General features: G+C 41.7%; 1 protein-coding gene and 1 non-coding gene across 2 annotated transcripts; both read right to left on the reverse strand.

Moving 5' to 3' along the window:
- Positions 1-3492: 3492 nt before the first annotated feature.
- Positions 3493-77749, reverse strand: LOC126272795 (RNA 3'-terminal phosphate cyclase-like). The gene is made up of 10 exons (XM_049975946.1): positions 77524-77749; positions 77320-77437; positions 54511-54640; positions 41800-41923; positions 31255-31313; positions 27059-27200; positions 19912-20036; positions 19630-19783; positions 13824-13928; positions 3493-3818 (listed from the first exon to the last, which is right to left on the reverse strand). The coding sequence occupies exons 1-10, from the start codon at positions 77716-77718 to the stop codon at positions 3738-3740; spliced, it is 1233 nt and encodes a 410-aa protein (XP_049831903.1). The 5' UTR covers positions 77719-77749; the 3' UTR covers positions 3493-3737.
- On the reverse strand, positions 31090-31216 carry LOC126274953 (small nucleolar RNA SNORA79). The gene has a single exon (XR_007550493.1). It is a non-coding gene; the product is annotated as a small nucleolar RNA SNORA79 (small nucleolar RNA).
- Positions 77750-104770: the final 27021 nt, after the last annotated feature.

The following is a 104770-nucleotide window of genomic DNA, read 5'->3' on the forward strand; positions in this document are numbered from 1 at the left end:
GGGGGAGGGGGGGGGGGGTATAACGTGCAATGTAGGAAATATAAAGATCTAAAATATTTGCAGAAAAGTGGGTGAACGAAAAATGGGCACGACACATAAACACATGCGGTAGGAAAATGCTAAAATAATAATAATAATAATAATAATAATAAATCAGCAAAATCCATTTCAGAGTACTTAAATAAAACCTTAATTTGTCAAAATATGATGGAAACCGAAAATCGATGTTTTCCGACCTGAACCATGGTGTGGTCCCCTTAACTGGGCGCACCCTGCTGCTGCCTAGTGGGAACAATGTAAAACTAGAGAGTTTGCCCTTTCCAACAGTATGTCGTTCACACACATATTTCAAATAATATAATAGTTATGTTTTTCTTTCTTTTTTTTATCTGATGATTCTTTGTGATACACCCTGTATACCGAGGCACATTCAGGTAGAAGAGCAGGGTTCCCAGAAGTGAAAGCAACAGGTATCTTCAGGCAGATTGGTGTTTTGTGGCCCAGGCCAGCAGCTTTCGACAGGTTGTTGAACAACTGAGTGGAGAAAGGAGGAGAAACTCGCTAAGCAGAGCTATACGAATGGGCTAAACTGTGATTTTGCGACATCAATTACTTCTGTGAATGTTACTTTTCAGTAACTGAGTCCTAACAAGTTCGTCACACTTAAGAATCACAGTTACCGAATTCACAACTCTTATCCCTCTGCACTTCACTAATGCTATTTCTGTGATTTTTGCTAATTATACTTTTTATGTCATTTCTGAGGCTCCAGAGCTTCACGCAATTTATCACCGTAATGTTATGTTGTCAAGCACGAAGTGAACTGTGTCAACACAATTAAGAAATATGTTCTCCCCTGTACAGGCAACAACGTGTCAGGACTTATGTTTCAGTATGCCAACTGACAAAAAGTTATGTGAAATGGTATTAATAACAATTCCAATGATTCTTCCTCTGCTGTTACAGGATAAACAGAAGACACAGTTGCCCATAGACAAAATTTCATCTCAACAAAACAATCATTAGTACATATGTTTTACTTTATATGTTCTTCCTTAGTCTTATATTAATGGACCAAGTGTGAAAATATTGATAATGTGATTCTGAGAATCAGAACACAAATTACCATACTGTACCATAAGAGTTAGTGGTTAAATTACGTATTCTAATCATGTTGTTACGTTCACATGTATGTGAATCCTATTTTCAGCCACTCAATACAGCGATAATTCAAAATATGATTTACAGCACAACTGGAGAAGTTGCCGCAGCATCTTTACGCCATCTTCGTCAGGAGTGAGGTCGGTTTCTAACTTTGCAAATGAATGCTGGGACGTCGATTATACAAAATGTGATACCTCCTCCCAGTCATCTAATGTCACAACCATTGCACAGTATGAATTATATTACTACTAATTAGCAGCAGTATAAAAGTTTAATAATCCTCATGGTTTTCAGGCGGAGCTCCCATCCTCATGTAGAAGAGATAATCTTGAAGATTAAAGACAGCTCTTTAAGAACACGCAGCGTAAAACAGCCGTATTTGATAACATATGTGTGCAACATGAGTATTGGTACAGTGTATCATTGAAGTCATTATGTTATATGAAAGGGGTGATCAATGTGAACTACACTGTGAGTGAGTAATGAAAATTCCATTCTCACCTTGTTTAAGCCATCTCATACCCCAAATTTTTCTGCCCTGTATTTAATGACGACGACTTGCTCGAGTGTGATATTGATATGTCCATCCCCCCCGCCTTGAATGATGGTTGTGACAATAGACTGACCTATAGTGTAGCACAAGGCTAGGGTAGGTTGGAGGGTTTCGTGCTCTTAGATTGATAAAACAGCCAAAAATAATAATCTTACAGTTAAAAGTGGATGTTGGGAATGGTATTAATGCAATATTTGAAAATATAGACAAAAGTTTAACTGCTCTTTTTAGTTTCTGTTTGCAACTTGTCGCTGAAAGTTTGACTCGACAGTGTGTCACAAAAAACAGCATTGTACTCATGGGGAAAAAATATGTTTTGTGAGTACAGTTGTTGAACATTATATAAAGTTACACAGTAGACACCAGATTGCATTTATGGTAATTTTTTTCATTATATGCGTGTGTGTAATAACAAAACACTCATCGGAGTCTTATCCATTACCTGTTTTCTGAATTAACCTTGCTGGTTTAGCTTTTACAATGTGTTGTGTACATAGTTCTGCGTAGTCAGTGCGTACACAACTTTCCCACTAGAGCACGCCCCGCTAAGCACAACAGCGCAGGTACAGCGCTCATCCGTCTCTGCACTACGAGATGGCACTGTCTTAGAGACGGACCAAATTCTGCTTCTGCCGATCCGCGTATTAATATGTAACGCAGACAATGAGATTGCTGCTAACGTAGAACCTTTTCTCCTCGCGTATCACACTCGCGCAGTGATACATGAACGCACGAGGTCTTATAATGAGTGTACAGGCCTCCGACTAGTCAGTCTGCATTTGTCTGTACCAGTCTATAGTCAAGTTTCAGTCTGCGCGTAATAAGATTACCATATTCCTGTACATAGCCATGAAGATAAATGAATAGACTGTATTACGAACTTAAGCCATCAGATGGCACACGGCATTGATGTAAAATGCTTCTTGTTACTCCTAGCTGTAACTGAAATCGCACCCAGACTCTGTAAAGTAGTTATTATGATATCTGTGACTTCTCAGTCACTGAGATTTGTCAAGAATTCCATATGGCCTTAAATCTACTAATTGATTACTGATGTCTGACTTGTGCACATTCCTTGATTTTCTAATAATTTTTCTTAGGAACTTTGCGGAGTTTCTGTAGTGTGCTACAACTGTGTAATCTCTATTGTTCTTGCAAACAGATAGTTTACTTTAATTCCTTTAGCGACCCATGATTTTTTACATGGTTGTTTAATGTCCTTTCTGATTGGGTTTTATGCAAAGCTATTTTCAAATAATGATACGAATTTATTATGGAATAGATTAAATTTATGTTAGTATTTGTCTCATTATAAATTTGATTCCAGATCATCTCTGGTAACTTCTCTTAGAAACATTTGTCATGGTGTCATTACTTTTTCCGATTTCCCCTGAAGAGTATCTGTACTTTATACAATCATTTATCAAGATCAGAAAGAGCACTTGTTACCAATTTTACCTACTTATATTTACTTGTTTTTATCCACCACCATGATCCTTTCTGTTTCCATCTGCATCAATACACAAAGTTTCCTTATCCATAGCCCCAAGTACTGTTCCTGCGTTGTTGCTTGGCTCATGGAATGCCCTCCAATGGCCTTACCATCAAATTATCTGTCTCCGGCTGTGACCCTTCCTTCCACAATTCTTTTTTAAATATATGTACTAAATATTATTCTACACTAACAGTTACATTATGTCATTTACTCAATATATAGCTATTTGTACTGGGCTACAAAACTAGCACAAGGAAGTGAAGGAATAAAGGCAACATAATTTTGGTACTTGAAGAGAGTATATTTCACACAGCTTTGCTTATCACAATCAGCAAACAAGAATAAGGTTTCTTTTAATGATATCACTAGTAGTAAGATATCAGTTTTTTGGGCACACAAGTCATATGTTCATCATATGTTATTACAGGAATAAATATGAGATATTAAAAAAGGGAACTTCATCTGTTTCCAAAATAATTAGGATAATGCCACACATTATTTCAATATTATGATTACAGCTGGCTATTAAACAGGATTAAGCAGGCCTATTCCAGTGCACTCTATGATGTTCGAATTTGGTCCTTGCTTAATGATGTTGAATTTTGCCTGCAAACAAAAATAGCATCAGATGACATACAAAATTACATTATAGTATTGAAGATTATACTATTTCTTTAAATGTCTATAGCACAATATACGGCACAGATTGTGAATAATAAAAATAATAAAGTTTCAAAATGATGCCAGATGAGGCACATATATGTCTGAAGTAAATAAAGGTGCCTCAAAAAGGTTTCTCAGCAGTGAAGATTAAAGCTGGAGGAAAAGTGAAACAAACTAGCAAAATTATTTGCAGAGTATCATAGTAGTACAATTCCTGAAAAACTGGAACACTGCCATAACAACACTTAATTCACAGAAATGGAAACCAGAGGCAAGTATAGTTCTACAATAAATATTAAGAAAGTCACAACTGTTTTTAATTATGAATATTATGCTGGAAAATTAAACCGTTGGAGCATCACATATTATAAGGCATCAAACGAAAGCTGATTACATCAGCAAACATCACAACAAGCTACATTCCAAATCCTGTATGTATATTAAAAGTTACAGTTGGTTTCCTAAAATATAGATATTCAAATGTGCCACAGTCAAATCCTCCACAAGCTACATGTAGTGTGAGGGCAGAATGAGTTACCTAGTTCCTCACTGTGCCTTGCCAGATAATATCTACAGCCAACTATTAAATATGCTTTAAATGATTGTATAACTAGTCATAAAAAGAAGTTATAAGTTATATTGAACAGCTATGGAAGTGTGTATAAGAAAAAGTTTAACATTTGCATGAAAGTGAATATATCTAGAGGTCAGAACAACAGTTTGCTAAAGCTGGCCATACGTATAACTGTAACTAACTAGTTCATATTTTAAAAACAGATGCAAGCACGTTTAGGGATTTTACTAAAAACTATATATATATATATATATATATATATATATATATATATATATATATATACCTGTCCTATGCACCCTCCCACCACCACCTACTCCAGTCCTGTAACCCGGAAGGTGTACACAATCAAAGGGAGAGCCACATGTGAAAGCACCCACGTGATTTACCAACTGACCTGCCTGCACTGTGATGCTTTCTATGTGGGAATGACCAGCAACAAACTGTCCATTCGCATGAATGGACACAGGCAGACAGTGTTTGTTGGTAATGAGGATCACCCTGTGGCTAAACATGCCTTGATGCACGGCCAGCACATCTTGGCACAGTGTTACACCGTCCGAGTTATCTGGATACTTCCCACCAACACCAACCTATCCGAACTCCGGAGATGGGAACTCGCCCTTCAGTATATCCTCTCTTCTCGATATCCGCCAGGCCTCAACCTCCGCTAATTTCAAGTTGCCGCCGCTCATACCTCACCTGTCTTTCAACAACTTCTTTGCCTCTGTACTTCCGCCTCGACTGACATCTCTGCCCTTAACTCTTTGCCTTTAAATATGTCTGCTTGTGTCTGTGTATGTGCGGATGGATATGTGTGTGTGTGTGTGCGCGAGTGTATACCTGTCCTTTTTTTCCCCTAAGGGAAGTCTTTCCGCTCCCGGGATTGGAATGACTCCTTACCCTCTCCCTTAAAACCCACACCCTTTCATTTTTCCCTCTCCTTCCTTCCTTCCTGACGAAGCAACTGCCAGTTGCGAAAGCTTGTAATTCTGTGTGTGTGTTTGTGTGTTTTGTTCATGTGCCTGTCTGCCGGCGCTTTCCCGCTTGGTAAGTCTTGGAATCTTTATTTTTAATATATTTTTCCCATGTGGAAGTTTCTTTCTGTTTTATATATATATATATAGTGAGAGGTCGCAAAATGACCTTAATAGTTGTGGGATTATTCCAATAATAAGTAAATACATGCAAATAGCCTTAATTTTTAATGATGGTCATTGTTTCAATATTTAACATGGATTCAGTAGAGAGAGAGAGAGAGAGAGAGAGAGAGAGAGAGAGAGAGAGTGCGCGCACTCTAAGGGAGAGCAGCAGTGCATATGTGGACACTGGTCTTCTGGTTTCATTCTTTTGAAAAGGAAGGTTTTGTCTTTTGCAAATAGTACTGTGTCAGTGGATGTGCTTGACGGTAGTCGAGATTGTCTAGGCAGTGAAGCAGCTTTGTTTGGGTACAAATCATTTGACTTAAAAATATTTGACATTGGCTTTTGGTGATTGAGTTCGAGGAGCAACAATAAGGACATTATATGCGAGACTTGAGACAGCTGATACCTTTAATTATTTAGTAGCTGTTTGTATTGAGACTTGCATCATATGATGAACTTTTTTTTATACATTTTTGAAGTAATTGTTTACGATATTGAGCATCATTTTAATCTTGCAAGAAACACTGAGAAATTGTGCTGTCAGACTATGAGTGCTTGCTTTGGAATTTCTCGATTCATGGGTTTTTAAAGGATCTTTCCAATATTCTATTTACAGTGCTCTGTCATCTACATTAATTATATATCTTTGTTTTCATTTGAATCTATGACTACATAGAGCCATGAATCACAACCGTGTGAACTTCTTGCAATAAATATTTAATGGGTTTAAAGAACAATTCTCCTGTTTCAACAACATTATTAAATCCACAGGATTTATTTATCCAGTTTATAAATTATTTCACTAAACATTTTAGTAAATTATACTCGTCTAAGGGACTATTGATCAGTAAATGCATGTACCTCAGAGCGCTGATGTACGATTGACCCCTACGACTCTGCAGTAAGCTCTGGCTGCAGCAACATCACCAACCACGAGAAAGAACATTGGGTTTCAATCTGACAAACATATTAACAAGCTGGATTTTCATACAGACATGACAATGGTCCATTTGAAAGTCACAAAGGAAATTACCGGCTCGATCAATGGGTATGACTTACTGCTCTGTCAATGATCCATGTATTATGAGAAAGCTTTTGACTCCAGTTTCAAGAAAATCTGTACAAAATGGCCTTGAGAAACTATGAATTGACTGAACATAGGACTGTCTCCCTATAGCTTACTTCCTTTATTTCTCAGAATTTCAAACCTCTTTCACCATTCTAGATTTTACTAGGTCAACAAATCCTATAAGCATACCTTTATTTCACTCCATCCTTGCTTCCATTATCATTGTCTCTGTTGTGCCTTTACCTTTCTTAAACTGATTGTCATCTAATTGTTCCTCAATTTTCTTTTCCATTCTTCTGTATATTATTCATGTCGGGAGCTTGGATGCATAAACTTTAACAGCTGATTGTGTGGTACTTTTTGCTCTTGTGTGTCCTTACTATATTTCAAATTGTTTGGATGGGATTTTTCTGGAAGTCTGAAGGTACGTCACCAGTCTTGGATTCTACACACCAACATTGGTTGCCACTTGCCCCAATTAGTTTAGAAATTCCAGTGGAATGTTATCTATCCTTTCTGCCTTATTTGGTCTCGAGTCTTTCAGAGCTCTTTTAAATTCTGACCATCTCTTCCATGTTGACTCCAATTTCTTCTCCTATCATCCCACCCCATCAGCAAGTACCCTCCCCCCTCACCGACACCTTCAATGTATCCCCCCCCCCCCCCCAAAAAAAATCTGTTCTCTCTCTCTCTCTCTCTCTCTCTCTCTCTCTCTCTCTCTCTCTCTCTCTCTCTCTCTCTCCCCCCCCCCCCCTCCCTCTCCTGTGAGTAACACTGGAATTCCCACTGCACTCTTAATGTTGCCAACCTTGCTTTTAATTTCACCGGAGGTCGTTTTGACTTTTTTTATGTGCAGAGTCAGCCTTCCAGTGATTATTTATTTTTCAATTTCTTCACATCTTTCCTGTAGCCCTTTTGCCTTAGCTGCCTTGCGCTTGCTATATTTAATTCTTAAATGATTTACATACCGTACGGTTACATTAATGTGACCACCAGTCAACAGCCCGAATAACCACCTTTTGCCATGCAGATTGCTGCAAGACGTGCAGGAAGAGAGACAGGAACCAACAAGAAGGTGGATCCTGGTGAGCTCCAGTGTCAGGACTCACTGCACTAGATTTCTAGGCTGAGGATCGACGGCACGAACAGCCCAGTCGAAATGGTCCCACAGATTCTTCACTGGGCTTAAATCCATGAGTATGGTAGCCATGGGAGAATGGTAAACTCATCCTGGTGCTTTTCAAACCATGCACATATATGCAGTTTGCAGTATACAGACTGCATTGTCCTGCTGGTATATGCCATCATGCCGAGAAAACACACACTGCATGTAGGGCTGAACGTGGTCTCCAAGGACAGATGCATGCTTTTGTTGATCCACTGTGGCTTCCAGAATGACGAGTTCACCCAGGGAATGCCACAAAAACATTCTCCAGACCTTAATGCATCTGCCTGTGGCCTGGACCCTTCTGACAATTGTTGCATCGTGTTTGCCATCTGTCCAATGGGGCACAAAATGAGATTTATCTGAAATAGCCACCTGTTGCCAGTCAGCTGACATCCAGTTGTGGAATTGGAATCCCAATTCTAGCCTTTGTCACTGCTGAACAGCAGTCAGCACGGGTGCATGAACCAGGTGCCTGATGTGGAGGCCTGCACCGAACAGCTGTTCAGGTTGCCCCTTGCTTCATCTGGGCCGTCAGTTGCTGAACAGTTGGGCATCTATTTGCCTGTACACCTCTCCACAGCTGTTGTTCACCTGTCATTTATGGCCCTTAGAACACCACGGTTGCCTTGGCACCAGTTTTGGATGGTGACATTTTGATTTTTTTTTAACCATTTGCTTTAACCACAGCAGAACATAAACAGTTCATAAATTTAGTACTTTTGGAAATGCTTCCATCCTCGGCCCTGAAGCCAATGATCATGCCCTTTTGGATATCAGATAAATTGCTCCATTTCAACAGAACGATAATGACTGCACTGTTTTCAGCACCTTGAAACGCTTTATATACCCTCCACTGCTGAAGCTGCCACTGGCCATCTGGGAGAGGTTACTGCAGGTTAACAAATATAGGCAGTGGTCATAATGTGACTGGACCACGTATTGCTCTATTCCTCTCATTTCCCTGAATATTTATATACCTTTTTCGTTGATCAATTTAACCATTTTATCTGTTACCCAAAGTTTATTTGCAGTGTACCTAAGTTTGCCTGTCTAACATCTGTGAATGCTCTTTTCAGAGATGTACATTTCTCTTCAGCTGAACTGCCTACTCTGGTTTTCCTTATTGCAGTATCCACATCTTTAGTGAACTTCAAATGTGCCTCATCATCCCTCAGTATTACAGTATCAAACTTCCTTCCACATTGACTCTTTCGGACTATTCACGAACTTCAATTTACTCTTAGTCATTACTAAAGTATTATCTGAGTCTATATCCGCACCTGGGTACACGTAACAATCCAGTACCTGATTTCAGAATCTCTGACTGACCATGACATAATCCAGCTGGAACTGTCCCTTGCCTCTGGATCTTTTCAAAGTATATCACCTATTATGATTTTTGAACAGGGTCTTCACTATTAAGATCTGAAATTTATTACAGGACTCAATTAGTCTTTCTACTTTCTCATTCCTGCTGCCAAGCCCATATTCTCCCGTAGCCCTTTCTTCTATTTTTTTACCTGCAATCACATTCCGATACCCCGTAACTATTAGATTTCATCCCCCTTTACATATTGAATTAACCATTCAATAGCCTCATAAACTTTATCTTCATCTGCTACTTGCAATGTTGGTATGTGTACCTGAACTATTGTCATCAGTCTGCATCAGTTCTAATGAGAACAACCCTATCACTGAACTGTTCACAGTAACTTACTCTCTGCCCAATCTTTCTATCAATAACGAATCCCAATCCTCCTATTCCATTTTCTGTTGCTGTTACCCTATACACGTCTGACCAGAAATCCTTATCTCCTTTTCATTACCCTTCACTGGCCCCCACTACACCTACGCTGAGCCTTTGATTTTTTCCCTTTTCATCAGATTTTCTACCTTTCCTACTACATTCAAATTTCTTACTTTCTATGCTCAGACTCTTAGAAAGTTACCCTGTCATTTATTATTCCATGTTTTCCTCATGGTCACCTCCCGCTTGGCAGTCCCCTCCTGGAGATCTGAATGGGGGACTAATATGGCATATTTTGCCATTGGGAGAGAGCATTACAACACTTTTTCAATTATAGGTCTTTAATGCATTAGTTTCCACTGCCTTCTACATCCTCATTCCACTGAACATTTCTGAGTCTTACATGTTTTAAAGAGTTGTTTCTCACCCTATAAGCAAGAGAGTGCCATGAAACAGCCTGCTCCTCCAACCTCTCTGAGAAGGTCATTGACAGAATGATGTTTTTTTTTATGATGGAACTCTTCGGCTGCCACCACTGCTGTTGTTCATTTAAAATTTAAGCTATGACTGGGTTCTAACTTGGGACCCAGGACATTTTAATTAGTAATCAAAGACACTACCCATAGACCATCTACATCTACATGCAGATGTTCACCATGGGTGAACTTAACATAAGAAACTGAAATAGCTTAGCCACCTGGGCAATAGGGTAAGTTATAAAGGCGAGTTAAGAATGTTTAGAATGTCATCAAGGACTGAGTATTCTAAAATTTTATGAGAGTTGCTCAGTAATTAATGTCCTGCAATTTCTTTTTTAGAACACATTTATTATTAAGAGAGAGGATTTTTGACTGTATCAATCAACATTTCTTTTACGTGTACTATTTTCTACAATCTCCATCACATTCTATGAGCTTGTGTCAACAAAGTTTAAGACCATATATTGCGCATTGGTAAAAGCTCTTGTCCTGTGCTTGAGGCCATGTTTTCTCTACATGAATTACACTCTCGTCTTCGAAGTATTCTTCGTAGAGAATCCATATGTGTCCAAATAAATGGAAATCAGAGTGATTCAAACGTCAACAGCAGTGGCTGTGACAGGGTCTCCTAAACACAGCTGGTCACTGAGCTCTGTTCCTGCACTTCCTGGTACTAACTCTCTTAATCCATCACTTGAAATCACTCCTAGCAAACTGCCATACTCTGCACATGAACGTTTATGAATGATGACTCCTGTTTCCTTTTACACAACTGAGAATTCAATTAAACTATGTTACTTGTAATGAGGGTCTTGTGTGTATGCCATTTTCATGATTCATTATGGCTCTGCTACCTGTCAGAATTGTTTGAAACTTGACACATGCAGAAGATAAAATGATTTTAAAAGGGAACTGTCACAACACACTATGTGCAACCGTAAGGTGCTCAGTTTCTATTTTACAGACATGGGTGTCCACAGAAACACATCGGAAGGGGTAGGGGAGACACCTAGACTCTAAAAGTGTCATTTTGTATAAAAGAAATTTTCTACTCCTCCAGGTGCAAAGAAAGGACTGTGCACCAAGGGAATAAGCTGAACCACCTTCGTTTTCCCCGATTGCATTGCACTGTTTGCAAGAAATAATACAGGAACTAGACAGATCAAATTTCAAAGTCAGTCTCAGACTCAATGGTAAAACAGAAATACTGGTTGATCAACATACCACAAGGAAGTATTAAAACTCAGTATTATTTAACTAAGTCATGAATTATATACTTTTGGCAGCTGGGGATGAAGACTGTATGGACAGCAAAAGAAAAACACCAAATTACAAATTGCCTGGCACTCTTCTGGTTAGCTAAATACACTCCTGGAAATTGAAATAAGAACACTGTGAATTCATTGTCCCAGGAAGGGGAAACTTTATTGACACATTCCTGGGGTCAGATACATCACATGATCACACTGACAGAACCACAGGCACATAGACACAGGCAACATAGCATGCACAATGTCGGCACTAGTACAGTGTATATCCACCTTTCGCAGCAATGCAGGCTGCTATTCTCCCATGGAGACGATCGTAGAGATGCTGGATGTAGTCCTGTGGAACGGCTTGCCATGCCATTTCCACCTAGCGCCCCAGTTGGACCAGCGTTCGTGCTGGACGTGCAGACCGCGTGAGATGACGCTTCATCCAGTCCCAAACATGCTCAATAGGGGACAGATCCGGAGATCTTGCTGGCCAGGGTAGTTGACTTACACCTTCTAGAGCACGTTGGGTGGCACGGGATACATGCGGACGTGCAGTGTCCTGTTGGAACAGCAAGTTCCCTTGCCGGTCTAGGAATGGTAGAACGATGGTTTCGATGACGGTTTGGATGTAGCGTGCACTATTCAGTGTCCCCTCGACGATCACCAGAGGTGTACGGCCAGTGTAGGAGATCGCTCCCCACACCATGATGCCGGGTGTTGGCCCTGTGTGCCTCGGTCGTATGCAGTCCTGATTGTGGCGCTCACCTGCACGGCGCCAAACACGCATACGACCATCATTGGCACCTAGGCAGAAGCGACTCTCATCGCTGAAGACGACACGTCTCCATTCGTCCCTCCATTCACGCCTGTCACGACACCACTGGAGGCGGGCTGCACGATGTTGGGGCTTGAGCGGAAGACAGCCTAACGGTGTGCGGGACCGTAGCCCAGCTTCATGGAGACGGTTGCGAATGGTCCTCGCCGAACCCCAGGAGCAACAGTGTCCCTAATTTGCTGGGAAGTGGCGGTGCGGTCCCCTACGGCACTGCGTAGGATCCTACGGTCTTGGCGTGCATCCGTGCGTCGCTGCGGTCCGGTCCCAGGTCGACAGGCACGTGCACCTTCTGCCGACCACTGGCGACAACATCGATGTACTGTGGAGACCTCACGCCCCACGTGTTGAGCAATTCGGCGGTACGTCCACCCGGCCTCCCGCATGCCCACTATACGCCCTCTCTCAAAGTCCGTCAACTGCACATACGGTTCACGTCCACGCTGTCGCGGCATGCTACAAGTGTTAAATACTGCAATGGAGCTCCGTATGCCATGGCAAACTGGCTGACACTGACGGTGGCGGTGCACAAATGCTGTGCAGCTAGCGCCATTCGACGGCCAACACCGCGGTTCCTGGTGTGTCCGCTGTGCCGTGCGTGTGATCATTGCTTGTACAGCCCTCTCGCAGTGTCCGGAGCAAATATGGTGGGTCTGACACACCGGTGTCAATGTGTTCTTTTTTCCATTTCCAGGAGTGTAGTTTTGTAAACAATATTCCCTTTTTAACCTCTCCCACCTAGGGTCCAAGTGACTTGTTTGCCCCAACCTATCCCTTTTCCATCCAAGGAACGAACTCAGATTTTGTTGCATACTTAATACAGCCCACTACTTTAGTCTGACAATACATTTTTATTAAAATGTACACTAACACATTACACTGTGCTGTCTGCAATCTGCACGACATTTGCAATGTGTTGCTCGATATAAATGTGTTGTTATCTGTATTACTGCTACACTTCAGGGGTCTGGTGTGCTACATACACACAACCTCCGTGATGTCATTTGCAGTTGAAGTTAACTGATGAAAGATGGGAAAAAAGATCATCTAATTCTCTAAAGAGGATAGCAGTATTTCTGAGACAGACAAGTTTATGAACTATGCACACGCCTTTGTGGTAAACTAATGGCACAATTGTTAATAAGTTTTATGGAAACTGAGGTGCCATGCATCACATGTTTGAGGTGAAAATGTATGGTGACCTTACAAACAACTTTGACACAGTTGTAGAACACTGTATTGTTCAAATAAACCATATTTGTCTACCACTACACGGTGAACTTTGACATGGATAGCAGCTGCTACGCACACGTTTTCTGGACTAGCCTTTTTTATGGTGCACCTCATTGTAAGTAGTTTGAGCCGATGTGAGGCTGAGAGGAACTACTTTTCCTCTCCATCACAAGTACAAATATAATCTTTCTTTTCCTTTTTCTTGTTTTTCTCTTGCTCCTGACAGTAAAATGACTGACTACCTTAACTGTAAGAAGATTTTCTGTTGTATAAGTCCACTTATTGCAACAATTTAGTTTTACAACATAACATGAAAACAAGCAACACTGCAGTTAAAGAAGGAAAATCTGGGATGGATTTGTCATATTATTGTAATCACGTTTCCAAATGTAACATTTCTATAAGTGTTATTACAAGGATATTTATAGAAAACATGATTACTCACCTCACTTAGAGATTTTGCAATGTAAATAGCTGTCTCGGTATGCTGTGTCACTGGGCCCACCTTCACCTGTGAAATGCCATCTGCTAGGGCCATGAGGACTACCATCTGTAAAGCAAAAGAAATGAGGAAGAAAAATCAAACAATGTACACAACATACATTTCCATACATAACTTTAACGATGGAGAAAAAAAGAAAAAAAATTGCGTACATCCATGCCTGCACAATATGTTTTGGGTCCACTGACAAATTAATATGGTCAAATTTATAGCTTATGTATATTACATCAAGACTTTTGTTGAGAGAAAGGAGAAGTGTAAATACGGAAAAGGACAACTTCCACACATTGATCCACTTCAAACTCACTGAGGGTTTGTTCTCGTGTACTATCTCTCAATAAGAAACATCTCATCCACAGCTGTCCCACCCCTCGTCCATTACAGTCAAGGGCACCCACTATTAAAGTGTAACGCAAAGAATAGAAATTAGATGCAGCAGAAATGAGGCAAACCACATTTAAAAGTAATTATAACAGAATAAAACAGGGATGAAAGATTAGCCTATTCCAGGAGGTAGGATCGGGGATTCCCCAGACCTCGAATGCAGCGGGACAAACACCCTCCCCAACTGCCCTGCCCTTCCTCCTGAGGTAGTTGTAACTCAGAATGAAAACCACCAAGAACCAATTCCACCATCCAAGAGTCATCTGCCAGTATTAGGGCAATGGGCCGTAAGTCCATACTTAGCACAGACAGCCAAAGGAGGGGGCATTCCACTGAAATATAAGCTACTGTCTGTAAGACTCCAACATCACAATGTGGGGGATGTCTGTTACACAGAAGAAAAACGGAGGTTAATCTGGTATGACTGATGTGGATACAGCATAGGACTATGGATTCCTTCCAGAAGAAATGGAAAGATGAGTCCCATGCTGCAGCAGTCTCCTTGATTATGTAAAGTTTATTGGATGGGGCAGAGGCCACCAGATGCCGCTCTGAACAAGCAGAGATCTTATCTGCAAGTGTAAATCAGAAACCAGAATCAGCAAAGTGAACACAGAATGAGTAAGTTCTCCTGTAGCTAAACTGTCAGCCATTTCATTCCCCAGGATACCCACATGACTTGGGATCCAGAGAAAGATGGCTGAGCAGGCAACACAATGAAGGTCAGTGGGAAGCTTATGAACAGCAGATACCAAAGAGTGACAAGAATAGCATTGGTCAATAGCCTGGAGACTACTCATTGAATCAGTAACTATTTAAACAGTAAAGGGAGGCCCATTTAATAAAGTGGGTGGCTCTAGTAACAGGTGTCAGCTCTGCCATGAATACATCACATGGTCCCAGCAGCAAATGGTATTATATAATGTTAGGGGATGTAAAAACATATCTATATGCATGCTAGGTGTAAAAGTTTTAAGGTTGAAGGAGCTGTCAAGCTATAAATCTGGCAATCATAGTCCAGACAGGATGAAACCTGGGTCCAGTAAATCACAAAAACTGTCAATACACAATGCAGTGGCGATCAGTGGCCCAACACAGGTCACTAGACCATTAGTAGCGATGAGAAAGCGAGTGACACAACACAGAGCCCTGCAGGACACCATTCTCTTGGACTGATGGGGAACTGGGTGAAGAGCTGACTCTAAACCGGAACTACCAGTGTGATAAAAACTGATAAAGATCAGTAGGGGACCTCAAAATCCCCAGTCATATAGGCTGAGTAGAATATGAGCACATTAAGCAGTATCATTTGCCTCATGCAGGTCAAAGTGGCAAAGTGCTGGCATTTAGAATAAGACTGTCGGATTGCTGCTTCCAACCTAAGCAGGTGGTCAGTTGCGGATCATCCCTCCTGAAAACCATAGTTGAGGCCCCAAGATTCAAGAACTCAGTATAATCTGCAGGCAACCATCTTTTCAAAAAGCTTAGAGTACGTTGATCAGACTAATCGCCTGTTAACTACCTACATGTGTTGGGTTCTTGTCTGCCATAAGTATTGGGGGCAAATATGCTGTCTCACCACTGCAAGGGAAAGGCACCTTAGAGCCAAAGACAGTAGAAGAGCCTGATGTCTTTGGGGAACATTCAGGTGTTGGCTAATTTGACTGAGCTGAATCCACGCCTGGGGCCGTGTTATTTGGTGAGGCAAGAGTCTCAAACGCTTCCAGTCAGTGAAGGGTTCATTATAGGATTCAGTTTTGTGGAGAAAGAAAGGTAAGGGGATGTCCTCAACTTGTCACTTCTGCAGTAGAAAGGGAGCCCAGTAGGAAGAGAGTGCTGCTGCTGTCACAAGGTGGGTCACAAGGGGTTCTGCAAGAACCACTAAATTGTTAGATTAGGGGAAAGAGATCATTTGATTGATAGCTGAAAAGGCACCATGCACAGCACTGAAGTAGGTACGTCATTTATCACTTAAACGAGGCACATGTCATGGTCTGTGAGAACCTTGTCAGTTAGAAAGACGCAACTTCAGCACATGGGGTGGTGTGCATTGAAGTCCCCAAGCAGCAGAAAGGGCGGGGCGAGAGGATGGATTAATGTGGTCAAATTGACATAGCTCGATGAAGGTACGAAGGGGAATCCATTTTGCCAACATTATCTGTATCAGCCAAAGTACAGAACCCTCCAGACGCCCTTTCAGGATCAGCACTGTTCCGAAAGAATGCATGATAACCGCAGAGTATTGGAGAATGGTCATGTGTGAAGTGTGTTGCTTGGAGGGAAATGCAAATTGCAGAAGAATCGCCCTAGTATTACCCACTCCAAATGTGGACTCTCCCCCCAAGTGCCACCTAACCACAGCAGCCTGACCAGTACAACAATGAAACATTGCCAGCATTCCCCATACCTCAGTCACGATGGGCACATAATCCTTGACTTATAGAGTGTGTGTGTGTGTGTGTGTGTGTGTGGGGGGGGGGGGGGTTGAGGTTTTCGGGCGCTAAACAGCATGCTCATCAGTGCCCAAACGCACAGAAACAGAACACATGCGGTGAAGGAACGAAGATAGACAGCGAACAACGAGAACGGCTAAAAGACACAGACCTGACGCAGATCCAAATCCTCACATACAGAGGCAAAACAAGAGGAGAAGAAACACACTAAAAAAGGAAAGGAAACACAAGGAAAAGTCAACAGAAATCGAAGTGAAACAAGTAGGTAATCGTGACTGGCTGACCTCTTACCTAAAACCTGGGTGAGCCAGTCACTCAGCAGCACATTAAAATCCTCTCCCTAAAATCCGAGGCAACAAATTGGACAGGACACAAAACTGTAAGACCTCAACCACAGTCGTTGCATCGTCTTGCTAAATAAAGGGCAAATCCGGTGGCAAGGAAGCCACCGCCCTCTGGTCAGAGAATAAAGGGCAGTCAAGTAAAATGTGGCGGACAGTAATCTGGATGCCACAAGCACTGCAGATTGGGGGAGTCCTCCCGCCGGAGTAAAAAACAGTGCGTTAAGGAACTGTGCCCGATGCGGAGGCGAGTGAGGAGAACCTCATCCCGCCTGCATGACTGGTAGGACGTACGCCATGGCAGCGTGGTGGCCTTGACCAAACGCAGCTTATTTTCACCAACTGCCAGCCACTCCTCTTCCCATTGACGCATAACACGAAAACGCAAAAGGGAGGTAACAGCATGGAGGGGGACGGCGCATTCAACAACTTGAGGGAGGGAACATGCATCTTTGGCAGCCACATCCGCCAGTTCATTTCCCCTAATACCCACGTGCCCCGGCACCCAGCAGAAGGAAACCTCCTTCCCCTGTTGTTGCAGGTGGAGTAGGGCATCATGGATGTTCTGGACGACCATATCCGCTGGGTACAGGTGTTGCATAGTCTGAAGGGCACTAAGGGAGTCAGAACAGATGAGAAACTTAAGACTGGGAACATATCTCATCTGCTCCAATGCCCGCAAGATCGCAAACAATTCGGCATCAAAGATGGTAAACGCTGCAGGAAGCCGTAACTTGACAACTCGATCAGGGAAAACAACAGCACAACCAACAGAGTCCCTCTGTTTAGAGCCATCCGTAAATACTGGTACATGGTCGGGATGCTGGTTTAAAATATCGTAAAATAAGGAGGTAAAAACAAATGCAGGAGCGAGCTCTCCAGTACTCTGACAAGTCTAAAATGACACTAGACCTCTGGAGCAACCAGGGAGGCAGGCGGGTAAAACCCATGGGTTCAAGCGCCAACAGTGCAATCCCAGTGTGGTCAAGGAGCTATCCCCATGCAGATACTTGACCCCCCTCCCCACGCCCAACAGAATGGTACCAAGCTGGGATTTGGGCATAGCACCTTTAAATGAAAAGAAGGGTACTAAGAAAGAAAGGCACAAAAAGGTGGAATATATGATGAAATGGGTGACCTTCCCTGTACAATCTGCGCTTCTGGAAAATTATTTTGAAAACGAATGGCAAGTCAGTCCCAACGAGGTGGCCATGTAATTAATTAAAAGTTGTAGAACATCGGAAGGAAACAAAACTAGTGTTGAAAGTCACAATTCAGATCCAGCATGAAAACCATCCAATGGAAAGGTTGAGAGGAAAAAGAATAGTAGGATATACTTGCAGCTCAGCTCAGAAAGGGAAGGGAATTAGTGCTGCTGCAAGGGCTGGTACTCACAAAAGATGTGGGGCACCAGGGATGGGGAGGACAACTTCTGCACAGCACTTTATGCGAGAATGACAACCAACAAGTTGTTCACCCAAATGAGTGGCCATCACCTACCTATGCCAAAGAACATAGTTGACCACCAAGTGGCAGAACATGATGCTGGGCACAATTTGCTCAATTTCAATAGCTGCTTCACACAACCTGTGCCATCTGACTTCTTTGCCGAAGACCAACTTCTCTGAATTACATAGTGACAAATTATCCCTGCAACAAATCCTTTTCATCTCAATCATTTTGGCAGTCTCCACTAGACTTTATCCCAAATCCACTTACAGCCTTACCCAAAACCCTAACTTCACTAATGCATTGTCAACCCCTCTGCAGTTTCTGTTCCATGTTCCACTGCCCCCCAACCCCCTTCCCAAATCCACATTGCTGTGCATTGCACCCAACTGCTACAGTGCCACAAGAACAAGCTTACTGGCCCCACATTCCTGTCCCATGCACCTGCCATCTGTTCTATCCTATTACCATTCTCCCTCAACCCTCCTCACCTTTTCCCCCCTTTGCCTGCTTAACCCTACTCCACCCCTCACCACAGTCAAAACCCAGTCACGCTGCAGTACTGGCAGTTAGATCAGGAGAGAGATTCACCTGAAAGCTTAGCAAAATTCTCAGTCTTGTTAATGTGCCTATTGAAAACAATCCCTCAACTATATGGTGAATCATTACTTTTACTCCTTTCATTATTTTTCATCGACACATACACACACACACACACACACACAAAATCAACTACCTTATGTCTTGTCTTGAAATGAAACTGACTACACAAATATGCTCAATATTCCAAAATAAAATCCCACCAGTCTCTATGATGTTACCTGTTATACCTACAATACTCCTAGTCACCTGTCATATCATTTAACACATTTACACTCTTATTCCTACATCCTGCAGACATTGGAGTGATTTTACACTGCCTTAAATGTGAATTAAAAATTATGAACAGAGCAAATGACACTAAAATATAAGTCAAGAGACACACACTAAGTGCAGAAACAGTTGAAACTGACACTGCTTCAAACTATTTCCCCAGATTTTTTATGTACAATGCATGGCCCAGATACATTACAGTGTCAATTTTTCATTCAAAATATGGAGTTAAATTTACTTTCAATTTACCTGATCTTGTGCATGGGGATCAACACAGGCACCAGTTTCAACAGTGCTTATGAGGTCATCTGCTGCTTGTTTCCCTACTTGTTCTGGCCGCACATCTCTCTTTCCCAAGCCTGATGCTCCCAAAATGCAACCTGTAGTCGTTTCTGCAACTATGCTGTACAGAGAGGGATAAGACTGAGCATAGATGAAGCCACAGTAGTATATAAATATAAGTCATTTGCTAGCTTAGTAATTAATATATTTACATAACATTATGAAAATGTAACAATACCAGATACATACTTGATCCCTGAACCATTTCCAACTGCATCTTCTTCCCTCTCTTTGTAAGCCTCAATGTTTATTTCCACTCCTTTGAATGCACGCTGCAAGGCAACTGTTGCACTGTCTGCCATCACACTGGCTAACTGCAAGGAAATAAAAGGACATTATTTAAATACATTTCAAAACTGTCCCAAAAATGTCCAAAAAGAATATAAAAACCCATACCCAAACTCACTTGTTCACATCATTTCAATAAAAATTGCACAAAGGAGCTATCAACATGTTAAATACCTAAGGTCTCTGTAATACAGGAAACATTCAGTAAGCATGATGAGTGATCCAATGTATTCATGGGAAAATTTTCTACAACATTCTCACAGAAAAGAAATCTTTTGTCCACGTTAGGAGAAAGTATAGTTATCAGTAGGGCCTGGATTTGCGTATTAACATATTCTGTTCCTTCAGACCTAGTTATAAGAAAAAAGAGAATGTCAACCTGTTACACTGAAAGGGCCTTATTTCAAGAGTTAATTATATATTATGTGGTATTCATAATATGTATTTCACACTATACTATATAATTTACATATTTTAATATTATTGCATAATAATTATACATTATTGTAAGTCCCATACTTTTTCCTTAAATATCAAGAAAGGGAAAAAAAAGATGAAGTTTTGTTACTGCGTTTCTCATACTGTTATCAGACCCATTACAATCAAAGCTAAATTGCACAAGTTTGATACCGACAATGATGACTCATTTTAAATGCTGCCCTTTCTTGTTCTGAAATACATCAAAATGATTAGTAGTCAGTCACATTTAAGTGAATCGTGTCCACGTATGCCTCTTCATTCCCACGAAAGCTGCAAACATGGATTTCTATTGACGGTAAAATAGTTCTCTGCCAAATTTGTGATAAACATACAGGGTGTATGATGATTTCTTAAAGGGAAAAACATTTATGAAGCAATTTACCGTATTTACTCTAATCTAAGCCGCACTTTTTATCCGGTTTTTGTAATCCAAAAAACCGCCTGTGGCTTAGAATCGAGTACAAAGTAAGTGGAAGTTTTGAAAAATGTTGGCAGGTGCCGCCACAACTAACTTCTACCGTCGAATATATGTAGCGCTACACAGGCATGCTTTGCAGGCACAAAGATAAATACTGGCGCAAAAACCTTTGCGTCAGTAAATAATTAAAATAAATAAAAAAAATCCACCACTGCATTTTCATACATTATCCAACAAAGTAAATAAAAATTCCGAATTGTTCATCTTCCAATGTAGCAGAATTTCAATTTACTACAACAATCCGACTGGCAAGACTGTTTGGGATGTTTGCAATACAGCCTACGCTACGTTCTGAATTTTTTCCTACCTATGACAAAAGATGGTTGCTAGTAGGAACTTTTATGAATTGTGAATCACATGCAGTATTCTCTTCGCCATAAGAATAATACGAATATAAACATTTTGTCATGTATTCTTTCGTGTTTGCTGCTATCTCATTTAAATCCTGTCTGCATGATAAACTACGAAACTAGAGTGAGTCAACAGCAAATGCAGAAGAATACACATATTGTGTCACGTTTATATTCGTATTATTCTTATGCCTAATAGTGATGCAGTCAGAAATCAAGCACGGCAATTGACTAGATTTTTAAATCTAAGATGATTCAAATTTCTGTGTAGAGTGTAATGTACTAAAGAGACGTCTGCAAAGATTTTCAAATGGAGAAAAATTTTCGCTAAACTCTCGTTGAGAACATCATCTCATACACAGTCTATTATTTGGTTTTTGTTGATCATTATCAAAGAAAGCAGCAGTGTAAGTAACAACAAATAGCAGCCTCTTGCCATTGTTTCGCTAATGAGACTACTACTCTCTTTTTTTTAAAAAAAAAAGTTGTAAGTGGCGGAAGCGCGCACAAAAGCAAGCCATGCCGCAAGCGGCGACAGGCCGTAAACACACACTATCAGAATGTGACAAACAATGCACGACACAGTACACTAACGCATTTTCAGCTTAGAGTGACGTAAACACCTATAACAAAGAGAACGGCACTTACCAGATCAAAGCAAAATAAGCCATCAATTCAAACCAGACAAAGCACGTGAAAAAGGAAGGGTACCCATATAAATATGGACGGAGCACCTGATGTGTAGCAATGGCTACCTGGAAAAGCTTAACTGCTAAGCTTACGACTCCAGCCAAACTACTGTAGCTGTATCGTCATTCACTCGACCTAAATTGTGTGTCATATCAAAAATGACCAACTTTGTTTCGATTTGGAGGTGTGGCCTAAAACTTTTCTCTCCCTTGAATTTCAAGTCTCAAATTTCAGGTGCGGCTCAGATTCGGGAAATTTTTTTTTCCTTGACTTCGAGTCACATTTTTCAGGTGCGGCTTGGATTCAAGTGCGGCTTAGATTCGAGTAAATACGGTACATATTATGAATAAACAAACGATTGCTTCAAAGAAATAGGTTCTATTTACACAGCTGCAGGAACAGCCTACATAATCTAACAATGAATGTTGCAAAGAAATGTGTTTTGCAATGGTTCCAGGGAACATACCTTGGAACAAACTACGGGTACTGGAATTTAAACATTTCTTATAGAAATACTGCAACAGTAACATCCCAAATGGGCAGAATATCAGAAAGAATTACCTGCATTCTTGCTATGTTGACATATTAGAAAAAAATCAGGGCTGACACTGGCAAATCAGCTCTCAGGATTTCTGTTGGTGGGATGACAGATACAGTAGGCTGTTTCACTGCTAATCTATTTGTGATCGATTTAGGCTCTTTATGAGGCTGCACCTAAACCCAATTTAATTTATTGTACAGCTTTGGAGGCAACATACAGATCAACAGTTGTTAGGTTCATTAATGATGAACTGAAGGTACTATGGCCAGATGGTGTAAAAAAGAAGACCATCCTACTGATGTACACAGATGAAGCTCCATACATGTTGCAAGCAGGGAAATCACTTAGTGTATTTTATCAAACCTTAGTGCATGTTACATGTATAGCTCACACATTGTAACAAGTGGCAGAGACAGTTCGGCATCAATTCTCACACGCTGATATAAGCAAGAAAGGTGGTTTCCTTTAAATGTCCTTGCACCACAAACAATGGCTAAATGATGAACTTCTGCTTCTAGAGCCAGTGACAACAAGGTGGTCAACATGGATACAAGCTGTGATTTTTTACAGTAAGCACTTTGAAGCTTTGAAGTCAGTGTGGGAAAACTTTTCTGCTGATCCTGCAGTCTCTCTGAGTAAATCCTTGTCAGTATTCAACAGTTCTAAAGTGCTCAGTTCAGTTTCATACATTCCAAGTCACTTCAGCTGGCTTCCCAACAGTATAAAAAAACTGGAGACTTCAAGTATGCCTCTCCAAGAGGCTGTGGGAATGGTGGAAGATGCAGTTCAGAAAGGCAGTGTTGTACCAGGTGAAGTAGGTGGTGTAGTTTCCAGTAAACCGCAGTCTGTGTTCAAAAAGAACCGTGGATTCTCAAAATTTCGTTACTTTATCTAGCTTATTTAATGGTGTTATTTTAGAACACCCTGAGAACATTGTTTGTAGCACAGTCCCTATGTATAAATACGCACCACTGAATTATCAATTTGAGTGTTCTTTCTCTATTTATGAAAACATACTGTCAGACAGAAGACTGTGCATGGCTACAAAATATGTGGAAAATTATATTATAATTAACTGAGCATCCTGTTCATTTGTGACTTAAAAATCTTGAATAGGAACACTTTTACATAAATACTCTGTAGCAGAAGTGAATTTTTTAGGAACTAACTACCTGTTAACTTATATTTTCTAACAAAAAAATTAAATTTTGCAGTTTGCATATAATTGCTTCATTATATATTTATGGACATACAGTATTTCACAAATTTTGTTTATATGTTGTGTACACATTTCTTACTTTGATATTACATAAAATCTGGGCTCTAGTTATCAGCAATGTCATTACAAAATTGTGGCTGACTGCTTTCAAATTCCAACGCATTCCATCCCATCAGCCTGTGCCTCACAATGAGAATTTGGTGCATTACAAATGCTGTGATCTTTCTCAATTTAAAATAAATAAAGGTCAAGTTTACCCACCAGTTCAGAATATCAAGACTTACTGATACAGTTACACCTATGGTTGTATACACAGATGAAACTGAAGCACAAATAACTTTTTTTCCAAGAAAAGACTTCTCCAAAATGTTAATTTTGGCCAATTTTCACTACTTAGCTACTTCAGTGTTTCTACAATCACTTCTGAAACACCTGAAGGATGCATCTTTACACATACAAAGTTTTTTTAAGATTTCAGTTGATTTCATGAAGTGATGTGTTCATGGTCTCTGAGACAGTTCCATGTTTTAAAAATTTGATAATTAGTGAAATGACCAAAGAAGCCTCAAATGATATAAACTGATTAATGATGATTCAATTTATCGACAAACAGTTTTAATTATAGCTGGTCTTGGTTTTTTTGCGCATATACAAGAAAGATGACTGCCTTGCCAGAAGGGAGCACAATGGAAGCTTAACTCTGTTGCCCTCAGGCTGTTCAATAAAACTATGCTTCAACATCTTGAGTGACAGCTTCTGAATGAAGCAAAACAAGAAAGTAAAAAAGAGGTATTGGTTATTCTTTCTTGACAGTAGTGTTGGGAATATTGTGTGTCATGGTGCACCAAGTAATTAGGCATGTGACAATATCTGCACCACCCAATTTTGGTGAGATCTAGGAACAACTAAAATGTGTTAAAAGCTTCTTTGTTCAGTTAAAAAAAGGTTAACTAATTCAGTCTCCCAGCCACTCCAAACAGCATCAGGTATTCATGAGAAACAGGCAATATTCTGTTTATTCATAATTCACCTCATTAATTTAGAGCAGGTCACAAAAAATAATTCACAAAATGTTCTCTCAAAATTACGGTATCAATACAAACAACACTCATTCTTTCCTTAAACTATTCATTCACGCCCACCCACCTCTCTCTTTTCCGTGACAAAATAACCAATACATATCACTTCTGAGTGACTTACTATTCCTCCAAGGTACACGATAAGTGCTCTCTTCCCTCTGATCTATAAGCAGTAATGAAGTTGACAAGAAATATCTCAGGTTTAAGAACAGACTGCCTTTCTGTTGCAGGAAAAGCAAAATCCAATGACAATGGAGAACAGCTGGTGAATGCAGACAACTCTCTCTCTCTCTCTCTCTCTCTCTCTCTCTCTCTCTCTCTCTCTCTCTCTCTCTCTGTGTGTGTGTGTGTGTGTGTGTGTGTGTGTGTGTGTGTGTGTGTGTGTGTGTGTGTGTGCGCGCGTGTGTGTGTGCGTGCGCGCGCGCCTTGTTACGAGAAAAGACTTACATGGTGATGTACTTATTCTATTGCCCTCCAAACAGCATCAGCCAAATAAGGAGCATTAATGCCTTAGAGCACACAGCCAGAAATACAGGACGAAAATCCATTCTATTTCTTAAATGAAATTTCTGATTATTGGAATGTAAACCCGAAAGTACACTCAACACGAAAGCAAGAAAATAGAAGTAACCATAATTCAATTTTGATTAATGCTGTACATGCAGGCATATTGAACACAGTGATAACACCAAAGGTCACTGCCATTCAGGCACTTCCCACACCAGGCATCCCTCAGTTTTGATCTGTCACCACCTAGATGAGACTCATAATCTGGAACCAATTCATGCTTCTTTCCTGGAACCTCCAAATAGTGCTCTCCATATGTTTATAGTTATGTCAGCCACCACACAGGGCACTGATACATAGAATGTACTACTAGAGCACAAATGGACATCAATACATCAGTTGCAGATGAATGGAAATGCACCTCAAACACACTGCCAGCTGCAGTTGCTGACAGTTTATGTTCCAGTTCAATAGAAACTGTTGCCTACAGTTCCAGCTGACACGTATCAGCAGCCACCATCATCACAGATCACTGCTATTAATGACTGATCATCAAAAATTAAATGCCAAGTGTTTATGTGATGTTCAATTCATAGACAGAAGCCAAATGTTAAATACAGCAGTCCTAATTGAACTACTTTAGACTAGATAGTTCTCTTTCAATCTGTTAGATCAGACTAGCATTTAGGGCTTTAACCACAGAGCCACACACCATAAGTCACGGAAAGCTGAGTACTCTGAATAAATTCTATTATTAAATGTTTCCTTTTGTGTTGCTTGTATTACTTGTTTTAGATATAATGCCCTGTGATGACATCTGTTGCCAGTGCCTTGTACATCAACAAATTGACTGTGGTACAGGTTGATAACTTGAATGTTGCAGCTTGGATCCGTTTTGGTGAATACAACAATGAGGTGGTGGTGGTTGGTTTGTGGGGCATTCAACTGAGCGGTAATCAGTACAATCCAATCTTTTACACAGTCCAAGTGAGCCATTATCATGAATGATAATGAAATGAGTATACAACAATAAAAACATATGTTTCCAGAAAGAGATTTTCACTCTGCAGCGGAGTGTGCGCTGATATGAAACTTCCTGGCAGATTAAAACCGTGTGCCCGACCGAGACTCGAACTCGGGACTTTTGCCTTTCGCAGGCAAGTGCTCTACCAACTGAGCTACCGGCAGCTTAGTTGGTAGAGCACTTGCCCGCGAAAGGCAAAAGTCCCGAGTTCGAGTCTCGGTCGGGCACACGGTTTTAATCTGCCAGGAAGTTTCAAAAACATATGTGCATGTAAAAGTAGGAATGATCCATTAACTGTAAATAAAAACCGTATACACTGTAAAATATCACCTGTTTATTATGCTGTAATCCGTTCTACATATTCATCAAACTTTACAGTACACTACGTTAATGCCAGTGTAAAATCAAAACATTGAAGGCTCATATCTAATTATACACTACGTATCCATCAGTATGTCAAATTATTGAATGAGTGAATAAATGATTCATTCAACCATGCAAGTAATTTATTACATCAGAGTAAACATACATATTCACCATATGAACTTATCTAAAAAAACATAATACTATGTTTTTAACGGCGCAGTTTTCCTGTCATTCCAATTCATAGATACACTAGGGAGTTTGGAGCTAATTAAAGATCATGCGCTCATCAACACAGTGACACTGGAGAAATTTACCTTGATTGGCAATGTCCCTGCTACAAACGCCCATCCCCAAATTCTTAGGATCTTTCCACCATCTATCATTTTGATTGGTTTTAGTTGTCTTACAGGATTCACCCTGATATGCACTTCGCCACCACCACGTGGGAAGTATCCCCTGTAATGAAAGCAAAGACATGTGAAAAATAGCTTGATATAAGTAACTTAGAAAGTGCTGTTGGGGAGGGGGGAACATTAAGTCCGTGTGTGCGTGCCTGCATGCATACAATATTCAGTTTAATGTAGTACTAACAGGGGCAACAAAATGTTAAGAATAAGAAATACTCCAAGAGTGACCGAGCAGTGTCACTGTATAGTAATCTAATGCAGACAGTGAGGCTCCAGTGCACAAGATACTTGGCACAATGTGAATGGAAGTACCATACGACACTAAAGCAGGCCGGCTTTTAATCCCAAAGCATAGCAGAATGCAGCAAATAATATTGTGTAAGAGACTGTTCCGTTTAAGTATCTTTCATGTTGCTCCCACTGCACTGTCAAATCAAATGAAGTGTCATACAGTTTCGCAAACTCCCACCTGAACTTTGATGTTTCAACCCAACCTAGACCTCTAGCATCACAAGAGGTCAGTCTGTCACTACAACTCGCATTTCAGAAACTAATACAGCCGCAAAGAAAGTACTGTCAATGATCTGTGTGTGCACCTACGATGTCATATGCCAAATCACGTTACGGGGTGAAGTCGACATCCAGGTTTGTTAGGTTCAGTTGAGAAGTGTTGTCTGTCTGCTCTTTAAGAAATGACTATGTTTCGTCCTTTGCTTTTAAGGGCTTGCAAGTTGCCAAGCTTATACAAAATTGACAAGAATAAATAACAGTTAACAACAAGCACTGAAGGACACACACGAGCTGGTTTGCATGATGTTTATTCCAAAAGACTACCACAATAAAATATAATAAACTCGCATTTTGGAGTTAAGAGGGGACCTCGCTCATGGCTGAGTCTTCTATAGAGCAAAGCAGTTCACAGGTTGCAGTATTTGGTGCAGCAACACCTGGTGACTCAAGCAGCAAATAGGCGAAGTCACTACAAGGAATCGTTGGAACAATCTCCTTTTGAGTGAAATATGTACACAAAAAAAGGGGGAGAATCAGGATAAAGATAGACTTGGCTGTCAGACAAAAGAAACTCCTTTCTGGGCACGCTTGGAGGTACAGGGATACTATAGCTACCAGGAATAAAGTGATAATATAAGTCACTTGGCACTCACTAAACCTCACTGGAATGAAACACACTTTATTGCACTTATTAATCCATGTGCCAATACCAGAGGGACAAACTGGGTGTCTGGCATCTCACTTCGCAGAACTGCAACAAAAATCCCTCTAGAGCACACAGCTTGAGGTCAGGATGTGGAAGACAAGTAGAACTTCTCATGTTGTTTGAACTGTGAGGAAATGCAAAAATTGAATACAAGTGTGTAACCTGCTCCTAACACCAACTCCAGTGAGGCATGGCAATTAGTGAAACGAACCACATGGTGTTGTGCAATGCAGGCTGGTGAGGGTGTGGCCAGAGATGTTACCTCGTCAGAATGACAGATTGAGGTAGGGGTGTGGGTTGCGACGTGGCTCTTGGAAAGCATGGCGGTCCAATATCTACATATAATGGAAGTGACCAGCATGGGTGTTGGAGAAACACGGTGACACACTGGGCGGTAGGAGCCCCTCTGATCATTGTTTTTTTGTAGGCATGGAACATCATCTGCTGCCTGTAATAGGACCCACTCCTCTAACATTACCTTTTTTTATAGGAATAACCAATACCATGTGTACTATCGATTCTTGAGTAGGTGAACTGAATGAACTTCATATGATTTTATATACGATGTACTATATTTCAGGCTAAAATTTATAAAAAGATATTAATTTGTTACAACTGATATGTACTAATGATTAAAATTGCTCTTCTTTTAGAAATATCTGGAATTAAGAAATATCTGACATACTTAAAATTCATATTATTCATTGCACAATCGAATGCTAATTATTAAATTTATTTCTGATTCATTTCTAAAATAGTGTTATATCTTGGTGATTATTCTTTTTTTGTCAAGAAAGTTTGTAAACTCATCTGCTTTGTAAACTCTTTGGAATATTGTGAGTATTGCAGAATTTAAGTAGCAGTGGGCAATGTCTCTGATGGAATCAGACGTATTTGTATGATTGACACTAATAATGTAATTTGTGGTGTTATAGAAGTGGAAATTGTAAAGACGTATTGAAAAATGTGACAAAAAATCAAATTCAAGAACAAAACAGGCAAATCTTGAAACATAATTCAGATTAACAGGAACCTACAAAATCAAAATTTCAGCCTCAAGAATGTACCCCTAGGTGTGAGAACTGCAACCAATAGCAAGAGAAAATCAAGTAAAAAGTTTTTCCTTTTGTATATCTTATGCCTCTCAAAGCTTTCAAAACTTTTAGAGACAGAAATTCAAAGGTGATCTGTGGGAGGGTAACATTACATACTGTTAGTGGAGGAAACTGGAAGGAGTTACCACACTCTTGCTATTACCAAACACTACTCAGTCATTGCTGGAACACTGGTTCCTCTTCGTGTTTTGTTTTTTGTATTAATACTTACTGTGAAAACAAGTATCACACTACACCAATCTGGGTTTGTTTTATTGAATAGGCACATACAAGTGCACTTCCAGAAACATTTTGTTTACAATGAGAACTGACATTCTTTGACGATAGTCACATGAAACCCATGATGAGCAGAACTTGTTTGGGCTGACTCCAAAAATGAAATTGGTAATAACTGGTAAAATGCCACAGAAAATGCACCTGATAACATGCAAAAGAGATAGCTGGAATATATTTCAGCATCTGTTTTGAATGCGAGTTCCACCTTTTATGATGATCTTTGCTTAATTTTCAAGATCTGTGCTGCATACATAACAGGAATACTAACATTTTCCTGCAACCATCAGAAGAAACAATTAAGGTTTAAGAGTTATTGACAATTGATGGAGGACTATAGAGCTAGGAGTAAATTATTTTCCGCTGCCTTTCTCTTCAGCAGGTCACATAAAGAAGTAAATTTACTGGTATTCTACCTACCCTACCCCTCCTCTTGTTATTATCAAATATGGCATCCAAGATGATGATTTTGCTAAAATATTCCCACCAAAGTTTACACAAATAGATTCACATTTAGCTCACTGGCCCTGTTTTATTGTATTCCTCCGACCTGAGAACTATTTTCCTCAACCGTCTCAATTTTCTTCATTGTTTCATATGAACTTTTGACAAAATTAAACATACAGACAATAACAGGGACTTCCCTTTAAATACATGCTGCCATTTCAGACCTAAATATCTCCGCCCTACAGCCTGGGTACCCATGGATGCTACAAATACAACATCAAGCATTTTATATCCCATTATGCTTATGTTTGCATGCAGCAGCACACATCTGTATGTGCAAACTCCCTCTGATTGGAAGTTTAACAAAAATTACTAGTTTTTGTGTGTCTTTTAGTCACTAATCATTTTGTCTTTGAAGAACAGTGTTCTGTCACCTCAAGATATTTCTCATCTGATAGTTCATAATCATTTCATGTACAATTCTATCAGTTAACTTAATATTACTGTAAAATTCAGAGCGTAAAAATTAAAATACAAAATCAAACACTATGCCACTTTGAAACTGGGCAGAACAACAAGCTTCACACTTTGCCCCGATTATTTATAAATCTAGTACTGTTTTATCCAATTCATTCACAGAAGTATTTTAAAATTATGTCTACTGAACTAACACAGTACTGAGCACCGAAACTTGCTTCTAAGAAACTTATTACTGACTATGTTACACATAAATCAAATAAATGAAAGTGCAAAACAGAAAGCAGACAGCCTTTACAGAGAATTATAAATCTTCCACTTTTCTCGGGCAGATATGTTTGGTATCACTGGATAAAAATTTTATTTCTTAAACGGAAGTCATAAATTTATTAATCTCTAAAGAACATGACAAATGTATGGATCCGCAAAGCCAAACAGTGTTACACAAAACAATTCTGGGTGAAGCAATCCATATTTGCTCTATGGCAATTTGAAATCTTGCAGTTACTGAAAGCACTGCATGAGGAACAATTGCCAAATAGTTTTAACCACTCTTACAGATCAGTAAGTATTACCTTCTTAAAAGTTTGTAATCGAATGTTGCCCCAAACCTCTCTAACAGTGGTCTGAAAACCTGAAAAAATAAAAAAATTCTTAACTCCTATTTAATAACAACCGATATTGAGAAAAAGTTTTCCACATTAGTATATCTGTTACTAAATATTAGGGTGGTCCTTATCTGATGGTTACAAAAAATGGCAAATGATCTGAGTGTACGACCCCTCCCCCTTTTTTGTCATGTTTTGAAAATGTGCGAAGTTTCATTACAATTTTCTGGTATTAACCCATGCTGCATTGGACTTCAATATCTAGATAAGATTTAAATACTGGAAGAAAGTGTTTTTTTTTCTGTTGCTATAAACAAATGAAATCAACCTATGTATGTTTTGCATATATGCTTAAATATATTTAAATGGGAGAAATTTAAGTACTACTATATAACAGACCAAAACAAATGTGTGAATACAGCATAAATCAATACTAGTTTTATCACAACTTTCTTTTCAGTGTCTTTTTACAATCAGGTCACGGGATCCAGTGATCTTGCCGACATCACAAAATGAATTCTTTTTGTTCTTCATCATCTGCCAATAGCCCACTGGAATCTTGCATTAACATCACTCCTCTTTAGCACTAAAGTATCAAGGGTCTGAATCCCAATAAATACAAACTTTATTTAAGAAATCTGAATCAATGCTTAATTTTCATTGTGTCCACATTCTTGACTGAAATAAACTCATCAATTTTCTTGTCTGAAATAATAGAGAGATTCTAAGCACAATCTGCCAGTAAACATGTTGTTACATTCCAAAAATCCTAAGCCAAAGTACCAACTTACATTTATAAAATTACATTAAGCCAAAAATTAGACTCACCAAACGTTTTGTAACTGCAACAGGTGGAACAGTACCTCCTTTCAGTCCACAAAGCTTCCCGTTGCAGATTTCTAACCATATGCGTTTTTGCAACATTATCAGACAGAGATAACACTCAAATCTCTTCATTTAAATACCACATGTGCTGACAAAACTTCTTTCGAGTACTCTAAAAGAAACCTTGCATTTACTTTTTCGTACAGTTTTATTTTTTTTAAGTCATTCATAGGTGCACTGACTGCTGATGAACTCTGAAACCACTATTTTTCATACAATTTTACAACAAACAGTGTTTTTCAGGCAATCCAATTCATTAACACTGATGGATAGATGAGGATGAAAGAGGAATGTCTTCAATAAATAAATTTCTTTGGTCATCCACCTTGCATGATGCAAACCTGCTGGTGATCTTACTTGTACCCGGTGGTTATAATTAAAGTGCAGTGGAATGTAATTATTGTATATTGGTATATATTCTAAAGTGTTAATGCTGAACTAATGTATGCCGGAAAAAAATTAGTTCCAATTTTGGCCTCCAGGTGCAAATATGGCGCTATGAATGCGAGAAAGATGTATATAAATGTTTCACAAAAACACAACTTGCACACACATCAGCAGTCTCAGAGAGCTGAGACCACAGCTCTGAGACAGCTGATGTTTGTGCAAGTTGTGTTTATGTGAGAGTGTGTGTGCGCGAGTGCGTGTGTCTACTGCTGACAAAGACCTTAATGGCCAAAAGCTTTAATTGTGTGAATCTTTTTATTGTGCCTATCGCGACTCAGCATCTCCGCTATATGGTGAGTAGCAACTTCCTTCTCTGGTATTATTACATTCCATCCTGGATTTTCCATTGTTTGATATATAAATATTTCTGTATTTAACAGATTAGGAATGGGACATGTGCAGAAAAGGTCAAACAAGTGAGAAAGGCACAACATCGATTGTATTATTAACTACTGCTTACACAATTTGTTCAATATGAGCACCAGGGATGTTGGCAAGATGATGTACAGTACCAGATTAGTACCTTATGGCCACAATAGCAACAAATGTGTTTTTAGCATTTTTTAAAGCATAAATCAGTTCTGCATAACTCCACTATCGCATCTACCAAGTTTTGCTGCCATACAATAATTACAGCCCGCATTGGACCTCTGTGAGTAGCTGCTCTTTAATCATAACTGGCCAGTAGTTTCACATTCACCACTGTCCCCTTAAACATGATGCAAATTTCAATGAGTTCAAGGTAATCATTTTTCAGGTATTGTTCTTTTAGCGGTTTTAGAAGAAGTTAAATGCTTTGTCGTTTTCAAAATCACTGAAACCATCATGTAAATGTCATCTTCATAATTTGCTTTTACTTTGTATTCCACTTTTCTCCAAGTTTCTTGGAAAATATTCCACTGGAATTAACGGCCATTTTTTAACACACTCCGTAACACTAGTTCATATCTGTGATAAGTGAAAAACAACAGCTTTCTTCCTGCTAACTGTTCCAGCAAAGTAATAACCCTTCTGGAATGACCTGAGTAGGATGCAATTGCGTTGCAACAAAGAATTTGAACTTTTTGATACAGTCCTCAAGTTCATGACATTCCAAACTTCCCCACTAGAATTCGGTAATGCAGGCACATGATTTCCATAATCATCTGCAAAACAGATGACCTAAGGTGTTGGAGATGCAATAGAGTCCACAATGACATCATCTGCTAAGGTTAGGCTGTAAATTGGGGAATGGACATTGGTCCCAGAAATCTGTCAGAGGCAGCCTCACACAACAGAAGAGGGAGTGAAACTTAATTACTAGTAAATGAAATCCAGATAGCTTTTTTGTTCTCCCAAAGAAAGCAATTACACTGTGCACACAACTGTTTTTAACATATATAGTTTGCCATATTAGGATCCTGTGGCACAAACACCTGTAAGGCATTCCTGGTCATCATAATGGGGGAATGTGGTGCGACGAAGGTTGCCAGGGAACAGTAAAGCCTCCGGTCTGCCTTTAGCCACAGAGAGAGAGAGAGAGAGAGAGAGAGAGAGAGAGAGAGAGAGAGAGAGAGAGAGAGAGTGGACTGCTCAAGGCAAAAGGCAGAAGAGGGAGGGTGGGTGTTTGGGGCTTTGCAAGGGCAGGGGAGGGAGGGAGGGAGGGTGGGTAGGTAGATGGGTGGGGCCTTGCGAGGGCAGGAGAGGGTGGGTGGGGCCTTGCGAGGGCAGGGGAGGGTGGATGGGGTGTTGTGTGAGCAGGGGAGTGGAAGTGGAACATGGGGATGGGAGGGGGGGGGGGGGGGATCATAGGAAAAGACAGTACATGATATGGGTGGCGAAGGAGTAGTATGGACAGAAGAAAGAAGGTATGACGAGACAATGGGAAACATGTTAGGAAGCTTTAAGCTACAGAATTGTGAAAGTGCAGGATATGCTGAAGAGACAATTTAGACCTGCATAGCTCAGGGGATCTTGCACTGGAAGGGAGTATCCAACTGACCCGTGTAGCAAGGCAGCTGTTGGAAGTCATTTGCGTTGTGGTGTGCAGCATGTTCGGCAACTGGATTGTCATTTTGTGGGTTGTTGCACTTTGGCGTTCAAGCAAGTGGATACTTGTCATACCCACATAGAAAGCTGCACAGTAACTGCAGCATAACATGGATGCTTTACATGGGACCTTGTGTTTTATTGGGTACGAGATAACGGTGGCTAGTTAAACAGGGTTACTGATGTCAGAGGAAAAGATGACATGCAAGTTCTCTATAATGATATGAATAGAATATTGTCTGTCAATGATGGCTCTGTTGAGATTATCGGTTCATTTCGACAACTGCATCTAGATCTACATCACACTCCACAAGCCACCTAAAGGTGTGTGGTGGGGTATACTTTTTGTACAACTAACTGAGCCCTCCAACTCTGTTCCACTTACAAATAGCGCGCGTGAAGAATGACTGACTGTACACATCTGTATTGGCTCTAATTCCTTGATTTTCTCCTCATGGTCATTATGCAAGATCTATGTGGGGGGAAGTAATATGTTCTCCATCTCTTCCCGAAAAGTGCCCTCTAAAAATTTCAGTAATAAATTTCTCCATGATGCACGAAACCTCTCTTATAATGTCTGCCAATGGAGTTTGCTGAGCATCTCTGTAATGCTCTCACAGTAGCTAAACAATCCCATGACAAAAATGTCTAACTCTTTGTTGGATCTTCTCTCTCTCTTCTGTCAGTTCTACCAGGGTATCCTAGAGAGAAGAACAATACTCAAGAATCGGTAAAACAAATGCTGTATAATCTACTTCCTTGGTGGACAAGTTAAATTTATGAAGATTTTCCCACAATTGGTCTTATGTGATCATTCCACTGAAGGTTGTTCTGGAGAGTTACTCGCAGAAATTTTGTGGTAGATACTGTTTCCAGCAATTTGCATTCAATAGTGTAGTTGGACAGTAGAGAATATCCTGTTGTCCCCTGCATGTGTAGCATTCACAGGTAGCAAGGGTTTATGGAAGAGGCTGACAGCTGTCGAAGTGAAGGTACTGTTGGTGGTGGTGCACTTTATATGAATGGACATATTTACGGAACCATCTGAGAGGTGGAGCAGGCGAAGCAGATCTGGGAGTAAGTGTTAAGGATTGGAGAAAGGAGCAAATGTTGGCCCTGCCATGAAATCAGATTATGAAAATGTCATTAATGAATCTGAACCAGACAAGGGTCTTAGGCTACAACAATATAGCGACAAAGCCTCCGGATGGCACAAAAGATGGTGCCATGCGACTACCAATGACAGAGTACCACATATTTATTTATATTGTGTTTGTGCATAAGCTCATAGCATTTTTGTTTTGAATGTTTATATTCTGGTTGCTATACATTTATTTATGTCTTTCTTTTGTAGCTCACTGTTGCTATTTGACTTTATACATTGACATTTTGTTATTTGTCATTACTGAGTGGAGCTGTTCACAAGAAAATGGAGTGTGAAGTGGAGCTATTTGAACATTTCCAACAAATTCTTCTGTTTGAGTTCAATAGAGGGATGACAGCAGCAGAGACAGGCAGAAACATTTGTGCAGTGTATGGGGATAATTCAACTGCATAGAGCACAGCAGGAAAAGGGTTCTTTCATTTTATGGAGGATTATTTTAACATTAGTGACTTTCCACATTTGGGAAGACCTTCAGGATGTGAATATCATTTAAACACATTACTCCACAATGAGCCATGTCAGTGTACTCAAAAACTGGAAAATGTGATGAACTGTAATCATTCCACCACTGTGCAACACCTGCTTGCAATGTATGGGTGTATGGATATCAGCATGCTCTAAGCCAAAATCATAAAAATTAATGGGTGGCAGTATGTGCAGCTCTACTTGCTTGTCATCAATTGGCTTGTGTATCATTACTGGTGACAAGAAATAGTTTGTTTATGTTTATATAAGGGGAAGAAAGGAATATCTGAGCCCAAACAAAGCAGCAACTCCCCACAAAAACAGCTGTGCACACCAACAATAGATAACATTGTGCATCTGGTGGAACAGTGACAGTGTGGTATACTACAAATTGCTTGCCGCGTGTTGTTATCATCACTGCTGACATTTATTGTAAACAATTGAGGCGTCTTGCAGATGCAATCCACGAACAACAACTAGGACGACTGTGTGAAATGATGCTACCCCACGATAAAGCCTGACCACATTCTGCTAGACAGGGAAAAAAAAAACACGCCAAACAGGAATTGTGTTGGGAAGTTATTCTGCACCCACCTTATTCACCTGACCTCGCACCCTCAGATTTTCATCTTTTCCGCTCCCTATTGAACAACCTTCAAGAAACTTCCTTTGAATGTGAAAATGCACTCTGAACATGGCTCGACGGGTTCTTTGCCTGAAAACCACATGATTTCCACAGTCATGGAATTGAAAGTTTACAACAGTGTTGACAGACTGTTGTAAATAGTGGCGGGGAATGTATTATTGATGATTAAATTCTCTGTTATGAGTATCTATTGTGTTTATTAAAATTATAGAAAAACACTTCAAAATCATTCACCAACCTAATAAACTTGGCCTTCAAAAGTGAAATAATTGTGGGTCGGGAAGTTGTTGGTTACGAGGATAAGGGAAGAGATTGTAGGTTCAATATCAGGACAATGGTGCAAGAAGTAGCATGGGGTATGGTGTTTAGGATGTCCCATCCACTATGAGCAGCAAAAGAAACTAGTGGTAATGAGACAGGAACTATTGAAAATTGCCAAATTGTGGAAGAACACAAACTTGACATCCAGTTGCTGAACATGCTGCACACAACAACAATTAGGACTTAAACAGCTGCTTCACTACACCCTTTGGATACTCCGTTTCAACTTAAGTTTCTCTAAACTACGCAGGTAGGAAATTTTACCCCAGCATAACCTGTCCTCTTGGAATACCCCTGGCCTAAACCTCCGCTAACTTCTTTCTCACTGCCTCACCTTTTCCCTTCTCTCTTCTGTCCACACCCCTCTTCCCATTCAAACCATGTACTGGTTTCTCCATGACTTTTGTCCCCCTCCCCTTATTCTCTCTCTCTCTCTCTCTCTCTCTCTCTCTCTCTCTCTCTCTCTCTCTCTCCCCCAATTCCCTCCCCCTTTTTTTCTACCACCACCAACCCCTTTTTCTCCTCCCTGCTCCCTTTTCATCACCACCCTCCTCCCCATCCTCTGTCTCTCTCTACCCCTTACATGCCCTATTCTCTGAACTCCTTTCATCTTATTGTGCAGCTGCTGTGTCTTCTGGTGAAACATGTGCCTCACAGTACAATGCTACTCCCTCCCCACCTCCATCTACTGCCAACTGCTTTTAATAATTGATATTCGGTAATCAGCCTCGCTGCTAGCACAGGTATCTACATTTGGATGTCTGTGTGGTTGTGTATGTGAATGCGTAATCTTACTACATAAAAGAGTAAGGACTCAAAACCTGTTTTCTATTACAGGGTGTATACACAAAGAAAAAAAAATTCCTGAATTTCCAGGGGAAAACACTTTTTCCTGGCTGAAAATACATTATATTATCTGTGGAAGTACAACCTTTCTATTTTAAGTGACGACATACTTTCCCTCAGAGTTGTAAAATGTAACAATTCTTTGATTGGTAAAGGTTCTATACTCTGGCATCCAACTTCCCGGTGCTAAGAAATGACCACCTCCCACAGCAAAAAGAAAAACCCACATTTTGTAAAAATCTTTGATGCATGTTAACATGTACACTGCATATTTCCTGTGTTATGAAAATATAAATATAAATTCCGCCAAATACAGCATGGCAGCTTCTGAAGCACTGGAATCAAGATTGTGATGCGCTTTTCCTGGCCAATCATTGCTGATGTCACACAATCTCGCCAACCAATAATGACAGATATTCAGAGCATAGGAAATGTGAAAATCACTGCAACAGCTAAATATTTCTAACAAGCACGATTACAAATTTCACTGCTGTGCATCAAACATTTTGTGGGTTATGTGACTGAATGAATGTTCCAAGCAATGGAAACTCAAAGTATGAATATTAAAAATGTAAGATAAGGTAGAACTCTACTTATTGTAAAGAGGACATGTTAAGTTGCAGACAGGCACAATTAAAAGACACTTACACTTCGGCCACAGCCTTCATCAACAAAAGATAAACACACCATTCATACACAGAAGCAGGCACCCCTCACACACCCATGACCATCACCTCCAGCAGCTCTGGCCCATGCTGCTGGAGTTGGTGGTCATGTGTGTGTGTGTGTGTGTGTGTGTGTGTGTGTGTGTGTGTGTGTGTTGCTGATGAATGCTATGGCTGAAAGCTTTGTGTAAGTGTGTTAATTATGCCTGTCTGGAACTTAACATGTCTTCTTTACAGTAAGTAGGTATATATCTTTCCCTAAATTGTTGAATAAATGTTCCGTTGAGCACTTTGATATTTCCACAGAATAGCCAATTATGTGTGAAGAACTCAGCTCACAGTTTTTGTTTAAGGATAATTATACTTTCTGCTATCATTATTGTGTAATTTGTGCAAAAACTTAAATCAATGTGAAAAACTAACATTGAAGCTTGGCCTTCTTTAGTGTGTGTTACCCTTTAAGACACGTCAAACACTAATGTGCCCTAAGAATTTTAAATAATGGCATAAATGGCTGGTCTTCAGGGCCCAAAATTTTTCTAAGTTACTGGTCCTCAAAGTATTAAGTTTTGAATGAGAGTCAAGTGCTCTGTGATTTAAGAAATTCATTGAATGTTCTCACACATAACATAATTCATCTTTCATAAGAGTAAATTTACTTTGAAAATACCGCTTCTCAAACCAGCCCCCCCCCCCCCCCCCCCACATATTTTTCAGTGAGCCATTAGAAATGTAAACAGTTGTGATGTCACACTCATCAAAAGCCATTTGTTGTTAAGAGGTATTGCATAGTCTTCGTCCTATAGCCTTTTACAAATTTTGCTGTCGGCAGATGCTTGTGTGTGCATTGTGTTTTTTTGTTGTAAATGGCCCATTTTCTTTGCAACTAAAGTTTTATTTTTGTGTTATTCACTCATTTATGTCTAATTCCCACAGTATTATTCTGAGTAGTAAGCTAGAGTAAAATTCTTTGTTAGGACATCAGTTCTTACCAGTCAAAACTACAAAAAAATAGCTGAAAACAATGGAAAATTCCTGGAATTCTAAAAAATTCCCAGGTTTTTCCTGGATGAAAAAATTTCTCTCTTTTTCCTGGCTTTCCCTGAGCATATATACCCTGTTGTTTCTGTGTGCCACACACTATTCCCTTATGGAGAAGTGGTTGCCTTTTGTTTATTTTATGCATATTATCTACCAATTTTGATCTATGGATCAAAATGTTGGACCTAGAAACCGAAATATCTTAGTGGAATACAAGCAACAGAGATGCACTTTCTAAATGGAATCCCTGGGTAAGACAAGAAGGGACAAGATACAAAATTAAACAATACTAAACATGCTTCAGATCAATCCCCTAAAAGAAAACTATGGATGGAAATTGGCTGAACTGATTTAGCCACATTAAAAGAATTGTAAAGGGAAGATTATCAAGATGAAGTGGACAGAATCTGGAAGAAGACAGACTGGAAGATCATGAACAGATGGAGAGACCTGGTGAAAGATGATCGAAACTGGAGAGGACTACAATGGAAGAAAATGCTGAATGACAATTTTAACAGGCCAGCCTCACACGAGGATGACCTATTAAAATTTTGGAATCTCTAAATACATACTCCTTAAATTTCACATGGTTGTATCCAACTCCCATGCCACTTTCCTTAATTTTGACCCCATACTCACCGAGGCTCAGCTACACAATTTTGTTCACATTAAACCTGCTATGAAACAACAGTATTCACATTTTGATAGCTGCCATCTTTTCCATATCAAACATTCCCTCACATACAGCCAGGAAAACATATTTGCTCTGATGCAGACTCTTTGCACCAATACACTGCCATTCTCACCTCAGCCTTCACAGGGTATAATCACCCCACCAGCCTATATCAATAGCAGATTTCCCAGTCCACCATATCCAACCTGGATATTAATGATCCCTCCAAAAAAACAACTTACGTGTACACCACTAGTCTCTCAGTATTATCCTGGTCTGGAATGTATTAATCAGCTACTACAATAAGGCTATGACTTCTTAAGATCATGTCCTGAAACAAGGTCCATTCTGTCAAACATTTTGGTCACCACACATCTGCCATATCCTGGTCAGACCCTATGCTCCTCCTCCACTCATTTCCCTGTTGTTCCTACCCCTCTGACAATCCCCCCGTAAGACTTGCCCTATGCACCATTCTACCACCACCTATACTAGAATTGTAACTGGCAAAACATTATCAAACAGAGAGCCACATGTGGAATGACACAATCCATGTACCACCTGTTATGTAAGTATGTGTCAACCTTCTACATCAGTATTACTACCACCAAGTTATCAGATAGGATGAATGGCCGTAGAAGGTTTATACTGGCAACGCACAATATCCTATTGCAGTGCATGCTCTACAACATGATAGTCACGATACTGCTCCTTGTTTCATCCCATGTGCCATCTGGATTCTTCTGACACCAGTTTCTCAGCACTAAACAGGTGGGAACTGGTGTTACAAAATGTCCTTTGATCTCGTCACCCACCTGACCTAACATTCTCAGTATTTATTTTCAGTAGTCTTCTTTACTGACCTGTCAATCCCCACCTCCCATCCCACCTGTCTACTATGTATAATGCACTCTGCTTTCTACTCTTATTAACAATTGCACAACACTTTGTCAGTAACCTTCTTCTACCTCATTACCCTGCCTTCCATCTTTAAGCTCTCAGGCTTTCAAATCTCATCTAGTACAGTCCCAATTATCAGTTTTTACTTCTCATCCCATCTGGTTCTGGGTGACTTTTCTGCAACTTTTCTTATTTACTTGACTGCATCAGACCCATTATTTCATCACTCTCCCTTCCCCTTCAACCTTTCTGTCAGAAGAAGGAGCCACTGACTCTGGAAGCTTGCACACTTCTGTAGCTTCGGTGAGTATTTTCTCCTGCTGCTGCTGCTTGGTGAGTAGATTTTTCTACTGATTCATTTTGTATCAAAAGTGGAAAATGTATTCAGTTTAAATTCTCCAGAATGAATTCTGTGGTAATGTCAACTTACCTCAGTGGTATAGTCAAACTGAGGCGCCATCTCAGCGTTGGTCCCTCCTCTCAACTGAAGAATGGTAGTAGTTGATGAGAACAGAGCACACGGCAATGCCACCTGAATCAGCAGACCAACACTCCTGCAATGGCATTCATCTGTACCAGTGTCCTTTAGCTCTGACTATGAAATGCAATACACTTAAATGAAATTTGATAATTCAGCTTCCACACCTAGAAATAAATTTAAAAACACTCCAAGACGCATTTCACACTTGTCCGCAGCCCTCTACACAGTACCGTGCACACTGCCATGGTGTGGAGAGCCCTACACAGCCTTTCATATCTACATGGCATGAGCTGTTGCCATCCAAGCAGCAAACAGCACTAGTGGAACTGCCGAGCACTTCCACTGCAATGAAAACCTGCCATTTCACTAGCATTGTGACCTGTGGGGTAGTTGCTTAGGGAACATTGATACATCCACATCTTTCTGCCACAGCATGGAGGACTGAGGCCACAACAAGGTGCAGATCAGTTAATCTGTTCTATGGTTATTTGGCGTTCTTTTTGTTTTCATAGCTTCTCGTAGGCCTACATACAGCTTCAAAAATGGACGTCAAGCAATTAATTTCTGTAATAGAAAAATGGCCAGTTTTATAGGACAAAAGCCTAGAAAATTATAAGGATAGGTTTCATAAGAAATTGCGTGGATCAGTGTACTCAAGGCATTAAGTGGATCATTTCATAACACGAATACAGTAATGCGAGTACAATAAGTTGTCCAATCACTTGACGAAGTTTTATTGTACCATTTTCAAAAACATATTTACACTGAATGGAACAATAACAATCTTTCCAAAAACTATACTTTAGAAAACTGCCAGTTTACAGAACCAACTGAAGTTGAAAAGTAATCCATTATGTTCCTCTCGTTATTTGCTAAAATTTCACCATGTACCTGTCTCATTGCCTGTGCCTGAAGCCCAATTGCTGATAATATATCTTTGGTTTCAAAGCCACCTCTGCCATGCCCAGTGTTACGCAAAATGAAACAGGCTTTTATATCTACAGAAAAATCAGGGCCCATGTTCAAAGATATTCGAGAAATTCTTCATTTGTTGCTCAGTATTAAATGTAAAGAAAATCAACTGCTTTTGAAACTTCTGAATATTTTTTTTTTTTTTATGCCTCTGTTCCTGCAGTAGCTTGTTACCCAATTAATTATGATGTGCTGAGTACAAATTATTAAGACCTTTCCATATACTGAAATAGTATTTTTATTTTATTTTATTTATGTGATGGTAACAGTCAACATTTGTATGGGTGGAATATATTTCTTTAAGAACACATTCATGCACTGTAACGAATCCTTCTGTCTCACATGTAGTTCAATGAATGTTGATATACTCAATCATAATGGCAGAACTACTCAGGATCACTGTAGAGCTCTTGAAATTGAGTATGAAATGCCAGCATTCATTTTTAAATTAATTCAATGAATGAACTGTATTCTGTTTCCCCTTTTTAAGCAAAGATAAACTAAAACCCATGATAAAATCTGTTTATTTTTCATTTCATTGGGATTGTGTCAAGACTCTGGGAAAGAAGAAGAAGGAAGTTGATGGGTCATGCCACGTACAACAGCATCTGGATAAATGTGAACCACCATGGCAGCATGCTATGTACACAGTGGAATAGAGAGTGTTTCCAACAAAGTGTGAAATGGGCATATCACAGCTAAATTAATTTCAATACAACTATTGTGCAGATAGTTCAACAACAAAGACTGTACAGAAATTTATTTTATTGTTTGTACAACAAACAGCAACAACACATGTTCACACATTGGACAGAATCATAAACCACCACCAATCTTCGATTATATACCTAGTGTATAACAGTAATGAAAATTCCTGTGTGGACCAAAATGTAAAATAAAATAAAATAAAGGAAAGGAAAGGAAACCACTCATCTGACAGACTGGTGTTTGGAGGTGCGCAGTGTAGACACATGTAACAGTGTTCACAGCATGCGTGCTTGCGCACTCCATACATCCATCCACTATAGGCAAGTGGTTGCCTTTGTCTACGTGTACTAATATTAAACTTGAGAATACATTTCATGCAACAACTAGATGTATTTCCTACTTTCTTTGTATGTAAAAAACTGAAAGAAAATTTAATTCAGGAATAAAAAGGAAAGTTTGCCAGTACCCCCGTCTCAAATGATATTGAAGCATTAAGCAAGCTTTTCCATTCATTTTGGCTTGCACTTATGAATGATTATGAAATCTTTGATACTTTGTGTGTAATTTATTACACTAAAGCAATGTATACTTGACCAACAGAAAATTAGGAAACACTGTTATACACACTACCATCTTTTCTCAGTATGTCAGTACCCTTTGTTTTCATAAATTTCATCAAGTCTTTAACTCCACTGCAATTCTCCTAATTTTTCTCTGTCTGCTACATATTTCTCTCCCAGTGGTTTACAGGACTGGAGGGAGCAAATCTCTATCTCACCTAGTGCAGTAGGGGAAGCAACGCAACAGAGGTGAATACCACTTTTCTCATCAAATGCGCATTTCATGCTTTGCGGTGCATAGCAACTTAAGTTAACCTTTACATGCTGGTCCAAATGGATGATTACAAGTCTCATAGAACCAAATACAGAAACAGAAGACATGCATAACAAATATTCTCTCAAGTCTTACAAAAGTACAGGATTAAAAATAGTACAAATTATACCAAAAAAGGATCAAAATCAGAAATATAATAGCTAACAGTGTTTGTACCATCCTGGAATATAAGATTGCAATATTACACAAATCTGTATGTGTCAGCCATGAGAACTATACGTTATGAGACCGCACTTGTGATGACACAATCTGAGTTACACCACAACAATACTTTTTACTACAATTTCATAGCAATTGCATCTGAATCATTTATATTGACATGTGGTTTGTCAACAACAGTGTTGTCAACAATTGCAACTTTAACGATACAGAAAAACATTGGTAGCTTTCTCCATAATGTACCAGAGCATCTCTCGTGTCCAAATATGAAGAATACACTATGTTTGTTATCTAGAACAATATCATATTTGCATAGTTATTAAGCTGAAAATGATGAGGGAGATACATACGATTTTCTGCTGGTGATGTTTAGTATCAATGCTTACATGTGAAATTAATATGGCTGCATTTCATTTCAGGCCTAGTACGATAGTATGTAAAATAGATTAAAATTAACATGCACTGAACAGAGTCAAGGTCTACATACAAACTCTGCAAATCACTGAAGTGCGCGGCAGAGGGTATTTCCCACTGCATCACCTACTATATCTTCTTCTCAGTGGAGTGTAGAAAAAACAACCACTTACATGCTTTGTGTGGGGTGGGGGGGAGGCGGCGCATGCAGTGAGGGGGGGGGGGGGGGGGCAGAATGGGGTTTGCACACTGCAATTAGTGTAATTTTGTCTTTCTTGCTCCTACGAGAGTCCTAGATGGCTGTAGTACATTTGTACATTTCTCATTTAATACTGGTGCTTAAAATTTTAAAGTAGGTTTTCACACCAGCATTCAAAAATCATATCACACATTTGTTCAGATTTAACTTTTCAAATGGATAAAACTGGACTCAAAAAATAAAAAAACTGAATTTTAGATTATGCAGCAGCAGCAACAACAACTTGTGTATTAAAACTTTGCGACTTCCAGGTAATAAATTAAGAGGTACCGTCATACCAAACTCATGAAAACTGTATGAACTTTCTTCTACATCTACATGGATACTCTGCAAAATACTGTACAGTGCATGGCGGTTGGTACCCCATACCACCACTAGTCATTTACCTTCCTGTTCCATTCGCAAATAGGGCGAGGGAAAAAACGACTGTCTATATGCCTCCATATGCGCCCTTATTTCTTGTACCCTATCTTCATGGCCCTTAAATGCAATGTACGTTGGTGGCAGTAGAATCATTTGGCATCAGCTTCAAATGCCGGTTTTCTCAAAAACAACATCAGCTTTGCTCCAGGAATTCCCATTTGGGTGCCTGAAGCATCTTTGTAACACTTACGTGTTGTTCAAACCAACTAGTAACAAATGTAACAGCCCGCCTCCGAATTGCTTTGATGTCTTCCTCCAGTCCGACCCAGTATGGATCCCAAACACTCTAGCAGTACTCAGGAATAGGTCACACCAGTGTCATGTGAGTTTTTTGATGTGTTATTTTGCTTTAGGGCGCAAAAAAACAACTGGGGTCATACACACTCAACTCAAAACAACAGAACACAAACACAGAGAGGAGTTAGACGACTATACATCAGTTCCAATTGAGAGAATAGTAGACGGCTAAAAACAAGCACATGGAAAAAGGGCTGAAAACACCATTCAGAAATGGAGGTCCAAAACTAAAAATTAAATGGCCTTTGCCACATTGCTTTGGGGGATAAAAAGTTAAACGCAGCCGACAGCCCGCGTGTCATTCGCTATAATGGCTGATAAATAAGATGGCAAACCCTAGCTGCAGCGTAAACGGTTAAAACAGGGGCATTCCAGCAGGAAGTGGCACACAGTTAAAATTTGGGCGCAATGTGTACAAAGTGGTGTGCATTGGCAATGCCCACCTCCTGACAGATGGCAACGCAGAGATCACTGGAGGGAATATAGGTACTCCCAGGCTGAGGTGTGAGGTCTGCAATCTTGGCAGTAGTGTCAGCAGCCTCGTTTCCTGGCAGACCGACATGAGAAGGAACCCACATAAACATCACAGTGACTCCACCAAGAGTGAGCAAGTGACAGTTTTCCTGGACCTGCTGCACTGAGGGATGAGCAGTGTACAGCACAGAGACTTAGGAGGACACTAAGTGAGTCTGAGCAAAGGACACAATTGGAATACCTGCGTCATCGGATGTACTCCGGGGCCTGATACAAGGCAAAGAGCTCAGCTGTAAATACTGAGAAGCATACAGGAAGCCGATATCAAAAGACATGGGTGCCAATGACGATAGCACACCCAACCCCACGGTCAGTCCAAAAGCCATCAGTGTATACAAAGGTACTATCACCAAGTTCCATGCGAAGATCTTCAAATTGAAGGCGACAGATCGAGGCTGGAGGAGTGTCCCTAGGAAGCGAATGAAGGCCAAGGTTAACATGGGCCACATCACGAAGCCAAGGTGGTGAAAGGTTCACAACCACTGGCAAAGCTGCAGATAGTGTGTAAGTAGCCGCCGTAGCAAGTGGTGAAGGGAGACTGCAGGAGGTAACAGAAGAAGAACGAGCCCCATACTGACGATCAAAGGAATCATCAGAAAAGGAGGCATGGCAGGTGTGGCGACGCACGGCAGACGAACGGCATGCTTACCTGATGAGGAGAAAGGCATCGTGGTAGGACAGTGGTAGTTCAGCATACACTCTCAACCTGGCTGGTGTAAAAGGCACCCATGGCCAAACAGATGCCATGATGGTGCTGAGACAGCATATGAGGGACAAGTGTGCAGATGCATAAACAAAGCATCTACAGTAGAGTTTTGAATGGATGAAGGACCAGTACAAACGGAGGAGGATGGTTTGATCAGCACCATGGGAAGTACCATTGAGGACATGTTGGAGATTGAGGGACTGCGTACAGCAGGCTGCCAGGGGAGACACATGGGAGGACCAGGAGAGTTTGCTATCGAACATGAGCCCCAGAAATTTTGTAGTTTCAATGAACGGAAGGGTAACAGGCCCAAGATGCAGAGATGTTAGGAGAAACCATTTGCGCCGCCAGAAATTCATACAGACATTTTTGTCAGGAGAAAAGCAAAAGCCATTGGTGATGCTCCAGGAGTGAAGACGATCAAGGCAGCGCTGAAGACGTTGCTCAGTGAGACAGGTCCGTGGAGAACTGCAATAGAGGACAAAATCATCAACAAAAAGAGCCCGAAATGCCCGGTGGGAGGCAGGCCATTATAGGGTTACTGCCAATAGTAAAGAGGACGGTGCTTAGGACAGAATCCTAAGGCACACCGTTTTCCTGGATAAAGGTGTCCAACAAGGTGGAACCCACACACACCTTAAAAACTCTGCCTTGTAGAAATGACTGAAGAAAACAGGTGTCATAGGCCTTCTCCAAATTGAAAAACACATCCATGGTTGGGGATTTCCACAAAACCCCATTCATGGCATAGGTGGACAAAGTAACGAGATGGTCAACAACAGAACTCTGTGCTCGAAATCCACACTGTGCATTCATTAGTAAATGGCAAGACTCAAGCCACCATACCGGCCGGGCACAAATCATACGGGTGCAAACGCATCAGGTAAGAGAGGCGGGGCAGTAGCTAGAAGGAAGGTTTTTTATTCCAGCTAGATCTTATGCTATCCTGAAAAACGCAACGACACTTTGCATGCATTGTTTGTAACGAATGCAATTTGCCAGTGCAGGGTGGCAGTTAAAAATGTGGAGAGCACATCTACGTGCGCAAATTGTGTCTCGGCATGCTCAGTCCACCAAGGGACTGGGACACGAGATAGAGAGGAAGTGTGGGGGGGATGGAACATTCTGCAGCAGTAAGGATAATGTTTGCGAGATATTTGACCTGGCCATCACAACTGGAGAAATCTTGTTCTTCGAAGTTCGCCAGGGAGGAGTAGAGCTGCCAGTCAGCCTTGGGAAGCTACCATTTAGGCATGCACGTGGATGGGTAGAAGTCAGCAAACGGACAGCACACGGGAAATGGTTACTAGAGTAGGTGTCTGAAAGGACAGACCACTCAAGACGATGGGCAAGCTGGGCAGTGCAGAAGGATAGGTCCAAATGGGAATAGATGTGCAATGAGTCAGAAAGGAAAGTGGATACTTCAGTGTTAAGGCAGAAAAGGTTAAATTGTTTAAGAACGTCAGCCAAGAGGGCACCTATCTGACAGGTCCTGGGAGAATTCCAAAGGGGAGATGTACATTAAAGTCACCGAGTAGCAAAAAATGGGGGAGGTAGCTCCCAATAAGTTGAAGGAAGTCTGCCCTGGTGATAGCGAATGAGGGAGGGACATATATATGTAGTACGGAGGGGAAATGTTGGGTGGGGAAGAAAAAAGCAAACAGACAGCTTGAAGGTTGGTGGTCAGGGAGATGGGTTGACTATGAATATCATCCCATATGAATAGCACAACGCCTCCATGAAAGGGAATGCTGACCTCAGGGGGAAGGTCAAAATGAATTGGTACGAAATGTGAAAGCTCAAAGCAGCCGTTAGAGCGCAATTTCATTTCCTGAAGGCAGAGTACAAGGGGATGCTGTGACAGTAAAAGCAGCCGTAAATCCTCATCGTGGGACTGAAGGCGATGAACGTTCCATTGGAGGAGAGTCATGATGAGAGACAGCTGGGGAAGAGGTGCTACTACAGGGCACAGAAGCAGGAGCTGTGTAGCTGGTGGTTTCACCCCTTGAGGCAAGACTGACAGCTTGTTACACAGCTGGATGAGGGGATGGCAATGTTACCTAGACACTGGGCGATTTCACAACCTCAGAGCTGAATTGGAGGTCACATGTCTGCATGGCCATGTCGTTCATGGAGCAAGAGGTAACAAGAACAGAACGATAGGTACCAGACGGGAGAACGCAGGGTTTACGACTAGCCACTAACTTGCAAGAAACTGGATAAGGCACCTTTTCCTTTACTCCGATCTCTTGAACAGCCCACACAGCAAGATACAATGGACACTCCCGAGAGGAGGCGGCATTGCCGCTGTCCTGTATGTGACCTCCTCACGCTTTTTCCTAAAATTCTCCCAATAAACTGAAGTCAAACATTCGCCTCCCCTACCACTGTTCTCACACGCTCGTTCCGTCATTTTGCAGTGTTACACCCATATATTTAAATGACCTGACTGTGTCAAACAGGACACTAGTAATACTTTATCTGAACATCACAGATTTGATCTCATCCACATTAACTTACATTTTTCCGCATTTAGGCACACCAACTGGAAATTATGTCTAAGTCATCTTGTATCTTCCTACAGTCACTCAACTTTGACACCTTATTGTACACCAAGGCAACATCAGCAAAGAACCACATATTGCTGTCCACCCTATCAACCAAATCATTTATGTATATACAGGTAACAACAGTGGTCCTATCACATTTCCCTGGGGCACCCCTGATGATACCTTCCTCTCTGATGAACACTTGATGACAACATACTGGGTTCTATTATTTAAGAAGTTTTTGAGCCACTCACATATCTGAACTTATTCCATATGTTCATACCTTTGTTAACAGCCTGCAATGGGGCACAGTGTCAAATGCTTTCTGGAAATCTAGAAATAAGGAATCTGCCTGTTGCCTTTCATCCACAGTTCACAGTATATCATGTGAGTGAAGACCAAGCTTAACTTCGCATGAGCAATGCTTTCTAAAATCATACTGATTCATAGACATAAGTTTCCAGGTCTAAAAAATTTATTATATTTGAACTGAGATTATGTTCAAGAACTCTACAGCAAACATAAGTTACGGGTATTGGTCTGTAATTTTGCAGGTATGTTCCTTTACCCTTCTTGTTTACTGGAGTCATCTCTGCCTTACACTGAAAGAGAACCAGTCACAGCATTAACATAATATTGCTGATTCACAGACACACATGTGTATTTGTGTCTGTTCAATTGCTCTTGGTCTAACACTATTACTTTATAATGAGAACGTAAATGTTTATGTGCCTGCAACCAGTGATTTATTTTTTCTGAGCCTTCAATATTATGTCTGCCAGAAAGTACTACAAACAGTTATAGTATCATAGTCTCAGGTCAACTTAACACAAGAAGAGAAATGAATTTACATTTCTGAACCTCATGTTTGGACTTCAATAAACCGAAGTGCATATTTTTTCTACATTGATTTGCAGTACTCACGCATGATATGTCACAGCTGTTTGTAAGAAGGTCATTGACAGCACAATTGTCCTGCAGATAGTATTCGTCATTATGGAATTTTGCTTAAAAAAGATGGACTGTATTGCAGATCCCCCTCTCTGCATGAACACAATATTTAGCACATTCTAGGAGGTGCTGGTAAGTCCTTTGGTTTCTCTAGTTAAAACAAATGTAGACTAGTTCTGAATTTTTGCTATTAATGCTTCTTTACATTATATGTGACAGTACCTGTATAGAAGTAACACTGGTTTTTACTTTTTTGTGGAGATATGAAGTGAATATAGTGCAAGAAGGTAGATAATTCACAAAGTCATGCTGTGATTAAGTATCTTTCTTCAAAGGGAACATTGGCAAACAAACTTATGATAATTTTATTTGATTATGGTTTAAGGGGCCAAAACTGCTATAGTCATAAGCGCACATTCTGTGGCATGAAGAAGGGTAAAAAACCAAAATTTAAATCAGCAGCAATGGGAGCAAAAATCAAGGAGGAGGAGGGAAACTGAAAACAGAAGAAAATCTTAGAAAAGTTCTTTTGAAGGGGGTTTGTTTTACCCGAAAAGAGCCTCAAATCACCAATGTCCTCCCACTAATACTTACAGACTCAAGGACATGATCGGCTGAACATGTCATCGGCTAAAAGGGAAGATGTATCAAGTGACAGCTGTAAACGGGCATGTAGTGGATTAAAATAGGGAGACTGAAGTAAAAGGTGTCTCACCATCCTCGATTAAGAGCAGTGGGAAGAAAGCAGGGAAGATCGCCAATTAAAAGAAGTTGACAAAAAGGACAGTGCCTAATCTGGAGTCAAGTTAAAATTACCTCCCCTCGATGATGAAACCAGGAGGAAAAGATCCAAGCAAGGGGAAGAGGTTATATGTCCCGCAATTTATTATCCTGAAGTGCAGACCAAGTTGTGTGCCACAAAAGAGCAACACAACGACATAAAACGCTCCGTAGATTGGCAAACGGAACCATGCAAACAGCAAGCTGAGGATGAGAGACAGCAGCGTTTACCACTATATCGGCTGCCTCGCTTCCGCAGATATTAACATGCCTAGTATTCAGAGGAATGTCACAGAGATGGCCCCCCTCAAGTGGAGCATGTGAAAGCAGTCCTGAATCAGATGGACCAGGGCGTGGACGGGATAAAGAGCTTGGAGACTGGGAAGAGATCTGAACGAATCCAAGAATATAATATAATATATAAACATGAGGGAAGGATTGTGTTCACAAAGTTCCTTCCTTCATATTTCTCCAAACTGAGGATTGCAGATGATTACCCACTACATCACAACAAGCAGCAACAGGGTGCCTCACAAAGTTACACCAACCCTCCAGATCCTGCACTATGAATCACTGGTGACACAATTATACCTGAGGACAGTTATGTTCCACAAAATGTGTTAACACTACAGGGAATGCAGACGTGAGTTACTAATAACACTAACACAAAAACACACATGGACAGAATCAACATAAATTTCTGCACACTGTCCTACACTGCCAGAGGACAAATTTATTCTCGGTTATCCTTTAAGATAACTGTAGGGTTCTTCCAGAAAGGCTACTTTCCCCACTTTGAGTGCAGCTCAGTTTTCAGCTTACAGACAGACTATACATCCCCAACATTTTCTGTCCAGTTATCTTATGTGATTAGACAAAATTACTTCATTGAGCTCGTAGTCATGTAGAGTTATTTTCAGTTGATTAAAACACATATTTGCATTTGATTAGAGAGCTATTATGTAAACAATACCAGACAGACACAGCTGTCAACTGTACCACACTGAAGTGCCTGTCCCAATTGGAGCACACTATCAATACGTATTCGACAATGGTGATTTAATTGTCTCCACTATCACTGGATGGAATACTTTTGACAGCATTATGGGTGCCAAATGCATAACCCCAGTGTCAGCTCACGCAGCAACTGAAGATGCCCAGGTGCTTAAATTGTCTTACTCTCCAACAAGTCACCTATGTGTTACAGAACTTCAGGTATTTCAGCCTAAGTTGAGCAATGGTTTACAGCAGATTACTCTTCTTGACTAACATGATCAGTCCCATTCCAGAAGGCACATTCACACCCATGCTTGAAGATGTACTATGGATGTCAGATAAGTGGCACCACTCAGTGCAGACATCTCTGCAAGTGATAGCAATTCTTGAATAGAGAAGATTTACACAGCCTACCATTAACAACTAATCGTGGAAGAAGTGCAGTAACTTTCTGGTCTTTCATTAAATGACCACCATATGAATAAAAGACAATTGCACGAGTTTCCAATACACTGTCAATGATAAGCAGCAGTAAGGTGTCACATTCACCAATCCAATCCTTTTTTCCACAAACATTATGTAGGTCATCTGACAACATAACATTTATAATTTAAACACTTCTCAGCCACTGTTTACAGGAATGTATTTTACACAGAAGGTTGCTCAACACCTGATGAAAAGTAATCTAAACACGAGCTCAGTGACATTATCTTGTGTACCCATATAAAAGAACTGGACAGGAAATGTTAGGGTGGTTTAGTCTGTCAACTGAAAATAGAGCAGCATTCATAGTGGGGGAAGCTGACTCTCCTAGAAGAACACTACAGATCCACACAGGCTGACTAAGAATCTGTTTTTCCTCTGGCACTGTACAACAGAGTGCAGAGATTTATACAGGTGCTGTCCATCGGTTTTAGTATTATCAGTAAATAACTGCACTCTTTGCAGTTTTAATGCATTTTGTAGGACATATACACCCCGCCATGTCTGTGCACTGCATCGTCAGTGCTTAAGGAGCAGTGTGGAGGTTTGGTATGACTTTGTGAAACACATTGTAGTAGCTTTTTGTGACACAGTGAGCTAGACAGAGTGGGGCATTACCTGCTCAACCTTTGGTTTGCAGACATATGAAGGGGGCGAAATGCATTAGCACAATCTGGAGATCTACCTTCTCTCGTGCTTCTACTCCACTTATCACCCCTTCCCCCCCCCCCCCCCCCCCCAACACAAATTATCCCTTAATACATCTCTACTGCACTTAGATGTGTTACACACATTTAACATTTGGTTTTAACCCGCTTCATTTGAAGATGAACATTAGTTTTACAAGGTTACAACAATATTTTTAATCATCTTCATTTTTTTCACATCCCCTGCAACAAGAAAAAGCACCACACAAAAGTGACCTTCAAACACCCCCACATCCCAAGCTCACACCCTACCGCTCAGGAATTTTAGTGCACTATTCTCAACACTCCCTCCTAGCACCATGCAAAAATTTGCAACTACACGATTTTTTCCCCATAATTTTCCTTTGTTAACTAAACTATAGGATGCACTCTGTATTGCTGCAGATGTCCATATCACTATGACAGTAGTCTCAGAAGTAGTCATGCAAGTATTATGATCACATATCTTATCCGATTCCTCTTTTTAAACTTAATAATCTTCATCTGCCACATCTCCTTTCTCCTTTTTATGAAACTGAAGCCAGTAATAAGGACTGTATGTTGGGATATTTATTTCACCTTCATTACTTAATAAACACCAAAACTGTCATTTCATTCACTAATTGTTAACAGATTTATTATTTGTTACACTTTAAGAGGGCAGATATGTAGAGGGTATCAAATTAAAGGTTACCTGAAAGAACCACCCAGGGGGAAGAAGGAACGTTTTGGCAACAAACTGGAAGAGTCTGAATGCACATATGAAGTCACAACAAACAGTAACATCTACTGGTTGATAGAAGAAGAAGAAGAAAAGGCACTTATTTTAACAGCAATAATTTTTCATACCCAGCTGTTTGGGTGTCAGCACTAAATTCTCCTCCTCCTCGTCTGTCTCCTGGAAAAAATGTGACTTCTGTAGAACCCATTTCAGCTCCCACAAGCTGACCTCCACTCAATTTCTGCACCAATTCAAGACCTGTAGAAAAAAAAAGAAGATTAGTAAATTGAATAAATATTTGGTCTGTACAGTGACAACACCTGCCAAGTAAAAGTCTGCAATTGTGCATACGTCTAATGTTGTGAAACTATATGTGGAGGTAGTATCTGTTCCTGTAAAAACAGATACCATTAATGACTGTGCAGCTTCTCTAGAATGAAATGATGATTAATTTGACACCTTAGATGCAAACAGGCGTTAATTTATATCATTGGGGACTTGTTGAAAATGTATGCCCCAGCCACCGAACTTCACACTATGCCCCAACTTGTACGGGACATGGTAGATTAACCTGCCATGTGTAAAGAGTGTGATGGGCAAACATCTATTAGGCCCACTACGAATGTAGTGGTGTGGACATGTTGGGAATGTGGATCTCATGGGGAGCATGCAAGGTATAAGTCCCTGCAGGCGCACTATCCTCTGTACCCTCAGTGGCTCAGATAGACCGTCTGCCATGTACGCAGGTGATCCTGGGTTCGAGTCCCGTTCAGGGCACACATTTTCAACATGTTCCCAATTATGTATATCAATGCCTGTTTCCAGCTGGGATGTCGATTTAAGTGTCATTTCAATGTTGTGAAAGTTAATCACATAAATATTTTTCCTTGGATGACCTTTTACATGCAACCACCACAAGACAGTATCTGGTAGAGTGGCAGTACCTGATGCTAAAAATCACTGAGGTTTCCAGATGTTGGAAGTTAGCCTGTAAAACAAGTAAAGCTTATCCAGACACTTTAAATCCTCTCATTTCAGGGTTGAAACTTAAATACCTAAATGTTCAAGACCAAAACATGCCAGATCACTGAATTAACCTAACACATGACCCAGGCACAGCCGTATATTGAGTGAAGTTTATTGATAAAGTTAATGGAGCTGTGAAGAAGAATAGTAAGCTAGTTTCTTACACTCCTGTGACTAAGGCAATAGCTTTGACCAATTTTGAACTACCTGGTGGTTATAATGAAACTTTCGCTACTTGATAGGGCCCCATGAAAAAAGAGTGATAGGAGGACAATTAAACTTTGTGGAAACATTTGAATGGGCACGCGGAAGAGAAATGACGAATAAACCATTCAAAGAAACATTTTAATTTCCACATGAGAGGATAACAGCTCTATACCATATTTAAATTCCACATTACAAGCACTGCTCAATGTGACAACCAACAGCATCAACAACAGCCTGGAACAGCACTAACACCATTTCACAATTGTTTGCAGCACTTTTCTAACAGTGAACCATGGATTGTTCCAGCTGTTGTGACACAGCCCATGCACTACTCTAAGATCATACTTGTGACCAGTATTCTCAGCCATGGCAACAGTAACTTCAACAATTTTTGGTGCAATTGGCCGTTAGCCGCTCTCTCCCAGGAGCAATTGCTAAATCTCCACTTAATTCTTAGTTCCGAATTGTGCTCCTCAACCAGTGTGTGGAAAGAGCACCTCTCCATATTCCTTTAATCAACAGCTACATCTGTACTGTGTAAAACCACCATGAAGTGCATGGCAGAGCATAATTCCCATTTACCAGTTACTAGGGTTGCTTGCCCTTCCATTCACATACAGAAAACGGGAAGAATGATAGTTTGAAGGCCTTTGCACATGCTGTAATTAGTCTAATTTTATTCTCACAATTCATATGTGAGCAATACATAGGGGGTTGTTGTATATTCCTAGGTTCACAATTTAAAGCTGATTCTTGAAACTGTGTTAATAGTCTTTCTCTGGATAGGTTACGTCTGTCCTCGAGTCTACCAGTTCAGCTGCTTCAGTATCTCTGTGACACTCTCCCATGGGTCAAACAAACCAGTGACCAATTGTGCTGCCCTTCTCTGTATATATTCAATGTTTCCTGTTAGTCCTATTTGGCATGGGTCCTACAACTTGAGCAATATACTAGAACTACTCGCATGAGCAATTTGTAAGCAACCTCCTTTGCAGACTGATTGCACTTCCCAGTATTCTACCAATACACTGAAGTCTACCTCTTGCTCCTTCCATTTCATATCCCTAAAAAGTGTTACACCCAGATATTTGCACGAGTTGGCTGATTCCAACAGTGACTCAGTGACATTATAGTCAAAGGATACTCCTATTATTCATTTTATGAAGTGCACAATTTTATGTTTCTGAATATTTAATGCAAGTTGCCAATCTTTGAACCACTTTGAAATCTTATCAAGATCTGACTGAATATTTATGCAGCTTCTTTCAGACAGTGCTTCATTATAGATAGCTGCATCATCTGCAATGTCTGAGGTTACTATCAATATTGTTGGCAAGGCCGTTAATATACAACATGAACAGCAAGCTTTAAAAGCTGTCTTTGTAGGTCTATACATAATGTCATTCATTATAGGATGAATTCATTATTAATAATAATATGTTATTTTTTGGAACATGACTTTACAAAAGATCATTAAATTAAGGGGTTAGTAACACAATCATTCACACCAAAATCCCTTTTATTCCTGCTGAGGTCATAATATTCCAATATTTAAAATACATGTGATGTTATACCTGACATCACAGTCACAATACTGGCTGCCAAAATCAATGGTCAAAGTTTATAGGCTGTATCATATTCTTCAATACTTCCAAAACACTAGCTGAGAAAATTTACACATGGAAGCTGTTGCCTGATATGCTTAATGTTACTGCATGAAATAAGGGTCCCCAAACCATGAAACATAGACCTACTCCTGACAGTATAGCTTGTGAGCCTAAGATACTGATAGCTGTATCGTATGAGGAAACATCATACAGATATCAAAAGAACACAGGCTAACATATGGACCCTGAACAGATGCAGCAGGCTTTTCAGTGCCGTGAATGACATGGCCTCTGGTGTACAGCATAACAATTTTTTTTATTAGTTGTGGTTTTAGGGCACAAAACAGCTATGGCCATAAGTGCCCATTCTGTGGCTTAGTGAAGCGTAAAAACAGGAATATGAGTCAGCAACAATGGAAGCAAAACTAAAAACGGAAGAGAACTACAAACGGCAGGAAATCTTAGAAATGTGTCATTGAAAGGAAGTTGTTTTCCCTGAAAAGGGCTCCAAATGACTGATGTCATCTCACTGACACTGATAAATCCAAGGACGCAATCAACTGAGCACATGTCATCTGCTAAAAGGGAAGCCATATCAGGCGACAGCTGTAACTGGGCATGTAGCGAATCAAAATAGGGGCACTGAAGTGAAAGGTGTCTTACTGTCCACGGCTGAGAGCAGGGGAGGCTCACCACTTAAAGATGTCGATGGCTAAAAAGATAGTGCCCTATCCAGAGTCTAGTTAAAATTACCTCCTCCCAATGACAAGGCTGGGAGGAAGAAGTCCAAGCACAGGGAAAGGGTTTCACGTCCTGTAATTTATTATCAGGAAGTGTGGACCAATATGCGTGCCATAAAAGAGCAACACGACAACATAAAACGCTCTCTAGATCGGCTAAGGGAAACATGCCAACAGCGGGCCAAGGTAGAGAGATTGCAGCCTTTGCCGCTATATCACCTGCCTCGTTTCCGTGGATACCAATGTGCCCAGGGATCCAGAGGAATGCTACAGAGATGCCCCCCAAGTGGAGCAAGTGGAGGCACTCCTGAATCTGGTGGACCAGAGGGTGGACAGGATAAAGAGCTTGGAGGCTGAGGTGAGATCTGAGTGAATCCAAACATATAATATACTATAGCTACTTATGGTGACAGATGTATTGGACAGCCTGGGGAACAGCGTAAAGCTCCACAGTAAAAACAGAACACTGGATGGGAAGCCAAAATCCACTAGGGGTATCTCCAACAATATAGGCACTCCCAACACCAAATGATGTTTTTTGATCCGTCAGTGTAAATGAATGTGGCATACTCTATTTGTGAGCATAGAGCAGCAAATGCCCGACGATAAACTAGAGTTAGGAGAGGGGGTTGGGGGGTGGGATGGGTACTGTCCTTGGGAAGCTGACAAAGGTCACGGAGAAGGCAAAGGCAGGTCCGCAGGCAAAGTCAACATGCCCATTTACAGATGTCGCCTGATATGGCTTCCGTTTTAGCAGATGACATGCGCTCAGCCGATTGCGTCCTCGCGTTTATCAGTGTCAGTGAGATGACATCGGTCATTTGGAGCCCTTTTCAGAGAAAACAACTTCCAGTTGTCAAGAAAGTTTTAGAGAAGTGGAAGGAAAGAGAATGTAGCAGTTGACGGAAGTGGACTCCTGGTGGTAGTAGAGAGGAAGGGCAATCTGCATACCCTAAATACAAGGAGGCATAAAAAAATAAATAAAAAAATAAAAAAAGGGGCATAGGCCAGATGAGCAGGCATGGAAGACAGATGACTAGCGTAAAGACTCTGAAGGACTGCTCGCCGACTGGACAGCAGAGGTTCAGCAGTCTCAACATAAAGGCTCTCCATGAGACTGGTGTAAAAAGCTCCAGACGCTAAACGCAATCCATAGTGGTGAACAGAGTCGAGACTCCAAAGAATAGATGGCCGTGCAGAGGAGTAAACTATGATTACATAGTCCGATTTCAAGCACACTAAGGCGCGATATAGGAGGAGGAGGAGGAGGACCACTCTGTCCACTGCTCAGGAGGTACCACTCAGAATATGGAGGGTGTTGAGGGATCGCAGACAGTGAGATATGAAGTGTGCGAAGACCAGCACAGTTTTCTGTCAAACATAAGGCCCAAGAATTTAGCGATGTCTGCAAACAGATGGTTGACCGGGCAACGATGTAGGGAAGGCGGAGGAAACTCCGTATGACGCCAAAAACTTACACAGATGGTCTTACTGGGAGAAAAGCGGAAGCAAGTTTCGAAGCTCCATGAGTGGAGACAATCGAGACATCCTTGAAGCCATTGTTGAAGAAGCCTGGTCCGTTGAGAGCTGTAGAAGATCACAAAATCATTGACAAAGAGGGGGCCTGAGACTTCAGGAAGGAGACAATCCATAATTGGATTTATGGTAACGGCAAACGATACAACAGTTAGCACGGAGCCCTGGGGCATTGCGTTTTCTTGAGAGAAAGAACGGGAGAGAGTAGTGTTCACCTGCACCTTAAATGTGTGTTGTGTTATAAATTCACGAATAAAAAGGGGTAGCTGACCTAGAAAGCCCCAAGAAAACAGTCTGCCGAGGATGACTGTCCTCCAACAAGTATAGTATGCTCTCTCCAATTCAGAAAATATAGCTACTGCCTTTTTCCTGAGAAAATTGTTCACAATATAAGTGGAAAGAGTAACAAGAAGGTCAACTGCAGAAATATGCTTTCGGAAAACGCAATGGGCAGGTGTTAAAAGGTTTTAGGTCTCCAGCCACCAGGCTAAAAGGCAATTAACAATACGCTCCAAAACCTTACAAACACTACTCGAGAGAGATATGGGGCGATAGCTACAGGGGAGATGTTTGTCCTTTTCAGGTTTAGGAACAGGAATGACGATAGCTGCCCACCATCTGTGAAAGTGACTGCCAATCCACATTCAATTATAAAGGTGAAAGCAGACTACAGTATGATAAATGCAGCAACATTTTGACGTGGATTCAATCCGGTCCTGGGGCAGAAATGCAAGAGGAAGAGAGAGTGTATTGGAGTTCCCACACAGAGAAAACAGTATTATAACTTCCGCTATTTTGAGATGAAGCACTTCCGCTACTTATTTCTTCAGGAGAGTGGGTGGCGGGTAATCTGAAGAGCTTGAAATCTCAGCAAAGTGTTGACCCAATAAGTTAGAAATTGCGACTGGGTCCACTAAGGTATCATGCATGACAGTGAGCCCAGAGATCGGGGAGAAACTAGACATGCCAGATAACTGTCGAATCCTACTCCAAACTACCATGGGAGAGTGAAGGTGTTAAACGAGCTGGTAAAGAAGTCCCGGCTTGCCTTCTTGCTATCGCAGATGATGCAATGGTATCACATACGCAACTGCCAACACAGGATGGTGGCGTAAACCTGAAGAGCACGCCTCCACTCGCGTATTGCGTCACGGCACACCTCGTTCCCCCAAGGAGGGGAGGGGGAGGCGGTGTGCCGGGGCAGTACGAGGTACTGAATATTCTGGGGCTGTAAGAATAACTTCCGTAACACGAGTGAGCTGATTGTCAATGGTGGGAAAGTGACAGTCATCCAATGTCGCTGGAGAGGCGAAAAGTGTCCAATCGGCTTGGGAAAACTCCCAGCATCTTGGGTGCATAGATAACAGTTGCGGCTATAATCAAAGGACACATGGAAAATGTGTCACTCAAGTGTGTATCAGCAAGAGTGAACCATTCAAAGCGCTGAACTAGCTGAACAGTACCAACCAAAAGGTCCAAATGAGAGAAATTCTAGATGGAGGCAAAAATGTAGATTCCCCAGAGTTGAGGAAAACAAGATCCACTTCGTGGAAGAGATCGATCAATAGAGAGCCTTGCCGACAAGGATGCAGAGATCCCCAAAGCGGGCAGAGGGCACTGAAGTCCCAACCAGCAAATAGTGGTGTGGAAGGTGACCAAGGAGATCAGCTCTTACCATCGGTGTGGGCAATGAAATGTATACAGTACAAAGCGATAAGGTGTATCCAGAAAGGGAAAGATGGACAGTGACAGCTTGGAAGGGACTGTAAGGGATTGGGTGATAATGGACAGTATTATGGAGAAGAATCATAAGTCCCACGTGTCCCGGAGTGCCATCAACAGGGGCGACATCAAACCGGGCTGATTGGAAATGGGGGAAACCAAAGCGATCGTGGGGACGTAGCTTTGTTTCCTGAAGACATAAGACGACCGGAGAGTAGGATCGTACGAGGATCGACAATTCATCCCGAATGGCTCGAATTCCGCGGATATTCCAATGGAGAAGTGACATAGGGTGGACAGAAAAGGGAAGAATCTCACCATGATTGCTGTCAACTCTACAACCTCTAGTGGCCAGCAGCTTGGAATGGCATTCAGCCAAAGGCAGAAAATCCTGATCCATAAGTTGTTCAGGGGTAGCTCCTGCCGCTGGCCATCAGCTGGTTGATTGGCCATCAGCGGTATGTCTCGGTGACACGGAAGACAGCCGAGGCACCGTAGATGAGACACACCATGGCAGAGAAGGAGAGGAACTGTTTCTTATGAGCCTTCTTATGGAAGATTCGATGGTTGTGAAATTGAGGTACGTAAAAAATCTTCACAAGTAGGCTCTTTTTTGGAAATCTGGGCGTCTGATTTCGGGGCCCGTGATTCTGCAGGAGCCGGTAAAGGGTGAGCCTTAGAGTGAGCAGGTGATAGTCGGGAGGTTGAAAGCGGCTTGTTTGGGCTGGTCAATCTGGAGACTGTGGCACTAAAGGTGGCTACCTCCATAGAAGACTGAGGAGGTGCAAGGACAGTGCTATATTTACCCGCTGGGGGCACAGTGGGCTTTTGACTGGCAAATAACTTACGAGCAGAAAAGGTAGACACCTTTTCCTGCACTTGGACTTCCTGAATAATCCGTTTGTCTTTGAAAATAGGGCAATCTCTAGAGGAAGAGGCGTGGTCGCCCATACAGTTGATGCAACGAGGGGATGGGGGTGGACAATCACCCACATGGGCATCCATGCCACATGTAACTCATTTGGCCGGATTGGAACACGACTGGCTGGTACATTTAAACTGCTAACATTGATTGCAATGAGTATGGTTTGGGATGTAAGGGCACACTGAAATGATCTCATATCCCACTTTAACGTTCTATGGAAACTGAACTCTGTCAAACGTCAAGAAGAAAGTACAGTCAGTACCAAGTCCTTGTCAATCCTTTTCTCGACTATGTACAGCCGTTACACCCTCGTCAGGTCGGCAGTTTTGAATGTCTACATCTACATGACTACTCTGCAATTCACATTTAAGTGCTTGGCAGAGGGTTCATCGAACAACAATCGTACTATCTCTCTACTATTCAACTCCCGAACAGCGAGCGGGAAAAACGAACACCTAAACCTTTCTGTTCGAGCTCTGATTTCTCTTATTTTATTTTGATGATCATTCCTACCTATGTAGGTTGGGCTCAACAAAATATTTTCGCATTCGGAAGAGAAAGTTGGTGACTGAAATTTCGTAAAAAGGTCTCGCCGCAACGAAAAACGTCTATGCTGTAATGACTTCCATCCCAACTCGTGTATCATATCTGCCACACTCTCTCCCCTATAATGCGATAATACAAAACGAGTTGCCCTTTTTTGCACCCTTTCGAAGTCCTCCGTCAATCCCAACCTGGTAAGGATCCCACACCGCGCAGCAATATTCTAACAGAGGACGAACGAGTGTAGTGTAAGCTGTCTCTTTAGTGGACTTGGTGCATCTTCTAAGTGTCCTGCCAATGAAACGCAACCTTAGGCTCGCCTTCCCGACAATATTATCTATGTGGTCCTTCCAACTGAAGTTGTTCGTAATTTTAACACCCAGGTACTTAGTTGAATTGACAGCCTTGAGAATTGTACTATTTATCGAGTAATCGAATTCCAACGGATTTCTTTTGGAACTCATGTGGATCATCTCACACTTTTCGTTATTTAGCGTCAACTGCCACCTGACACACCATACAGCAATCTTTTCTAAATCGCTTTGCAGCTGATACTGGTCTTCGGATGACCTTACTAGACGGTAAATTACAGCATCATCTGCGAACAACCTAAGAGAACTGCTCAGATTGTCACCCAGGTCATTTATATAGATCAGGAACAGTAGAGGTCCCAGGACGCTTCCCTGGGGAACACCTGATATCACTTCAGTTTTACTCGATGATTTGCCGTCTATTACTACGAACTGCGACCTTCCCGACAGGAAATCACGAATCCAGTCGCACAACTGAGACGATACCCCATAGCTCCGCAGCTTGATTAGAAGTCGCTTGTGAGGAACGGTGTCAAAAGCTTTCCGGAAATCTAGAAATACGGAATCAACTTGAGATCCCCTGTCGATAGCGGCCATTACTTCGTGCGAATAAAGAGCTAGCTGCGTTGCACAAGAGCGATGTTTTCTGAAGCCATGCTGATTATGTGTCAATAGATCGTTCCCTTCGAGGTGATTCATAATGTTTGAATACAGTATATGCTTCAAAACCCTACTGCAAACCGACGTCAATGATATAGGTCTGTAGTTAAATGGATTACTCCTACTACCCTTCTTGAACACTGGTGCGACCTGCGCGATTTTCCAATCTGTAGGTACAGATCTATCGGTGAGCGAGCGGTTGTATACGAGTGCTAAGTACGGAGCTATAGTATCAGCGTAATCTGAAAGGAACCTAATCGGTATACAATCTGGACCTGAAGACCTGCCCGTATCAAGCGATTTGAGTTGCTTCGCAACCCCTAAGGTATCTACTTCTAAGAAACTCATGCTAGCAGATGTTCGTGTTTCAAATTCTGGAATATTCCATTCGTCTTCTCTGGTGAAGGAATTTCAGAAAACTGCGTTCAATAACTCCGCTTTAGTGGCACAGTCGTCGATAACAGTACCATCGGCACTGCGCAGCGAAGGTATTGACTGCGTCTTGCCGCTTGTGTACTTTACATACGACCAGAATTTCTTCAGATTTTCTACCAAATTTCGAGACAATGTTTCGTTGTGGAACCTATTAAAGGCATCTCGCATCGAAGTACGTGCCAAATTTCGCGCGTCTGTAAATTTTAGCCCATCTTCGGGATTTCGCGTTCTTCTGAACTTCGCATGCTTTTTCCGTTGCCTCTGCAACAGCGTTCGGACCTTTTTTGTGTACCATGGGGGATCCGTTCCATCTGTTACCAATTTATGAGGTATGAATATCTCAATTGCTGTTGCTACTATATCTTTGAATTTGAGCCACATCTCGTCTACATTCGCAAAGTCAGTTCGGAAGGAATGGAAATTGTCTTTTAGGAAGGCTTCTAGTGGCACTTTATCCGCTTTTTTAAATAAAATTATTTTGTGATCACTAATCCCTGTATCTGTCATGATGCTCTCTATCAGCTCTGGATTGTTTGTGGCCAAGAGGTCAAGTGTGTTTTCGCAACCATTTACAATTCGCGTGGGTTCGTGGAATAACTGCTCGAAATAATTTTCGGAGAATGCATTTAGGACAATCTCTGAAGACGTTTTCTGCCTACCACCGGTTTTGAACAAGTATTTTTGCCAACATACCGAGGGTAGGTTGAAGTCCCCACCAACTATAACCGTATGAGTGGGGTATTTATTTGTTACGAGACTCAAACTTTCTCTGAACTGTTCCGCAACTGTACCATCGGAGTCTGGGGGTCGGTAGAAGGAGCCAATTATTAACTTAATTCGGCTGTTAAGTATAACCTCCACCCACACCAATTCGCACGGAGTATCTACTTCGACTTCACTACAAGATAAACCACTACTGACAGACACAATCACTCCACCACCAATTCTGCCTAATCTATCTTTCCTGAACACCGTCTGAGACTTCGTAAAAATTTCTGCAGAACTTATTTCAGGCTTTAGCCAGCTTTCTGTACCTATAACGATATCAGCTTCTGTGCTTTCTATTAGCGCTTGAAGCTCAGGGACTTTTCCAGCGCAACTACAACAATTTACAACTATAATTCCGACTGTTCCTTGATCCAAGCACGTCCTGTAATTGCCAAGCACCCTTTGACATTGTAGCCCATCCCGCACTTTCCCAAGGCCTTCTAACCTAAAAAACCGCCCAGTCCACGCCACACAGCCTCCGCTACCCGTGTAGCCGCCAGCTGAGTGTAGTGAACTCCTGACCTATTCAGCGGAACCCGAAACCCCACCACCCTATGGCGCAAGTCAAGGAATCTGCAGCCAATACGGTCGCAAAACCGTCTGAGCCTCTGATTCAGACCCTCCACCCGGCTCTGCACCAAAGGTCCGCAGTCGGTTCTGTCAACGATGCTGCAGATGGTGAGCTCTGCCTTCATCTCGTAAGCAAGACCGGCAGCCTTCACCAAATCAGATAGCCGCTGGAATCCAGAGAGAATTTCCTCAGATCCAAAGCGACACACGTCATTAGTGCCGACATGTGCCACCACCTGCAGCTGGCTGCACCCTGTGCTCTTCATGGCATCCGGAAGCACCCTTTCCACATCAGGAATGACTCCTCCCGGAATGTACACGGAGTGCACACTGGATTTCTTCCCCTCCTTAGCCGCCGTATCCCTAAGGGGCCCCGTTACGCACCTAACATTGGAGCTCCCAACTACCAGTAAGCCCACCCTCTGCGATTGCCCGGACCTTGAAGGCTGAGAATGATCCTCTGAAACAGGGCAGGCAGCTGTATCTGGCTCAGCCAGAGACAGTGCATGAAACCGGTTTGTCAGACGCACCGGGGAGGCTTTCTGATCAGCCTCCGGGGACGCCTTTCGCTGCCTGCCACGCCTTGGAACGACCTCCCAATCAACCACAGGCGAGGGCTCAGCCCCACTGCGGGCAGCAACCGGGGCAACCACAGCGGCAGACCGATCTGGGGACAGACGGGACGAGGTTGACATCCTCGTGATACCCGAGTCTGGCTCCCCACAGTGGTGCCCATTGGCAACAGCCTCAAGCTGCGCGACCGAAGTCAGTGCCGATTGCAGCTGTGAGCGAAGGGATGCCAAGTCAGCCCTCATCCGAACACAGCAATCGCAGTCCCTGTCCATTCTAATCGATGTTTAACAACAGTTACCGAAACACGAGTCCGTGCCTAGATAACGCAAGCGGAACATGCAAAGAATGTATCAACTAACCTGTACAAATGCCTAACGACTGCGCTACAATCAGCTGAATTTACGATTACAGTAACTAAAACTCGAAATTGCACCTCCTACACGAAACTCACACGCAATTTAAATAAGAATCTACGAAGTAAACACTAAAGCGCAATGCTACAACTGTCAAATACTATAATACGCCCGAAATATATGAATTAAACAATGCAAGTACCCAAAAACACGCAAAGAAATTAATTAAACTATCTAACAAATAAGTAAGCTAGGGTTATACGACTTGCTGCTACAGCTGCTTATCCAACGGCGGCAGGGAGCACAATGACTGTGACCAACCGACACTGGCTGTTCAAAACAAAAACAGAAGACTACGCGAATTTGCACTATTCAGGTACTAAGGCGCGATGCTACAACCCTCAAATACTATAATACGCCCGAAATATATGAATTAAACAATGCAAGTACCCAAAAACACGCAAAGAAATCAATTAAACTATCTAACAAATAAGTAAGCTAGGGTTATACGACTTGCTGCTGCAGCTGCTTATCCAACGGCGGCAGGATAATCCGTTGAGTGAGCGTGTATAAACCACCCCGCGTGATGTGCTTCCACCTGGACAGGGAAGGTGTGTAGCAGTGTAGTTGGCAGCAATTTTTGTGCCTGGAGGGTACTGACTGTTTCTAACAACAAGGTGACATTTCATAATCAGGAACAAGACTTTACAGGACCTGCAATAGCATCAACACCTTTCTGAATAATGAAAGGGTTGACTGTGGAGAAGTCTTGACCTTCGTCAGACAAAGAAACAACTACTAACTTTGGCACAGATGGAAGAATTGTCCGTGGCTGAGACTCATCTATCTTTCACTTTTGAGCAAAAGTTGTAGACGTAGGAAACCATGGCGTAAGTATCCCCCACGATTACCAGCATCTCCGATGGTGCGCTCCTTCCTCGTGGGGACCCTCTCTGAGGGCACTCCTGCCTTAAGGGATTGTCCACACCTCAGATCACACCTCCCAAAAAACGGATGGAGTGACCAATCGGCCCGTTTGGATGGTACCAGCTCGGATAATCATCCCTCTCTGGGCCTGGCCTTTAGCAGGATGTACATACGTGTCCTACCTGTCTACCCGGGGCATGGATTTGGTTGGTTGAGTGGAGAAGAGACCAAACTACGCAGTCATCAGTCCCTCCAACCTTGGATTAACTAAAACTGATAAAATCCTACATTAGAAGAGGGAACTACAATGGCCATAAAATGATAAACTATTGACAGGGAAGGAAGCAAAAGGGCGGAAGAAAAGTTGAGGGAAAGAAAGTGACTAATGACGGGCATGAAGGAAGAAGCACAAATGACAAGAGAGACCGCTCAAGACATAACAGACCCCATAAGGAAAGGAGTGGGAAGGCAGAGGGCCGAGATGAACCACCAAACCCAGTTGGAACCAATCCAGTCAGGGCGAAGGGTGCAGCAAGAGAGCCCACCAGCCCCTCCACTCACCGATAAGGTGGAAGGTCCCTCCCTTAAATGAAGCGATAAAAACCCCCCCTCACAAATAGAACATAAAATGAGATCCACCGCTGAGGCACTGTCAGTCAACACCAGGGGTAGCGAATCTGAAAGTCCATCGCAGGGTGGCTAAATTGGGGCAGTCCAATAAGATGTCAGCCACAGTCAACATTGATCCACAATGACAGAAAAGGGGGATCCTCACGACAGATGAGATAACCATGAGTCACCCAAGTCTGGCTAATGCGGAGCTGGCATAGGACAACAGAGGCCTTACAGGAGGCCCCAAAGGACGACCACCACGGAGTTTTAGAATCCTTAATCGCCCTGAGCTTGTTTGGCGAAGAAACAGTGTGCCATTCTGCATCCCAAAGGCCCAAATCCTGATGATGTAATGCCGAGCACTATGAGTCACTACAAATAGCGAAGGATAGTCCTGAGCAGGAGTGGATATGGTCCAGTGTGCTCAAGATGGCTAACTATTCTGCAATAAAGACACTACAGCCATCTGGCAAGGAACGAATTTCCATGCGTCGTGTATAGGAGTAAGCAAAACCAGTGCGACCAGCAACCATGGAGCTATCACTATAGATCACTTCTGAAACCTGAAAAGAACTGAGAAGACAATAGAACTGGTGGTGAAGAGTCATTGGAGGGACAGAATTCTTTGAATCGATTGAGAGACCAAGACAGAGCTGCAGCCGAGAGATGCAACACAGAGGGGTACACGCATAAGCGGTAAAGGGAACTGCTAGAGCTCAGGAAAGAGCGACTGAGTGCAGACAGCCATGGTAAGCCCACATCGTGGCCACCGCTGCAGCAGAGGAATCTCCATGTCTGGAGGCAGGGGACCATAATTAGGGTGCTTTGGGGTGCAGCGAATTGCAGAGCGCATAAGTTATCAGGTGTTGTTGGCATAAAACTCGGAGTGGTGGAATCCCCGCCTCTGCGAGAAGGCTAAGTATGGGGCTAGTCCGGAAGGCACCAGTCGCAAGTCGGACCCCACAGTGGTGGATGGGGTCTAGTATCTGCCATGGCGAAGGCAACGCAGAACCACAGACAGGACTTCCATAGTCTAAATGAGGTAGTGCACAGACATCTAAGAACACTGAGAAGGGACCAGCACATCCTCTTCAGCTAGTCAACTGGGCATCGAAGGCCAGACGCAAGAAGCGATGGGTGTCCACTACCTCGAGGGGCTGGCCATCAAGGAACGATTCCGGATGGGGATGGACCGTACAGCGAAAGCAGAAATGCACAACACATGACTTGGTCGCTGAAAACTGAAAGCCATGGGAGAGAACCCATGAGTGTGCGTGGCTGATTGCTCACTGTAGATGGCGTGCTGCAGCGCCCATTACGGAGGAAGCGATGTAGATACAAAAATCGTCAGCATACAAAGAGGGGGACAGCTGTCACCAGACCATTAATGGCTATAGGAAAGAGAGGGACAGTCAGCACGGAACCCCATTTTCTTGCCAATGCGGAGTGCTGCAGGAGGAGAAAACTTGGACCAGAAAAGAGCGACAAGAAAGGAAGTTACGGATAGAAAAGGGCAGAGCACCACAAAAGCCCCATTCGTGAAGGGTGGTGAGGACGTGGTGGTGCCAAGTGGTGTTATAGGCTTTATGCAGATCAAAGAAGATTGCAAGGAGGTGTTGCCGATGTGCAAAAGCCGACTGGATAGCAAACTCCAGGTGGGCCAAGTTATCCACCGTAGAGCGGCCACAGCGAAAACCACCTTGAGTCAATGACAAAAGGTTGCGGGATTCAAGGATCAAAAATAGCCGCCGACTCATTATGCACTCAAGGAGCTTGCAGAAGGTGTTAGTAAGGCTATTTGGACGGTAGCTATCCAACTGAAGAGGTGGCTTCCCTGGCTTCAACAATGGAACAACAATGCTTTCCTGCCACTGGATAGGAAAGACTCCCTCACTCCACAGATGGTTGAAGAGGGTCAGTATACGATGATGGCCAGCCACCAGTAAGTGTTGGAGCATTTGGTTATGTATCCGATCCAGTCCAGGAGCTGTGTCGGAACAAAGGGCAAGGACATTGGCAAACTCACACTCGCTACATGGGGCATTATATGGCTCCGAGCAGCGAGAAACAAAAGACAAAGGCAGTCGTTCTGAGCACTCTTTCAGGAGAAGGTACGTGGGTGGATACTGAGCCAATGCTGAAGCCTGAGCAAAGTGTTGAGCGACGTTTTCAGCTACAAAGTCCGAATTGGTAAGGACAACACCATGCACAGAAATTCCAGCAACCCCGGTGGGAGGTCGGTGGCTAAAAATTCACCTGAGTTTCGCCCAGACTTGTAATAGCGTGTGTGTGGCCCTATGGCAGCTACATATCATTCCCAGCAAACCTGTTTCTGAAATTTGATTAGGTAGTGGGCCTGGGCATGGAGTTGTTTAAAGACCAGAAGAAGAGCAGTAGAAGGGCGCCGCTTGAAGTGTTTAAGAGCATGGTGGCGGTCTTTTATGGCTGCAGCAATTTCCAGAGACCACCAATGGACATCTTCCAGTGGGAGGAACATGAGGAAGAAGGGACTGCTTAAACAGCTGCTGAAAGGATGACAGTAGTCAAAGTCTGTGTAGATTCATCAACACTGTCGTGTGGTAATACAGGGGGGATGGGAGCAGAGGAGAAGGCACCCCAGTCAGCCTTAGAGATGGTCCACCTGGGAGGGTGATAAAATTAGAGACACTGAAGGAAGGTCAAAACAATCGGGTAATGGTCGCCATCATGCAAGTCATCATGTACACCCCACTGAATGGAGGTAAGAAGGCCAGGACTGCAGATGGAGGGGTCAATGGCAGAGAAAGTGTCATGTGCCACACTAGAGAGTGTGGGAGCGTCGTGTTTAGTAGACACAGGTCAAGACCTGTCAGAACAGCTTCAACTGTCCTGCCCAGAGCTGTAGTCGTATAACTACCCCAAAGAGGGTTGTGGGCATCAAAATCGCCTAGTAGCAGGAAGGGAGAAGAGAGTTGTTGAAGAAGGGTGGTTAGGGAAGGGGATGTGGATGGCCTGTCAGGTGGGAGGTAAAGATTTCAGATTGTGATTGGAGTGGCCAGATGAACCCTTACAGCAATTGCTTCCAGAATGGTATGGAGGGGAACCCATTTACTAACAATGTCCTTACGGACCAAGGTGCAAACACCACCAGAAGCCTGCAAGGGGCCAATTCGGTTCCTACAGAAAACATGGGACCCACGAAGGGCAGGTGAATATGAATTGACAAAATGGGTCTCCTGGAGCAGAATACAAGCGGCAGAGTAGAAGGAAAGAAGGGGCTGCAACTTTGGAAAGTGACGCAAATATCCATTACAATTCCACTGGAGGATTCTCAAGCAGGAGTCCAAATGGGAAGCGAATAGATACGAGTCAGCCACGCTGCTGAGTTGCCATCCGTCATCAACAGGGATGGGCTAATACCCATATAGGTGGGGTCAGACTCTGTTGGTTCATTGACTGGAGGAGGGGAAGGCTGCACCTCATGGGGTACCACAGGGGCCTTGTCCTTGTTCTTGTGTTTCTGCTTCTCCTCTTGTGAAGGAAGAGAAGGGCAGACTGCAGTGAGGTCGGGCACGGAATTATACCGGCCAGTCTTGGCGCTCACCGGCCACGGATCACACTGTCGATGTGGAGCAGCAGATCGCCTTTCTGGGAGGTGCCGGGAAAAGGAGTCCCAGGAGAGAAATCCAGTGCCAGCGGCCACTGAAGGAGGGGAGCACTTCTCCGGGGAGGAGGGGGAGCAGTACCCAAAGGGGTGAGTATGGGTACTGACAGGGAGGGGAGGAGGAGTAGGAGAGGGAGGAGGAGGCTGAAGGCATGGGGGAAATGGGGTGAGGTGGGGAAGAGGAGGGCATAGGAGGGTGAATGGATGTAACTGAAGCAAAAGTAGAAGTCACAGTGTAGGGGAGCTGATCTAAGGTCTTGTACTCTTGAATCCTCCTTTCTTTCACAAACACTGGGCTTGAAGGTGAGTGTGGAGAATGCTGTCCATGACAATTTACACACACTGCCAGAGGGGGCACCCCACAGTCATCGCAGAGGGGATCACTGGTGCAGCGGGAAGACGTGTTCAAACCGTAAGCAATTAAAGCATCTCATCAGTGGTGGAATACGAGGTTTTACATCACACCGATACACCATGATCTTGACCACCTCTGGGAGGACATCCCCCTTGAAGGCCAGGATAAAGGCGCCGAAGCAGTGCGATTGTTTGGAGGGCCTTGCTGCACACGGCGGATAAATCTAACCCCTTCCTGCTCGAGGTTAGGAGCGCATCGTCAATTTGGAGAAGAAAATCTCAGTGGAAAATAACGCCCTGTCCCGAGTTCAAAGATGGGTGGGGCATGACTGAGACGTCACCAAGACGGTCACAAGCACATAGCAGCAGAAGATGTCTATGAGCAAAGCACTGGACCACATGTTACTCATGGATATCACTCTGACATACTTGTCTTCAATCATCTCCACGAAAAACAAAGGCTTGGTCGTGACAAAACTTCCACCATCTGTCCTGGTACAAACCAGGTACCGAGGGAAAGGTTTCACCTCAATCCGCAGAGCCTGACCATCCTCCCAGGGTGTGACCAGGGAGGGGAAAGTCGAAGGATTCTAAGAATGAGTGTCATGTCTGTTACCACTCTTAGGACGGCCACAGAATGGCCAGGATGGTGAAGCCTTTGTCGCCTCATGCCCAAGGTGTCCGCCCTAGTACCACCCACTCCGATAAGGGGCTTGTCCTGTGGGCGACACCCAGCCACAGCAAGGGCCATCTGGCACGGCGGACATTGCCAGGAGTTCTGGTGCCCCAAAGTAATGAGCATTGACTCCTGGGCATACAGGTGTTATCAGCTCAGGTACCAGTAGTGTGATCCCTGTGGTTTCGGGGGCTCAGCCAAGTGGTTACTTAACAGAACTGCAACACGGACTGGCTACTATGCTGGTAACCAAACAGGAGGTGGGGGGGGGCAGGATGCAAAGGGAAAGGGGAGGGGGAGAGGAACCTGCACCATGGAAGCTAGGTAGGGAGTTCATCCCCAAAGGGCTCACACTAAACGGAAAATTTTGGAAATGGAGGTCAAACCCCAAGGGGACCAAAAACGCCAAAAAGGAGATGAAAACAGCAAACTAAACAATAGCACAGACCAAAACAAAGCTACGGGGATAGCCAGGCCGCCAAAGAATTCCACTGAGAGGGAAAAGAGGGGCAGGGACAAAGGAGGGAGAGGAACAGGGATAGTAATGCAGCCTGGAAAGTAAGGAAAGGAGACTGCAACAGCTCAGGTCCCAGTGCACGCCACACACATATCCGGAACGCGTGGGTTGGCCTTTAGACATGCACAGGGAGGAAAGTAAGAGAAAGGAAGGAACAAAGGAAAGGAAAGAAGAGAGGTATCAAACACCGCAGTGGAGAAGAAGGTAAAGAGAAGAAGCAAGGAAAAGAGGACAAAGGCATGACAGACTTTTGATGTAGAGAGCAAAGAAGAGAAACTATGTCTTAGGGTTACAAGCATCCATCTCCGGACGTAGGCACGAAACATACTCCCCAACAGAGGGATAGGAGGAAGGGAAGAGGCTGCGGGAGGAGGGAGGATGAGGAAAAGGAAGGTATGGAACCTGGAAAGGAAAGAGAGCCATTCAAGCTCGGGGTCTCATGCTCGCCACACACACACACACACACACACACACACACACACACACACACACACACACACACACAAAAGACTTGTGGACCCCCTGGAAGAAACAGGTCCTAGATGTAGCGAAAGCTGATAAAACTCCATACGTCGCCATAACTTTTGCACAGACAGTCTTACTGGAAGAAAGTCGGAAGCCAGTTTCGAAGCTCCGTGAGTGGAGACAATCGAGACATCCTTGAAGAAGTTTTTCAAGAAGTTCTGCGTGTTGAGAGCTGTAGTAGATGCAAAATCGTTGACAAAGAGGGAGCCCCAAAACATCGGGAATGAGACAAGGTATAATTGGATTTACAGCGATGGCAAATAATGCCTGGTGCACTACTTTCTTCGAAGAAAGTAGGGATAGAGTAGTGTTCACCCGCACCTTAAATGTGCACTCTGTCATAAATTCACAAATGAATAGGGGTAGCCAACATCGAAAGCCGAAAGAGAACAATGTGTGGAGGATGCCAGTCCTCCAACAGGTATCGTATGCACTCTCCAGATCAAAAAATATTGCTACCGTTTGGCGTTTTTGAGAAAATTGTTCACGAGATATGTGGAAACAGCAACAAAATGGTCAATTGCAGAACAATGCATTCACTAACTACATTGGGCCATTGTTAAAAGGTTTCAAGACTCCAGCCACCAGCCTAAACGGCAATTTAATCATACACTCCAAAACCTTACAAACACTACTCGTGAGAGAGATTGGGCGATAGCTGGACGGGAGACGACAGGAATGACGATAGCTTCCCACCATCTTTGAGGAAAGATACTGTCAACACAAAGTCAATTATAAAGGTGAAGGGGCAGCAAAGACTAGGGTATGAGAGGTGCACCAACATTTGGACGTGCATACCGTTATCCCGGTGCAGATGAGGAGAATGCATGTCTAAGGTCCCGCATTGAAAAAATGGCATTACTGCTTTCACGATTTTGAGAGGAAAAAGCAAGAGGTTGCTCTTCCACTACCCGTTTCTTTGGGAGAAAAGCTGGTGGGTAATTAGAAACAAAGTTTCAACCCAGTGAATTAGAGATTGCGACTGTGTCCACTAAGGTATCCTGTGTGACAGCCCAGAGGTCAGGGAAAAACCGGACAGGGTAGGTATCTGTCGGATTCACCTCTGAACAACTGATGGGGGAGTGAAAGTGTTAAAGGAGCTGGTAAAGAAGTTCCAGCTTGCCTTCTTGCTATTATTATGATGCGACGGCATCACACACGGAACCCCGTGAAGTGCACGTCTCCATCCCGTATTGTGTCATGGCAGGTCTCATTCCACCAAGGAAGTGGCGGGATGCCGGAGCAAAGAAAAGGTAGATGGTACTGAACGTTCCGCAGCTGTAAGAATAACTTCCATAACATGAGTGACCTTATCATTGATGCTGGGAAATTAAAGGTCATCAAGTGTTGCTACAAAGGAGGAAAGTGTCCAATCTGCTTGGGAAACCTTCCAGTGTCTTGGGTGCATTGATAGCAGTTGTAGCAATAATCAAAGGACACATGGAAAATGCTCACTAGAGTGTGTATCAGCAAGACCGAATCATTCAAAACACTAAGCTTTTATAATTTCAAAGAAAGAATTGCTTCACATCCTGTCTTGTCATTACTCCACCGATACCTGCTGATGAGATCACCTTGGCAGGGAGACAAGGAATTGAATTCATTAATATTTCCACAGTTCTGAAATGTGTCAAACATCTTTTCAGAAACAGGTTTGGAATTATTTGTGTCATCAGAAATTTCTGCCAAATGTAACATGTTGCACACTATCTTCACTGCAATTTTGTCATAGCTAATTAAAAACTTAATACTTTCTCTCTCATTAAGTATAAAATCAAGGGTGTGAGGCAAACATTTCCACTTACTTTGTTACAGATGTAACAGTGAACGAATACCCTTAACTCCTTTGGTTACTAGAATGTGAAGTGTTTCCAAACATTATTTGAAGATATCTAAATAACTGAGAACAATTACGCATCAAAGAAATTTATTTTGCACCAAGCTGCAATGCAACAAAAGCCATCACTTGTTCCTCCACTTTATTTGAGTAGTTCATCAGTTCTTTTTCCACTAACAACATAATGTATGCTTCATTATGGGGGTGAGGTGTTTTTATTAGTACTGCTGAAGGGAGAAGCACCTTTTGTTAATAGTTCAGCGTGTGCAAGTATTAGTGAACATATTTTTTTCACAGTTTAGAAACTTTATTTAGTTGAACAATGATTGGAAGCCAAATAAACAACAGCCATTTCACCCGTTAATGTTGCTTTGCATAAGAAATAGGATTTGACACCGGCATCATATTCCACAGGAGACAATGATGCCACCGAAGAAATAAGACAATACTTTAGAATTCTAGATGTGAATGAGGAATTCTACACAATTTACTAAAAGTAAGAGATCAACACCAGTTTCAAAGGCATATCACTGAATATTAAGCACTGAAGACCCCACTATACTACAGAACCATGATTGTACCCAGGTGTTAACCTTTAAGAAGTACAAAGACGATCGATAATGTTTCTCTTCAGGGCTTCAAAAATATGGAAACTGCATGGGGAGAGGTTGGGGCTGTATGAAGCATGTGTAAGGGCTTCCTAGTGAAACTTCAGTACACTTAAAACAACCTTGGCAACATGTTGGTCCATCTAAATGTTCGATTATAAGGCAGGAATTTTGCTAGGGAGCCCTTACAAATCCCCTGTACAGTCCTGATCTCTCCCCATGCAATTTTCATATTTTTGAAGCACTGAAGAAAGACATGGCTTTTAAGTTGCTTCAGATGAAGAGATGTACACTTTGTTAAATCATAGTTCCACTGGCAAATGCAAACATTTTTATGTGAAGGCACTGACCATCTAGTCCCACACTGGGATAAATTCGACAGTTATTGCGATTACTTTTTGAAATAATAAACAGTTTACTTCTTTCAACCTGGCCTGTTTCAATTTTGATTGGGCCTTTACACTATTTCAGAAATCATACATCCTGACTTTCTATTTATATACAGAAACACAAAATATACTGAATTTCAGTTTTCCATTATGGTTTAGCTTTCAATGAAATTACCGTTTGTGGTTTCCAATGGTATTACTGTCAGAGGCAGCAAAGGACTTAAACCGAGTAAAGAAATCAAAAGGGTATATATTGCAAACTGCAAGATAAACTGTTCTGAGAAACAATGTCACCATCTAACGTAAACTGTGAAGGAACACACATAGTTGATAATCCGCAGTTGTATGAACCATTCAGAAAGTAATTCGCTGATTGAGAATTTTCACGTCACTATTGGGCAGTTAATGTGTGATGCCAGGGATTTCGAAGATGGCGTATTAATTTTAAAATTTGTTTGGGTGTCTTTTTCTGAAGGTATGTTGTATGGTTATGAAACTGGATCAAATAGTAAACACTGGTAGGAAATCGCAGCTGCTTAATTATAGTTCTAACAAAACGAAACTTAGTTATGTTAATTCATTGTTTCCCAAAGGCGATGTCATCTTTTTAATTATTGCAAAAAGAAGTAAACAGAACAATTATAACTTAACTTACAATTGTGACAGTAAAGATTGGTAATTTAAAAAACTTTATTACTGTAAAATGGTCTATGTACACAAGTTATTCACAAGATACTGTGCAAATGGTGCTCACGATTGATCATGTGAGCAGAGGTATCAACACTCTTCCGCTCTATTGCCAGGAAGTTACTACCTCAAATCATCACTATTAGAGATTCGTTAAGTGTTAATATGCAAATTGCGATTAATTACCCTTCAAGTGTTGGGCCATAAGACCGGGCTTGCTGCGTCCAGCGCGTATATTTCTCACCTTTATAGGTACTTTCGTCAGGTAACTGAATGACGCTGCCAAACGCAAGATTTGGCCACCCTAGAGCAGATAAATGTGAAATAATCTCAATCGGAATCACTCTAAAATGACATAACAGGTTTATAACTCCATGTGATGCTACTTACGCCTTCCAAAACACCACCATCTATGTCTACTGGCTGTGCTGCCATTTCGGAAGCAGTAACAACAGAAATCTTATTATCAACGCAATATTGCTGCACAATTGTTTTTCCACCCACACATTCCCATACTCCGCTCGCCGACACCAAACCCCCTAAACCGGCGAATACTGTCACTGTCAACCGCAGCGGGAGTAACATTTATACCAAAGATAATGAACAAAAAGAAATCTAGACATAGGAATGATGAAATAGTGAATCAATGACGTGTGTACCGAAGAGGGTTGGGTTGTTTGGCGATGGAGACCTGACAGCGAGGTCATCGGTCTCATCGGATTAGGGAAGGAAGTCGGCCGTGCCCTTTCATAGGAACCATCCCGGCATTTGCGTGGAGCGATATAGGGAAATCTCGGAGAACCTAAATCAGGATAGCCGGACGGGGGATTGAACCGTCGTCCTCCCGAATGCGAGTCCAGTGTCAAACCACTGCGCCCCCTCGCTCGGTTGTGTACCGAAGAGATAGACAATTTTATCTCTTCGGTGTCTATCATGGACTAAAACAGCATATATTCATATGATTATTTCAGAAGAAAAACAGTCTAGGTTCCTAAGTTATTTAACATCAATGAATCATTTCACTCTTTTGGGGCAGCATCATAAAGCCATATAAAATAGAAATTGGACGCAACAGTAATTGGCTATGTAATCCATCTGCCATAAAATCATATAAAATGCGAAGTGGACCTTGAGCACGCCAGCTGACAGCGGCACAAAATAGGGCCAAATTAGAAAATAAACAACATATGAGCAGTACACAGTGCAGTGTTCGTTTGGCTCGCACACATATATTAGAATAATATTTTTGTATGTGACAACGCGAACAGCATTCTGCTGCATGCGTCTCATACAGCGTTTATCTTGTAATCATGGCCCTATTTTATACCGCTATGCCGCAGTCAGCTGGTGTGCTGTAGGTACACTTTGCATTTTATATGATTTTATGAAGGATAGATTACATATCCACTTCATTTTCAATTTTATGTGGCTTTATAATGGAATGGTTACATATTTAGCTACTTTTACACAATCTGATGAAGCCCCAAAAGGGTGAAACTTTGCAACCAAGACTGTTTTTATTCTGAAACAGTTCGAAACTTGTTGCTGTGGTACCTTGCCACAATGTAATGGGAACATTTTTATATTCATGGGATAGATAAAACCCACCGTATATGGGCTTCTACTAAAATGACAAATACAGTATGGCGTCTTGCTTTGTGATGCAGGGAGCGTTTTTATTTCCTATTGCTTTTACTCAACATATCGCCGAAAAATCTGAAGAAATAGCTCCTCAAGTGAAACAGAAGGAAGTGACATCACAAAACTCGTAGAGCTCCACGTCAACTTAAGTTATCTCTTCCCGTATGCCGATGGCCTCAGTCACAGCGCAGCTATCCTTCCTCCACAAATGAATAGCATCATTTGACTGCTTCACACTGACTGTATTTCGAAACATCAGCACTCTGTAGTAGTTATCATGGAATAACTACTGCTACACTCCTTTCGATTTTAGTCCGTTTTCATTGCTTCTGTAGCTTCTGGAATTACAACAATAGCTTGATGCTAATGTTAATTTTTTTGTAGCAGCTGCTGTGTGTGTGTGTGTGTGTGTGTGTGTGTGTGTGTGTGTGTGTGTGTGTGTGTACGTGTTTGCCCGCACAATTGTGAAATATTTTTGAATGAAAAAATTAAAAAAGTTAATATGTACTGCAACCAAAAATGCGGTGGTATAAACCTTGTAGTTTGAGACACCAAGCACCATATAGATAGTGGCTTGCATGCAGGAAATAGCTGCTGAATGTGATGTGGCTGCTATTAAACTAAAAATTAGAGATACTGTATTCGAAATTCCTACCTTAAATAATACAATAAAATTCTAAAATCTTGTTCATGTGCCAGCTGTTGTTTGGTTTCCCACAGCACACAACGTTTTCACAATCTAGTGTAATGCCATAACATGGAATATGACACTAATATCTGCACATATGTTTTCAGTTAATGCCATATTGAAAACTGTGTAAGGTCATAGATTTAGTTGCGTTCTGTGTGAATGGTAGTTCATGTTGCCACAACAGAATGCCACAATCTGTGCCATCATTTCAGTTGCATGTATAAACCCACTTTAATTCTTCATTAAATTTGTGGTGCACTTAAATACTGCCATAAACAGTCATATCATCTACAAATTTTATTAAATTGGTTTGACTGGTGATATCATTACCTATAACAGTATTTAAGTATAGTACATCAAGAAATTGTATAAATTAGAGATGTGACAATGTGTAAAACGAACTACACATTAAGCTTGTCAAAAGCCAAGAAGCGATTTCTTCTTTCATTTTGTAGCTGGCCTGGTCTCTCGCCTTAATCTGGTGCTCTGGATTTCTCTGTAAAGTCAATGATTACATAATCTGTTGCAACACGCTGGTGTAGTCAGTTGATGTTAGCCACCGGTCAGTTGCTGTCCTCTGCATATGCTGTCTGGTGCTAGAGCTCCCTCACCATGCATCCAGTATTAAACATCTTGCAGCAGCTGAAACTATTCTATGTCCATTGTCAGTGACTTATGTCATCCAATGTGCATGTTGCTATATAAGTTCTGCACTGTCAGCGCTAATTAAGGCAAAAAGATGTTGTTTGTGATACTATCTGTTATGTGCGGAAAAAATCCAATGGATAAGGTAAACAGGCTCTATTTTTCCCTTATAAATGTGGTTTTATGGTTTTTAGATAATAAATAAATGTTGATGTTATGAAATGTTGTTTCACTTTATAGCTCTTTCCCACACAAATCTGATAATGAATGTATGTTATGAAGCTTACTGGCACTAAATTGACAGTGTGATGTGACATGACGGTCACTATGAGTTGAACTTCGAGAGACCTGTATTTCATTTAATTTTATGTATTAATTCTTAGAGAAACTACGTCGTCTGAATATCGTCCAATGTATATACAATGCCTACAGTTTTCTAAAATAAAAGAAACAGAAACCGCGCTATATTTCTGTGCTTGGTATGATGTTTACTTAGAATGCTATATGCTATGCTTTCAGTAATTTATATACAGGGTGTAACAAAAACAACCAAGGTGTAGAGTGTATCTTGAGAAACGAATTGAGGACATGAAAAGTCATTCAGCGATACGACAGAGTTATTCCAACATTAAGTCGTCACGAGTTGCTGCGACTTAAATTCCCATACCACCTCGTCAGGACTTGCTGCGGCGCAGTGCCGAGAGCGGTGCCACTGTGGCGCCGTCTGCTTACAGCTGGTCCTTGATTGCCACACACCGAGCTCTCTTGTGGTCCAGGTGTCCACCTGGAAGGGTCGATCAGTCGGCTCGCTTCTTGCAGCATGCCACTTGCCGCATCGCCGCGTTAACCTTTGGGTCAGTATTGGTGTCAGTGCTGCTGCCATTGATCTTCGTTATATTTTTATAAGCGGTTAGGGAAGACTTTTTGCTGGTTTTGGAACCTGTTAGATTAGATTAGATTAATACTTGTTGCATAGATCATGAATACGACACTTCGTAATGATGTGGAACGTGTCAGGTTAATAAAAGATGTCTGTACAAGATATTACATTACACAAAATATTGCATGACACTAATGATTAAGTTTTTTTTACTTAGTTTATATCTAAAAATTCAGCCAATGAGTAGAAGGAGTTGTCATCTAGAAATTCTTTTAATTTATTTTTAAATGTTAGTTGGCTATCTGTCAGGCTTTTGATGATGTTTGGTAGGTGCCCAAAGACTTTTGTGGCAGCATAATTTACCCCTTTCTGTGCCAAAGTCAGATTTAACCCTGCATAGTGAAGATCATCCTTTCTCCTGGTGTTATAGGTATGCACACTGCTATTACTTTTGAATTGGGTTGGATTATTATCAACAAATTTCATAAGGGAATATATATACTGTGAGATTACTGTGAGGATCCCTAGATCCTTAAATAGATGCCTGCAGGATGACCGTGGGTGGGCTCCAGCAATTATTCTAATTACACGTTTTTGTGCAATGAATACTTTTCTACTCAACGATGAATTACCCCAGAATATGATGCCATACGAAAGCAGTGAATGAAAGTAGGCATAGTAAGCTAATTTACTGAGATTCTTATCACCAAAATTTGCAATAACCCTAATAGCATACGTAGCTGAACTCAGACGTTTCAGCAGACCATCAATGTGTTGCTTCCAGTTTAACCTCTCATCAATGGACACACCTAAAAGTTTGAAAATTCTACCTTAGCTACAGACTTCTGTTCAAATTCTATATTTATTACTGGAGTTGTGCCATTTACTGTACGGAACTGTATATATTGTGTTTTATCAAAATTTAAAGAGAGTCCGTTTGCTGAGAACCACTTAATAATTTTGTGAAAAACATCATTTACAATTACATCACTTAGTTCTTGGTTTTTGGATGTTATTACTATACTTGTATCATCAGCAAAAAGAACTAACTTTGCACCTTCATAAATGTGGAATGGTAAGTCATTAATGTATATCAAGAACAGTAAAGGACCTAAGACCGAACCCTGTGGGACCCCGTGCTTGATAGCACCCCAGTTTGAGGAATCAGCTGTTGTTTTAACATTACACGAACCACTTATTTCAACTTTCTGCGTTCTTCCAGTTAAGTATGAATTAATCCATTTGTGCACTGCTCCACTCAAACCATAATGATTTAGCTTATCTAAAAGAATTCTGTGGGGCGCTTCTGAAAGACTTAGCGGATGTATTTCGGCGGGAACTGGGTCTGTTTATTGTACCGGTACTATTTCATGCAAGCAAATTTGTTCTTTTGGCAAACAGACATGTAATGTTGGCTGCCTTTTGTGCAGAACTTTTGTGGCAGTCTTTTTCATGAATGGAGTGTTAAATATTTCGTGATTCATGGTGGAGCATCCTCAGAATCATTTATTTGTGTACTAGTTGGAGCATTCAACTCATTCAACTATGTGTTCAACTGACCTTTGTCACTGGAATCAGTTGTTTGAAATTGTCTGATTATTAGTAATATTATGAATATTATCACCTATTGGTCAATGATTATATTAACTATTTCTCTTACTGGTGATCTCAGAATTTAAAAATGTTTGCTATATTTAAAGATGTAATAAATTGAAGTTGTCCAAAAGAATGTCACACATTCTTCCTCCTTGCCCTCCCACTAGTTCTGTTATAAGAGTGCCAAATGCACAACAGAAAATGCCTGTGTCATAAGTTGAACCCTGACAGTTGCAGTAGGCTGGGTATGGCAGTTTTGAATGTATACCTCAACCAATAATGTAATTTTGTAGACATGTGAATGGCAAGGCCACAGCATTGTAACAGCTCTGTAGATGGCTACTGTTTTCACCTGCACTTACACTTGAAAGTTGGCAGTGATGCTGAGTTCTGTCAGGGATCTTCTTAAGCTGTCTCAACTGTAGACCACCCCTTCAGCAGCAAATATGAATTATGATATTCATATTCATATTGATTTATCAGTCACTCATCATGTGTGATTTATTTAATGTGATACCTACACATAACAAATATATATGCTTAGATACACACACACACACACACACACACACACACACACACACACACACACACACAGAGAGAGAGAGAGAGAGAGAGAGAGAGAGAGAGAGAGAGAGATGTGTGTGTGTGTGTGTGTGTGTGTGTGTGTGTGTGTGTGTGTGTGTGTGTTTGTGTGTGTGTGTGTGTGTGTGACTGACAAGTATACGTAATATATACAACACAATATTAATAACTAGGTAAAGAATTCAATGGGATGAAAATATACATAACAGTATACTACCTAAACAAATATACAGCTTCCCTTTAACAAAACATGTTGTCAGTACATCTGTTTTGCACTTTTATATCAATTGCTACTTTTGCCAGATTTCATTTAAATAATATTTAACTATGCAATAACTTTTTTGAGGCACTATATTTTAACAGTTTTTTTGCAACTGTCCATTTCACCTTGTTCTTTAACGTTTTGAGGTAATGCGTTATATAGTTTCAATGTTGAGTGTCTCTTTTCTTTCTAGGTGCAGGAATTTACTGGCCTTATTTTATGTTTGACTACAAAGTTTGTGGCACTGTGAGGAACATTTTTCCTGGTATACAGTAATATTTCGAAATTGTATTCACAGTGGACAGTCAAGATCCACAGTTCTTTTAATATTTTCGGACAGTGAGCCCACTTGCTCTTTTTCGTTATTATTCAAATTGCCCTGTTCTTCAAGTTTAAAATTTTTCCTAAGTTTGTCTGTTTGAGCCACAGAAGATATACTATATCTAATGACTAAGTGAACACATGCATAATAAGTTACTTCGTGCGAAACTGAAGCTTTGATAACGTCCATTGACGTTGAGCTGTGATGTAAATGACATCAATTGTTCACAAGCGGAAGATCCCAATCGTTCAGAGATCAAACATCATCTTTGGTTGTCCTAATAACGAGCGAAAACAATGATTACAGCTTTTGTGAACTTCGATTTGTAAATAAATAACATGTTCCTTCCAAAAATAAAAGTTTTGCTCAATGTGCTAATTCCTTTCAGCAGTCAAGTCTCAGTTTGTATGCTATAGTTTAGAACTTCCTTGTAGCTGTTCAGACACTGTGGCAGCTTGTTGAATAAAACTCAACTAACATCTATGGATACCTAATTCATTAGTTGCATTTTTTTTTCATCAGTCTCCCAGCTGGTTTGATGCATCCAACTATGCGTTCCTTTGCTGTGTTAACCTGTTCATCTCAGAGTAGTACTTGCACCCAACTTCAGTTATTTTCTGAAAAAATTCCAGTCTCTGCTTTCCCCTACTGTTTTTATCTTCTGCATCTCCCATAGTATTATGGAAGTTATTCACTGACTTTTTAACGCATGCCCTATGATCTTGTACCTTCTTTTTCTCAGTGTGCACCTTATATTCTTTTGTTACGGAATTTATTTCGAACCTTCTCATTTCTGGTTATCAGCCCACCTATTTGTCAACATCCTTCCACAACAACCTATCTCAAGTGCTTCGATTCTGATCTTTTGCAGTTTTTCCACAGTCCATAATTTTTTCTTGCAATGCAATGTTACAGACTTACATTTTGAAATTTTCTTTCTGAAGTTGAAGCCCACTGCTCTGCAAAACTTAACGATATGATATGTAAAAAAATATGTTTTTGGAGATCTCCCAGTCATGCACAGAAAGCTGGAAGTCACATGGCATGAGGTCAGTGTGATTGTAGCGCCAAAGGTGGCTGCCACCATGACAGATGACAGTTGAATAAATGAGAAAGGACAATGTGTTGCGATGCCCTACCCAGTTTTATCTTAATACGGATAATTGTTTTGCTCCTTAAAGTGATGATGAGTGATGGTCGGATTCATTCATAAGTATGACCAGACAATCATGTGTAGTTATAGGGTGTTTGAAAAGAGACTTTACAATTTTAAAAATTTTTATGAATTTATTGAAAGAAGATATAGAGCTGGGTTTAGTGGTTTTTTTGTAGGGAAAAACATCAAGTTTTTTACCTCAAACTAAAGATGTTGCATGTGGCTTCTGTTGGTTATCTTGCACACATCCCATCAGAAGTCAATTTCTTTCCAAACTCTCTGTAGCATTGTAGGTGTGACTTGTTTAGTATATTCTAAGTTCAGGTAGAGAAGCCGGCACAGGAGATACAAACACAATATCCTTGATGGATCCTCCTTTATAAAAGTGAGGCGATTTTGTAGGGCTGTTGACAAAACGTGGTTTCACTTGCTGTACGACATCGTCAGATATGCCTGATCGACCTGTCCCATGTCTTACCAAGCACCCAGTTTCTACAAAACATTTATGCCACTCATAAATTTTAGGACTACTAGGAGGATCTTTAGGGTATTTGATATGGAAATGACACTGAACTGTTGTCGCCGACTTCGATTCTTCAAACCAGCATGCTCTTCAAACAAGCATGGTCGGGTCCACTTAGGGCAGCCATCTTTAATGCAACTACCGGTAGCGCTCCTTGCAGTGCGATTCGGCACTAGCGAACTGGGCGGGACAAAACTTGATGTATTTCCCTACAAATTAACATTACAGTTACCTCTATAGGTAGTATGAATTAATTTATATGCATTTTCAAAGTTGTAAAGTTCTTTCTGAAACACCCTGTAGAGTACTGAGTAAACAACCAAAGTTAATCGCTCTACCAAATCCACACAAAAATAATTGTTGGAAAAGGCACAAAAAATACTGTTGTGAAGTTAATACCATAAAGATGTACATTCAACTGCTTCTAACCAATGTGAGCACAACTACTTCTAACTTACTTGGAGATGACATTTACCAGTTTGGTTACTAATATGAATGGGCAACAGATATAAAACCACTCAGTAAAGATTCCATCAAAACATATATTCTATGATAAAATACACTCCTGGAAATTGAAATAAGAACACCGTGAATTCATTGTCCCAGGAAGGGGAAACTTTATTGACACATTCCTGGGGTCAGATACATCACATGATCACACTGACAGAACCACAGGCACATAGACACAGGCAACAGAGCATGCACAATGTCGGCACTAGTACAGTGTATATCCACCTTTCGCAGCAATGCAGGCTGCTATTCTCCCATGGAGACGATCGTAGAGATGCTGGATGTAGTCCTGTGGAACGGCTTGCCATGCCATTTCCACCTGGCGCCTCAGTTGGACCAGCGTTCGTTCTGGACGTGCAGACCGCGTGAGACGACGCTTCATCCAGTCCCAAACATGCTCAATGGGGGACAGATCCGGAGATCTTGCTGGCCAGGGTAGTTGACTTACACCTTCTAGAGCACGTTGGGTAGCACGGGATACATGTGGACGTGCATTGTCCTGTTGGAACAGCAAGTTCCCTTGCCGGTCTAGCAATGGTAGAACGATGGGTAAGATGACGGTTTGGATGTACCGTGCACTATTCAGTGTCCCTTCGACGATCACCAGAGGTGTACGGCCAGTGTAGGAGATCGCTCCCCACACCATGATGCCGGGTGTTGGCCCTGTGTGCCTCGGTCGTATGCAGTCCTGATTGTGGCGCTCACCTGCACGGCGCCAAACACGCATACGACCATCATTGGCACCAAGGCAGAAGCTACTCTCATCGCTGAAGACGACACGTCTCCATTCGTCCCTCCATTCACGCCTGTCGTGACACCACTGGAGGCGGGCTGCACGATGTTGGGGCGTGAGGGGAAGACAGCCTAAAGGTGTGCGGGACCGTAGCCCAGCTTCATGGAGACGGTTGCGAATGGTCCTCGCCGATACCCCAGGAGCAACAGTGTCTCTAATTTGCTGGGAAGTGGCGGTGCGGTCCCCTATGGCACTGCGTAGGATCCTACGGTCTTGGCGTGCATCCGTGCGTCACTGCGGTCCTTTCCCAGGTCGACGGGCACGTGCACCTTCCGCCGACCACTGGCGACAACATCGATGTACTGTGGAGACCTCACGACCCACGTGTTGAGCAATTCGGCGGTACGTCCACCCGGCCTCCCGCATGCCCACTATACGCCCTCGCTGAAAGTCCGTCAACTGCACATACGGTTCACGTCCACGCTGTCGCGGCATGCTACCAGTGTTAAAGACTGCGATGGAGCTCCGTATGCCACGGCAAACTGGCTGACACTGACGGTGGCGGTGCACAAATGCTGCGCAGCTAGCGCCATTCGACGGCCAACACCGCGGTTCCTGGTGTGTCCGCTGTGCCGTGCGTGTGATCATTGCTTGTACAGCCCTCTCGCAGTGTCCGGAGCTTGTGTGGTGGGTCTGACACACCGGTGTCAATGTGTTCTTTTTTCCATTTCCAGGAGTGTATATTAGTCACGCAGAAGTACACTGAAATATTATTTTAATGCAAAAACCTGCTAAGCAATGAAGATGCTTTGCCACTGTGGTGGTAGATTTTGAAAAGTGTACAACTATTGGATATAAACTTAAGCATATCTTTGACATAATTTGCTTACTTTAGTCTGAAGTCAGTTTTCACTAACTACTCAGATGTGATCTTTTATGCAACCAGTAACCTGTACTGAAACAATTATACATTCGAGAAATTCAGTCGCTTAAGCCTGCACTTTATAGCTTTGAGAGAAAAAAGTCGTCAAACGCGAATGTGTAGGTTGCAGATTCCCGACTTGCGTCATAGGGTGGCGGGGATTCGGGTTCCGCTAAATAGGTCAGATGTCCACTACAGACAGGAGGCGGCTACACAGCTAGCAGGGGCTGTGTGGCGTGGATTGGGCGTTTTTTTAGGTTATACAGTCTCGGGAAAGATCAAAAAGGGCTTCAGTCTCAAACGGTACAGGGCAAAGAAACGACGAGTATCGACCAAGCAACAGTCCTTCACGAAAGAAGACGAAGTAAATATTCCAGAACAGCTGTTAGCATGAGTGACATAAAAGTTGATATCTTAGGTGTTGCAGAACAACACAAATCACTTAAGAAAGGCAAGTCTTCCAGTCCAGATGGTATACCAATCAGGTTACTTTCAGCGTATGCAGACACAATAGCACCTTTATTGGCAATCATATACTAGCGCTCACTTGACGAAAGATCTGCTCCTAAAGACTGGAAAGTACTACAGGTCACACCAATATTCCAGAAAGAAAAAAGAATAACCCACTGAATTATGGACCCATATGAATGACCTCAATTTGCAGTAGGATTTTGGAGCATACACTGTACTTGAACATTATGAATCACATTGAAGAAAATGACTTACTGATGCATAACCACCACGGATTCAGAAAATATCGTTCTTGTGCAACACAGCTAGCTCTTTATTCCCATGAAGTAATGGGTGCAGTCGACAAGGGATTTCAGATCGATCCCTTACTGCTAAGTTTCCAGAAGGCTTTTGATACCGTTCCTCACAAGCGACTACTAATGAAATAGCTTGTAAATGGAGTATCGTCTCAGTTGTGTGACTGGATTCGTGATTTCCTCTCAGAGAGATAACAATTTGTAGTGATTGGCGGTAAATCATCGAGTGGAACAGAAGTGATATCTGGCGTTCTGCAAGGTAGTGTCATAGGCCCTCTGCTGTTCCTGATTTACATAAATGATCTAGGTGATAATCTGAGCAGCCCCGTTAGATTGTTTGCAGATTACATTGTAATTTACTGTCTAGTAAAATCATCAGACGATCAATTCCAATTGCAAAATGATCTAAAGAGAATTTCTGTATGGTGCGAAAAGTGGCAATTGGCACTAAACAAAGAAATGTGTGTAATCATCCACATGGGAAGTAAAAGAAATCTGATAAATTTTGAGTATAGGGTAAATCACACAAACCTAAGGGCTGTCAATTTGACTAAATACCTAGGAATTACAGTTACAAGCAACTCAAAGTGGAAAGACCACATAGATAATATTGTGGCAAAAGATGCAACAAACCCACTAAAGAGACAGCCTACATAACACTTGTCCATCCTTTACTGGAATATTGCTGTGCAGTATGGGATCCTTAGCAAGTACGATTGATGGAGGACATCAAAAAAGTGCAAAGAAGGGCAGCTCGTTTCGTGTTATCGGGCAATGGGGTTAAAGTGTCACTGATATGATATGCGAGTTTGGTACTGGCCACTGAAACAAAGGCGGTTTTCTTTGCAGCGAGATCTATTTACGAAATTTCAATTACCAACTTTCTCATCCGAATGTGAAAATATTTTTTTGACACCCACCTATGTAGGGAGAAATTATCATCAGAATAACAGAAATCAGAGCTTGAAAGGAAAGATTTAGGTGTTCCTTTTTCCCATGCACCATTCGAAAGTGGAATGGCAGAGAAGTAGTATGAAAATGGTTTGATGAACCCTCTGCCAGGCACTTCAGTGTGAATTGCAGAGTAACCATGTACGTGTAGATAGATGTAGATGGGTTCCTATCCCACAGTACATGATACACTAAACTTCACAAACAAAAATATACTTGAGTCTCTTACTTGGTGGAGAGCACAGTTTATCACTGTGAACAAGTAGTTCTGCCCAAAGAATAATTTGCACCAAATTATAGTGGTTTCACAACTGTAGTATTTATTGTTACTATACTTGGTCAATATAACATTTCTTGCAGTTGCACAGTACTTACAGCAAGCCAGTACACATTATTTGCAGAGTAACAAATAAATGTAGCCACTTTTTCCTACTTCGATTCTACTGCTCAAAATGCACTGTAATGGTGTTGGTAGGTACTTTTAACTCGTTCATCGAAGGCGTTCTTCATTAAAAGCTCACTTTAAAAAAACATGGTTTTTTGTATTCACTCTTATAGAGTCATATTCGATCTGTAGAGTCATGTTCGCTCTACTGTACTAAGATAGTGAAAATAATTCTCGCTAGTGTCCCACGGTGTTCATAGCATCGCTTCCTATGCATCATATGGCAAAAGTCTCTCTAAATTGCAACTAAACGATTTGACATTCGTTCCTGTTTCAATTAATTTTACATCTACACTCTTGAAACCATTGTTAGATGCATGGTAGAGGGTAGGTTCCATTGCACAAGGTATTAGGGGTTCTTCCTGTTCCATTGACATATGAAATGTGGGAAGAATGGTTGTTTGAATGCCTGTGTGACTGCTGCATTTATTGAGTTTGAATGCCTATGTGAGTGCTGCATTTATTGTAATCTTATCCATATGATCTCTATGTCACCGATACATAGGAGGTTGTAGCATATCCCTAGAGTAACTATTTAAAGCTGGTTCTTGAAACTTTGTTAACAGACTTTCTTGGGATAGTTTACATCTGTCATCAAGAGTCTTCCAGTTCAGTTTCTTCAGCATCAAAGAGAGACTCTCCCATGGGTCGAAAAAACCTGTGACCATTCATACTGCCCTTCTCTTCAATATCCCCTGTTAGACCTATTTGGTATGGGTCCTACACACTTTAGCAATATTCTAAAACTGATCGCACAAGTGATTTGTAAGCAATCTCTTTTGTAGACTGGCTTCACTTCCCCCTGTATTCTAACAATAGGCCAAAGTCTATCACTTGCTTTACCCACGACTGATATTATAGTCATAGGATACCACGTTTTTTTCATTTTGTGGAGTGCAAAATTTTACTTTTTTTGAATATTTAGGATAAGTTACCAATTTCTGCACCACGTTGACATTTTATCACTATCTGATTGAATATTTGTGCTACTTCTCTCAGATAATACTTCATTACAGATAACTGTATCATTTGCACAAAGAGTGATTTTACTATCAATATTGTCTGCAAGGTCATTAATATAAAACATGAACAGCAAGGGACCCAGCACACTTCCCTGGGGCACAGTCAAATTTACTTCTACATCTGACGATGACTCTCCATCCAAGATTACATGCCCTGCCCTCCCTACCAATAGGTCCTCAATGCAATCACAAATTTCACGTGATGCCCAATATGATCGTACTGTTGACAATAAGCGTAGGTGTGGTACTGAGTCAAATGCTTTTCAGAAATCAAAGAACACTGCATGTACCTGGTTGCTTTGATCCAAAGCTTTCAGAATGTCATGCGAACAAAGTGCGGGCTGGTTTTCATATGAACGATGTTTTCAAAATCTATGCTGATTGGCATTGAGGAGGTAAATTTGTTCATTATGTTTGAGATCAGAATATGTTCTAAGAGTCTACAACAAATCGATGTCAAGGATACTGGATGGTAGTTTTGCAGATCACTTCTACTACCCTTCTTGTAGACTGCTGTGAACTGAGCCTTTTTCCAAGAACTGGGCATGGTTTTTTTCAGGGCTGTACCATTGATTATAGTTGGAAGAGAGACTAACTCAGCCACAATTCAGTATAGAATTTCACAGGGATTCCATCTGGATATGGATCTTTGTTCAGTTTTAAAGATCTCAGCTGTTTCTGAACACCACTGACAGAAATACTTATTGTATCTAAATTTTCTGTGGTATGGCGATTAAATTGAGGCAATTCTCCTGGGTTTTCCTTTGTAAAGAACATTTTAAAACGGCGTTCGTTATGAATTGGACACTAACTTTGGTGCTGCTAGCAGCCTTTACATACAACCGGAGTTTCTTTGGATTTTGTGAAACGTCATTTGTCAATATGCTGGTACAGTAGTCACTGAAGGTATCATGCTGCTCTCTTGACAGCAAAGTGCGTTTCATTCAGAATCTCTCTATCTGTAGGCTTATGCTTTGTTTTACACCTATTATTCAATAATCTCCTTTTCTTTAGAAGTTTTTTTTACAGTGATTGTATACCATGGAGATTTCGTTCCTTTGTGAGCTGTTCTACTGAGTAAATACATACTTTCGCTCACCACCGTTTGCAGAAATCAGTTAATGAGTTATATCATGACTGATATCGCTCTCTACATAGGAAATCCCTCATTAAATCTTCCTATATTCCTTTCGACCAGTAGTTTTGCAAATACTTTACCTGAAATTCTTGTACTGTCTTGCAAGTATCTTTGGTACCATTTGTCCATATAACGGCATCTTCCCTTAAATATAACGAAACGTATCTGTTCCTTTGCTTCCAAACTGTAGGCAAGGAGTGGCCTTGCGGTTTGCGGCTTCATGTCACGGACTGCCTTTCTTGGGCATCGGTGTGTGTATTGTTCTTACTTTAAGTAGTGTGCAAGTCTAGGGACCGATGAACTAAGCAATTTGGTCCCTTAGGAATTCACACACATTTGAACATTTTGAACTTCATAAATACTACTCATTTCATTTTTCACCACATTCTTTACACTGTCATCAAGTGGCTTCTGCTTAATCTGAATATCCTTAAAACTATTGAAGGGTTCATACACCTCATCAAGAGGTGAGAACCTATCTTTGTCTGTTCGCTCAGCCATTCTCTTACTCATAACTAAAATAACTTACCGCTAACAAAACAATTCTATCATTTAACTTTGTCTTGCAGCAGTCCACTGCGCTGCATTGAAATCACTCATTGCAGAAAGTGGTCGACCCCTGTGGTTTGTCGTGCTGCTTGAAACGCATGTTTCTTGGCGAGGCTTCCCCTCTGCAGGCTGTGGTAACATGCTGTAGTTGAGGGACACCCTGTCTCACATCGGCCTCCTGTGGCATACTCAGCCACCTGCTGCTACCTGTGCCAAAGTCCATAACTGCCACTACTCTCGCATACTGCTATATGGCATGCAATCACTTCTTCTCCACTACGGCTGCTGGTTCATATATTTCTCACTGTAGGACAATGATTCCATGCAATGGCTCACACTGAGGAATTCCGATAATTGTCTTCAAGCTCCCTCATAATTAATAATTACTCTTTATCTGGCTAAAGTTAAAATTTTAAAATTGCTGGATTCATTTCTCTAGCAGGTTTTACTTAGCTACGTCCTTTTCTGGGTGCGTTCAGCATAACATTAGGCAATGAAGTTTTCCTGTGCTTCGGCGTCACAATGGAATTTTTCCGAGATGATGGTACCACGTTGGAAGTTTGGTTGATTTGGGGGAGGGGACCGAACTGTGAGGTCGTTGGTCCCAGCAAATTAATGAAGGATGTGGAAGGAAGTCCTCTGTGCCCTTTCAAGGGGACTATCCCGGAATTCACCTGAAGTGTTTTCGGGAAATCAGGGAAAACCTAAATCACGATGGCCGGATGCAGGTTCGAACTGTCCTCCTCTCGAATGCGAGTCCAGTGTACTAACCACTGCGGCACCTAGATCAGTGGCCACGTTGATAGTTACCAGGTTGGGTGGAGATGTTGTCACTCTGAGATTTATTCCACATGACTATCATGGTGGCTAAACCATATCCTGTAATATGGTTCACAATAATTTTGATTGTTGTTGCTATGTGTCGGTGGCAGGGTTTAGTCACTTGATAGCAGGGGTAGGAAACAAGTTACATTAATTAGGGCGAGCAGTGGGCTAATGGTGCGCACCACAGACCACAACCTTTTTACTTTATAAGAGTTGCCCTCAAAGACAGTCCCGCTCTTCCGCTCTCAATGTATTCACTATGGTCTCTTTTGAGAAGAAATAAATAAATAAAGTAATTCTAGAAATGAAAATGTCCGTTGTGTATAAGAAAACGGATCTGCCTTGATAAATGAAATGTAATTGAGGGGCGCATTGTCCTCTAAAAAAGCACAAATGACATCTGCAAACGATTGCTATCACCATAGTACTTGGCACCTATGTTGAATCCGAGAGCACACAATTGCAGAGTATTAGGCTAACATCTTTCCTTGTGTGTGATATGATGACATATTCGCCATTCGTGTACATATTATTCCTCACTATCAGTCAGGCCCTACTGCTTCGACAAATTTTATATACGTTAGCCACTTCTGGAACAGTACATTTACACTGGACGAACATAATTTGGATACTGGCTTCACTCAGAGTAACTGTAAATAGTTAATTTTGCACTGGAGTGTGTGTCTTTTAGTAATGAAACTACAATTGCTCTGGCTCACGTACAAATTCATACATGAAACAATGAATCGGAATTCCTTTACATGTACTCGACCAGTCGACCACATTATGTTCACATTTGTTTGTACAATAAAGCAAATAAAACAATTTTTGTTATTATAAATATTATTCTTGAAGTTTTTAAATGAAATTGAAACTGAAAAATAGGGGGAGGGTGTTATATTTACACAGTACTATGAAACTTAGTTACTACATTACAACTTAGAAGAAAGATGTGCCTTTTCATAAAAATGACAATTAAATGTGTTAATTAGTATATATTTGGTGACTTTTGTACGAGGGCATTCCGGAAAGTAAAGATACACCGTACGCCAGAGGAACAGAAGAGTTTTGGAGAGCGAGTTGGCAACACTGGTGTTAACCTTGAACCGTTAGCTTTCTCCTCGCAGTCATTCGGCAGTTGAACGTTGCTTCTATTTGGAGTAGGTCATGTTTAAAATTGCTGCGCCAATTTAGAATCCCGCCAAATGCGAAGTGCAGTCCGTCATACATTTTCTTCATGCAAAAGGTCAGCGACTAGGAGATATTCACAAAGAAATTGTTTCTGTTTAGTAACATTATGAATCGACAAAATGTAACGAAATGGTGTCGTCATTTCACTGAAGGTAGGACCGATGTTCATGATGAACAAAGAACAGGTCGACCATCTGTGATCTCTGATGCCCTTCTTTAGAGACCGGAGGAAGCAATTTGTGCGAATAGGCGTCTCACATTGAAAGAATTGCTTCAGATCATACTGGACGTCTCAACGACAACTCTTTATGACGTTGTGAGTGTCAAGTGAGGGTACAGGAAATTGTGTGCGCACTGGGTTCCAAAACTGTTAATGGAGGAACTCAAAAAGAAAATAATGGGCTTTGCACTCGACTTCCTCACATGCTTTGCTGAAGCAGGTGATGAGTTCCTTGATCACCTAATGACAGGTGACGAGACATGGGTTTATCACCATGCACCTGAATCCAAGCAACAATCAATGCAATGGCGCCATTCGAATTCACCAAAAGCCAAGAAACGTAAAACGTCGATTTCAGCGAAGAAAATCTTGGCTTCTGTTTTTTGGGACAGACAAGGCATTCTTATGTTGGAATTTATGCCTCCTGGAACGACAATTAATGCTATTGCATATTGCCAAACTTTGAAACGTCTTCGAAGAGCAATTCAAAACAAACGCAGGGGAATGCTGACAAGTAGAGTCCACTTACTTCATGACATCACTTGGCCTCACACAGCGCTCGTAACCAAAACACTACTCAAACAATTCAAATGGGACATATTGGACCATCCGCCATACAGCCCAGACCTTGCACCCACCGACTTCCATGTCTTCTGTTACCTGAAGTCACATCTTGGTGGAAAATTATTCCACGAAGATGAAGAGATCAAAGATGAAGTTGAAATCTGGTTCCGACAACAGGTGGCAACCTTCTATGACTGTGGGATACAAAAGCTTGTGCAGCGACTTAACAAATGTTCGAATAAAGGGGGTGATTATGTCGAAAAATAACAAATAATCAAGTTAATAAGATATAACTGGCGTTTTCTAAATAAATGTTCTATTTAAGGACTGTGAGCCATTGTATCTTTACTTTTCGAAATGCCCTCGTACATAAATGATGTAAGTATTCGAACTGAACTGGAAAAAATGGACAAAATAGTGACTGAAACATACTCTTTACACTTCCTCTTTTATGCTGCAGCTGTCATTTCTCATATTTACAAGAACTTTTGCATTCGCACTTACAAACACGAGAAGTGTATCAATCTCATACTTTGGAAACTTGGTTTTTCTTTTATTGTCCATTTCGCTGAACATAAACGGACAAACTAGTGGAGAGTTACAAACACACTTCTGGTTGTTGACGAATGTGAGAGCATGTGACAATGATATCACTCATCAGCAGTTGTACTAAAGACACATGTATGTAGACGTCTATGTCCAGATTCGTACGCCTGTTAACATTTATGCAAGTGGAGGGCACCTTGGATCGCAATACAGTGAGTTAACTGTGGTCAAATACACGGTTGGCTGACGACCATTTGCTGATTCACGATTAAAATTGGTGGGCAGAAGAGACATTATAAATGCAGTTTCTTTTAACTGTGCTCTTTGAAAAGATACTCTCTACACTTCCTCTTTTATGCTGCAGCCGTCATTTCTCATATTTACGAGAACGATGGAAACCTAGTTCTAAGCAAAGAAGGGAAAGCAGAAAGGTGGAAGGAGTATGTAGAGGGTCTATACAAGGGCGATGGACTTGAGGACAAAATTATGGAAATGGAAGAGGATGTAGATGAAGATGAAATGGGAGATATGATACTGAGTGAAGAGTTTGACAGAGCACTGAAAGACCTGATTCGAACAAGGCCCCGGGAATAGACAACGTTCCATTAGAACTACTGACAGCCTTGGGAGAGCCATTCCTGACAAAACTCTACCATCTGGTGAGCAAGATATATGAGACAGGCGAAATACCCTCAGACTTCAAGAAGAATATAATAATTCCAATCCCAAAGAAAGCAGGTGTTGACAGATGTGAAAATTACCGAACTATCAGTTGAATAAGTCATGGCTGAAAAATACTAACGCGAATTCTCTACAGACGAATGGAAAAACTAGTAGAAGCCGATCTTGGGGAAGATCAGTTTGGATTCCGTAGAAATATTGGAACACGTGAGGCAATACTGACCCTACAGTTTATCTTGAAGCTAGGTTAAGGAAAGGCAAACCTACGTTCTAGCATTTGTAGACATAGAGAAAGCTTTTGACAATATTGACTGGAATACTCTCTTTCAAATTCTGAAGGTGGCAGGGGTAAAATGCAGGGAGCGAAAGGCTATTTACAATTTGTATAGAAACCAAATTACAGTTATAAGAGTTGAGGAGCATGAAAGGGAAGCAGTGGTTGGGAAGGGAGTGGGACAGGGTTGTAGCTTCTCCCCGATGTTATTCAATCTGTATATTGAGCAAGCAGTGAAGGAACAAAAGAAATATTCAGATTAGGTGTTAATATCCATGGAGTAGAAATAAAAACTTTGAGGTTCGCTGATGACACTGTAATTCTATCGGAGACAGCAAAGGATTGGAAGGGCAGTTGAACGGACTGGATAAAGTCTTGAAGGGAGGATATAAGATGAACATCAACAAAACCAAAACGAGGATAATGGAACATAGTCGAACTGAGTCGGGTGATGCTGAGGCTATTAGATTAGGAAATGAGACACTTAAAGTAGTAAAGGAGTTTTGCTATTTGGGGAGCAAAATAACTGGAGATGGTCCAAGTAGAGAGGATATAAAATATAGACTGGCAATGGGAAGGAAAGCGTTTCTGAAGAAGAGAAATTTGTAACATCGAGTATAGATTTAATTGTCAGGAAGTCGTTTATGATAGTATTTGTACGGAGTGTAGCCAAGGATGGAAGTGAAATATGGACGATAAATAATTTAGACAAGAAGAGAAAAGAAGCTTTCGAAATGTGGTGCTACAGAAGAATGCTGAAGATTAGATGGGTAGATCACATAACTAATGAGGAGGTGTTGAATAGGATTTGGGAGAAGAGAAGTTTGTGGCACAACTTGACTAGAAGAAGGGATCGGTTGGTTGGACATGTTCTGAGGCATCAAGGGATCACCAATTTAGTATTGAAGGACAGTGTGGAGGGTAAACATCGTAGAGGGAGACCAAGAGATGAATACACTAAGTAGATTCAGAAGGATGTAGGTTGCAGTAGGTGCTGGGAGATGAAGAAGCTTGCGCAAGATAGAGTAGCATGGAGAGCTGCATCAAACCAGTCTCAGGACTGAAGACAACAACAACAACAACACAGTACCTTGATTATCCTCCCTTTTGACTGAGGCTACTGCACTTGGCTGCTGGTAGTGATTCTGGATGTACCGTCATATTGTAGGAGATGGGGACAAATAATGCACCCAGGAACGTTGTATGATCTGAACGTTTTGGTGGTCCATATGTTATACTGTAGGAGACAACATTGCATTGGAGTACTGACCTCCAAATGTTTGAACATGGTACACTCGCTCATCAGTGTTATTATGACAATGTACTCCTTCGCCATGTACACCATTCCAGGAATGCAGTTAGCCAAGAGTACATTTTTACAGACAAAAATATGTGACCATATCGATTAAGGCATGTGTAGAATCTTTAGGAATAAGAGGACATTCAGTGAATTCACTGGCCTGCCTGTTGCCCTGACTCAAACTGGGTATGTGTGAGATGCGTTGGGGAGGGGTACTGCAGTATATTAACGTACACCAACGACCCTCCAGCAGTTGTCAACCACACTGGTTGGATAATTGAACGTCCTGCCACAAGAGCTCCTTAACAACTTAGTGGCCAGCCACACCGCAGAGCATGCATTACCATCTGTGGTGACCACATACATTCTTAAGGAACGTGTCCTGCCTTTCACAATGTCCAAGGAACCATCATAAACCATAAAGACTTCAGTGTAATTATTGTCTTTGAATAAAAGTGTCATTTATGATCATTTTGTAGCGTATTTCTTTCTGTTGCCCTCTGTATTATATGGTAGCAGTTATTTCCATTTATGCTCCAAGTTTCATCAAACTATGTTTCTTGGTAATGACACATCACATAAAAATTTGCTTCTGTACTTGAGGATTGTGCACCAGTGTGTGTGTATGAACACTTCATATGCTGTATTCTGATGTTGATTTATGCTGCAAATGTTTATGCAAACAGATGCTTAACTCCACAAAACAAGTCCATTATTCTGATAACTTTGAGACAATCCTGCAGGGACTGATTTAAGAAGTCTCTAATTGCCTTCTTTAGTATATTTCAGAGTATTTTTAAATTATCATTTGCTGCTCATATCCACGTCATATCACATTTAGGTAAAGCATATGTTATGAAACTGAGGTCGCGGGATCGAGCCTTGGTCGAACCACAGATTTTTCAGTCTACGTTTTAAAGTAGTCTTCACGTCTCAAGAGTGTGAGGAGTCACCAGAAACAACTCGTGGTTTGGACTTGATGTTAAACTGAAGGTCCCCTTTCCTGTTAAATAATTGGAGTAGGTTAGGGACTGATGTGACTCATGAAGTTACGTAGTGTTGTGTCGCATGTGGCAGTGTGTGTATTTACAAACTCCATGCTGTCAAATATTTCGCACCAGACACAGGAAGTGCTTATATATATATATATATATATATATATATATATATATATATATATGTGTGTGTGTGTGTGTGTGTGTGTGTGTGTGTGTGTGTGTGTGTGTGTGTGTTATTCTTTGATTATGCCTTTTGTATTTTGTCTCTTCCATGCATGTAATTAGGTTGTGTATAGTTACAAAATAACTCTTATGTTTTCGCTCCCGTGTTATGTGATGTTGAATTGCAGGCTCGGATCTACTGAACTAGTCGTTGCATTTTACGCCATTTCCTATGGCTGTGGTTAAGAAAGCTACCGTTAATTGTTTCAGGGAGTTTTTGTATTGTCTGGTTCCGTTGTATCAAGTAGACATAGGTTCCAACAGTACCTACCAGCTGGTGACCCTGACTTGACATACCTGTAGAGTGTCTTGGGATTAATGAGCACTTACGAGAGAGATCTGCAAAATGACCGACGCTTATCTCACCGTGTCTCAACTGGTTGTAAGTCTACCACCATTCTGACCAAACAGTCCAACTTTTTGGTTTGAACATGCGAGGCCAGTTTCTTCTATGCTGGAACTTTGGAAGATGCTACCAAGTTTGCACTGGTAGTTAGTCAATTAGAGCTCCAGTACGCCATGAAAGTGCAAGATATAGTTAACTCGCCACTAGAAGCTAACTCCTACGGCAGGGTTAAAGTAGAATTGATCCAGCGACTGCCAGCATCGCTGGATGAGCTAAACTGTCACGTTTCTGACTCAGGGTGATATCGCTAACAGAAAGCCTTTGCAGTACTTGTGACACCTAAGAAGCAGAGCAGTTGTGGGAACCATTGCGAACAGCTTATTTCGCATAGTGTGGAGTAATCATTTGCCACTGGCAATCAAAGCAAGCATAGCACCGCAGGCTGACACAAACTAGGACGTAGTAGCGGCGTTGACAGGTAAAATCCAGCACACGACGACACCGACTTCTGTCAACGTAATGACAACGCAGTGTGCTAGCGCGACATTAACTGTTCCTACCGCAGATTATGACGCCTTGTCGACCAAGCTAGATCTGCTAGTACTGACGCAGCAGATCTGAAACTGTTACCTCCAAGCAATCTGAGAAATGACGGAGGCCGGAATTGATACCACCTATGCTCATGCAACAGATCGTCGATGACTTATTCTGCAACTACTCCTGAGCAGTACAGTATCTGCTGGTATTACAGGAAATTCAGGTAGCAAGCTCGCAGATGCACAACCCCCTGCTCTTACTCAAATAGTAGCGGCAGTCGGAAGTAGGCGCCTCCTCCAATTCCTGATGGGTGATGAGTGTCTCTGCACCTGTTTGTTAGTGATCGGTGGTCTGACTGGAAATATTTAGTAGACGCTGGATGCAGGATCGAGCGAGGTGGCGCAGTGGTTAGCACACTGGACTCGCATTCGGGAGAACGACGGTTCAACCCCGCATCCGGCCATCCTGATTTAGGTTTTCCGTGATTTCCCTAAATCTCCTCACGCAAATGCCGCGATTGTTCCTTTGAAAGGGCACGGCCGACTTCCTTCCTCGTCCTTCCCTAATCCGATGAGACCGATGATCTCGCAGTCTGGTCTCTTCCCCCAAACAACCCAACCCCAACTGGATCCAGTTTGACCATTTATCCACAGAGTATGCTGCTCAGGAAGCGACCAACCAATTTATTCTGTCCAACAGCTTCAAACAAGTCGGGCGTAGCAACATACATAACTCTGTGCTTGGAACTGGACCTGGGTTTACAACGAGCCCTGGTATGGGATTTTACCATTGCAGCCATTGCCGAACCTATCATCGAAGCGGACTTCTCCACCCATTACAATCTGCTGCCGGAGATGAAGTCTTCTCTCCTAGTCGACAAGACTACAGGCTTGATTTCCGCGTCATGCAGCCATTCATACTGCCAAAGCAATTCGGATGGTGGACGGCGAGTACGCGAAGGTGCTACATGGATTACTGGCTCTTGCGGGACCTCCTCTGACACCTGAGAATATAAGGCACGACACTGGCCAGTGCCCCCAAATCTTGCAGATAACGACGTTTGGCTCCAAATCGGCTTAAAATAGTGGAAACAGAGTTCGACAGTACGATTTGTGAAAGAGTAATGCGGCCTTCCAACAGTCCATGGCCCTCACCGTTACCGAAGAAGGCTGGTTTTTGGCAGCCTTGTGGTGACTACAGAGCTATGAATTCCAGAACAATAGCGAAAAGATATCCAGTATCGTTGTTACACAACTATAACTATGCTTTGAGTGGTGTAGTTATTTTTAGCGTCCTCGACTGCGTAAAAGCAGTCTATTTGTGAGCAAATTTATGACATTTCTACTCAGTGGCGTTGCTCAAACATGACAACATTTCATTGACTCAGTGCTACAGGGCTTAATTTCTCTTACTCGGACGATATTTTAGTTTTTTCCGCATCCGCAGAAGCATGTCGACAGCATTTAACGGAAGTGTCCAAGCTGTTGGAATACCACGATGTCTTCCTTAACACCACTAAATGTGCACTTGGCCAGCCCCAAGTGGATTTCTTAGGGCACAGGATAATAGTGCCAGGATCGTTACCACTAACAGAGGAGGTGGAAGCCGTCTTACAGATTCACGCCCAGATACGTCCAGGAAATTGCGTCCGGCATATTAAATTTTTATTTCCATCACTTGCCAAACTCGGTCGAGTTACAGGAGCCGTCAACTGCAGCACTCGCCGGCCCGAAGAACAACGGTAACTCGCCTATAGCATAGATTGAGAGCATGTGTGTGTTTTTGAACCAGCCAAAAGGACTCCTAATACGCCACGCTAATGGCGCACTCTGAACCTACTGCACCTGTGGCACTAATAGTGACGATAACCAGAGGTTGATCACTCCAGCATTGCAACAACAATTTAGTGAAGTATGGCAACCACTAGCGTTTCTCTCGCGCAACCTATAACCCTCACAAAATCTGTGGAATAGATAAGACAGAGAACTTCTTGCCGTTTATGAGTACATCAAAGACTTCAGGCCTCACCTAGAAGCTAGAGACTTCATTTTATACACCGACCATAAACCACTAACTAACGACTTTTGCCAGAAAAATACGAACTGTTCACTTAAGCAAGACAATCAGCTAATGTTCATCTCACAATTCAGCATGTGCGTCCTGCACATCTCTGCCATCGACAATGTGGGTGGCTGATTTTTTTCTTGGTACAGAAACATTACTAGCACGATCGATTACGCTAAATTCGCCGCCGCTCAACAATCAGATCAAGAACTAAAAGGCTTTTATCTACAGGAATATTAGGATTCGATCTCCAACTTATCCAAATTTTAGGGAATTATATCAAGCTGTACTGCGACATCATCACGTTAAAACCGCGGGCGTTATAACCTACTACCTTCATAAGGGACGTCTTCAATATGTTAACGTCTTATGTCACCCCAGTATTCGATCAACGACTCGTTTGGAATGGGCGGGGTGTTGTCTTAAATGCCAATGCAGCGAGGTACACAGTCAGGTTCTGGCACCGATAGGGAACTTTCCAATCACAACAACCCTTTTCAGTCACGTGCACATCCACGTCGTTGGTCTGTTCCCTTCATCCTACGGCCAACATTATGTACTTACAAATATAGATCGTTTTAATCGCTGGCCATAAGCAAAACCAGTGGACAATGTTACAGCAGATACTGTGACTTTCACTTGCGCATCGTATTGGGTGTTGCCTTTTGGCTGTCCATTACACGTCATGGCAAACAGAGGATGACCATTTTCATCCGATTTGTTCGATCATCTCGCGAAATTTTACGGCACAATTAACCACAAACAGACGAGCTATCACCCGGCCAGTAATGAGGTGATCGAGTGATGGCACTGCTCACTTAACGTAGATTAATGTGGCATGACACTGAGTAGACTAAGGCCCTTCCAATGGTACTACTCGGCCTCAGAAACGCTTTCAAACCATATATGGATGCTTCATGGCGGAAATGGTGTACGGTGAGATGCTGAGCCTTTCAGGAGAATTCGTGGAAACCAATGATCTGTCACAACCAAGGACTGATCAATCAGAATTCCTACGCCGACGACGAGAGCATGTGGCCCAAGTCCGCCTAGGTCAGCCTCACAGACGTGGTACAGCTACCATCTTGTTTGCAGCCACCATACTCATAACCCTGCCATGTAGTTGCAATGGTAGACAAGATAACTGATGTTTCAATTAACGGAGAGGCTACCACTGCTTCTATAATTAGTTTTAAAACGACTTAAGTCTTCCAAGAAGCGACAATGTCAGAGCTTCCAAGACTACAGCCTCGCTCAGTAACTGCTTCATCAACGACACCACAGCCACTGGCGCAGGTTACAACATCACCGGATCTGTGAACAAGTACCTCGAGATCCAATTATTATGTCCACTTACCAGCCTGCTATTTGGAATAACGCTCCGCTTTCACCATGGGGACTGATGTGGCGACATTTCCCATGTCGTACATGCCATGTGTACGTGTTTACAAACATAATACTGTCAAACATGTCGCGCTAGACACCAGAGGTGCTGTTTTTTATAGATACATGTTTTGATTTTATTATTCTTTGATTATGCTTTCTGTATCATTCATTCATGAAAGTAGATTGTGCATAGTTACATGATAACTCTGATGTTTTTTGAAACTTCCTGGCAGATTAAAACTGTGTGCCCGACCGAAACTCGAACTCGGTCCCAGCACTTGCTGCGAAATGCAAAGGTCCCGAGTTCGAGTCTCGGTCGGGCACACAGTTTTAATTTGCCAGGAAGTTTCATGTCAGCGCACACTCCGCTGGAGAGTGAAAATCTCATTCTGATGTTTTTTGTTCCATGCATGTTATGCAATACTGAATTGGAATCTCGAATCGATGGAACAAGACATTGTATTTTTCGCTGTCTCCTCTGGCTGTAATCGATGAAGATACTGTTGTTTGTTTGTGTGAGTTTTTGTGTAGTTTGGTTCCATCATATCAAGTAGGTGCAGGTTATAACAGTCTGCACAGCTTGTACTCACAGGACACACAAGTCACTGCAATGATTCCAGTAGAGGGACTTATGAAAGGTCACTGAGTCACATGAAATTATTATTATCATTATTATTATTGTTACTTTTATTATTAGAAACATATTTTAGAGCTTATTTATGAGCAATATTTTCTGTGTGTGGTTACCACTTCATATATTGTTCTGTAATACCAAGTCAGTAGTCAAATCAGAAAAATTGTCTTTGCTGGAACTATTGTATGTTATGAAATTCAATGTATGTTGTCTTATTACCATTGATAAACAGGTTGTACTTGTTGTAGTATTTATCAAATTTTTCTATATACTACAGGGCTTTTTATTTAGCAGTAGTTCTACTTGCTACAATGTTTATGTCATCAGTATATAGCGCCGTGTTTGGCTATAAAACAAAATACAGGAAAATTTAAAATTGTAGGTCATGTTACCACTCAAAATGTTGACTAATCAAGAATATATATATAGTCTGAAAGTCTCATTTCGGTTTGTTAACGTCTGTAAGCTCTTGAGTTAAGATTTGAATAACTTTATTTTCATCTCTGCAGAT

Source organism: Schistocerca gregaria, chromosome 5 (assembly GCF_023897955.1).
Source record: "Schistocerca gregaria isolate iqSchGreg1 chromosome 5, iqSchGreg1.2, whole genome shotgun sequence".
In the NCBI taxonomy this organism is placed as follows: Eukaryota; Metazoa; Arthropoda; class Insecta; order Orthoptera; family Acrididae; genus Schistocerca; species Schistocerca gregaria.

What these genes read in the sequence shown, in the direction of transcription:
- LOC126272795 (XM_049975946.1), bottom strand. Translation starts at nt 77,718, where the DNA reads ATGTTACTCCCGCTGCGGTTGACAGTGACAGTATTCGCCGGTTTAGGG. An exon ending in TATGGCCCAACACTTGAAGG is followed by an intron (nt 54,641 to 77,319) that starts GTAATTAATCGC and finishes TTTTTTCTACAG; the next exon opens with GTCTTGAATTGGTGCAGAAA. An exon ending in GGAAATGGTTCAGGGATCAA is followed by an intron (nt 19,784 to 19,911) that starts GTATGTATCTGG and finishes CTCTCTGTACAG; the next exon opens with CATAGTTGCAGAAACGACTA.